Genomic DNA, 144,179 nt, shown 5'->3' on the forward strand with positions numbered 1-144,179 from the left:
CTTATGCTTCATAACACTGCTTCCATGTTTTGGACTTAAAAACTTGTGTTTGGTTGATCATATATTCAAGAACTGTTAAGGTATATTATATGGTATGTTATAGAATGAGAATGAGAGGAGCCCTAGTTTCAGGAAGAACCATCAGAAGAACGTAGAAATGTCTAAATTATTTACTTATTTATTAATTTATTTATTTTGTAATATCACCATGATGTGTCTTTGGTGTCTTCGTCAGAACACATTGCACAATAACGACATCCTGAGGATTTATCATAAACATAAACAAACATTTACAAACACATCGGTAGAATAATAAGGCTCTTGAAATATGTATCGCTTATTCTGGACTATTTACATGGACTGAGTATATGTGATTTTGCCAAGTTCAACATGGTGCTCAGTTAACTTAACTTATTAAAAGTGCAATAAATTGATTAAACCAATGTAGCCGCATTCAACTGAAATGATTCAACTTTGAAACAACTTTACTGTTTTGCATTGTTCAGTAAAAGGTACATGTCTATAACACTAACAGTGCGACGAGCAGTTGGGCCTTTTAATTTGCCATTGCCTTCAACTGTCTTGTGATTCACAGTTTCCACAGTTTCAAATATTGGAAAGGTTAAGTAAATAATAGTCCATATTTCCACTTAAGTACATGAACATGTTATATATGAGAGATTCAAGACAGCATTACTGATTAATCAAATGTTTGCAATTTGGAAACTGGAGCTGAAAGAACAGTTGATTTGTTTTTTTAAATCAGTATGTTGTCCGTCTCTGGCCCTGGTTTCAGCCACTGACAGTATAGACAGAAATTTCATAATGTTGGCTCCTGATATTTCCCCTCAATCAAAACAACTGCTGTAGGTACATGAAATATTTACACGCACATTTCATCATTTTCTTCATATAGGGTCTGTAGTTGGATGATGTCAAGCTTGACATGTTTACACTATTAATATTTAATATATTTGTACTGTCAAACTTGGGTATTAATATATTTATATTTAATTTATTAATCAATATTAAAAACTTTTCAGATGTTCAAAATATATTTGATAAGATAAACAATATACAGTAATCTTTAAAACGAATCACTTTAACTAAAAGACTACTGTGTGTTCATTAAATGCTAAAGCATGTCTACCCTGTCATGGTCAACGTGGTAATCAATCATTTCCTGACAAGGTGGATGTGGAAGATGACCTTCATAGTTGTTGTCACATGCTAATAATTGTACACATAAAGTAACGAGTATTACAAACATATAACAGCAGATTTACTTTACTAGGCATGGGCAATGCTGACTTTTTTGGTGACAAATGTATCAGCAGGACTTTTGATAATGATAAAGATTTGAAAATATTTTACCACCTTTTTTATTATTAAAACAACGTACTGCGATAAATACAAAATGCAGATAATTGATTTCATTACATGTTTTAAATATATGCAGCTGTGCAGATGTAAATAAACACGATTGTTAAGACTAGTTTAGCCAGGCTAAACAATACATTTTAATTCAAATTCAATTAGAAATTATTTCCATTTATGTGTTACTGGTAAGAAATGAACCTATCTGAAGATAGCAATTGTACTTCATACAATTAATTAACTGTACTGTCATAAAATTAATAAATAATAAATGCATCGATTTAAAAAGAGACATCAAATGGAAATCATTTCCTATTGATTAGCATGGCTAAACTAGTCTTAACAATCTTGTTAATTTACATCACCCAAAGACAACACAAATAACATTGTACTCAACGATAAGCAAATGGACCCTCTAAAACAATTTTAGCGCTTTTAATGTTTGATCTTAGATTACATAATTGTCAGCATTTTAAATTGCACTGCCTTGTCATTGACAATTAAGTGTATACTGTAATACAAGCAGGTTTAAGTTAAGGCCGTCTTTCAGTAACCAAATAGGAAGCCCTGATGACTTGACTGCACAATCTTAGCCAATGATCCCCTGGTTTGTGAATATATTGAACATAATATATGGACAATATTTTCTTTTTGACAATAGCATGCAATAAAATGAAGATGAGCCTGCCTCTGTCAATCAACCCCATCTTCCAAAGAAATGTTATTTAGGTGAATGATTAAGTCATTGCTCTGCCACACAAAAGCATGATACACAGAGCACACATACTTATAATGGATGATATGCAGTAATGTGTGAATTTTATTGAGGTGCATGGTGGAACAGGACCAGTTAGGCCATTGTTTAAGGGCATTTCAGAATTGGAAAGAAAAGCCCTGCTGTGGTTTCTGTCAAAAAGAAGACCAGAATTTATTGTTCTATCTCTGCCCTTAAAAGTCAAATAAACTACATGTTAAAAGCTTTTCTGCTGGAAGGCTCTAAAAAGCATTTTACACACATCTAAAGAATGACTCAAAAGTTGTGGTCCCCAGGGGGGATAAGCCAATTCGAAAGCATAAAATGTACTAGTTCACCAGTTTCCTGCTTGTTTTATTCTGGGAATAAATGAAACCAGAAAGCATTCTCAGAGAAAATAGTACATGTTAAAGATGTGACCCTGTGTTCTGTGAAATGACTTGACAATATGACAGAGACAACTCAGCGTGAATGGATATGAATAGGAATACAGTCATATGGTTACCGAGAACTTGCTGGGGACTCTTAAAGTACTCTATTTTTTTTATCAAGATCAGACTTATGACTTTGTTAAAGTTCAAGCTCTGCCATGTGACATTTTGAAGGTAGGGTCTTTCGCAAACATGAAGAAAGTGAAGCAGCAGTTTCACATGCACCAGATGGAAGTACCAGACAGCATACTAGATCACCATGTCTGACAAGAAGTGATGATGCACCAGGAGTGTGTGCACAAACACATTATAAATCAAACGCTCAGAATGTGCTGTCCACTTCTGTTGAAGAGGAGCGCAAACAAAAAGGGTCCACATTAAGACTATTTAAGTAAAAGTAAAAAAATTTAATAGTAACAAAAAAAATACTATCAAATATCAATAATATAAAAAATATTAAACATATTAAATAGCTAATCAGTCAATCACATGGCAGCAACTTAATGCATTTAGGCATGTGGGCATGGTCAAGTCGAGCTGCTGAAGTTCAAACCGAGCATCAGCATGGAAAAGAAAAAGATTTGACTCTCAAGTGACTTTGAACATGACATAGTAATTACAAAAGTACTGATCTGCTGGAATTTTCATACACAACCACCCCTAAGGTTTACTTAGAATGATCTGAAAAAGAGAAGCGGCAGTTCTCTGGACGAAAATGTGGATGCCAGAGGTCAGAGGAAAATGGCTAGTCGTCTTCGAGCTGATAAAAAGGCAACAGTACCTCAAACAACATCTTGTAACAACCGAGGTATGTCAAAGAGCATCTGTGAACACACTACACGCCAAACCTTGAAGCAGATGGGCTATAGCAGGTGCCACTCCTGTCAGCTAAGAACATAAAACTGAGGCTGCAATTAAAAAAATATAGAACAATAGAATTTTTCACAACATTACATTACATTCTATTAAAATGTTTGAGATTTTAATCTGTTGGTTTAAAGCAACAAGAATACAGTTTTTAAAAATCAGTGTAAAATTTAATTACTCAGAGGCATAAAGCATTTAAGTCATTCTTGTTCCAGAAGAATTCATGTAGTGCACAAGGCAATACATTGTACTACCGGGTACATGCTGAGGATGGCACTGAGGAGTCTGAGGACTGCATGTTCCCATACTTTTTTTTGGGCTATATGGAGACACAGGGTGCAGAGGACCCAGCCAGCTTCCTACCAAAATCCCTGACTACATGTTCAGTACAGACTACATTTAGACCTCTCTAATTTCATTCATACTGATCTATCTATCTATCTATCTATCTATCTATCTATCTATCTATCTATCTATCTATCTAATGAATCAGAATAATTTTATGTATTATATTTATTCACATATATTTGTTACTTGTTGTTTAGTTACAAACATAATTTCTGAGGCTGAATATTGGGACTGTATATTAGGTGCATAAATATTGGACCTAATATACAGTTCCAATATTAGACCTTATCAGTTTGATAAAATGTCAGTTGGATGCTATCGTATATAGCGTATATCGTATATATATATTGATGTCAATATTATTAATTAATTAGTTAATCTTTTATGGAATACTGCTTATCATGTACAGGCTTGCAGGAGGGCTGGAGCCTACACCAGGAGACTTAGGGCACTTAATGCCCACATTCAAAACCGAACCACAGTCACCGAAGTACTTTCAACAACAAAACACAGCTGACAATGTTAAACAACACTTTGTCTTCTTAATAACTGCTTCTGAGTCATTTTGAAGTCAGTGATAACTAGCTCCTTACACAAGGCTAAGTCCCAAATCACTCTCTAACCCCAGATCAAGGGCAACAAGTGATTGTACATCATACCACATTAGCTTTCCATTTAACGCTATTTGGCATTTAACCCCCCAAACCTAGAAGCTAACGAAGCTAAAATTCTAAAACATATGGCACTGTTTTTACAGGACTGTTCACCACATCCATGGTTTATTCTCGTCAAATGTTACATAGTACTGTGAAGAATTTAAAAATACTTTTATGACATTCCACCACAGCGTGACACCGGGCAATTTGAGACACTAACTACCTTAATCGGCATGTCTTTGGACTGTGGGAGGAAACCAGAGCACCCAGAGGAAACCCACCAAACACGGTTGGAAAATACACCTAGTTGGGAATCCAACCCCCGACATGCAAGACCACCTATACCACCGCACCACCTTAACAACAAAATTAATATTAGAATATTAATTATTAATAATAATAATAATAATAATAATAATAATAATCATCATCATCATCATCATCATGGTAAATATATAACCTTAATAATAAATCACCTTAATAATAATAAACATAAATAAAGATATTAAACATTAATATACCTGTTCACTTGAACAATAAAGTTTAATAGATATTTTTTTCACCATGTTACATTTTCAAAGTCGTGTCTCTTTAAAGCGCAACGGATGTTCCAGTTCTAACCAAATAGAAATTGAGACCCGCCTTCTCGCATTCTTATTGGATAACGAAAAACACGTTTCTGCCCAATCAGCGCTGGTTTCCGGCTGTAACCAAACCGCTGTCCTGTGAGCGCGCCTTTTTGGCTGCGCATGCTGATTGGACGGCTTCCAAACCAGCGCGCTCCTCCCTGAACAGGACCACTAGATGGCGTGTAGGATGTCACAAAATGTACACCCTCCGTAGTGCACTATGAATCGATTTGGGATTTAGGATCGAGCCTGCTCCTCGCCAGACTGTGGGGAGCCTGGAGGAGTCTGCCTGCTGCCGTGCAGAGTAAGCAGTCTGGCTGAGGCTGCAGTGCAGCCCGATCGGGGCGCCTGGCCCCACGCCATGAATATCACTCCAGATTAGATCGAATCAGCCAGCACTGATCACCTGTTGGTTTAAAAACAAAAACAAACAAACAAAAAAACTCTTTCTTGGAGCAATATTTTAAATATGAATTTGACTACAAGCTGTATTTCCATGTGAAGCAGTTTTCGGTGGAAACTTGGGTTGAACCAGAACAGGAACGAGGTTTTAACTGTAAGTTTAAGTTTGCATCCTGTCTGAAATCCGGAGTTGTAGCTTCAGAGAGATTTCTGTGCAAGGAATGCTGCTTGTCAATGAATTTAGTGACACTGTGTGTGTGTGTGTGTGTGTGTGTGTGTCTGTCTCTCTCTGTGTTAGCGTGTCTTGGGTCAAATAAGGACTTTACAACTCAACTGAGTTCTCCTAAACAAAGCTCGACAACTAATTTCTCACTCACTCACCTTCTATACCACTTTATCCTATATTCAGACTCCAGGTCCCCGCGACCCTGAATACAGGACAGCTAATTTCTGTGCATTTAAAATAATACACACCAAAAATGGCTCGTTTTTTGGTGTTGGATGTGGGTTATAAAAAATAAAAATAAGGGACACTTTGTAAACTTACTCTCTCGAACATTCTCTCTCTCTCTCTATGTGTGTGTGTGTGTTTTTAATGTGTTTGAGTTAGCTGTGCTAGCTGCTTTTATTCCATACAACTAGCCGAGTTTGGGTTAGCGAGCTAGCTAGCAAGCTGCTTCTTTGTTCAAGAAACCTGGCTTTAACACACAGTCGGGTTTTTGTCAGCAGAATGACACCGGCTTGTATAAATTCAGCTCTTTCTAAACTCTTTTTTCGTACTAGTGTCAAAAATTGTACATCTTTTAATGTGAAATTTGTTTATTTTCTTGTTTAGTTTTTTCAGCAGCGCGCTAACGCTAGCAGTTAATAATAGAGCTAGCCTGTGCTTTTTCTGTTTTTAAAAATGTACATCATGTACAGACGAGCCGTCCTGCTGTCTGTTAAACGTGCCAGACAGGAGAGAGAAATTTGCCCAGCACACAAGCTGTTTGCTTCTGAAGGCGGAATTTATATAAGAAAGAAAGAAAGGAAAAAGGTAACAACCAAACGACGTTTTTTTTTTTTTTTTTTTTTTTTTAATGAGGAATTTCCTTTGAAACTTTAAGGGTGGATTTTATAGCTGAGAGATCTCTGATGTCAGGATCTTGACTTGGATATTGATTGATTGATTTTTATTCCTTATTTGCTCCAGCAGCTCTACACAGTCCTACATTTAGCCAGCTGCAGGGGCCGATGAGGTCATGCAGGCGGGCTGCGACATGCCAGTGTGTCTCCCATCTTAAAATGCTCTATGCGTCCACACACACACACACACACACACACACACCAAGGGCAATGCACAGTCTGTTCCACTAAAGCTGCAACCACTTTCACTAGACACCCTTCTCTCTGTGTTATTTTGTCTAGCAGACATCTCCAAGCCTTTCTGCAGTGAAAGAGCTGCTCCTGCACACCGACAATCATGGTGAGCTCATTTATTATTATTATTATTATTATTATTGTTAAATTTAAGTCTGCTTCAGGTGACAACACCTTTTCTTGCTGTCATTGGTTTTATTTCGCATGTGATCATATTTCTGTCCTTTTGCTTTTTTTTGTTCTTTGATCTCTGCATGCTTTTTTTCTTAAACAAAAAATACATTCTATTTTTAAAGCTGGATGCTATATTTGGAATTTCCTCTTCATCTAAGTCTGATTCTGCAACTTGTACCAGGCACCGTTACCGCTGCTCACATTTCTCATTGCTCGACTGGAAGTTTGCATTTTCCTGACGTGTGTGTGTGGTGCTGCAGCAGCACTAAGGGTTCAACGGGTTCGCAGTGGCGGGTTGAGACAGGATGGGAGGGGGGAGAGAGAGAAAGGGAGAGAGAGCTGGGGGGGAAAAAAGTGACCTCTTTTTACTTGGATTGGATTCGCTCCAGAGCTGCAGTCAGTAAAGCGGAATAGAAGGGAATTTGAACAGGTGCCGGGCCATGCTATTGTGACCATGTGTGCTTTCCTTAAGGACGATCGGTTTTCTTTATTTGTCACTCCGTAATGGTGCAGATTTTGCGCTCGTTATATGGGTGTGATGTATTACATGAATGATCAAATTACTGTCAGTCTAATGCTGTGTTTCTTGTCAAGCTTCCTGCTGCAGAATTGAACTGACAGGAGCGATGGAGGATCCCCAGAGGTATGTTCCATTACTTCAAATCCTAAAAACAAATGAGCATAACGTTTAAACTGGATTGTGTGTGATGCAGACACCTTAGCATGTCACATCAGGGTCCCCCCCCCACCCCCTTCCTCCTCAGCATGTCTTCATCTCTGTTTCAGGGATGACATCTGGGCCCCTGCTCAGGACGGGGTGATGGGGAGCCACAGCGAAAATTTGACATTCCTTCCACCTGATGTAGGATAGAAGTGGTTTGTTAACATGGATCCTCCTTTAAAGGAATCCGAAGAGCCTCCCTTGTATAGTTTTGTTTCCTAAATTGTGTATTTTTCTCATTTTTATGGTATGTGGTAAAGATGAAATATGACTCTGGGGCTGTTTCGCTCCCTATCTGTGTGATTTTTTTAATACTATGATAGAAACGCTCGGGACTCTAAGCCTTGATGATAAGTTCACGTTCTTTGGGAGGACACAAAAGTAGCGCCGAACGCCACAAAGCACCTCGCGACAGAGCTGACAGATTGGAGCTGTACAGACCCGCATGTCTGCATCGTTTACAACCTCCACAGGGCCGAGAAAACCTGCAGCAGCATGTCATCCACTTGTCCACTATATACCAAAGCAGGATTTTATTTCCCTATCTTCTTTTTCTTTTTTTTCTTTTCCAGTGTTTGTACCATTATGTTTTTCCACACACTCTCCAGGACTTCCGTAATGAACATGTTCTAATATTATCTTAAACTCACACTGCTAGGGGCAAACATTTCAGAAGGGGAAAAGAAATAAATGATCAATATTACCCATAAGCCAAGTACATAGGTTTTCCAGAAACACACCCTGACACTAAAGTCTGCCGGAACTCATCAGTCAGTTTGTCCCTATGTTCCTTCATTGTCAGATCCACCTTTAACCTACAGCAGCTGATCTTGTCTTCACACACTAAACTGCTGAAACCTACTTTCTCAAACTCGACAGTATTTACTGAGGCTAAGAGTCCCCGATTCCCACGCAGTTACTAGATGCTTTGTAGTACACAGTAATTTAACAATTTTTTAACCTTGCTTTAATAAAAAAAAAATTTGTATTTTTTTTTTTGCTTCTTTTTTTGTTTTCCTTTTGCTTTGCCAGTATATTAAAGTGTAATCATGTGCGTTGTGATATAGAAGTAGCTGTAGAAACCGCATTGTTTCCTTGTGGTAAGTGATTGAGATGCTGCCACGGATTTGAGACACTGATGAATGGTGCTATTTTGGACTTTAATCTGCTCCTTGGTAAGGTAGCCGAGATGGTTTTTATTTCATATCTCTTCACGTCTGGAGAAGGTGTTTGGTTCTTTGTCGTATGGCTGTTGTAACTTGGTCTGGATTGACCCCCCCCTCCCTTTCCTCCTCTCCTCTCCCCTCCTCCCGCCCCTTCCCTTCTCCCACTGTCGTTTCTGTGCGGCTTTCTCTTTGGATTAAAAAAAAAAAAAAGACACTAACAATAACTATGAAAAACATTTTTCTCTAAGGAAATGATCTCTTTTAACACGACGATCACTAAGAACAGCAGGAGCAATCACAAAACTGCAATTATTAATGTTTTTCCCTTTAAGGTCAAGAGCTGATACGACTGCTTAGTCGCTCGTACTGGCACTAGATAATTTGGCAGCAGCGACATAGTATACCATCTATGAGGATTTACTCTTTGGTAGTACTGTCAGGGACCTGTCTCTAGGAATGTACACTTAGATACTAAAAGAATGGGGGGAAAAATAAGATAATGGGATGTTGGCCAGAGTTGTTTTCCTTTGAGGTGTCTTTGGCTTAATATGTTCATATGTTCACCTGGAGAAGGGCACAGAAGGAATTGAAAGCCTTTCTTGTTGGATAACACAGAAATCATACTTTTTTTTTTTTTTTTGGGAAATTGTCCACGTACAGGTTGGTTCAAGGTTACCAATCAGCTGCATAGATTTCACCAGCTGGTATTTAGGAAATGCTTCTAGCAGCCAAGACCGTCACATCTTACAGCACACGATCTGATCATGCGCTTTCCTAAGCTGAAAATGTAGCACAGATGAATTAGTTTTCATCAATTATTTTTTTTTAAGCAAGTGGTTTTGTTAATGACTTGTAGGTCACCTTGAGGATTAAAAAAATAAACAAAAAGCTTTTCATTTACTTTGGGTAATTCCGTAGCAAAGTCTCATCCTTCAGTATTTGCAGTTTTGTCTTTGCTTCCAGTTTCGAACATTATACTTTAAACAATCTCAATTGACCAACTTGAAAGCCCACTTTAGTTTCTTTTGTCTTCCATTTTAATTTTTCGCCACTATAGTGGGAACCTTCCCAGCTTGCTCTAGATCTTCCCTAGTGCATCAGCTGCATGCTTTCCGCTTCGTTTCGTTTTCATCTCCATCTTGACTGTTCGCATTTTCTCTTGTAAGCTAGGTATCCTAGCTCTTGTAAATAGCATAGATTAGGTAGGGTCTGCTGTACTTATGTTGAAATGCTATAACTATTGGTGTAAGACAAAAAAAAGTCAGCTTGTGATCATTAAAGAAGCACTCTGTATTGTATAAGTAATTTTGACGATTTAAGCAGTAGTTCAATAAACTTGCAAGCTCTTAAGGTGTTTTTGTGTAAGTGTTTTTATTCGCCCATTATAGATGTTATGTAGGCAGGATGGACACGCACATTCAGGGTCGGAGTTCGATCTCCGCCTCTGCTCTGTGTGCGTGGAAAATGTGCTTAGTGGGTTTCCTTCTAAAGTCCGAAAATCATGCAGGGTAGGCAAATCGCTTCTGCCATGCGATGGATTGGCACCCCATCCAGGGTGTATCCCGCTTCATGCCCGAGTCCCCAGGAATAGGCTCAAGGCTTTGTATGACTCTGAACAGGATAAGCGGTATAGAGACTGAGTGAGTTTGATGGTAAGTAAGCTCCTACACCCTCACTCGATCACCGATTGTTTATCCCGCTTTATCCTGTATACAGGGTTTTGGGAGAGGGGGGGCTGAAGCCAATTCCAGGAGACTTGGGGCACAAGCTAGAGTACACCCTGGACTGGGCGCCAATCCATTCACATACCATAAGAACATCAATCTTTCAGCTTGTCTTTGTGACTGTAAGGAACCCAAAGTACCCGGAGGAAACCCACCAAGCACAGGGAGAACATGGAAATTCCATGCACCCAGACCCTGCGGCGGGAATCGAACCCAGTGTTAACCACTAAGCCGCCATGCTGCTGGTAAGTAAGCTGTATTAGTTAATTAACTAGGTAATGTGTAATAAAATGATTATTATAACATTAGTAGGTAGTATTTGTGATGCTTCTCCAATCCCCCCATGTGAAGTAAATGATTACTTTGCAAGGCTTAAATTCGACATTTCAAGACTGGCATTTATTAGACTCCCACCATTTATCTTAATATTGCAGGTGGCGAGCCCACATGCTTCCTGCACATGTTCCAGGTTACGCCTGACAGAGTATCACTTAGATACTTGGTAAGGTACCACCTAGTGGTCGGTACCTTAATCTGGCTAGTTTACACTGTCTATTTGTACCTGATGAGGATCAGTATCTGATTCCTTCCTTAAAATCTATTCCAAATGTGTCCCTACTGGAGGGCATCAAGTTGTATAGGGGTGAGGTTCACTCAGAGCCCCTTCTCCACGCTCCACAAAGGCCATCAGATCATTATTTCTTACTCTTGCCATGTCATGCAGCAGACTGGAAAATATCTCTGCTAGAACTAGTTTTAATAGAAAACCCTCATTGTGGTGACCTTCTGGAGGGAAAGAAACATCTTTCAGTTTTAATCACATGGAAACTGCTGCGAGGAAAGAGTTGCACAATGCCTCGCTGACCTCGACCCACTCAGAGTCTTCAGCATAGACACCTTAGTCTTCTGGTTTTTTTCCATGCTAATATTTGCAGTTTGGAAAAATGGTAGTGTGCACAAATGTTCTTTCTTTAATATGCATCACATTAAGAAGGCCTTCTGTCAGGCGGGAGGCGTGGCTTGAGTTTTGGGCTTGAAGTTCTTTATATATTTGATCATAAAAAAATAAAATAAAATGAGATCTCTCCAGTGAAAGAGAGATGTCTTTTCCTACTTGGATTAAATCTGATTTGTATCGATTCCTAGCACAAAAAGGCCTTTCATCGCCAATGTTTTAACCAGTAGTGTGTGTTACATGATCACATAACGTTAATGCTTTTACCCAAGTTGAGGGTGAATTAATAAGGTTTCCATTTCCCAGTTAATGGCTGTGCATGGGCTACTGCCAGGGCGAAGGTTAAATAGCAGTCATGGTTGTACCTTGATTAAAGAACACCAAGAAACTGAAGGTGCCATAGTATTTTTGTTTTTTTGTTTGCTAAAAAGTTTGAGAGAAAGTTCTCCTGAAGCTCCGCCTTCTATCGAAATAACGTCCTCCAAGTTTATATCTTTTTCTCTACAAGGCTACCTGGCTGTGATTTCCTTCCTCAAGGAGTGTTCTCCTCAGATCTCTTTATTTGTATGCCAAGGTCTTCCATATCATACTTCCACATCGCAACTTCGCCAGGTGCTTATCTCCTAGACATACTTCAGGTACTACCAGACAAAGACACAGGACACCAGAAAGAAAGACACCAGAATATTAGTTTAACTCTGAGTTCTTCAAGGCCCAGCTGTTTGGGGAAAAAAGCAATAGCTGCAAAATGTGGTCTGGTTGTTTCAAAAGCTAGTCTAAATATCGTGTTCGTCATGACAGACCTTGATAAATCAGGTTGTAGTACAGGCATGGGTCACTGTCATAACTAACAGAATTCTTGTTTTGACGTACTTTTAGCTGGCATTTCAAATGAGTCATAGCATGAAGACATCGAGAACTTTAGAATGCTGATTGAATAAAAGGGTCTGGTATGTTTGCATGTGTTACATGTTTATGGCAAGAACCAAATTTTGCTGTAGTAAGCTACATCTTAAAGAGAAGTCATTATCTTACGAGAATTGGTCAAACATGTTTCGCACTCTGGCTGAAAAAAAAACTTTTAGAAAAGACAAATACAGGGATAAATAATAAATATAGGGACAGGGGTAGCTCAGTGGTTAAGGCATTGGACTACGGTTCGGAAGATCCCAGGTTCAAACCCCACAAGTTGCCACTGTTGGGCCCTTGAGCAAGGCCCTTAACCCTCAACTGCTCAGATGTGTAATGAGATGTGTATCTGAAATGTAAGTCGCTCTGGATAAGAGCGTCTGCCAAATGCCTAAATGTAAATACATAATTTTTCGACTTACAGGTAGTCCCTGATTTACAAACATTCGAGTTAAGAATTTCTGCAGATATAAACGGGCCACGGTTCTCTGAACACTGACCCTCGCGTCATGAAGGCACCACTTTCTTTACTTCTTCATCACAATTTAATCTTTGCTCTTATATGAGTTCTTTCAGGGAACCAAGCAGGACAAAGTCAGATGGAGCAAGATCCAGACTAAAGTTTTTGGATAGGAGTCCCTCTGTGTTTAATCTGAAGTATAGGCACAAGCTCTTTAATAAGCGTCTCACTGTAACGAGCACTGTTGATTATTGAACCTTTTTCCTGATAATATTCCAATACTGGCTTTTGAGAATCCCAGAAAACTGTAAACATATATTTTTCAGCTGATGGTTGACTTTTGAACTTTTTCTTGGTTGGCGATTGAGGATGTTTCCATTCCATACTCTGCCATTTACTTTCAGACTAGTTGTGATGAATCCAGGTCTCTTCACCAGTAGTGATTCTCTTTAAGAAACTGTCAATCCCTTTAGAGTATCGGTCCAAATTTAGTTTTTTAGCAGATATCCAAACACTTTGTCCATACTGAGCACAAAGTCTTAGATAAATAACGGCATAGAGTATGCTCTCAGACCACAACAAATGACTTACTGCATGCTGCTTTTCTTTTGTGCAAATTACAACTGGGGCATCCTTTTTTGCTCGCATCGCAGTTACAAATAAATTGAAGCAACACGTTCACAGCAGTGACTGAGGAGACAGAAGCCTTAAACAGCAAAATTGTTGTTTTAATATAACCAGTGCGGATAATTTTTAACTAATTCTCATAAAAAAGGAGTCCAGTCCTCAGTGTGCCCAAGAAAAGTTCTCAGCACAAGTGTACCAACTATTAATGTGGAAACTTTGGGTCGCCTTTGTTTGGAATTGTATTTACTTAATCAGCCGATGTCATGATTTATATCATGTTTAGTTTTTTAATTAGTTGTTTAGTTAAATCAGACTAAAGAATCTCCAACAATAATGTATTTCTAAAACCAGGAGCAGGAACACCCCGTTTAAGAACAATGCACAGATCTTAACTCGGCTTCAATGGCTGCGAAATCCATTAAGACAACGTGAACGATGGGTATTCATTCTGTTAATTTGATAATAGGTCTCAACACAGGAAGGGGTGAAATCCTGTTTATGCAAGGCCCTTTGCAGAAAGCAGTTGTCCTCAAAGACCCACAGGATGCTTTTAGGTTGCCAGATGCAGCTTAAATTGTTTCCATTCCAATTCATTGAATGAATTGACAGAAATGCTGCTCTGAAAAACAGGGTTAAATCCTATTGTAATGAGGCCATCTGTAAACCGTTTTTTTGGGGAAAAAAAGAGATCTATGCTTAAGAAAGGCTGGGCAAAATCCAATGCCAACCTTTCAACAACAACGCCTTGAAAAATTCCCAGGTTTAATCATAGAGCCAAAGCTTTTCATCAGTTTTTCAAGATTACAAGCTCCCCATGTGGGGAAAAAGAAAACGTCCGTTCCAAATCACAAAGCAAAGTCAGAATCCCAGCTCTCTCAGAATCTTACCCCTCCCTTCCACTTTTTCTTTTTTACAATCCATTGAGGTGAACGAGTGCATTTGGCATACATTTGTTGGCGTCATGCCACGACGCACAGAACTCCTGCTGTTCCTGCTGTAACTCCGCTACAGACGTTTGAAAATGCCGGACATGGACGTACAAGGAATTACCAAAACAATAAGAGCAATGCTAACTGTGGGTTAAGATAACACCTTTGTCTTCATCTCAAACCGAAATAATATTAAAGTTTTGCTTTTTTTTGCTGCCAGACCAAACATGCTCCTAGTGTAGACTAAACTTAAGCATACTAAGTTTGTGCTAGATCAAGTTGAGATGAGGACACCGCTCAGTAAAAGTAAACATTATACCCAGATGCCTCACAGAAACAAAACTGGACCCTCAGAAAAGTGGAATTAATTCCAATCCCAATATGCTGTGATAAAACTAATATTAATATTAGAATTTAGTTCACAGAAATGAAGTTTGCTAGACCCCAGGCTTACCATCACATGTCTCAGACAATTTTACTGTATGTAACTACAATATTATTTGCTTTCCGGCTTGGCACACCAGCAGTTTAATAAACTAAAGTAAAAATTCCATTGATTATAAATGTTTATGCATTGCACTGAAAGATCTATACAATTGTTTAAATTGCACATCAAGGCTCTGTGAAATCTTTGGTATTTGGCTTTTGTCCAAAACCTCTGAGTTCATTTAGGGTCTTGCAGAGAAGAGCACAGAGTTCAGATTCTTATCATTCCAGACCTACACAACTTCATTGTGTTCATATTTTGCTTATTAAAATGAGTAGCTTTAGGATATGAAAAAAAAATACAAGGAGTCATTTCAGAAAATATAGGCCAGTTGGAACTAACTGTTATATAATATATAAATATATAATTTTTAAAATTTCTTACAAGCATTCAATTCTTTCACAAATCCAGAGAGATCCTTTACACCAGCTGAATAATTATGACTTTTCATTCCTAATGTAATACCCAAGTACAGTTTATATGTAATTGAGTATTACATCATGAATAAAAAAAAAAATACTGTACCAAAACACCAGTGAAGTGGATCTACAGTCTGAAGCGGACATAGGAATAGTTGTTTAATTTGTGCCCGGATAGACTTTGGGGTCAAAGGTAACCTGACATAAAAGCTTTATTAAATATATTCACCTATTCACAGTAGCTAAGTGGTTAGAACTGTCACCTCACGACTAGGGTTGGGAGTTTAAATCTCACCTCAAGTTGTGTGTGCGTGTGCGCGCATGGAGTTTGCATGACTTTGGAGATCTAGATTAGACTAATTATCCTATAGTGTGTAAGTGCATACATGCATGCCTGTGGCCTGTAATAGATTGGTACCTCGTCCAAGGTTTATCCTGTCTTGTGCCCCGAGACCCAGTATAGGATGAGTGGTATAGATAATGAGCGAGTGTATGTACATTACCATGTTTACTCATCAGCACATCCCCCATAATAGCTTTTTTTCCCACGTTATCCCTTCACTACTCTGTCATCAACATGCAAAATTCTTCTTCTTCTTAGTTCAAAACCGTTACTACTGCAATGTTAGTAACATCAGTGCAAACTAACTTTTCAGGAATATAAATTCTTATGAAGCTCATCAGATGAAGAAATAAAGAAAAAAGATTAAAAAAAAAAATCAGAATCTTGTTAGCCACCTGTCTGTCATTCCATAAAGTTATTCTGGCTGGTATCAAGTTCCTAAACATTTCATTCATTTTCATGTTAACAGAACTGCTGTATAAAAGCAATAAAAGCAGGTGGCACTTGCCATCATAAGGTTATACTCAGTATCAGCATTTTTAAATGTGTGATATGAAACAACATTCAGAAGTTTGTTGTGATAGAGTACATTGATTGGACGAGAGGAATAATCACACTAATTACACTTAATTTCACTAACTGTCGGTCGCCAGCATGGGTAAAAGTATGTCAGCCCTGAGGGGAGAACAGTCACAGAAGCACTTTCAACAAGAAAGCACGTCTAATATTGTTAGACATTTTAAACTTATAACACTTTGTCTCCTTAGTAATTGCTTTGACTGCATCTGAACTATCAGCGTTCTTTCATTTTTACGACTACAAAGCTTACTAGCTCCTAACACAAGGCTGAATCCCAAATCGTTTTCCAACCCATGATCAAGGTCACTAGTTGGTGCATGGGTAAGGTGATTGTACAGTATGTACCTCTATTCAGGATTAAACCCTTAAACCCAAAAGATATATATATTTTTTATTATAATTTATTTTTTAAATGAATTTTTCGCCCGATTTTCTCCACTAATTTTGTCGTGGCCAATTCCTCCCAGTCGCTTGGGGCTCCCACATTAAGCTCATAGGGAAGGCCGTAGACCGCCCACGTGTTTCCTCCGACCCACGTGGTGTCACCGACCATTTTTTTCGAACTGCTTGCTCACGCGGCGTAACACACTCGGAGGAACAGCGCTATCTGCTCCTTCCACTTACGTGAGTAAAATGGAATAAATGTAAAGTGAAACCTATGAGATTTACAGGACTGTCCACCACATCCATTGTCTATTCTCCTAATATGTTGGCTACATAGTACTGTGAAAAATTTACGGTAAAAATACTTTTACTTCTGTTAATTACACTGTCAGTCGCCAGCTCCGCCAGTCGTGGTTAGTTAGTTCTGCCAGTCGTGGAATAGATGTGTGGAAGCGGAGCAAAATAACTGTTTAAATAAAGAAACAATTTCAAATTTGTTGATAATAAATAATATCAGCTGCTGTATAATATAATATTGTTGTGCAACATCTCACTGGAAGTTATGCAGTTGTGATGAATATTAGCACGGCTGTGATGCTATCGTTGGCACGAGGGCACAGCACTCCCATTATAGTTAAATTCTACATATCTGTGCCTAGGGCTCTGAATCCAATACTACCTTGAACAGGATTAGGCAATTTCTCTTGATTAAATAAATAAAAAAGAAAAAAAAAACAGAATAAAAGAAACAGAATAAAGTACTGCACATTAATGCAATTTGAACTAGTATTTAACTTTTCATTCACAAAATTCACACACCAAATGTTTTCAATGACTGTGAACCAGGCTGAATTACTAAACGACTAGGACATGTTGAGTGACTCCCCCTAGTGGCAGCGGATTGTAAACAGAAGATTGTATATCTGATCTGAAATGGTTATGTTGTCAATGCAATCCACTGGAAAAAAAATCCACAAAAACTACGGTATTTCATATTTGAATAAAAGCGCAGCGTGACTTATTAAGATTACATGCAACATATCTACTACTGTTTTTTTCTGTCATAATGTGAGTTGCTCAGGAGATGCTTTATTTTTATTTGCATTGAGGAGGATGAGACGTCTTCTGGCATGGCAGGAACACTCAAAAAGTAAAAGAGTATGTGTCCTCTTACCTTTAGTACTTTAATACCCATTTTATAGATTTATTATTCAAAGGAAAATCACTAACATTAATAACCATTGCACTAACTGGTGCTCTATGGCAAAAGAAGGAAAAAGCTTTTAGGCCAAAAAAAAAGAAATTAGGTTACTATCCACAAGTGGCGGCTTGTGAAGGAAGGAATAAAATCAAAGGACATTTACAGAAGACTTCAAGCACAGAACGGTGATGAGACTCTTAGCTGCAGTAAAACTTTTAAACGGGGCAAATGGTTTAAAGTTTTCCCATTTAGCAAGTGGGATATCTAATTAAAAATAAATAAATAAATAAAATTATCGATGGATTACTTGTCACCAATTTGCCACCAAATGCTGAAGAGAGGCTAGAAAATCTACACACAAACATTCACCAACACCACTTGCATACTCCAGGAACTCTATTCAGGGAATTCCTGGAGGCCAGTGTTTCAAAATGTCTCTGACGTACAGTACTGAAACAACTTTCTACCTTGATGTAAATGTGTTCTGTTATTCTGCTTACTCAAAAGTTCCAGTTTGACATGAACACCCCTCATACACATGAATCTGAACGTACATGACATGAAAATAGCGACTGTTGACAAGAATTCAATTTATTGAGTCTCCAGCTCAGCTACAGTTAACCATGTACTGTGTGTTTCCTAACAGCAGATAAAGACAATACAAAGAGTTACAGCAGCAACAATTTTCTATCTATCATAGTCTATCATTGGAAAACACAAATACAATACGTTTTTCTCATGATAAAGTCCACATATACGATTACTGGGTCAAGAATATTTAATACTGTTTTAAATGTTAAAATCAGTGTTCAGTGTAACACCTTAAAACCTGTGCAGTGTTCGCTGTAAAAATGATTCATTATCCTTCACTTGATTGTCAGAATAGATCGAGTGGTTTGTAAAAGACTTATGTGCTTATAATGATCATGTTCATTCAGATAATAAAAGTACAAAATGCTTTTTTTTTTAAATTTTTTTTTAGAATTAACACTAACTTATTTATCAGACAAGCTAATGGCTTGGATGCAGCCAGCTCAACTCCGGGTCTGTCTGAAATTTCCATTTAGTAGTGTTGAATACTTCCAGGTCTCAGTATATATTGTCCTTTACCTCTCCTAACCTTTCATGCTGAAAAATCACAAAAGCGGTCACGTTTCGGTTTTTGTCCGAGAGCCATGCGAGGTTCTTGCCACCTTGATGCTGCTTTTTGTCTCCTGCCCGGAGCTCTCCGACAGATTGTCTTTGGATCCATTCTTCTTCTGCAGAAAGAAAAACACAGACATTTCTGAAACAAAACTATGAAAACATCTCACAGCGACCCGGTGTTTCTGAGCACAGTCATGCACACAAAAACTGTCTGGTCTATATTGAAAAGTAAGAGTAGGTATGTCACTAGGTATGTGAAACACATAATAGATAAAGAAAGCCCATATAATGTTGTATAATATGTTTAATTATACAGAGTGTTTTGCCTATTTTATTTCTAATAAAGCTTTTGTGCTGATTTCCAAGCCCTCGATAAGCCGCATGTTTTGTGTAATATAACAGATGGGTCATTGACTCTTTTACAATTTTGAAAGAATTAATTTATTTTAAAAACAATTTTAAAACTGTATAAAAACATAATTCGTATTAACGTAATTATTATTTTTTTAAACCTTAATTTGTTTAATTAATTATGTTTGTTTAGTCATTCCCAAGTCTTCGTGACCCTATCTAAAGTGCTTCGCCATTTCCTTCTCCAGAGAGAGGATCTAACGGTGTTTTTTAATTTAGAATTTAGAAACACCAATTAGCATGTCTTTAAACTGGGGAAGAAAGCCGGAGAACCCGGAGGAACCCCACCAAGCACGACACTGACCTGACACGGGAATCGAACCCAGGACCTGAAGGTGCAAGGCAACAGTGCTAACCACTAAGCCACCATGTTGCCCCCTCATTCTGTGCAGCAGATTTGCATTCTAACACATACACTACCACTTATTATAATACCAGATCACTTTCTAACTCCATGGTCATTCCTGAGTGATTCATTTTTATTTTTTTCTACACTGTAAAAAAATCCTGAAGGAGTCTAAAATATACAAAAATCTCATTTGAACAGTTATTGAGATGTATCCACTTTCTATTAAGCTCTGTAAAGCTTTCATAACGCCTTTAATCTGACGTGCTGTTTGTTTATTGGTGATTTCTGAGGCTGGTGACTCTAAATGACTTCCCCTCTGCAGCAGAGGTAAGTTTTGGTTTCGCCTTTTTCGGAAGGTCTTCATGAGAGCCAGTTTCATCATGGTGCTTGATGGGTTTTGCAAATGCATTTGACAATAATGTTCTCGCAAGAACTGATCCAGAAAGGCTGACCTTGATGTCTTAAAATAACAACTGTTGTTGCTGTTGCACAATTACATAACTTCATATGTGTTATTTATGAAAAATAAAATCAATATGAGCAATCAGAAAGCGCATTGAGGGGGTTGTTTCATGGGCTTAGAGGCATGGGAAAGGTCATACTGTACATCATCAGAAAACCTTACAATCACATCATGCTTTCTTAGACTCCTCACTCACTGTGGCATTGTCAACATTCAAGTTTAAATAAGAGACAAGGAACAGTAACGCTGGTAAACTTGTCCATAGCAGTGTTTCCATTAGAGAAGAGAAACTGACCTGTGCTGTGGCAGTGCTGGATCCTGTCATGTCTACAGTGCGTGTAACAGGAAGTGGAGGCACCAGATCAGTCCGAGAGCTAAAAGAAAAAAAAATAAAATCAGGGGTCAAAAAACACACATCTGAGCCCAGAGACATTTTTATGCCGATGAGATGAGATGAGACACTCAAGTTGTTTCTTGTTAACCTCTTGAGGGAAATGTGATCTTTGAATTGACCAAAATTATTCCTGGACTCACTTGACCTCTGAGAGGACAGATCTTTCTCCATCAGAGCAGTGTGAGCGCCGGTACTGTCTGTAGCTACGGGGAGAGTGAGAGTGCCGGATACGGATCGGGTCACCTTGAGTTCTGTAAGGAGATAGTTTGTCATACTGACAGTTAGTAGGGAAGGTAGAATTAAAGATTTTTATGATGTAATTGATGTGACTTTGTGATATCGTCCAAAAAGTCACATTTACACTCAAGTGTTGCTAATAATTAAATTTTCATATGAAAAAAATTGAAAGGTAAATCATTGCTGTGTTCCCTGAACTGGACAAAGTTTCTGACTGATTTCTATAACATTGTTGTTGTTTTTTAAATCTTACAGTACCAGCTAAACAGAGTCATGATAGATGTGTAGTGATAAATACAACGAGCTTCCCTGCATTAATGTTATACTAACAGCAGTGTCTGGTTTTATGCAGGTGAATTATTTTCATGTTTTTCAACAAAGTAATTTCTTCTTTTGTTTCTTTAGTACTTGGATTAATCTCTCCCTCCAGAAAAAAAGAAAAATTTATATTTCTTTGAATTTCTGCAGCTTTTATTGATAAAAATCTTCTCTGTACATATACAGTAGGACTGGTATTTTAAAAACATGAGTAACTGGTTACTCAATAATATGATTGCCACATCTTCTACAGTATTTTTTTGGATACAGCTGGCATTAACATTAGAGCTACATTCCAGTCTATTTCTAATTGCAAAATCAGATTCCTCTGTACTCAGACACTGTGGAGTTTGTTTGGAGTTATGTGTAGCATAAAATCAGTAGCACGCTATTTGGGTTAGCAAAGAGAGAGATTCACTCACTCTACTTTCTTATATGGAATCTCCTTCAGCTGTTCCTCAGTCAGACCGGATGGATCCACCAGCTCCTTTCTGTATAGACACACACATACATCATCACAACCACGACAACCAAACCAGGTGACAAAGTTCACAGAATCACTTATCATTACTTACTGTATATGTTTCCACAGCTGCTCTTTAGCATGAACATCTGGACTTCTCCTACAAAACAAAACAAAACAAAAAATCTATATTCTGTAATTGACATCCTTCATTAAAATCAGCAAAAGTACAGTGCAGGAATGAGCCGCTGTGCAGTTTTATTTTGTGCAAATATATTTTTTCATTTATTATTATTATTATTTTTTTTGAAGTAGCGCAGTTTTCCTGTGCTGCTGAATCCTGGTTTTAAGATGTGCCCCCACATCTGTTGTATCTTTTCCTGAAGAGAATAACAGCAGGATATTTAGGGAATTTTTAAAGCTTTTTTTATATTCTTTGGATAGGACTGACCTTTAGTTAATTCAGACCGGAGGTTTCAAAAGTTTTAATCTGTCTCTTTTGTGTGGTTAATCATTTTCCCATGTTTTTTTTTTTTTTTTAAGATTTGAGTTTTGTTTCCCCAATAGTTTGAGTATCAGCAAATATGGTATGATACAGAAATCACAAACCTCCCCAAGTGCCTGTATAAACCCCTGCCTTGTTTGAGAACACTGCGAAACACAAAGGAGAAATACAAATCGTAAATACTGACGATCTAGAGCGGTGGCGTGAGCGGCGATGGTTGGGATCGTTGGGGCTTTTCTCCTTTTGCCTGCGGAGCACAGCTTCCCACTGCGGTGCGGAATCTACCATCTCGTTTTCCTGACGGGACCTACAGCAAGATAAACATTTACAAAACTTGCTTTAATATGCGTTCAATTAGATAAAGGGTCAACAGAAATTACATTTATACTATGACATTTATATGTTTATATGTTAATTTTGGCACAGTCTATTTAACAACTCAAAAGCAGTAATTAAGCCACAATGTGCACTGCTAATGACTGATTTGTTCCTTTGTTGGTTTTAGTGCATGGGGAGAAAAGATTTTGTACCGGTTTCTCTTTTTACGATGCTCCCTGTTGGAATTCTCTGACTCACTGCCGCTACTTGTGTTGCCACGGGAACGTGACCTGAGCGGAGAAACAAAAGGGGGTTAAAAGTTGATGATAGGGCAGGAAAAGATATCTTTAGGAATTTCAGCTGTGGTAAAGGATTATTGCATTTAATGAAATCCTAAATTTCCCAAAACTTTTATTTATGGAAAAGTGATTTCCATAAGTAAGGCAAATTTCTCACCTTCTCCGGTGCTGCTTGCTGGTTGGATCCTCACTGCTCTGGACTTTCCTGTAAGAGCACACAATCAAATTCAGGGAGTGATTTTAGGCTACCTATGTGCTTTGATGCTTTATCGCTACTTATGTATTCAGAGGGTTTCTTTCATCAGCGCCTAGCCTGAGGAAGGATCAAGACGGCTCTCTGTTCCCAGTCTAAAGCTCCAGGATATTCATGATCTGAATCTCTTTACGCCGTAGGATTCAAAGGCAATAATGTGGCAGGAAGTGTGCTGGATATAAATCAAGAATCAGGTTCTGTAAATATTCAGAGCTGAAAAAAATATACTATAAATATTATTATACTATATTTCAGCAACACGTTTTATATATATATATATATATATATATATATATATATATATATATAACTTGTTTGCATTTTTGGCACAATTCTTCGCAAGATTATGAATAGTGGCTTCCTATTGATTAAGTGTCACCTTGTATGAAAGTGAACTGTCTCAGTAATGAAAGCACTATTACACAGATTTCGCACTAGAGGGAGTGCTCGGACTACATTGAATACATTTACACAAACGCAAAGAAGGAAAAGTCTGACTTTATGTATTCTAGCTGGTTAGAATAAAAGTCAGCCCTAATGAGCCAAGAATAGGGTTAAAGCTTTTGCTTAAGCTGTCCGATTCAAACCCGGACTTGGAGAAACTGAGCTGTGGCTGCTGTGAGCATTTCTCAGGAAAGTGTGCAAACATTGTTTCACCTCTTAACAGAAATGCAATAACGTGATTAATATTCAGAATCAACCCTGCACAGAGAAGAAGGAAAGAAGAATTCATTGGTCATAAATGGCGATCAGGGCTTGTATTAACTAAGCATCTCAAGAGTAGGAAATCGCTTCAAAGTGGCCAAAAATTCTCAAAATGACACCATTTTGGTCCTACATTCAGGAGTAGCAGTAAGAGCTGTTTATCAAGTTTCTTAACTACAATAGGAAATTTACTCGTATCTCCACCAATATGTAGAATTTTGCTTTCATTATTCCTTTACATTTTACTCTCTCCTCCGCAAGCTAAACGCTCTCATCCTTTCTCCAGTTTCTTTTTTAATTCATTTTGATTAGATTATGACAGTCCTACGAAGCTCTATTATAGGGGATTTAAACAGTTGTGATTGGAGCAGTCTGATTAAGATAACGTCATGCAGCCGAGTCATGCATCTATAAGTTTTGTGTGTATGTATGACGCTTTTACACAACTGCTGCTTATTTCGCATTTTGTTTAAAACTACAAACACCAGTAAAAACTACAAAACCCACTGTAATGTGCCAGCCGACTTTATGGCTCTTAGTGTCGTTATAAATAAAGTGATGTCACATGCTTTCCTCGGCGCAGTCCTACTCCTAACTAAAATAAAATGTACAGTAGGAAGCTTCATAAACAATTTTTACGTCCTACTCTGAGGTAGGAGGATTTTCAATCCTAAGTGAACTTTGAGCCTACGAGAGATTTTAAGATGTTTAGTAAATACGGGCCCTGAGCTCTTAAAAGACATAGTGAGATGTGTTCATCACCGGGTGATTGTGAACAAAGATAAATTTACAAATAAAAGCCGGTAACAGAAGGATGCCATAGAATGTTGTAAAACATAAACTTTTTAATCTTAGTATATAAGAAGTAAAGAATAACAAAATTTTGATTATATGAAAATAATGCACACTGGGAGGTGTTTTATCATCCCAAAGTCTATTATTTTAATATACTGTAAACGCACAGTCTGGAGTGTGTTATTCCACAATGATCAATTTAATAACAAACATTATGTCACTCATTTCATTGGTTAATAGTTAGATTTGTTGTTGTGAAACATCCTAGAGACGAGTTAGTTCCTGTTATCACTTTTGTTATAGCTACGATAAACAGTCATTCCCTTGCTGCCTGGCCTCTCCTTCTCTCTCTTGCTCTCTTTCTCTCCACAGCTTGTCATTTCACACTGAAAGAGTATACTCCTCTGTGAGGAAAACTTTCCCATGCTGCGAAACTTATGATTGTTGCAAAGCACTGACAACCATGACTCCTTAAGTCCATAAATGTTACGTAACAAATACCGACTCACATCGATGATAGGATGTTTTGCTTTGTTAAATGACACATTTTTAAAAAGAAATCAGTATAATATTAAGCTTAGATTAAGTGGACCATCTGCAGAACAAATTCCTGTTACTGTAGAAACTATAACGTATTAGAACACGCACATAAATGTAAATCGTTCACGGGACACCTGAAATTCCTGTCTAAGTTATTTCATATGGTGTCTTTAATCTTGTTCTGTGTGACTAGTAGTGATCGTACACACCTGCTATAATCACACAACAAGCTTCGTTCGCTGGAACGGTACACTATGCACATTTTACTGCACTTCTTGCTCTGACATGCTTCATAATTATCTGACTCAGTTGAGCCAGAGCAAAAGGAATCATCAAAAAATGTGCATGACGTGAACGGAGTACATCCATGAATAGTGAATTATTTCTCAACACTGTGCTGCTTGAAAAACACCTGCCCCGAGTCATTAGCAAACATCTGGACTAGCGCTTGGAAAATTACCACAGGATTTAACGAAATCGTAGTTATAGTCATGGGATTTTAAAAAGAATCCTACCTTCGCCACACATCAGGCCACTCCTAAAAACTCCTAAAATCTTTTTCTATTAGTCATTAAAAATGACTGAGAAAGTAGTTAATTGCATAATAACATTTGCGCGCAGGAAGTGTTTTTTAAGCAGGTATACACATGCTAATTGGATGCACACACACTTATATATGCTGTACCTGTGCCTTGAGGAGTTCATAACCTCGTTCTCGCTGCCTCCTGAGGGCGAACGTCTGCGTGTGTTCGGGAATTTGGGGGATTTATTTTTCTCACTGGCCGAGTTGTACAGCCCGCTGAGGAAAAAAACAAACAAAACAAAACAAAGAAAGAAACAGTGGCGTTAAATAAAGGGGAAAAATGGTAAATTAAAAGCTGTTGGGATTTTCTTTAGAAAGCTTAGCTGATGTTCTGAAGTAATTGGAGACACAGTTGGCAACTAATTCCTTCTGAGTTATTTGTGATTTGTTCTCAAAGGAGTTGGAGAGAAAGTCGACTTAATCCAGTACTTGATCATTATCTTGCCGTAATATGTGGTTTGTGTGTGTGTATTTATGCAATGTTTGCGTTCTTTCATGTGGGTTCATTCACTCCTTAAGCCATAATTAATCATGACCTTTATCATACCCGTACCTCTGTGGTGCGTTCTCGTCCCAGACAGCCGTGTGCTTGCCGGACTCTTCCTCTGGAATGTTCTCTGTCTTGGACACTTTCGGGCTTGGAGGAAATAAAACAAGTATATAGTAAGTTGACGGTGGGTCTACAATCTGCTTCGCTATACAGGCTTTATCAAAGGAGCGTGCGTGAGGTCAGTACCTCTTGGCCGGTGGGAGTGTGCTGGCTTTAGCCTGGCCTTCACCCAGGGAATTTCCTGCCTTTGTGACTGATCGGCTCCCATTGTTCAAGCCTAGACGATACGATAAAGAGAGAGTCTGTGTGCTGCTTCACTTTTAGATTAATGTTACAGCTCGGCAGCGCGATACATCACTGTCAATTTTAAGCATAAGTTAAAGCATCTGTGGGGATCTTTCACCAAATAGAGTCAAGCGAAAGAAAAGATCTAATTACCTCAACCTGAGACTGCTGACTAACTGTGTAATGTATGCATGATTTGGAAAAAAGGTAGGAGTTGACAGAAAAAAAGTTATCTTAAAGAGTTTAGTCAAAGCAAAAAAAAAAAAAAGCTAAGAAGAAAAACAATGGAACATATTTGTAATCAAGTGTGTGTCAAAATTCACCAAAAAATGATCAGAGCAGGTCAAATAATTAATATTGGATAAATAAATAATGTAATATCATGCTTGAGGGTGTGATGTTCATGGGTGTGTATGATCATAGGCATGATGGCGCAGCCCGAGTACTAAAGATATCACAGCCTTGCTGCACGGCCGTGAGTGTGATGTGTTTTTTTTTTTTTTTTTTTTTACGACACGTTTACAAATGCCATTTATTATCAATAGATTTGTTTCTGTATTTAACCAGTTAGTTTTGTCCACCAACACATATCCTTTCACGACTTCCACTGGTGGGGCTGCCAACCGGCAGTTACATTTACATTTGGGCATTTGGCAGACGCTCTTGTTTAGAGCGACTTACATTTTTATTGCATTATACATCTGAGCAGTTGAGGGTTAGGGTCCTTGCTCAAGGGCCCAACAGTGGTAATTTGGTGGTCGAGGGGTTTGAACCTGGGACCTCCCGAACTGTAATCCAATGCCTTAACCACTGACTCCAGAGTTTGAATGTGTTGAATCCCAAATAACATAAAGTGAAAAGCTAATGCGCTATCTATGTAGGGTGTACAATTCCTTATTTCACACACAAAGTAATGCCCTTGTTCAGGGGTTGGTGGTAATTAAAACACTTGTAAAGTGGCATACACAAAGTTAAATGTCTCAGTGCTGTTATGTTCAATATCAACACTCATGAAATGTCTCTCAACCAATCAAACTGCTTCGTCGGAACTGTTGTACATTGGTTAATAAATAAGTCAGAACCCGAACCAACCTATGGATGATACTGTGCTCGGCTGCTCTACGTCCAATTGTTTTTGTGATCAGTGATCATACCAGTGTGAAAAACTCACTTGGGTTTACGTTTCAGCTCAAAATAGGCAATAGAATTAACCGAATTTTTGTTAATTTTAACAAACTTCCTAAACATGACTGAGCAAAAAATGTAAAACTGGGTGATCATGGTTGTTTTCAGTGGTTTCTATGACAAAAAAAACCTGTAGCTGTAAAATTTACCCTTTATAAAAGTACTATTATTTTTGTTCTACCTGACATATCCGAAAACCCAAATACATCAAAACCCAGCAAGACTTCTATAGAAGCACATATTTATTTTTTTTAACTGTCATTGACCAATGCTGCGTTGCCGAGACGTATCTGTGCCGCTTGGGCTTTAAGGGTTTTAGAAATCTGTTTCAGCGTGACACAAAACCAGCTCCATGAAGACAAGTTTTGCCCAAGTTGGAGTGGAAGAACCCCAGAGCCCTGCACAGAGCGCTGACTTCAGCCCCACTTAACACCTTTGGGATAAACAGGAACACTGACGACACCACATGCCTCATCTCCTAACATCAGTGACCTGACCTCATTAATGCTCTTGTAGCTGAATAAGCACAAATCTCCACAGACTTGCAAACCATAAAAACTTGGAGGAAACCTTCCCAGAATAGTGGAGCAAACAAGGAGTACTAGAATAGGAGTGTGTGAATGTGTGTGTGAATGTCAGATGTTTACAAACTTTTATCCATATATGTTTTTAATCATGTTAACTAGTTATCTTCAGTACTGAAAATAAAACTGAATAATAATCTGGGATTTTAAATGGGGTTTAAGTGTTAGTTGTCAATTTTCATATTTCATATTAACAATAGAGCTGTATTTCCATCTTTTTAAATTCCACCCCAATACATGTAAAAAGTCTGTTTAAAAAAACTACATGAGATTTTCATCTGTTCAAATGCAACCTAAATAGCAAATTTATTTATTTATTCATTTTTTAAAGCATGTAAGGTATTTCCTTTAGACTGGAATTATTTAAAATCCAATCAAAATTCCTTGAAAAGACGTCTTACATGCAAGTGAAGAAAAAGAAAAAGGGAAAAATGCTGTGAAATTGAAGTTGATGATGTTTTGTTGACGGTAATGGTTATACCAGGGTTTTACATTCGCACTGATTTTAACATCTTGTAATCTGACGATCACTATGGTTTACGATGTGCTACGACATGAACCGTCTCCATACAGCCAATATTTGACAGAAGGGTCCTAGAGAATGCATATTTACGTAGGTGATAGGGAAAAGTTGGGGAGTCGGACGGTCTTTGACGGACAATGAAACGAAAGCTGTTATTGATAGAACTTGTTTGCATCGACACACCTGCAATTTGAACCTGATCTCACAATCGCTGGAATCAGTGGAAATGACTCGCGCTTCCAGAATAACAGGATTAGTGCATGTCTGTGCAGAATATTACACTAAAATGTTAATTCTTACGAGCTTAGTGTTAATAATTATATCTACACAACTATGTCCTTATCCCCGGGCTGTAGGTTCACCAAGTACAAGGACATAATGACGGATGGGAATGTTGTTATGTAAGGAATAAAAATGCTTTAGGGTACATCATTGTAGGAAAAAAATAAATGACCGGGCATTGTGTTGCGGCTCGATATAATCCCAGATGTCAGAGATAATTTTCTAGTGGAAGCAAGTGTTTAGTTTCTCTTGCACCACATTTGCCAATGATTTAAATCTTCTGTTAATTACTTATTGATTATAATTTTTAAACCTCTGATGACTCCTTTCGTAACTTATAAATAAATATAAATAATAAATATCTCCTCTTAGACATCTACAACATATTTCTTTGCTAAATAGTAACACATTTTTTTTTTTGGCTCTCAGGTTAGCCCTGTGAATGAGCTGTTACCATAGAAAGCATTTTGAACAAGTGATGTAACAGCATGATGATGATGATGATGATGTCAGATGGATGGACACTCACTTGTAGGCTGACTGCTCCTCTTCGGATAAGTCTTACTGCGTGTGCGCACCACCTCCAAATTTGGCCTGGGCAAACCGACGAGCTGGTCTTTTCCCATCTGCATGGCTGTTTTCCCACTGTGAGAAAGAACATTGAATGCAATTGCTTATGGAAAAGGTGCCATTTGCATTGCAACATTAATTTTTAAGACACCCACAAACCTAATAATGTTATACATTATACATATTAATACCTTTAAGAAAATTAAACTAAAAACTTTATGTACGGATTTAAGATTCGTACTACTTTCAGGGTAACTTGGAGAAATTACATAAAACAAACAGTGATGTAAGAGACAGATGCATGGGAAAGTTCATACAATGTAAGAAAACTCTGTTCCATGCTAGTTCACTTATATCTGTTCACTGTAAAGCTAGTTCAGGTTTTTCTTTTAATCAAATACACATACATACATACACACTATTATTTTTTTTTCTACCCATACCCCTCTTTCCATCCTACACAAAAAAAAACAAAACAACAGCCAATCAGCGGAAAAAACAAGTAAGAGAAATAAATAAATTAATTAATAAGTAACAGATCAAACAAAAAAGGGAAAAAAGGAAGTATTAGAAACAGAAACTAAAAAAAGAAATCTTTTAGGTCCAATTTATCTGCATCTATAATTTCAAAATGGCCCACAAATGGTTGCAAGACATCGTAAAATTTCTGAGTGGATCCCATTATAGAATAGCGAATCTTTTCTAAATTAATAAAATACAAGACTACTTTAATCCAGTGAGCACCCACTGGGGTCGACGACTCTTTCCACTTAAACAGGATCATTCATCTAGCCATAAGGGAGCTAAAGGCGGTCATATTGGCCTTGGCGTTCATTCAGGTGAGCACCACGTGAGTCAACACCAAAAAGTGCAATAAATGGGGATGGTTCTAATGGTATTTGGCATATTTTTGACAATGTATCAAAAATAAAACTCCACGTGCAGTAGCGTAGCTGGTTTTACCTTGGACCAGTGAAGCTAATTTTAAATTAATAACCTGTGTATGAAAATGAAATAAACTGTGTTGACAATAAATTGTAAATTGACAATTCTAAATTGAACTACTGTGTGTTTGAGGCAAACTGATGATGAGTAAATACTATGTATTATCTTTTGCCACAGTTTATTTGAAATTTGTTCTTGTATATAATTTTCCCATTTGCCTTTAAGTACATCTAATGTGGCTGAGTTACTTGTGTTTAATAACTTGTACACAGCACTAATCATCTGTTTAGCATCTGGTTCACAGCTATAAACAGAATCGTATAGGGATGGAGAAGGAGACAAAGGGAAAGAGTCAGAATTACAGGAAATTTAATTCCTTAGGTGTAGATATCTATAAAAATGTGTCCTGAGAATGTTAAACTTTTGTGCAAGTTGTTCAAATGAGCAAAAGATATTGTCAATGTAAAGATCGTATAATGACACACCACCACACTTACAGTAAACCAAACCCTGAAAGCATTATCCGTATAGGACAGAGCAAACATACAGTGCCCATTCAGTGGTGCTAAGAAAGATCAGTAAGCTTAAATTGACTCTGAAACTGATTTAAAATTTTAATGGAGTGTATAACCAGTGGGTTTGAGGTAAAACGAGATGTTAAATACACATACATACATTGTACACTATTTTTTATTATTTTTTATTATTATTATTATTTTTGTTTTTGTGGTAATTTAGCACATAATGATAAGAGAAATAGTAATCCCATTAATGCTTCCTCTATGGTTCCCAGATGGGAAGATTGACATCATACTTCACCCAGAATAACAGTGAACTCACATTAACAGCCCAGTAATAATAAAGAAAATGTGAAAGTGCCATCCCTCTTAATTCACAGAGACTTTGTAGGATCCTTTGTTTAACACGTGGTTGTTTTTATTCCAAATAAAAGAAATCTGACTACTTAAGTTATTTAAAAATGATTTTGTTAAAAAGATTGCAAGACACTGAAATAGGTATACGAATTTTGGAAACCAGTTGAAGCCAGTTCATGTTTTAACCACAGTTCATGCTAGGTCATGTGCTCATCTGTTTAATGTAATGCTATTTCACATGTTAGTCTTTACTATAATTCAAGTATGTGATTCATCCTGTTTAACATAATTGGTTGTCATGTTTTAACTTGTTTGCTGGGGATAGCAGTAAAGGAAAAAAAAGAAGGAAAACAAAGAGGTACAAAGTTGACAGAGATGTGATTCGCTCAATTCGAACAAAGACACACAGATAAGGGGGTACAGTGAAATGATGTGGCAAAATGTAATGTTTTTTTGCCATCGAACATCACAAAGTAAAAAGAAATACACCTTGTATTAATGTATAGTAATTCTTAATAACTGAAAAAAAAACCAATGAAATCTATTATTAATGTAAACTTTAATCAATGTTCTGTAAGTAAAATGCTCATGAATATAACTTATTTGACTTTAGGCAAATAAAATATCATTGTACACATTTAAATAATCACTTTAACATGTGTAAAGTAATACATTTTTGTATTAGAGACTCATTGTGTAGATAAGAACAACAAGTTTCTAACCTGTAACGATGTTTGGAGCCGAGAGAGCTGAATTTGGACAGCTTGCTTGACAGTGTGTTGACTTCATTTTCAGGCATTCTATAAAACAGATCCGATACATTTATCATCTCAGTTAAAAAAGAGCAAAGAGATTCTGTTTTTTTATTTGGATTAAAACATGAACACAAACTTGCACACAATCTTCTTAAATTCTTAACATGAAGCATTAAAGTAATCTTATTATTTTGACTTAGATTGTTTTATAAGTTCATAAGTTACATAAAAGCAATTTCTGTAACTTCCTTCTAATTCCTCATAACGTGATCAGGAATCAATACGCCAGCATGAGGAATAACTTCAAACCGATTCATCAACCTAATTTCCTCCAACAGCAGAATCAATAGTCATTTAACACAAACGCAAACTGTCATCAATCAGAATCAGAATCGGGTTTTATTCGCCAAGTATGTTGACAAACAAGGAATTTGATTCTGGCTGTTTGTGGCTTTTAAAGTACAGACCAAAATAAAACAGTGAACATATGTTACAGACGAAACATCATACATAAAGTGAGTGTGCAAACTAGTGCAGAAGTGTGCATCACATATACTGTAACATGTGGTGCAATTAGCAAGTAGCAGTAATGTGCAGTAAGATGTACAGTAAGGAGTTTGTAAGAAGCATGTTGGTGCTTTTACACAGTATACAGTACCAGATCTTTGATTCGTGCAAATAACAGTAATGTAGAGTAAGGTGTAAGAATTTTGTAAAAAGCAGAGACAAAAGTGAAAATAATCAAGAGAACGGAGCAAGGTATTTAAAAAAAAAAGGCAGACGTTGCTTGTTCTTTTAACACGAATCGTTCAACCATTGGCACAATTCTAAAGAATGCTGTGCCTTAATATACTATGTATAGCCAATTCTGTTAGTATACTAGTACCTAGATAATGTTTGTTGGACTTACGAAGGAACTTGACTTACAGTACAGTACGAACGAGCTCTTGAAACATAACTCATTCATATGAGGACTTACTATAGTTCAACTGTTTATAAGGGTGATTGTAATCATCAGTGACTGAACCTATTATGTTTTGTCCAAATGCATGTCTTGAAAAGGATAGTACACATGTTTTGATACTTTACCGTCTCTCTGGTAAATGTGTTCTAAACAATGTTTTTAATGAGGTGATTTAAAGGTGGAAAAGAGTTCAGAGAGCTTTTAGATTGCATTAATACCAATGGCTTTGAAGTGCACCTTTGAGACGGGGGGAGGGAGGTGAAAAGGTCCACATAATGAGGACAGCTTAAACTCAAATATAAACCTATTGTGTTTTTGCCTAATTTAGCCTAATGTTGTTGTAAGTCTTTTGGCTGCTCCCGTCAAGGGGTTGCCAGAGTGTTGAACATGCACAAATAATATCACAGATAAGAATAATAATCACTAATAATGATAATAATAATAATCACTAATAATAATAATAATAATAATAATAATAATAATGGTGCCCCTTTTTATGACATGTCCAAGTCTTTAATAAAAAATTTAACAATTAGAATAATTAATGAAAACTAATCAAACATGTTCAAATTAGTCCATTTGTTTTTCTTTTGTTATATTAACAAAATTGTGTAATTCTTACCATCATTATTAATGGATATAAAAGAATGATAATTTTTATAATTTGTACACTGATTTTTAGATATGCTGCCACACTGGTGGTATTATTAGGCTTTAATTAACTTATTTAACCTAATCAGCATTATGTTAACAAAAGTAAGATGATTATTCATTGTTCATTAATTCCCATACAACTATTTGTTTGATTAATAATCGAATATAATGACCTTTATGCTAATGGGATTGTCATAATAAGCGGGTAGCGTATTATTCAGTAGTTAAATTAACATATTTGTTAAAACTATTCCATCAGTTATTAATCGTTAGATAAAATTATAATTATGGTAATGAGCCTGCACTAACAAAGAGGTTTTATTTTTCCCTAACTGTTAGCTGTGTTAGCATATTAAGGGTAACTATTCCTTAATTTCCAACATCCTCCATCGTGTTCTAGGGTTTTCCTTTTTCCTATGTTTTTTAAAATCATACATTTTTTAACAGATGACTCTTTCAACACTGGCATGATTAAAATAAAAAATTAGAAATCACTCTCTCTGTTTTTCTGAACCTGCTACGTTTTCACATGCAGATTATCAGCAAAAACAACAACAACAACAACAACAACAACACTGTATTCATATGTTGTATGTCATTTAAAGTAGATTTAAAGAGTAAATTTTGATTGTAGAAACTGCTGCAGCCACTTTGGGGAAACAGCTTTCATGGTCTTAAAAAAAAAAAAAAAAAAAAGGTCTTCTCAAAGACAGGGACTTATTAAAAAAAAAACCTAGGAGCTTGCACACATTTTTCAAAGACAGAGACTTATTAATAAAATAGCAGCCGAGCGACTTCTCTTAGGAATTAGAGTTGACAGAGAAAGCAGACTTATAATATATTTGAAGATTATTGCAGCTCGTGTTAGGCTTTTTATGATCTCTGACTTGACACACGGGTGATAAAAGGCAAATAAAAGAAAAGAGAAACTGTTGGAAGCACTGTGATGGAAAAAAGGACCTCGCTTTGTGCTTTTGAAAGTACAAACTTTCAAAATGCCACTTAATTAGTCCAGTCATGGCTGATAAAATTCTACTTTGAAAATGTATATGGTTTAATTTACTTGCTTGAGCCAATATTGGATAAAAGACTTTTTATTAAAAGCAATTAACGAGTAGGATTAGTCTAGAAACTTTAACAGATGTGACATTTTAAATACAAATGCTGTATTACACAGAGGAATGGCTACAGTACAGAAGGTTGCTTACCAGCTGATTGGTGAAGTAATGGTTAAAGGATGAAATAATAATCCTGTGACCTTACAGAAGGACCTCTAGGTGCATTATGGAAACATGAGCCTTTCAACCAGTATCAGAACCAAACCCAATTCTTAACAGGCCTTGTATTTATCTGCTATGTCAATACAACAACTTTTTTTTACACCTTTAATTTTGTTTACTATGTACAGTATGTAGCTTACTTTGGATAAAAATAAATAAATAATACTAATAAAAAACATTTAATTGACTTTCTTATTCCAGGAAAATTCATAACATGCTCAAGTATGTTAAAAAAGCGGAGGTCAGGGCACATGGTTAGTCATGATATAGTGCTGAAGAAGAGAAAGTTGCTCAAGGTCATTTTTGAGACTTTAACTCATGTTGTTCTGATCAGCAGTACAGAGAATTAATGACTGAACCCTGTACATTCCCACTGTAATCATTAAAGACAAAAACATTTAGTAAAATCTGAGAATAGCAAATTTTGGTTCAATAATGAAAAATTACTCCATATTTAGGATAGACACACACATTCTGCAACTGTAAACCGGGAGTGTTGTTTTCCCCAGAGGTAAATCCCTTCATCTTAGCAATGTAACACCTGGAATCCGAGGTTGCACTATAACTGACCTGGGACTAGAGCATGTTCTCTAAAAGTGTCCTGGTGGAACCCACGCAGAAGGTGAAGTCGTCTTTTATCTGTGTTATTTCAAAGCTTTTGTGATTGAAGGCACTTAAAAAAAGACCTTGTTGTGGCCCCTGATTTGTGTTTAAAGAGGTCAAAGGTGCCAACTGCTTTCGTACCTGAAGAAGGTGTGGTGTTCCACACAACACTTCCAAAGGTTTTTACACGATGGCTTGCTGGGAGCTTCGAAGAAGAATGATGTCTCGTTGCACTGCAAAAAAAAAAAAAAATATATATATATATATATATATGTATATACTGTTTTTGATTAACAAATAATTATTTTATTGAAAATATGAGAAATAATAATAAAAAAAAAAATTGAAAGAAAAAATCTACAAATTTAAATGAACAATATGCAACATACACATGCTCCTGTTTATATATTAGTTTTGAAGTTCACCTGAGCATTTGGGAAGTCTTACGTAGGAGTCAATCATCTGTTTTTTTTTCTAAAATAAGACACCTGGTACAAAAAGCATGCTTAAAATACCCATATCCACTTTTAGGGTCATAATTAAGAAGCTTTAAACAACTGAAGCTAAAAGTTGACACAAGGATATTCCCTGATGATCACAGTTGGGAGTTTTGGGGTTGCCATGTCAACTAATCTATAATTAAAATGCCTACAAACTATTTGGGAAACTATTTGGGAAGTATCTAACCAAGTTCAGTATCTAAACAAGTGCACGTTTGATATTTGCTTCTAGAGCTCAAATTTTGGCCACAGACGATGAGACATTTAAGGTGGGATAAATTTGGCTATTCATAAAAGAACATAAATCTATTGTAGATTATTTGTTATGGCGTTCCTTAAAAAGCTCTGGAAAACTTGTTAAGCTACATGACATTGAAACCTGGTGGCTTCTGCCAAGGTGTTACGACTAAGTTGGAGACTTATTATTCGAAATCCATGTAAAATGGTTCAGGGAAAACAGAATCAAGCTTTGGAAGGGGGAAATGCCAGTTCACTGAACTGTCGGATGAGCTCCCACAAGGGACCTTTATTTTCTTTGGACCTCAGTGCTGTCATGCATCATTGTGACATAATTTTAGTAAAGGTTCCCTCCCTTCAGTAAACTTACACCCCAAGGACCTTTATAATAACCCTTAAAAAAAAAATAAAAAATCATCCTCCATGGGTGCCAATAATTCTAAATTAGATTGAACATGGTTATTTTTTTTCTCAATAAAAGGAAATGAAAAGACCTGGCGACTCCTTATTAGCATATTTTAAGTAGATTGGCTGTTCTCCTTGGGGAAGCACCTCTTTCATCTGACGAGTAAATTGGCCTGTAGGAGAATACGTGTACGGGAATTTGCTAAAATCTCATTTGAGGCCTGAGAGAGGGTAAGTGTAGTCCCAAGTTAATAATCGTTTCCTCAGTCCTGCATTAGACCTCTGCCTAATTGACTATCATGTCCCAGTTTCTTTGTTTTTCTTCCTGAGATCTTTTTCTTCCTGAGATCTTTTTCTCCCTGAGCGCCAGAAAGAAATGTTTATATTTGCACTAGAGAACCAAGTGCAATAAGCAGGACTTTCTTGAATTATAAAAGCAATACAATCCTGGGTTTTATGACATATGATATATAATATGTGAGCATTTAAATATACACATTTGTTACCATGGGAACTAGAGAATTTTTATTACAACGATATTAAGATATTACAGATGAGAAGTGAGTGAAGAAGTACAACTGCAATAAAGGATACTGTACATTTCCAGTCTATTCTAATAAAGTAGAGTGTATATTCTGGGGTTATTCTATCAGGAATCCTCTAGTTTCCATGGTAATATACAAGCTTAGACAGTTTAACACATAAATTTGGCATTAATAGTTGGTTGTTTTTTGGGGGGGAAAAATAATGAGACTTACATCTTTCCCCAGAACGCGCAGCTCAAACTGTGTTTCTTTGAAAAATACTTTGGTAATTCTTGGCCTGCAACATCAAAGAAACGTATAAATGCTTTAATTGAACAATTATCGAGCTTTGACTTCCTCCATAGAGACCTGAAAGTGAGTCTAATTTGTTGCCAGTAAGAAAGTAGGTTTTTATATCTCATAAAATGCTCATAGAACAAAGAGACTTTCTGGATAACTAACCGTATATATCAAGAACAGATTCATTGTCACATTATACTGTCATAGACAGTGCTCACTCACTCATCGTCTATACCGCTTCATCCTGTATTCAGGGTGGCGGGGGGTCTGGAGCCTATTCCCTGGAGACTTAGGGCACAAGATGGGATATACTATGGACAGGATGCCAATTCATCACAGAGCACACACATACACTCACATTTACATACTACGGGCAATTTGGGAATGTCAATTAACTTAGTCTGCATGTCTTTGGACTGTGGGAGGAAACCCACCAAGCACACAGAGGCGGGAATAGGACCCGGACCCTGGAGCTGCAAGGCGACAGTGCTAACCACTATACCACCGTGCATTTATTTATAAATTGAATAAACAAATCTGACATGTTAAAGTTTAACCAAAGGTAGTCTTTACTAGTATATTCACTTACCAGAAATACTTCCCGACTTGGCTTTTATTTTTGTAAACTACAACACCAACAGGTGTCAAGCCCAGGAAATATTCAGACTGCTTCTCCCCCTGAAATGAAATCTGTGAGGTTATTTCAAACATACCAATGAATTTAATAACCATATCAAATGTAGTAAAATTAATATTCCTCCATACAAACACAGGATGAAGGTCCACCCCATACATCTCCAGTGTTTTGGCCATGCTTAAATAATTCATCTCGGCTTCGGAAGGCGTTTGACCCCTGTACAGAGAAATTATTTTGTTACTAAGCAGCTACTAAGTAAATTACTAAGTAGGTACTTACTCTGCTATGAAAATTTAAACATTCATCACAAACAAAAGTACATGTAGGCACTTTACATGGTGTTTAGTTAAATCTTGCCAAGTAGTATAGAGAAATATACTTAGGCTTTTAAATGAAACCAAAAAATAGAGCTTGAAACATCTCATTTGCTTAAAGATTAAAAAAATAGTAAAACAATTATGTTAAACACCAACATAATCCGTAAACCAAGGTGAGTGTGTCATTGTTCAAACTTGTCCCATGCTGTAAATTATTACCACCTTAGTTTCTAGTCTAAATATATCTCATGGAATTTTTAACATTCCTTCGAAAATATTCCTTAACTGCCAGGTTGTGAACATGTGCCTTCTCATTACTGATTAACAGATGAACAAATATTGGCCATTGTTAAAAAAAATATTTTCCCTAAGTAATGCTGGCAGAAACACAAATGCATCCTGGGACTAGGAGTTGCATGGAGTAGTTATCCCCTTTCCGTGGAAAAAGTGCTAAGGCACAGAGATGTGAAGGCTTAATGTACTTTGAAACCAATCCCACTGTACATTTAGCTCCGAAGGGCAACACTGTACTACTAACACGAGTACGTAGAGTACTACTAATACGAGTTTTCAATCCAACTCCATAGGGGCTCAGGGAAGGCATCCAATTATTTTGCTGTACTTTAAAGCAAAAAAAAGTTCAAATAGCTGTTTTTAACCATTCTGACCAGCGCTGTGTGAAAGACTGCTTTCAGAGATGCAGGTTGCACATCACTATCCAATAGCACTCGTTTATCATCAGAATAGAATAGCATGTTAGCTCAAAGAAGTCATCGTACAACATAAACATACTTAAACATACACTAAGTGGCCAAAGGTTTCAGGACATCTGATCATAAGTCATATGCGAGTCTTCTCCAAAATTTTGCCTCAAAGTATAATATCTTTTGACATATTTTGTATTGTGTAGTATTACAGTTCCTCTTCTCTGGAGCACTGTGCTTGAACCCCTTTGTAAAAATCAAGCTCCATGGAATAACTGGAGTAACCTCAATGACCTTGGTGGTTGTGGGGTTTGAACCTGAGATCTTCCGAACCATAGTCCAATGCCTTAACCACTGAGCTATCCCTAACCCCACAATAGTCTTCCAATTATTTATTCCTTTCCTGTTTACAGAGTGATTTTAAATCAATAGGGCCACTCACACAGTAAACAGTACAAAATGCTTAAATTTGGCGTTAACATTATTGGCCTTTAATACAACTATATTGCCAAAAGTGTTCGCTCACCTGCCTTCACATGCATCTAAACTTCAGTAACATCAAATTCTTAATCCAAAGGGTTTAAAATATAGTTAAGGAGGTTGTTTATGAGAAGTCTTGACCATTCTTTCAGAAGCACATTTGTGTGGTTAGTGCTTTGTGCACTAGTGTGCAGTCATACTGGAAATGGTGTGGGGTTGCTTTTTAGGAGTTGTGCTTGGCCCCTTAGTTCCAGTGAAAGGAACTTTTAATACTTAAGTGTACCAACACATTTTGGACAATTTCATGTTCTCAACTCTGTGGAAACAGTTTGTGGACGGCCCCTTTGTGGAAAGCCTTCACAGAGGAGTTGAAGCTGTTATACATCATATTAAACCCTATGGATTAGGAATTGGTTGTTACTTAAGTTCACATGCATGTGAAGGTAGGCAAGCAAATACATTTGGCAATACACTATCGTGTATACAGTCAAGGTACTTCTACAGGGGTTAAATCTGTAACACTGACTGTACTTATCTCTGTTTTGACAAGTAATCATCAATGTTCCAGTCACTAATAATATTAAAGTTAAGTGTAATTAAAAGGGGCCACTACATCTGATCAGAACCTAAGCGCTAAAAACACGTTAAGTTTGATCAGAGTCACTAATGATAAATAATCGCCTTCAGCTTGTTCGCCTCATTCATAACAAATGCAGGGGAAAAAAATCCTTTTCACATCCTTTGCTTTAGCATGGTGGACGGCTGATTGCGGTGTGGATTTCCCCTCCGTGAGCAGGCTGCTGAGGGTTGGTAAGGCTGGGTGGAGCAGCAGATGATTGCAGATACCCTGTTGTAAGTGCCCTGTTATTTATCGCCGCTGCAGGGATTCCGCTTGTGCTTGTCCCTTTCATTAAGCTTTTTTTCTGACTGTGAAAAAAAAGGCTTGGGAGGTATTCGCTGCTCTGCGAGAAACAAAAACAAAATGAAATGCCGTCAAGTATGTCTCAATTACTACAGCTACAGACGCTGTGAATGAAACCGGGGCGGGTCCTTTTACTCCCTCACTCCCTTTATTTTATCACTGTTCTGTTCACCACATCTCCCCCCATTCCTGCTCTGTTCCATTTCACTCCCCTATAACAACGATCGAGGAGTGTCACTTCATCAGTCACTGTGATGCTGAGCGAAGAGAAATCAATCCCTTCTGACCGATTTCCCATTGTTCGCGGCAGATTAACTCCTTGCGGTGTGCCCGAGAAACAGCAGCATGCTGGTAATGATTCAAAACTGAAGCCAATTTGGAGAGCTGAAGAGGAAAACTTAAGTACCAGCAGCGTGACCGATATGACGGACATTATTCACACAAGGAACATGTCTTAGTCTGTGACCAAGTCGATGCGTGTATGCGTTCACATTTTATCATATAGCACGTGATAAAATTTACGACGCAATTTACGAGTTGCAGAAGACATGTTTAATGACATATAATATAAGCAGCCATGAAGAGTCATGAACTTGCTAATGTGAAATTGATACAGTAACTGCTCATCTTTGCCTAGTTGAGGGTACGGTTCTTTACATTCTAAGAATGAAGTGCCGAAGAAATAAATGCGACTATGTGTGTGAGTGATTTTCCTTTAATAGTAACAATATTTAAAAAAAACTTCTCATTTATAGTCCCATATTTACATCATATGTGTGCAGTACGCATTGTGGATGAGATGAAATAGCCCTGCCTTTCTGATAAATATTTAGTCCACTAATATAAAAAATAAAAATTTAGTGACCTATTATGTGCGCAAATGTTCAAACAAACATAATCCTTGAAAAAGAAAAAAAAACTTCGGCCTCTCACTCATCTGCAAATGTTCAAAACCTCATCTGCAAAAAAAAGATAAACAAAAAAATAAAAAATAGTTTCAACCTCGCTTCATAAAAGAAAAAAGGATCAACCTTTCGCACACAAACGTTTCTGCTCTCTTGAACAAAAAGAGTTTCCTCCTCTTTTGCAGAAATAGTCAACGTCTTTCACACAAGAAAGAGGACCGATGTCTCGCACACAAACATTTAATCTCTCGTACAAACAAGAGGTTCAACCTGTTATGCACAAATATTTAAACCCTTTACATAGAAAAAAACCCAACAACTTTCCTCTCGTATACAACAGTCTGATTCTACCATGCAACAAAGAAGTCCCACACCCTCACATAACCTAGACCAACCTCTCTCTCACAAAAAAAGAGAATGAAATTTTTACCCTCTCTTGTACTAGTTTTTTTAATTGGTTTGGCACAGTTCTCACAAGCAATTGTTACATTTTTAAAACTCTTAGTACTTATATCACAACAGATCATCAAAAGTGCACTTTTTTCAAACATTTTAGCATATTTTCAATTGTGTTAGTACAATACATATAATCACAAAATATCCTTTTCACTACACAAAATAAGTGTTTCATCTAAATAAATGTTTCGTTCACAGTAACTGCCTTCATAATGTTATCACTATCAATTTTTTAATTTGCATCTCTTATTATTCAGTTCAATACATTTGCCTGTTGTTTAATTCAACTGATTTTAATGTTTAATCAATGAATCATTCATTATGTCCATGGCTTTTCAACTTGACTTGTTGTCTGGTCATTTGTAAGTTACAAATTGCTGCAAGAGCTTTCAATCAAGACATACTAATTACTTATTGTTTCCCCTGATTATCACAATTAGTTACCATATAAGTAGAACTCTGTTTGAGACTTTGCACTGTTCAAATATGGAGTAGGATAGACTCGTGGAAGAGGAAACCTTCATCGAAGAGGTGGTGGTGCTTCTCAACAGAGAGGTGGGCACAGACAAAGGAAAAGAGGTGATGCTGCTTCTCAGAGAAATGTAGGCAGAAGACAACGCACCATCATCTCTAATGAAGTCCTGGCCATCATTGTAGACCATGTGGATAACAGAGGCTTTACCATGGCTAGTATATAGTTCTAGTCCTCAGAATTAACAGGAGACAACCTGGTGGTGGTCGCGCACGTGTTGTGACTGAACAGCAGGAGTTGGCTGTGGTGGAATCAGACAGGCTATTGAGAACAGCAAATCAGACAGGCTATTGAGAACAGCAATGACACCTTTGCTAATGTGCCATCAATTAGCCTTCCAACGATTGCCTGGCTTTTGAAGAAGCACCAGGTTTCCATGAAACAAATTTACTTAGGTACTTTTGAGAAAAACAATGTCCAGGTGAAACAACTGCGTTCAGAATATATTCAGGTACAACACTAAACTGGCATGCAATTACTGTAAGAGTTTTGACAACTATAAGTTGTAAAAAAAAATAACCAAATTATCATTTTAGAGGGTGATGAAGCTGGACGCTGCTGTGAATTATCACAAGTATATTTTTGTTGATGAGGCTGGTTTCAATCTGGGAAAAACTAGACGCAGAGGACGTAACCATATTGGACAAAGGGCAACCATCCAAGTCCCTGGACAACGTTGGGAAAACACCTCAATGTGTGCAGATATATCGGAAGATGGTGTGGTAGGCTGTAGACCAGTTATAGAGTCATACAACACTGAACACCTGATAGTTTTGTTAAATGAGCTTGAGCAGGCCTGTCAGGGAGAAGACATCATCTATGTTGTTGTGTGGGACAATGTCTATATAAAAATATATTTTGCTTATGTAAATTAATTTTTTTTTGTCTGAACATAAGTGTAATATTTGCTGAATATTTACAAGAAACAGGTATCTGCTAACATTGCTGTGCCTGATCTGGTGATACTGTGCAACTCTCAGTCTCCTTTTCTTTTTTTAACACACTTTCTCACAGTGGCAGTGTCTTTTCTGGGATAAATCAAGCCAATCACCCTAATCCCTATGCTTATCACTTGAGCTGTGTAAAGGAGAGACAAGAATCCCAGACCTGTGTGTGGACTGCCGACTACCTCGTTGTCTAAAGTAAAAGTCAATGTATGACACTCCAGTCCTTCAGCACAATTACGTGCTGTTCTTGGTCCAAATAATCAAATAGCCAGGTTTATTTGTTTTTGAGCTAGGAAATCAATGCGCTGTGCTGGTGGTGGGTACTCGTGCATTAGAAGGATGACAAGATAAGACACTCAGGCACAAGCATGTGACAGCTTGTGCACTTGACCTCCTGAGAAACTTATGCACATCTCTCATGTTCAGGATAGACACCTAATGCTTTATTTTATTTTTTTTCGATCTCTGCCATTTCCCACCCGGCTCTCCTATCAAACTTTTAAAGGTGCTAACATAGTTAGCGAAGTGACATGAGCAAGGCAGCTGCTTAGACGGCTTCACAGGGTATTGATGTAACACAGTTGAAAAAAAAAACTACCCTCTTCTGCATACACAAGCTAATTTTTTCCATGATTCATGATCTAACGCAACTATAATAGACAAAGGAGCATAAGTGAAGTTTCTATTTTCTAAAAAAGTCATTGACTTTTGACTGATTTAAACACAGTACGTCCCTGACTTATGAACATGCAAGTTACGAATTTCAGCAGATACAAAGAGACCGCGGTTCTACAAACATTTGTATATACAAACAAATCACGGAAGTAGCTCACGTGTATGGTACAAAAAATAGACACAGCAATGAAGAAGACATCAATATTTACAACTATATACAATATTTTCAGTGTGTAAGTGAATGTATAAAATGTCTAAAGGCCGGTATATTGTATATGTGTGGGGGTTTCAATGAATCAGTCTGGAAGCTTGATGATAGAAAAGATCTGTCCTATAAAGCTGTTCTGATAATGAATAATCATAATTTCGGAAAATCCTCAACAAAACAGAGTTCACAATCCAGTACAGCGCTAAGACAAAATTACATCCATTGAAGCGCATAGTAAACACCATGTAGCAGTCTCATCTCTAGACGCCTTCCCGGAAGGAGGAATCGCAATTCTGCTTTAAACAACATTCCAGTGGCGATAAGGAAGGACATGCTAACCTGTCAACACTAGACACATGTTCTTTCATAAAAAGTTAGTGTGTAAAATGGAACAGAAGAATAATTTGTATGTGGTAAATGGTGTGAGCTTTAATTACTGCATCCCATGACATGGTAAAGGTTGTAAACATGCTGTAGTTTAGGGCAGAGGTTGGTAGTGTATTCAGAGCACTTTTTTACCTTTGGTATTTTTTTTTATGTTTGGTTTATGAGCATAGTAGTAAAATATTCACTATGACTTTTATTAAGTAACAATGAGACTTTATAGACAGAGAAATAATGTGTAGTCTTGTTTAAAGAGTTAGTAAGTTTGCAAGTTTACCCCAAACACATTGTTATTTAACAAATAGTACAGAGTACCATTTGTACTAAAATTCCAGTAGTTTTCTTCTTTTTTTGCCTGGCGATCAGGAGAGGCTTCCTTCGTGGACAACACCCATGCATGCCGTCCCTCTGCAGTGTACATCGTATTGTGTCACGGGAAGCAATCACCCCAGGTTTGGCTTTCTACTTCTTTAGCCAACCGCAGTGAACTTTCATTATGATTTTCTTTAAACATTCTCATTAGAAGACGCTCCTGTCGTGGTGATAACTTCCATGGACAGTCTGGACGTCTCTGTTTTTGTAACGCTTTTGCTACAGTATTCAGACTGATAAGTAAAACATTGCTGATCTTCTTGTCATGTCCTGATCTTGTGACATCTTTCTTCCATGTTGACAACATAAAATGGGAAGGGGTATTCTTTGTTAAATGACACGCTTTTATAATCAACTGTCTGCTAGACAACTGTTTAATAAATAATTATGCTCACCTGTTGTTAAATTCTTTTTAATTAGGATTTTGTTGACTAAAATGTTTCTGTTCTCTTAAGACTGTTATTGGGATGTATTTATTTTTGCATGATGGTTTTGAATAAATTAGTGGAAAAAAGAATTTTTCGCTGTGTGCAAATGAACAAATCTTGTTTGCAATCAATGGTTTACATTTGTGAGAGTATTTTGAAGTCTTGTAGTATCCCATAAAAAATGCTGATTCGGAGAGCAAAGTAAAGGTTTTCTGACAAATTTGTTGGGGTGTACTAATTTATGCTGAGCACTGTATATGTATCTGATGTGGCAAAATTTAGTGGTTTTTCAAAAATCTTTAAGATGATACGCTTTAAATGGTTCACACAGTGGCAGACAACACAGCATCCAGTGTGGCACGAGCAAATCTTTTGGTAAGTTTGATTATAATTGTAACAAACTCTGAAAAAACTTTTAAATCAAATCGGGATATTTATAAAAAGTATACTAACAGAATCATAATCAGTGAATCATGGTGCTCCCTGCTGAAATCTTTTCCTATTGATTTGTGTAAGTTAGTAACATTTCAAACATGAATAAGTACTATAATTTTGCACAAGAAATAGAAAGTCCTGATTACAGCGAGGTTACTCATATCCCTGTGTCATACCTAAACGAAAAGTCTTTATTTACTTTTCAACCCATAAGAGCTCAGACCTATTTAAGGGACATTATGTGGGATATAACACAAATCAAAAAAATCACATGGAACACATTTCACATTTGCATGTCACGTAGCATTTTCTTGACAAGTTTGCGGTTTAAGGTCCTCACAGTGATATTTAAAAAAAAAAATTCATACCATTTTACTATAAAAATGTAGCCAGAACAGGTTAAATATAACATACAAAATAGCACTAAATCATTAGAATTGTTAAAACTCCGTACAGTAACAAAAAGACAAGCTATTAAAATTAGCTAGTTGTGTCACATGTTGGAAATGATGTCAAGGTACACAAATTGACAGATTGTCACATGATTTCAGAAGAATGCTCATTAAATGCCACTTAGGAATAAAGCTGAATAAAAGACTTTCCAACAATGAAAGGTGTTTGTGACACATCTTTATGTTCTGTAGCATCGCTCTAATGTTGTGCATCTGCTTTTAAATGAAATATAATCCGATTCGGCTCCTCGCCCTTCACTACAAATGTGCCCAAACTCCACACGTCATTTATTGTCAGTTTTAGTGTGTTATCCCAGCCTGAACTCACTACCTGCGCTAAAGCTAGCCAAATGTGGAGCTAAACTATAAAGCAGGTGTGGTGGGTGGTAGACATTTAAAAAAGAATGCAAGTGAGCAAGTTTTTTTTCCTGCTTACATGAGTGTTTTGTGAATCTGCTCGACAGCATCCTCCAAGTCTTCTTTCTGGTCTGGGACAAAGCGGTACTCCGACACGTAACCTGGCATGTGCTTGTACGGGTCATAATCTCCCAGCTCAGCTGGAAAAAGACAAAATTAATCGGGCGATTTAGAGGGTCTGAGTAAACGGTTATTCGGTCACGTGTTACACAAAAGCATATGAAAGTGCAGATGAGTTGGATGATCTGGGTTCCAATATCCAGCCTGTTTTAATAGAAAAGCACAAGGGGTGATAACTTAATATTCATACTCACACTGGATCACTAGAGCTGCCATCTGCGCACTGACATTGAAGGGGCACGGAAGTCTTCCTTGCAGCACATCCTGCTTTATCTGAAGGAAGAACTGGTACCTGACATGAGACAAAAAGCCCATATAAAACAATATAACTGCATTGTACTGTCATGTTTTTTATATTTCTCCTTTTAGTTATTGAGGTAGCAGATGTTAAACAGAAAACACACCTTGTTATTTCCTCCTTCAGTTTACTAGGGTCCTCAGCATAAAATTTAACGCTGAAATACAGTGTGTATGGTGGGCCGGCTGCAAAGAGAAACCAATAGTAGGTAAAAAAAATTTTTTTCAATAATATATATAAATTATTTCCCTCCCTAATTTAGTGTCCAATTCCTCCCCGTCACTAGGGGGCTCCCACATTAAGGCTACTACCACTCAGTCGGTAGAGCCGAAGACTATAAGACTCCAGCCACGTGACGCCAGCCGACCGCATCTTTTCAAACTGCTTACTCATGCACCATTGGGGACGGCGTAACACACTCAGAGGACAGCGCTATCCACTCCTTCCGTTTGCGTGAGTTCACAGATGCCCCTGACTGGCTGTGATTAATGTGGAAGCACTAAGTACCTCTTCCCCCTCCCCTCTGAGAGAGCTCGGCCAATCAGCTCTTTCTAGACCTCTGGTTGCAAGAGGTTACAGGATCACCCGGGAATCGAACTCGCGATCTTCGGATGATAGGGCGAGCACTTTACCACTGTGCCAGTCGGAGGGAAAAATAAATATTTCAAACATCTTGACGTCAATCTTAATATAAGCTAGCTGAAGTACCCATCATTGACGGGAAAAGAGTTTTTAGGACTAGTTAAAAGGTTAAGGCTAAAAATGATCCAATTACAGTAGCTTTAATGTAATCAGTAATATTATTATTATTTTAGGTTGATGTCAATCTGTCTGCCTTCCTGTACAGCAGAACTCTCTGTCTAACTTATTAATGCAAAGAAATAAAATTTTGTAAGGTTAAGTATCTTACACCTTGTTTTTGTTAAGTTGTACTTCTTTCATCGTCAGCCAAATACACTCCCTGTTTGGTAATCAGAGAGTGAATCACAGAGGAGAAATCGGAAAAAGTAGATCGGATAAAGATAACATTTTGTCTTAAAATGACTTTAGCGCATTTAAATAAACTTGTTAACTTTGTTAAATAAACTGTTATTTAAGTAGTGAAAATATCCAGTCCTGAAATTCGCACATCTCGGACATGTATTTGCGTTTGCAGATGGGGCATCCTTACACCACCTGATGGCTACTTGTGGGGAATGTTAAATGAGAGTGTGTTCAACTACAGCGACCTTTGTTCCAGGAATCCGGGTTCAGAATCTGTGTGAACATTACGAATTAACACTGTTGGTGCGCATACACTTCGAACACTTACATTACGCACACCATAGTAAATTAACACGCTAATAGAGTGTTAGTTTCAGGACAAATAAACTCACAGATGACTACCATGGTAATATTGTTCGTCTTTTTTCATTTCAGTACTGTAAATTTTTGGCGCATGCTATATTAGTAAGTACAATAAAAATACTTAGTTTAGCTTTTCTAATTAATATATATTGATGCAGGTGTTTGTGTACATTGAGCAATTAGGTTATTAGTAGCTTGTTTTAAAGTAGATTATTAAATTAGGCACATAACTGTTTATAACATCGCTTTTACTCAACATTTTGATTTCACTTATGGTTCAGGTTGAATTTTAAGCAGATATTTCAGTACTGCAAAAGTTTCATTCAACTCTGTGTCTGGACAGACAGACAGACAGACATAAAAACAGACATAAAGACAGACATACAGACAGACATACAGACAGAAAATTTTCTGGACCAGAGACTGGTTTCTAGTCCTCCAATGTATGAAACGTACATATATCATTAAAAGAGTGAGTTCTGCCCAATGTACAGTCAAAACTTTTCTTTTATTTATATGGATAAAATTTTCTTAACAATAAGGTTATACTTATACTTACTTGCTATGAGATCTTTATGTTCTGCCAGGGTTTTTATCGGATCTAGCCAATACTGCAAAAAAGAGAGAGAGAGAGAGAGAGAGAAAGAGAGAGAGAGATAGATAGAAAGAAAGAGAGATGCTAGAAATTGCATGATGACTGATTACACATTTTCATAATCATTAATATTATTCCTTTAGCACACAAGTTCTCAATGCTGGTCCTTGAGTACAACTTGTTCTGCATATTTAGGACTAAAGCAGTTCATCACTCTCTTCAGGTAAAGATGGCTAAACGGCTGTGGATAATTTAGGAAAATCCATTATTTTTAAACTAAAAACAAAAACATATATGCTAACTATAAAATCTAAAATACAAGTCCTTGAGCTGGATATTTGCTTTAAAAAGTCCATCAAACTATAAATGCTACTGCTAATTACGATAATCAGTTCAGTTGAACAAATACAGTTCGTACATGCCATTGTCCTAATCACATGCTAAACAAGCCTGTCTGCGTTTTTTTCCCTCTTAATGACAAAAGAACAGTTTATTAAACCCTCGAGTGCTAAGCTGAATGTGGGCGCTCAGAATTGTTCAGTCATGCAAGCAGAGGCATAATATGCAGCCTATTAAAACGGGACTGTAAAACTTGTCTTGTTAAAAATTCTGGATAGGAGTCATTACTGCTGGCTTCAATAAAACATGAAGAATCGGCAGGTCGCGGCACGCAGCTTAGAGGTGAAGGAAACACTCTTGATGTGACTTAAATGCATTTTTAAATGCTTTACGGGACACGTTCTGCTGGTTGGTTCTGTTAGTTGTGTCAGAGAGCCGATGTATTACATATTAAACAAATTCTCTCTGTCAGGTTTACAAGCTTTTTAAAATAAATAAATAAACGCACACACACACACACACACACACACACACACACACACACACACACACACACACACACTACATTAAAACAGCAAATCAAATGGTGTTTTTTTTTGAGCAGCTGCCTTCTTAGTGTCTAAGCTTTTTCAGGTATTATGGTTAAAAACTAGTCTTGCTATTTTGAGTTTATTAATAGTAAAATAGAAAAATACTTTTCGTGTTTTTATGCAAATAATCAATTGCGCAAATCGCAAAAATCAATGTCACTGACACAAAGCGTTCAGTATCTGACTTATAGACCTCATACAGGGTCTAAGGACAGAAACAATTATGAGCACATTATTCTACTGACACAGTCTCATAACTGAACAGATGTTTTCTGAATAAACATGAATAAGGAGCATTATTCTTATTTGTGTGTGTATTCTTTTTTCTTTTAAAAAGCATTCCCATCTGGTTTGGTACACAAAGTGTGCCACGATTTACATAAAAAAGGACAATTGAATGAATAAATGAATGAATGAATGAATAAATGAGTAAGTACTTTATTATCATTTAATTTATAACATACGATGATATTGCATACGATAATATTGCACATTCAGAACGAAATTATGTTGCAGTTGCTTTGCTGTTTTGATTGATATTGACAAAAATATATAGTCTATAGCACGACATAAACATACTGTAGTGTTTATTGTTAAGTAACATATTCTTGTATTAGATTAATAAATATATAGCAGAGCTAATAACAACGTATTACACAGTAAGAAAGTTACGGCATGATTAATAATATATTACACAACCGGAAGAAAAAAAATTCATATATTTCAGAGTAAATAAATAAATTACAGGCTGATTAATAAATATATTGTACAGCGTTTGAGAATACATTGCGGAATGATTAGTAGGTAAAACATATTGCACGACTGATGAAAAATATATTGCTCAGTATATATATATATATATATATATATATATATATATATATATGCTGCAATATATAGTAAATGTATTGTACCAATAATGATAATATGTTGCACAAAAGACTAATAATAATATATTTAACAAAAAACAGCAAAACTGCTTTTTTTTAAGTCAGCATCCCCCTATCCTTTACAAGGTCCTACATACACAGAGGGAGGTCACTTACTGCTGCGCATGATTAAATTAGAATAAGTTAATTGAATTGGCTGATGTTATCTAATAATCACGCTGCTACAGCTGGTGTGTCATAGCGCATGCTGATTTATGCAAATAAAGTTAAAAATGGCACCAACACAATTCATGGGAAAAATAAATAAATAAATAAATAAATAAATAAATGTGGTTCAGTATTTGAATGCCTTTTTCTTGTGGGCAGTCAGGGGATAATTAAATAATTATGGTAAAATCATGTCATTTCAGGAGATATACGACTACTAGACAGAGGAGTCACTAGACGCAAACCGCATAAGCTGAGGTAAAAGTAGAACGACTCGCTCCTCTCAATTATCGTTAATTATAATTTTTTTTCTATTTCTGCCTGCATCAGCAATAAATGCAATAAATCCCAGCAGACAGTCAAAATGATAGATAGGAGAACAGATCCGAAAAGTTGTGCGTCTCTGCACTAAGGCTCGAATCACATCTGTGGTTGAAGGAGGTTGTGGAAAAATTACTGTCGTGTGTGTTTTTCTTTTACAGCTCTTTCATCGCCTTGCCTGGCATTTCGACCCCACGGGCAAAAACCATCACTCTTCGCTTCTTAAAACACCGTGTGTGCACACAGGTTTTTTTTTCTTTTGTTAACCTATCCCATCCAATGTGTAGTAAAAAAAAAAAAAAAAAAGATGGAAAGTGGATGAGGTGCTGTGAAACATCAGTACTCACTGTCTGATGGTTGCGGTCGCAGTAGCGCAGGCCGAAGTAGTCGCTTTCTAAAAGGTTGACGTGGCTGAAGACATAATCCTCCACTACAGAGCCCTTGGTAGATTTCTGTGAAGGAAACAAAAAGAAAAAAAGGTAAAAAATCAAAAGTTTGCCTCAGAAGACTTAAAAAAAAAATGGGTTGCAAAGAACCAAAAAAGGTTTGTCTTGACCCTCTCTAAGAGTAGCGTCAAGAACAATAAATGCAGCTGCGATAATGTAAGCGATAACTGATTATTTTCACAACATTAAATAAACAATAAAAAAAAAATTATAATGTGTTTGTCTTTTAATTAATAAAAATAATAAATTGCAAGTGCTCCGATTTTCCAACAGTCTAACTATTGAAGTATTTCTACAATAAACTTACAAACAATATTAATTTGCAGTAAGAATTTACAGGCTGTAAAATCTTCTCATAATTCCGCCTGGAAAAGTGATTTGTCGCTGTGGTTTCACAAGCCGCATCCGTCATCACAAACCATCGTCTTATCTCTGACAGATCTTCTGACACTGGGAGAGGCCCTGTGTTCGGCTTTGACACTGAGCAAGACCACAAACCACACATTTGATAAATGTGCCGCGATTCAGTCTTAAGCTATTGTGTGAACGCACAAAAGAATGTGATCCCTAAAGGAAAGTGAAATGAGGGTTTAGCGGTTGTTACCGAGATAAAGCGGGATTTAACGGTGCCAATGTGTGTGATCTTTAGCTCTGAAACTGGATGTGTTTACTAAACTGCAAGTGGTGTGTAAATGTCAATATTTTACCATGTTCATGGTAACAGTTTTTTCCTATTGGTCTTATGCTATTTCTGCATTTAGGATTCACATCTTTAAGCAGCACAGATTTCGAGTATTCATCAAGCTAGGTAAAATTTAACATTTTAGCAAATAAAATGATCAAATATCTCAATGTGATATCTCACTAAATGATATCTCACTAAATGATATCTCACTAAATTGCAATAACATCATTAATCTTTGAGCCATTATACACTAGGGCTGAAACGATTCCTCGAGTAACTTAAGGAATTTGATTACAAAAAACGATTAAGGCAAAATCTTCTGCCTCGAGGCTCCTTTTAATTTATTATAAAAGCTTGCTGTATGTTTTTGTGCAATTATTTGTTTGGCGTGACACAGAGCGCTTCCGGATGCAAGCTGCCAGTAAACACCGACAAAGAAGAAGCACAAAAAAATGTATTTTAATGTGTGCCTTAGTTTTTTTGATCTTTAAAGTCATTTGAAATATCATTTTTTTAGTTTTTGCATCTGAGAAAAGGCTTTAAGATAAGAATGTACAGTATGGCACTGTAATGCACTTAATTCATCTCAGTCAATTTTAAGCTATTCCTTTTATTGTGAATAATGACAATGTTTATTTTTTTTGTAAAAACGCTGTATGTATTTAAAAAATAAATGTTGATTTTTCAAAAAAAAAAAACAACAACAATTAACCCTTGTTTCCCTTATATATTTTTCCATTGCTATTTAATTAAGCAAAAGTACATTTTATCCAATTACTCGATTAATCAATTAAATCTTTGGTAGAATACTCGATTACTAAAATATTCGATAGCTACAGCCCTATTATACAATACCAGGCAAAAGTTTTTGCACACCTTCTAATTCCATGGTCTGATTTTTATTTCTTTCTACACTGTAAAACAATGCTGAAAGCATCCAAAATGTCCAATTATCTCCATTGAACAGTTGATATTGAGATGTGTCTGCTACTTATGCTGTGTAAAGCCTTTATAACGGCGCTAATCTGAGGCGCTGTTTGTTGATTGGTGATTTCTGATGCAGGTACCTCTAAATGAGGTCTAAGTTTCGGTCTCGCTTTTCTGGCATGGTTTTCATGATGGTGCTTGATACGTTTTTTTTTGTTAGAAACTTAATTACCTAATGCCATATGTGTTATTTTATAGTCATAGTTTTGAAATCTTCAGTATAGTTCTAAAACGTAGAAAATAAATCACTAAGCAAAAAACATTGACTTAAAAGGTCTATCCAAACATTCTGTTAGGTGATCGTGCATTCACTGTTTAATTGGGATGTAAGATGACGATTTTCTGGTCAGCAGTATTTTCATTAATTATTTATTTAAAAACTTATAATTTAGTAATTTTAACCTGTCGTGTTGGGGCGCTCCCAGGCTAAAGTGCTTCCTCCAATGAATGACGCATCTTTTTGAAATGTCGCTCATGTACTGTTAGGGGACAGTGTAACAAACCCAGAGAAATCCTTTCCACTTGCATGAGCTCACACACACCCATGATTGATGTGGGACTGCAATTGTGGGAATCAAACTGGCAATTTCTGGATTGACGGGGGTAAGCGCTTTACCGCTGCGCTACTCAGGAGCCCTTCAGGCTTTTAATTTAAGTATCTGTCTAAGAGAAGAGAGCAATATTTTTTTTTAAACCTCTGGAAGACGTAGAACATCGTAAACATCTGCTGATGTTGATTGATGCTGATGTTGACTCACATCTCAAACAAATAGTCAACTAAAATGTGGTGTAATCATTCAGAGCATATACATTCTAAATAAATTGCAAGCAGAAAATTCTAGCTGATGTACGGTTCCCGTCAGTCCTCGCGAGTCACATGTCAAAAATCAAGTGCGTCTGTTTGGAGTTTGCTTGTTTTTGTTTCATGGTTGGTATCTGTTCATCTGTGCCTGTTTCGGGAAAAACTGGGAAAACCTGTGATTCATTTGCATCTTCCAGCTCTCTGCTGTTTGGAAAAATCAGCCAACACTGATCGTGTTCAATTAGATTTTTTGAAAATATTTTCTATGCTCATACTTATGAAAAGACTGCAAACAAAAACTCACTCATCAATATTATTTGGAAGTTAGAGTTAAGAGTTAAAAAAAAGCAGTGCTAGAACGAGCGTATTAAAATAAATCATCCAAGCTGTGCTTCCCTTATTTTAATAACCACCACCCACATGAATAAAGATGAAGTAAATGTTAAAATAATTAAACTTCAGTCATAAGTTATGCTTGTGTGTCCCATATCATTAGTGTCTAATACTTTTATTTGCTTCTATCATTCTTTCTTTCTTTCTTTCTTATTTTATCATTATGCCGCTGCTTTCAGAGATATTTCGTGTGAACAGGACAAAAAGAGACTTGGTATTTTTTTGCTTGGTAATCCTAACAGAAACACCCATGAGGTGCCTGAAAGTTTCATGGTTTATAAACCACCCAACAAAGCTTAACAACAAACCATGGTTTAAAATGTTTTTTTTTTGGTCAGAAATGAGATCATGATTCTACGTCAATATCATGGTTTACCATTCTGTTGTTATGCCCGTTATTAATGTCTAGGGAAATAGGAAGATAAAGAAGATTAATTAGGAAGATTAATTTAATAACAGCGGTCACTAATTACTAAGGGAGAAGCAAACTCGAGACTTGCAATGAGCAAACTTTAGTGAAAAAGACACAACACCACACTCAATGGCTCCTTAGTTACAGTGGAAACCAAACTAACAAATAATTAAATAAACAATATATATATATAAAAAATAACACTCGGGCATACTTATCTTGTCTCAACACTTTGAATTAGAACTAAGTTCAACAACTTGTTCGTAATGAGAAAGTAAGGTTAGGGTTAGCACACGGCGCAGTCAGACAAAATAACGCATGAAGAAAACAGAGCATGAGAATGAGCTAACGTCTGATAACCACCACAAAATTCAAAAGATGACAAAGCATAACAGCATGACAAATCGTCGTAAACAATGTAAACAAAGAAAGAAGCCACCGCTAGGCTAGGGACGTCCTATTGGTTCCGAAAAAAGAATCGTCCTCACGCTGGCAATGGACAAGGATAATGTCCAATCCGAGAATCTGAAAGACATAGGAACCAAGAACACACACCCCCAAAAAAAGACATCCCAAAACACTATGGGATGTAACAGTTCAGGTTTTGTATAGTAACAATGGTTATCCTTTCTAACTCTAGCTTATACTCATGAGACACTTGTGGGTAAAAAAGTCTTAATAAGCGTCACTGGAGAGTTTTGATGGAGAAGGTTCCTGCAGCTCACTTTCTCCGTTCGTTCATTTCATAAATTTCCTGTGCATAGTAATTGGGATTTTAATATTAGGTTTAAAACAAATATGTCCTTTTGGAAATTTTAAATCATTTAAAAAAACTCCCTAAAAACTTTCGGTCAAAGTGAATATGGGGGAACAGTGGTGTACTATTCCAGGAAATGATTGTCCTAAGGTTGAACTGCACCCAGAAATGAAACCCAAATACAATTTTAATATGATTTACTGCACTTATGCAGTAGCCTAGTGCTTGTTTGACAGCTCAACTGTCAGGCTGAAGAGCAGCTTGTGGCCATAGAATTTAATTGGCAGGACGGCATTAAATAATGATGAGAAGAGGCTTTCACACTTGACGTGTCCTCGAGGCGACTTACTACCGAATTTTTTACAGAGATTATTTCTGTAGGCTCTTAATATCATAATTTCTGTCACAGCGTGTCTGACTGAAGTGATCAACATCAGTGCAATGAGTCACAATAGTATAGAGTCAATAAAGTAATTCAGATTTTTTTCCTGACCAAAATCCTTTCCGCTATACGATATGGCATACGCGTCAATGATGTCATGTGGCAAGAAATCTTTTTTTTTTATGTGATACTGTTGTTATATTGTTATATAGCTGGCACTTATGACACATACTGGCTTCAATAACACCACCTGAAACTTGAACAGTGACTGGAATCTGCCCTTGAGGTCATTCTTATACAACACACGCTCTTGCTCTCTCTGTCTCTGTGCCATACAATGCATCACACACTGAATCTCCAGGCGATTAGGTGATGATTCAAGACCTTGTGAGCATCGGTGTCAATCCGGTCCCACAGGTTCGACTATTGTCGTGTTGGCTGGAGTGCTTGGTGCTTCACTAAACATGGCCACCTACTTTAATGGAAAAAAAGGTTTACCTGGCATTCCTGTTCGCATTTTTTAAGTGACTTTCCCGATTGGAGACTGGAGCATGGATAGTGTTATACACTGTGGAGTGAGAAAAGCCTCTCGGATTGCATGTGTACAAAAGATATCAGGTATGAGACTGTGACTAGTGTCGATTAGATAAAGCGAACACATTCCTTCCATAAAGCAAGAAAATTTTATGAGATCTTTTTTACCTATTTAACAGGCTGATAATGTTTCAAAGTGAAAAAAGGCAAACTAGGCATGTGGTGTATAAATGGCACTGATGCAAAGTGCTGTAATGCTACTTGTTATCTGTGGTGTAACTCAAAGCTCTAAGGCATCCGGGACTCTGAGCTGAACATAAGATGTTTCCAACTTGCTGGCCGGTCACCAGGATCCAGACTGACACTGGCAACCTGCTCCCCACATTCCTGCCATAGCTCTCTCCCTGATAAGACAATGCAGATGGTCGAAATGGGGTGGGGCTGCAAAAACAACACTAAGCAGAGGGAAAAATGTGGAGGAAATGTGTTTCCGAGCATTTAGTTATGCTATTCTCGTTCTTTCCTTTCTTTTGACTCAAGATTCTGTGTATAGGAGATAGCCTTTGAAGGGTGGAACAGTAATAAAAAGTACTTTATTATAACCATACAAATATCTCATAGTTATTTGCATATGGATGAAAAAAATTCTATAAAAGAGTCTAAGAATTGACAACCTGGTCAAGAAGCTGCTTAGAAAAAAACACGTATACTTGTGGGTGAGTAGATGTGTGGGTCAATTTAGCCGACATTGACATTAGCCATTTTAAAGAAAGTAGAGGTTACCCATCACTCAAGAGCTCAGTCTGACAGTTGAGCCAGGCGGGGGCAGGTTAACAAGACAAACAACTTTAAAGCGTTGTTACTTTCCTGTTGTTGTCATTACTTTCATTAGCGTCACATGCGTAGCGTAAAACAGAAAACAATATAAAGTGCCAAATCTGAGACAAGACCCTGCAGCTTGATAAATTATTTAATTCTATCTAAATTTGATGATCTAAGAAACCTGATAGCGGCGACCACACTGCTGTATAGCCTTACTCTAACTCACTCGCATCTGCCTGTTACCTGTGTCACAATGTGTGTGTGTATGTGTGTGTGTGTGTGTCATTGACTAATCGGCAACTCATTGGCCGAATAAATAATAATAAAAAAAAAAACATACTGCCATGTGTACAGTATAAACAAATATAAAAAAAAACAGTAGTGCAAATATAAAATTGTTTAGAATGTTTCATAAAATCTAACTTTACTATTACTAGCTTTTTCTCACTTAACCCATAAGCACTTAGACCCACTTCTCCTTTACATTATAGGGGACGTATCACAACCCAAACAGTTCACATGAAACACATTTTGAAAGATATCACATGCCATTTTCACTGACAACTTCCAGTTAAAATACCTATGCAACATACAGCACATCATAGTAATATTTTCTTAATTTGTTTTATATCAATTTGATTAAGAAATGCAGATAGAGCATGTCAAATATAAAATATATGTTATTAAATCATTAGAATTGTAAAATTACTTTTTAATAAGAAAAAAACAAGCTTTTTAAAACAAGCTAGTTCTGTTACATGTGATACCCAGACATACCACCATTTTGGAAATGATGTCATGGCTGTACAAATTCACAGACTGTCACATGACTGCAGCAGGATGTTCATTAGAAGTCACTAAGGGACCTCATGGGATAAAGCTGAATAAGGAACTTTCGAAAACAGTGTGTGTGTGTGTGTGTGTGTGTGTGTGTGTGCGTGTGTGTGTGTGAGACAGATCAGGGAAAGCACTAAAATGTGAAGGATGAGGGGTCCTTCAGGATCCCCTGCTATAAACTAATCAATTGCTCTGATTTTGATGTTTAGCAAATGCAGGAAAACTATATTATGTACTAATATACTTATTTCAAAGAACCTGCTGCACTATGTGAATAGTTTAACCACTTCAAATCATTGTTGCCACAGACCTAAACTTTATGTAAGTGTTTTATGCTGTAGCCATTACAATTCAAGTAAGGAACACACAGCTGCATATACAGAAGTCCAGCCAGTGTGTGGACGCGGGAGGCTTCAGACATGAATCTGTGCATTTGGCGTTCAGATAACCCAGGTTATCATTACTTTTAAAATGTGTAAATCTTACCGCTATGGGAATTTAGGAATGATGTCACATTAAGAATAATAAAAACAATCTAACTCACCAATAGCTCAAATTATTATTATTGTTTTGGTCATAGAAACAACCCAAAAACAACCACATTATACGTGACATGTGCTATTTCTAGCAAGTAAGTTTTTTTACTCAGTCATGCAACAGTAATACAACAGTAATGCAAAAAAATGGCTGCAATGGACTGGCTTTTTTTATTTGGTCAATACGTAGACAATTTCTACTTAAAAACAGTTTTTAATAATTTCTTTCAGAAAAACAAAAAGCCATTTAAAATCTTAACTGCGTGAACATAATTTAACAAAATGTTCTTAAAAAGAATAATTAGCAAAAGTATCCATCCTTAAAAAAATAAATAAAATTTAAATTAAAATGAACGCTAACCAAACAGAAGCCCTGACTGTGGTACATCCCAGAGGCACAAAGCGGATTAGTTAATTACCACGATCTTCCTTCTGTTAATGCCACGTGTGCTCTCGCTGAACGGGAGCAGATGGCATTATGTGGTCTAGTATTCTCCACAGGGTTACACTACGTTACGATTACTAACTGTGCCGTTAGTCTTTTCAGTTCTCCTCAGCCGAGCTACAAGTGGAGCTGTTTTTAATTTGAGGATGTCTTTTACACAGGCAAGGAAGTGTTGTGTTTGGTCTGCAATAAGCGGTTGTTAAATAAAGTAGTTGGCCTATAAAGGTTAAAAAAAAATTATCAGCGCTTAAAAACTTACCTACTAAACAGACTTACCTACTAACTTTAGTTTAGTTGCTAAAGTAGATAAAGCTTTAGATCTGTCCTAAATTATATACAGCAAGAATAGCCGAAGGGTGACTGTGTTGAATTGTCAACTATAAGACCATTACCACATGTTGTCCCTTTAGTACCTACTAAAACATCCTCCTGTGATAGCCTAACCCCTTTTTCAATCTGATTGCAGGCAATGTGAAAATGTTAACCAGCCTACAATACATGTCTATGGACTGTGAGGGACAGCATGTGGAGAACATGCAAACTGCATGGGCATGTAGTAAGATTCAAATCCATATCCCTAAAGGTGTGAGGCAACAATGCTACCCATTTAGCCGTCACGCCGCTGATATAAAATAACAGATGTCAGATCACACCGTGCATATTTATTACTTTTTTTCTATTAAAGGTAGTGTTTTATTTTGTAGAGGTGTGAGTCTATAATAAAAGTGCATACATTTACATTTGGGCATTTGGCAGACGCACTTATCCAGGGCGACTTACATTTTTATCTCATTACCCATCTGAGCAGTTGAGCGTTAAGGGCCTTGCTCAAGGGCCCAACAGTGGCGACTTGGTGGTTGAACCTGGGATCTTCCGAACCGTAGTCCAATGCCTTAACCACTGAGCTACCCCTGGCCCCAACATACAGAGCAACTTGTTACTTCACAAAAACAGACTTTGGGTCTGTGAACACAACTGAGCGGTTCTTAACCCTTACACAAAATTAGAACCAACAACAGTTTGCGTGTTTTGTCCAGTTCTGCTCATTTAAATGTTTTTAAAATGCCTCTTTTATTGACTGCTGTTGACATTTATCTTTTCTGTTTTTTTGTTTTTGTTCTACCCTTTAAACAAATCTTTTCTTTTTCTTGAAACAATATTTTGAAAAAATATATATTTTTCTCATGTTTGTCTTATGTGTGAAGTCACATGCTTAATTAATATGCTTTATTCACAGTCGTAGCATGCGAGTCAAAATGTGCATCATGGTATTTACACAGTATGTTCAGACTCGAGAGCCCCATAGTGCGCAAATACATCATCGGTATATCCCTAGTAAACCTTGAGCAGGCTCAAAATGTAATACTGGTTGCCTATAAATCCTACAAACATTTAAGTGAAATATTTTGGTAACAGGAGTCTCAGACGGACAGATGGAAGAACGGAAACAAGACAGATGGATGGATGGCTGAAATTATAGACAGGCGAAAAAATAGGCCTTGAATTCCTGAGAATGAGTGTGTACATAAAATCTCTATTTGAAGATATTAAAGGAAAACCGTTTTACCCATTTCAACTTGTTCCTGACTTCCGAATGTTGATGACTCTCACAATTTTGTTCAAACAGCTATTTTTAAAATATTATGCTGAAGAGAATCGTAGATGGTACAATGCAAAAAAAAAAAATGTCTACAAATTAAGTTGAAAATCCAAACGTGGATCAATAGTCCTATACGGGAGATGTGTGATTAGGAAGCTGAAATGAAGCAGGGCATTCTGGAAGACATACAGACAGCACTTTGTCTATAGTTGTCTAACCATGATTGAAGACTGTTAGGAGGCATGTAAATAAGTATAGTTTAGTCTGAATTGTCAGTAAGTGAATTCTAAAGGAAGGTGATAATGAACAGCGGTAGTGCTACTGTGTAGATTAAACGTAAAATGAACAAAGCTGTAGCAGGAGCATGAGTGTCTGTAGAAACATTAATTCACAACCAGAACCGTACAGAGTTCTGCTTAGAGTGACTCTCTACCTACCATCCTACGACCACCCCCATTTGCTTTTTTCTTCGTGTCTGTATCTGCATGCACAACAGCACAAAAACAACCTGTGACACCTCTGTGTGGTCCTGTGATGAGAAAGCATGAGTTTATCCTCTCTGATGTTTACTGTTGTTTTTTTTTTGTTTGTTTTTTTTATTTCATGATAAAATAAGTTATAAATGCACAATGCTTAGATAATTGCATGTTAGGAACATCTACATCAACATCTGTCGGCTGAGCATGAGGTCATCTTTAAGATGGCATACAACTTACTGTATGTACAAAAATCTCTTTAAGCAGTGTGATAAACAAGGAACATGACACACAGCTAAAAAGTCTAGGTGTGATTGTTTATGTGGCTAGTGATAATTACGGAGCTTTTAACAAAGCGTGTGTGGTCAGGAGGGAAAAGAGATTCATTTGCAATGTTCTTGGAAACATTTACCTTCCCCTGACATGCCCCTCTGTCCCCATGGCAACAGGGTCATTACTGGTGGGGACCGGACCATCTGCTGCTGTCGGCTTCAGGGGTGTGGTGATGACCATCATTGTGTGTGTGTGTGTGTGTGTGTGTGTGGGAACCAAGTCAGCAGATGTTCCACACACTCTTGTAGTGAGATATTTGAACTGCAGGAAACAATGACTAAATAATTTTATCCCATAAGTAAGGAATAAAACACTGGCACATGCTGTTAGAGGCAAAGCATCAACAGCGAGGTTATGTAACGCAGTCCGACACAAAGCAGAGCTACTGTTACCACCTGAAGTTGATTAACTTCTAATTACAATCACAGTCACACACAGTATGATATGCAGTGAAATGCTTGTACAACCGCCCATGACCTAAAAATAATAGAGTATTCAATTAAAGAGTACAAAAAAAGAATCTAAAAAAAAGAGAAAGAATGGAGTATAAAAAGAAAACATTTGAATAAAGAAAATAAAATATGAATTGAAAAAGATTTGAAATAGAAAAGCAATGTCTAGTCATGAGCAGAAGAATGTGCAAAGTTCCAGACGTGCAAAATGTACAGCATGTGCAAAAGTGTCCCAAAGTGTTTTTACATCACAGAGATCTGTCAATAAGTACTAGATTTACTTTGTAAAATGGACAAAGATCGTTATCCATTTATAGTTATAATTAACATTGTGGAGAACCGAAGCACCTGCCAGCTCATCTGCTGTTAAAATAACTGAGGTGTTTTTATAACAAATAACTACTTGTTACACAGACGATGATGCTGTTATTTAAAATTAATCAGCACCTACTGACCAACCAGATTCAGGGACTGAACGTCTGTCAAATATTTACAGACTAATTGTCTGTTAATTGATTAACTCGGGATAACAAACAAACAGAATGTGTGATTCAAGATGCCCCACAATCGTCGATCTAAGCTTGGCAGTCGATTTCTTTAAAAGCCAGCAGACACCATGCAAAAATTCTTGAGACTTATTCCTGTGTACAAATCAATGTAATATCAAGTAAATGCATTCCACAAACAGTGTATTCAAGGACAAACACAGAGCGCAGCAGAGCACTGAGTAATAACACCAGCGCAGTAGTGCACATTTAACACAGCCATGGGGAGAGAAGGACTATAACCTGTATATGAAAACGCATGCACTTAATTGCTAAGTGGACCGCTACGTGTTCCAATTAATGGCTGTGAAAGCTGCAGAAACTCCCTGTAGATCAATACACACTTATGCACACACACACAGAGCGATAACATTAACATGCTATCAAGCCGTCGGTAAACACATTAAGCCAAATCAAAAGCCCCCTATCCAACCCTGCCCTCCCCACATACACACAAGCAGCGATAACAGCAACACACTATCAAGCTGTCTGTTAACACATTAAGCCAAATCGAATGACGGCACACACACACACATACAAGACATACACATATAAAAAGAACAGAAGCTGAATTAAGGGTAAAAAGAGCCAAAGGAAATATGAAAATGAAGGACGACTCAAACGCAAACTGCACCTCACACATAAACTTGTTTGCTACAGAAGTAAAATAATGAAATTCGAAGATCTTGTTGAGGACTGCAAGATAGCAGGATGTTGTTCAGGGAGGATGTGGTCCCCTGGGCCGTGCTTTTATTACGGCTTCTTCTGCAATTTGAACTTGAGCCTTAAGCTCGGCAACAAGGACTCCATATTTTAATGTTTCTAGTACAATAATAAAACCTATTGTCTGTTTCGCCAGAGTAGGGTTGTAACCGAATCTTATTGAACGAACAGATAATGTGTTCTAGATGAATACACAAATACATGTACGAATAAGAGCTGTGCTAATTGCCAGAAAGGTTCAGAGGATCTCATGTTCATGTGGGCATAAGTGATGTGTCAGATATACAGACATCATTCATTCATCTTTAGGAACTGTCTGGTCAGGGTCACAGGGATATAATTTAGTTTGTTAACCTGCTAAATGCGGCATGATGGTGTAGCGGTTAGCATTGAGGCCTCGCACCTGTTGAGGTTGCACGTTCTCCCCGAGCTTGGTGGGTTTCCTCCTGGTACTTCGTTTTCCTCCCAAAGCGCAAAAACATGCAAATTAGGTTTATTGCCCATTGTGTGTGAGTATATGTGTTCCCTGTGATGGACTGTCCAGGGTGTCGACGCCCAAATGAATGAATAATTGAACGGTCTACTAAAATTGTTAAAAAATGACTTGGGGAGGTGAAAACGAAAATAATAGTTTCTAAAAAAATTCAGTTCATGTACTTGAACATCAAATAATTTTATCGTCTTTAGTCACACATCAGCCACACACTTCGCTCAGAGGGTGCTTTTAGGCATGTCGGGTTCTCTGGAGACCCAAAATCTTGCCAAGATTTACTGAACTACTCAGCAAAGGCTCACTGTTTAGCTCAGGAACTAAATCAGATGTGTTGACAAAGAAAGTATACTTAAAGGGTTTCTCTAAAGGGATTTGTTTTGTTAACTAGAAAAGCATACGCAATGTCACTCTGTAGGACTAGTTATTACACTGGAGCAGAGTTTTACCTTGGGAATAATTCTGATATAAATGATGCTAAATACTGCACTACAAAAAAAAAAAAAAAAAAATTATAAAAATCTTTACAGTTTATTTATGAAAAGATGTATGTTTTCGTAATATTTAGAGATGTTGCAAATACTTCCAAAGTCATGTATAAATCAAACAATGGACAAAGTTTCAACCTCTAGTGCTATTATGAAGGGAATAATGTGTAGGATTTTTTAAATTTAACTTAGAATACACAAATTTTAAAATGACAAAATAGAAATTTCACAGTAATACTGGTTACAACATGCAGATTAATGAGAAAGACAAAAAAGTGTTTTAGTCCCTCTATAAGTCCCTCGATTTAATTATGTTGTTCAGAAGCCAAACAGTTTGATGCTCGATTTAAAGTGTTTACTGTATGATTTTCTGTAAGGATACATTTCTCTATGGAAGGAGTCTCCAGTGTGAGCACTTTGTAACACTCAGAGGTAAAGTCTTAACTTTATATTTCAGCCATGAAGAAGACTTCATGGGAGTATGCTGTAAAAAATAAATAAACAATGCTGTCTGTGTTAATTCCAGCTTTCAATAAGACTTGGATCGAAGAAGAATCAGCAATGCAGAGATTAAACCCTGAAAGCCTATTCAATACTCACTCTCCTATTCACACTGCGGGCCCGTTTAAATGGCGCCTCGTTCCCGAACGCCTGTTAGTCAGCACAATCTCTGCATTTCTAATAAGTCTGCAGCTTGTGTGATGAGCGCTGTTATTGCATAGATTAGCATGGCATTTAAATATCCTACAGTTCATTAAGTGTTTTTATTGGAGAAAGACAAACAAACTACTTTTTAACCTTAATCTTCTTTATTTCTTATATTTTTTATAAAACTGTTCTTAGGTTTGCTAGTCTGAGCCCTACACCTTGGACGCTGTTGAATTCTCATGCACTAGTCTGTATCGCTTTATTTTCTTCATGCACAACATTTTTAATCTCACAGAAAATTTTAAAGGGTTTTATTTTTACAGAACGGCTTGTTTGAGGAAAAGCATAAATCAGACCTTGGACTGCGTGAATGTTTTATTTAAGGGCAAAGATTCTTTTGGTTTTTTTTTACTCCTCTGCCCAGGGTGCGTATGTCCCGGTTTGACCTTAATCATCTGTAATGACAGCTCTGAGCTGTATGACTGCATGTCAGGGAAAAAAAGAGGATTAAGGAGCAGCATGCTGACTGATGTGACAATCACTTTCATTAGTTTCTCCTTCTTGCATTTAATATGGAGATTGCGGAAAAAACTGAGCAGGTGAGAAATGATGGTGTATGTTTCCTGGCAGTGGAGTCAGATAAGATCTTTTTGTAAGTGCAGGCCTGGAGAATGCCTGTGCCTGTCTCCAGCTGGGCCATAAACCACGGCACTAAATCTCTTTTTCTCAAACACACACATACACATGCACACACCCAATTACTATGAGAAACACATATCACCGCATGTGCTCCATATCTTCTGCAACAACAGTGTTGTTTGATATTAATGTCTTATGAAACCCTGCAAAAGGCAATAGTGACCTGAATATATAAAATCTAGGTGTGACAACAGTCAGTGGCTTACTCTCTCTCTCTCTCTCTCTCTCTCTCTCTCTTACACACACACACACACACACACACACACACACACACACACACAAACTCATGCCTTTTAATAACCACTCAGTACTATAGGAATGGCACAGGATATTCACACATTAGTCAGGTGCATCCCTTCAGTGCAGCAGTGCATCTGTAAATGGATTTATGTCAGCAGGATGATATGGTGAAACCACTATGGTTAAATTAATTGCTGCCAAAATTTATGTCTTTATTTTATTTTTGTAATAGGTCACAACTCCATGGTTCTAATAACTTCAAAACAAACAGTTAATTTTGTTCATTATCCTCATTTACACTGACTGTACTCTGCGTGTAGTGATAGTGAATGGTGGTGGGATAAATTTTTAGGAAATACAGCATTGTACTGTGCTGTTAAACAAACTAATAATTTTTTACTCAAACCCATGAACACATCACTAATAACTGCAGTAACTGGCTGTAGTGTGTTATAATATTATAATATATTATGTACAGTACACTATTATATGTACGGTATGCGTAAAAAAATACAGTATTGAAACCCGCTCCTCTCGAACACGCATGTCCATTTGTCAATGGCTCAAAGCCAGATAACTGGTGTTCCCAGTAGTGAAAGGAAGTTGTGTTGCAGTTGTTCTTGTAAATGGGTCTCTCAACAGAGGAAAAAGTTTTTATAGTTGAGTATTATTTTCGCTCATACGGAAGCGGTTATGAATGGGAAAAGGGTGGCAGAACAATTCCCCTATGTGCCCGTCCCATTCCTACAATCTTACACCACCTGATGCCTACTTGTGGGAAAAGTTAAAAGCGAGTGTGTTCAACTGTGAAGATCCACCAAGAACTGTTCCTGCAATACGCCAGCAAATCGTCTCCTTTTTGCAGGAGTCTCCAGTGACCCTTGTTCCTGGAATCTGAGTTAGGAATCTGCGTGAACAATATGAACAGCGAGGCGGTGCATGCACACTTCCAACACTTACATTACGCATACTGTGCTAAATCAATGCACTAATAGTGTGTATGTTAGTTTCTTTCAGGAGAAATAAAATCACAGATGACAACAAGGGGATATTGTTCATCCTTTCTCTTTAGGACTGTATATTTTGGTGCACACTGTATATGTGGTGTTGCTACAGAAAAATTGGACCTTTGACCTAATTACTCTGAATTTATAGTTAATGCAAAGTTAACTCACTACTTACGTTTTGTACAGCGTTGTTGCCAAAGAAGAACAGCACCATGACATTGTCTGAAGTCCCTATTGTCCTTACAGAGTCCTTACTTCTGCAGTGTGTTTTTCTTACATGGGGTTAAGATGAACGGTCATTTCTGTTTCCACAGTGTTTGTGGTCAGATGATACACAATGAATGAGGAGAAGTGAAATTGATGGCCTTAATAACGCAGCTCAGTAAAAGAAGTGACATGAGACTGTGGGTTGTAGAAAAAGCATTGTGTGTATTTGTTCTATTTTATTGCACACATGGATATACAACTACACAATAATGACATCTTTATAGATTATTATTTTAAATAAAGTGGGATTGTGGGAGTTTATTTGTGGGAATAAGACATGATTAGCCAGATTGTGCAATATAATGATTCAAGATGTAAAGAACAGTGTGATGCACCTCTAATGCAGCGGGTGTGAATTGGAATGTTGTTGAAAACAGATAACTACAGCTGTAAAATTCTGTGCTATAAAAAGACGAGTGGGAAATCCTTGAGTATTTTTTTCCTATGGTTTGGTATGCTTGGTGGTAGATGATTTAGTCACTGGTGCCTGAAATGTATATATTCTTACAGTAGCTGATTATCGTCTATAGTTATATATTCATAACTTTCTATATAACTAGGACATAAAAAGTGTCTAACTGTAATTGATTAGTTCATTGGCACCTGCAGGATGACGGTCCAGATTCGGTCACCATATGGTGTGAGTGTAAAGTGAATTAGAGCTGCTGCAGAAGCAGGGAGACATGAGGCCTATCAGAAATCTCATTAAACATGCCATTCAGGTCCGTGATCCAAACAATTAGATTAGTCCACTTGTGGTCCAGTCAAAGCAAATCTGTTCCGTCTCATCACGCGAGCACAACAGACGGACTTCTCGTCCATTGTGCAAAGGCAGTGTGTCTCGACCACCAGGCACGCTCCCAAATATAACCCTGCGCTCCACCAATCCAAAACCAATGAATCAGTGATGCTTCAGTACTGCTTCACACGAATCATAATCCATATGTCTTGACGCATCAAGAATCCCATCATGCTTTGATCTGAGCTTTAAAAGGTCAATAAACCAGATGGTGTGATTTATTCTGATAGACAAATGGGTTGGTTTCTGTTCTGGACCACAGTACCTTTAATACTGTAGTTGTTGAATGTTGTGTATTTTTCTTCGTTAGGCTACAAATCCCGTTGTGTGGACAAAACAAAGATGACTTAACTTACACTCTGGAGTCACCTTGAGTCCGGGCCATTGAGACAAACAGGTCAAAATGACTTGTTTTTGTTAAAATATTACCAAATGTCAAAAGGCCACAGTGAGCACAGGCCTGAGAAAACAAACCTCGCCTTGCTGGTCTTTCTTTTGTGGCAGCAGAACACGTGAGCTGCTCTGTTTCTCACACACCCTGTGGGCAAACTCAATGGACTCTTTGTGCAGACTGCGCGTGTGTGAGTGTGTGTATGAATGAGCAAGTGTGTACCTCAACAACGAAGAAGAGACACCTTAAAGATGTGAGACGAGCTTTTACAGGTCCAGAGACCACGGTGAGTAACACGGTTCATTCAGCGGTTTCTGATAAGGAGCACGACTTGTGTATGAAACTTGATGCATATCAGTGGGTTTGGTGAAATAAGAACCTTTCTAAAGGAGACACTGTGGCCACTTTAATAGAAACACCGGTACACCTGCTTGTGCATGTAGGTCAGCGGATCATGTGGCAGCAGTGCAAAGGATAACATGATTCAAGTACAGGAGAAGAGTCAATGTTCCAATTTCCCAGTTCCATTTCCTTAATATTCTCACTGGGCCTGTCACCACCAAAGTCTCAGATTTTCATTTTTGTCTGAGAGCAGTAGAACCTGGCAGTACCAGAGACCTGCAGAATCGATGCCAAGGTGTGCTGATGCTCTTCTTAAATATCATTTTGAAACAAAACCTTACCAAGTCACTCTGTAATTATCTTTTGTCTGTGTGTGTGCAAATGTGTATGGTCACATTTTTTTAAAACCACAGCAAAAACTGCACCAGCACCAGAGGAGATGAGGTACTCTTACTCTTAAAATCTTATTAAGACACACATCCACCTTGGTCCATAGGGATGCATCTGGTGATGCTGAACTCAGTGATCTGTAACTTATAACTATAATAATGGATAATTACTTGGATAATTACTTTATCCGCAATGCTCCGGCTCCTTTATAGTGGTTTGAAATTACTGAAATTAATGAAATCCTTTCTGTTCATTTTATTAATATTAATAGGCGATGTTTTACAACAGCCATTAATGGCTGAATTGATCTTACTCACTCATTCTTTATACCATTTTTCCTGTACAGAATTGTTGGAAAGCCTATCCCAGGGGACACGGTAAGGGGAATTTAGTTTACTTTGTATGTCTTTGGACTGTGGGAGGAAATCAAAATACCTGGAGGAAACCCACCAAGCATGAGGAGAACGTACAAACTCCATGCACACTGAAGGCGGAAATAGAACTCTCGACCCTGGAGGTGCGAGGCCACAGTGCTAGCTACTACACTACCGTTCCATCCCTGAATCAAAGAAGAGACTTCCTGTTAGACAGTAATACATGTAAGAGTAAGACTTAATAAATGTATTTCTGTAACTTTTGTAGAATCTCCAGTGTCAGTACTTCAGTCTGATAATCAGTGGTAAATAAGTGACTTGAGTTCAGCTTTGCGTTTTTTTTTGCAAACATCACAAGCAGTGTTTTCTTTTTTAAAGAAATTGAAAAATTAACCAGAGACTGATCAGTAAATGTCTGTGATAACAGAATAAGTTTTGAGTAAATTACTCAAATGTATAATGTTAAAAGTAACTACAAATGGATAAAAGATACGATGAGGTGGCCCTCAAACTGTCTTATTCATTACATGTATTACTGTCTTTCGGTTTCAACTGTCTCTCTTACATGATGGCAAGTCTATAGACTTGGAAAAGGAATCAGTTATAAAACTGGGCTGCAGTGTATAGTAAATAACCTGTTAACCTTTAATATTTCATTTTAGTCAATATATAATATATTGCAGGTTTAATAAATAACTCCTGCATGCGCTGGGAGCAGACAGACAGATGCAGGGATGATCAGGAAGCTAAATGAATCATCGGTGAATTGAATAGATGGACGAATTTATAAATGGACAGCGAGGTAAAAGACAGACAGGCTTTACTAAATTTGTAACTGCATTACTACTGCAAGCAAACACATTAAGAATAAAATGCTAAATAAAATCATGCCGGAAATAGAAAAAAAAGCTCAAAGTATTAAATACAATATGAACAATCAGGGTAATGGAAACAGCGACTGAGATTAAGAGGGAAAGAAGGATAGTGTAAAGGTTTTATAGAATTCCTAAATAAAAAATATGTAGAATCTATAAGAAAAGCAAACAAAACTCCTATAGCACTTCAGTTTCCTAGTTTACCAGAAAACAATACTATAGAAATAAAGTTCTGTAGAAAGGCTTTAGGGTGGAAGTCATGATGCCAGATGCCCTTCTTAACACAACCCACCCTATTTATCCAGGCTTTAGACTCGCACTAAGAGTGCACTGGCTTCTGCAACCCCTTGTGGCTGGTCTCCTGGCTAGGAGTTGAACCCAGGCCACACTGGTGAAAGCGCTGATTGTTAAGCAAAAATCTACAAGGGAACCTAGTAAATCCTGACCCTTTCTGCAGTATTACATAAAAATGGATCTTTGCTGGTTAGGAAGTATTTTGTCTTCACTTTGTTCATTTCAAAATACCTAATCAGAGCAACCATTGTAAAAAATAAAAAAATAAAAAAATAATAATAATAAATCTTGTGACAATGACAAGCAACATGTACACAATGCAGCTTGTAAGGAAAGAAATGGGTGTGAAATAATTCACTTGTACAAAAAAATGGCCTCAGGCCTCCTGCCAATTAATCTAAACATGTCCATAGATAAATCACAAATGGAAGCTTAATCCTACAAAGAATAAGTATCAAAGGTTTTAAACTACAAGTTTGCATGTCGAGTTTTTGCATGGTGCTGTCGGGATCAGTTATTCTTGTTGGCACCCTGAATTCATTTTGTGAGTGAGGCAGGGTACAGCATGGGAAGTTTTCTCACTCTGAAGTACGAAATAGGAAGGGAGGTGGCCATCAGCTAAACTGTCGAAATTGGAAGCCGTACTACGGTGGAGAAGGGAAGAAAATGCACAGCTAACTTTGTACAGCAATGTAATTAATAAAATCAATCACACTATAAAATGATACCAAATAAACCAGAGTTCATCCATAATACTGTGAATATATACTGTTGTGTTTAGATTTGCAGGCATACTTCATTCTTATGTTTTGTGTGAAATAATAATAGAATAATATATAACCAGTCTTCACACCCCCAGGGTAAAATAGCATAGTCTTGACTCCTAATTTGGGGTGGATAATGCCCTGAGTATATATGGATAATGCCCTGAGTATACAGTGGTGTGAAAAACTATTTGCCCCCTTCCTGATTTCTTATTCTTTTGCATGTTTGTCACACATAAATGTTTCTGCTCATCAAAAACCGTTAACTATTAGTCAAAGATAACATAATTGAACACAAAATGTAGTTTTTAAATGAAGGTTTACGTTATTAAGGGAGAAAAAAAAACTCCAAATCTACATGGCCCTGTGTGAAAAAGTGATTGCCCCCCTTGTTAAAAAATAACTTAACTGTGGTTTATCACACCTGAGTTCAATTTCTGTAGCCACCCCCAGGCCTGATTACTCCCACACCTGTTTCAATCAAGAAATCACTTAAATAGGAGCTACCTGACACAGAGAAGTAGACCAAAAGCACCTCAAAAGCTAGACATCATGCCAAGATCCAAAGAAATTCAGGAACAAATGAGAACAAAAGTAATTGAGATCTATCAGTCTGGTAAAGGTTATAAAGCCATTTCTAAAGCTTTGGGACTCCAGCGAACCACAGTGAGAGCCATTATCCACAAATAGCAAAAACATGGAACAGTGGTGAACCTTCCCAGGAGTGGCCGGCCGACGAAAATTACCCCAAGAGCGCAGAGACAACTCATCCGAGAGGCCACAAAAGACCCCAGGACAACATCTAAAAAACTGCAGGCCTCACTTGCCTCAATTAAGGTCAGTGTTCACGACTCCACCATAAGAAAGAGACTGGGCAAAAACGGCCTGCATGGCAGATTTCCAAGGCGCAAACCACTTTTAAGCAAAAAGAACATTAAGGCTCATCTTAATTTTGCTAAAAAACATCCCAATGATTGCCAAGACTTTGGGGAAAATATCTTGTGGACCGACGAGACAAAAGTTGACCTTTTGTAGAAGGTGCGTGTCCCGTTACATCTGGCGTAAAAGTAACACAGCATTTCAGAAAAAGAACATCATACCAACAGTAAAACATGGTGGTGGTAGTGTGATGGTTTGAGGTTGTTTTGCTGCTTCAGGACCTGGAAGGCTTGCTGTGATAGATGGAACCATGAATTCTACTGTCTACCAAAAAATCCTGAAGGAGAATGTCCGGCCATCTGTTCATCAACTCAAGCTGAAGCGATCTTGGGTGCTGCAGCAGGACAATGACCCAAAACACACCAGCAAATCCCCCTTTGAATGGCTGAAGAAAAACAAAATGAAGACTTTGGAGTGGCCTAGCCAAAGTCCTGACTAGGAATATTTTTTTTACAAAAATCTATAAAAAAGAAACATCACAAAGAGTTGAATGGGAATGTCTTGAGTCTATTTAAATGTCTTTATCAGATGCACGCCATGCTGCCTTCTGCAGTCAGATATTCTGGTACGAACTGGTAGAACTGTATTAAGGTATGCTTTACAGTATGTCATCAAGAGCCACAAAGACAGCACAAAACCATTGTAAATTCACTGTGGTATTTTAAAATGTGCAACTGTATGACCTTGTGCAACAACAACAATAATAATAATAATAATAATAATAATAATGCATACAAATTATATCTATTTGCTTGATATGGTCTTATTTAATTCTAGTTTTTTCTAAAATTAAAAACTGTCTGGAAGGAGCTGATCAGTTGTATTTAATCATTTAATTGTTGTGGTACAATTCTCACATATTTCCTTTCACGTGTTCAATGTATAATTTTTAATAGACAAAAAATCTAATCTTTTAAATGTCAAAAAATATATAAAATAAATATAAATTTGGGCTGTTCTCATGAAACACTTCCAAAACATGCAACTGTAAGGTAATGTATTAATATTTTAGTTTTAAAGATAACATCCCTAGTATGAGTAATTCTGAGCTTGACTCACTGCCCGTGCCGAATTTTCTGTCTTCTTCTGGGGGGAAAAACATGCTGGTGTGATGATGGTTTGTCTACATTATATCTCTGTGAGGTGTGAACGAGTGTTTGAATGTGTGTGTGCTTTGTGCCCTGGCATCTCTTTCATTTCAGGGTGTGTTCCCGCCACACACACTGTGACCACCTGCCCAGGATAAAGTGGAAGCACATGAAGATGAACAGACAAATCCCTGAATTTGTTTTTGATAGAAGAAGCTGTTGAAACTTCAACAACACAAACGATGCGTGCCAATATTTCTGCAGCATACCCAAAAATTCTGCCCCCCAAAAAAGCAGACCTAGGAAAACCTGTACTTTTTTTTTTTTTACATGTTTAGTGTTAAATATCGCGGTAAGTGTTAAATACCGCGATATATTAGATAAATAATTATCGATACACACCTACAGCAGGGTGAACAGAGTGACTTGGCTTACCTTAATGCCCTGGTGCTGGGTGGTTAAGATGAGCTTGGTCTCATCCAGGAGCAACACCTCGCAGTAGAATTCCTCTTGGGTGGAACAGAAGCAGCTCATATTTGCAGAGACTCCTTTATTTCCTTTAAACAGAAATGTTTAGTTTGTCTTGTCGCTATTCATCATGTTGTTCAGGAGAATCCCGTATCCAGGGAAATAAAAAATAATAAATGGTATATTTAAAAAAACGACCTGAGTTACTTTGTTCACACGACTCTTTTGTTAGGTAAACCGTAAGAAACTGAATAAATAATCTCTTAAATAGCATATATTGCTTAATTGTCCCTAAATTGTTAGCTTTTGCAGCTATTTTTTTTCCGTTAAATCCGTTTAGCTTAGCATCTCCTCAGCATCTTTCTTTTTGACCGCTCGCGCACACACTTGACGACCCTCTCGCGAGCGCTGTGTCAGTGTGGCGCGCGCTCAGGTGAATTTCTTCTCCTGACTCACGCTATTAATTAATTCATTCCTTTTTAAATATATTCCTCTAAGCGCTCTCTTCATCCAAAGTTGTTAGATATTTGTGTAAATATCTATATATAGATATCTCCCCGCGGTAAAATGTTCCGCACCGACTCTGAAACTGAAGGCGCCGTAAATTCACTCCTCGAGCGCCCCGTTGCCAAGGAGCTCCCCGGCCGCAGCTCAATCTCAATCCGAGCACGGGTCACTATAGACGCGCGCTATATAGGGTATAATTAGACTAGATTTTAAGCCCTACCTAGTGCACTTGTATATCCGATATAGATTTGTTTGGGATGCAGGATTTTCCCTGTATAACAATTGTTCTGGGACTCCGCCCCTCGTCCATTCCAATTTTCTAATCGGACAGAGCTACGACGGAAAAACACAGCTTTACTGCCATCTGTCGGAAATAAGAGATAACTGCACTAAATAGAATGAATTGAAATAGTGTAAAGTACCTGTTTTCAGGGAATTTATTTGTTTTTAACATGGACATTTACGGTTTGCACTAAAAGGTGTATGGTTTTGACACAAAAAGTAGACACAGTTTCTTAAATAGTGGCTTAAAAAATCCTGTAAGATGGAACAAGATGGAATGGGAGCTGAAGAAATTTAAGAAGATGAAACTGAAAAAGGGGATTAAAAATAGAATTGGACTCAAAAAGGTTGGAATAAGGTAGGAATAATATGGAGCGATAATTGGAAAGATTAAAAAAGTAGTCCGTGTTCGATTCCTGCATCTAGTCGGTGTGCATGGAGTTTGCATGTTCTTCCTGTGCTTGGGGGTTTCCTCTGGGTGCTCTGGTTTCCTCCCACAGTCCAATGATTAGACTAGTCGGGGTCTCCAAGTTGCACGTAGTGTGTGTGTGTGTGTGTGTGTGTGTGCCCTTGTGATGGACTGGCACTCCATCCAGGGTGTACCTCACCTCGTCCAGGGATAGGCCCCAAATGATAAGGATATGATGAGTGAGTGAGAATGAACAAGATGGAATTAGGTTCAAAGAAACTATAAATTGGAAAAAGTTGGAAAAACATTTAATGGGTCTTGAAGAGATGGGAATAAGATGGGACGGAATGATGCTAATAATAGTATGTGAATAAGATAGAAAGAGACTTTAAAAGATGGGAATAAGTTGGAACAAAACGGGGTGATGCTGAATTAAGATGTGAATAAAATGGAAAAGCTCGAAATAAAGTGGAATAATATGGAATGAGACTACAAGCCATGGAACTGAAGCACAGTTTTACTGTCATCTGTCGGACATTATAGAGAATTGCACTAATTTAATAAAAATGTTATTTGTCACATACATGACCATCCACAGTATGATATGTAATAAAATGCTTATGCGACTGTTCATGACCTTAAAAAAATAATTAAAAAAATAATAATATTAATAAGGTTAGGGTAGAGTATAAAGAAAAAAATTGCACTAGAAGAAATGTAAATAAAAAAAAATGGGTTAGTGTACACATTTACAATTTATAATCTACAAAGTTGCAGTAGAAATAATAATTAAACAAAAAATGTTAACATACAAGTTAAACAGGATGTGCAGTATGTGAATGCGCAGAATGTGCAATATAGAACGATATGGTCTCTAGTTGGATTATTGGGGTTTCTGGATGGATGTATGGATGGCATGTAGGTATGACAGCAGCAGTTCCATAAAAGGAACATGAGGTGTGGAATGAAGTGGTGTGTGTCAGCATGTTGCATGAACGCCACCTTCTGGTCTTGATCTCCTTTATTTCCCTTTCAGTCTAAACACTTTCTTCCTCTCCATTTTCTAATATCCCTTTCACAGTGTACTCAACCTTTCCAAATGCCTATTGGTCCTCCCCTGAAGGAGAGAGCTCCATTTCATCCCTCTCCCATATGGTAATCACACCCCCGTTTTGTGGCAGTAACAATCCTTCCGTGTTTTCTCTTCTATATCTTCAATGCTGCTTATCCTGTACAGGGTCGAAGGAAGAAGCCTGAAGCCTGCCCCAGGAAACACCATGGATGGGGTGCCAATCCATCACAGGGTACACATGCACACACCACATACTCTTTCACACACTACAGGCAATTTAGGAACACCAATCAGCCTAATCTGCATGTCTTTGGACTGTGGGAGGAAACCAGAGTACCTGGAGGAAACCCATCAAGCACGGGGAAATCATGCACACACATTGAGCTGTGGTGGGAATTGAACCCTTGACTCTGGAGGTGCAAGGCTTAGTACAGTAGTAATGATCTACTGAGTCTTAGATCTATGTCACTATGTCACCGTGACACCTTAGATATAACATTTGCTAAGACACTAAAACAGATCAAAATTGAGAAAAAATGTACTTCAGTAGATCACTCGTCTCAATAAATTCACTTTCTCTTTCCACAGGTAAAGCTGATCTAAACTAGGGGTGTCCAGTCTTATCCAGAAAGTTCCAGTGTGTGTGTGTGTGTGTGTGTGTGCAGGCTTTCATTTCAGCCGAGTAAATGCCACACCTGATAGTCTACCGAAAGCCAAGAATGACTAATTAAACAGGTGGGGATCAGGTGTGGCTTCTGCTTGCTTGGAATGAAAGCATGCACCCACACTGGCCCTTCTTGGATACGATTGGACACCCCTGATCTAAACTCTATTACAGTAACCCGTGTCATCATGTACTGTATCTCGGATTTCACTCTGTACTTATGCAGGAAATAATAACAACCAAAATATTTAACCCAAGTCATGACAACCTGAAGTTTTTCCAGGTACCAACACTAACCACTCAACTATTCACTCAACAATCAAAACTCGAAAATATAAAGGGTTGAAATGTCTATCAGTTTATATTTACTGTATAAATACAGTAAAAATACACATACTGGCCGCTTTATTAGATATACTTTACTAGTACTTGTCTTGGACTCCCTTCTGCATTCAGAACTGCCTTAATTCTTTGTGGCAGAGATTCAACAAGGTGCATTTCTTAAGCCTTTTGGTCCATATAGCATCCAGATAGCATCACGCAGTTGCTGCAGATTTCTCAGCTGCACATCCATGATGCGGTTCTCCTGCTCCACCTCATCCCTGAGGTGCTTTTGTTGTATTGAGATCTACTGACTGTGGAGGCCATTTGAGTACAGTGAACCCATTGTCATGCTCAAGAAACCAGTTTGAGATGATTTCTGCTTTGTAACATGGCGTGTTAATCTGTGGTCATAAAGTGATGGACATGTCCAGCAACAATACTAAGGTAGGTTGGGGCAATTAAACAATGGGGCCCAAAATGTGCCAAGAAAACATTCTCTCACACCATTACACTACGACCACCAGCAGCTTGGAACCATTGAAACAAGGCAGGATGGATCCGTGCCGTCATGTCAGGTATGGTCTCCTGCTGCTTCAAGGTTCGACGTGTTATGTGTTCCGAGATGCTCTTCAGCATAATTTAGTGGTAATAAGGTGTTATTTAAGGTACTGTTGCTTTTTCTCTGGCCATTCTCCTCTGCCCTCTGGCATCAACAAGGCAGTTTTGCCCAGAGAACTGCTGCTTACAGGTAATGATCTCTTTTTCACACCTTTTCAGTGTGTGAAAATCCCAGTATATCAGCAGTTTTGAAAACAATCACACCAGTCCATTGGACACCAACCACACACACACACACACACACACACAAAAAAAAAACCCCACACCATGTTCAACGTCACTAAAAACACCTTTCTTCCCCATTTGGATTTTCGGTTTGAACCTCAGGAGATCTCCTTGACCTTGTCTACATGAAACAATATATTAAGTTGCCGCAATGTGCTTGGCTAATTCAACATTTGCATTAAATAGCAGTTAAACCAAATGAAGTGGTTGGTCAGGAGTCTGAATAGGCTGAAAATAGACTGTGAAGATAAAGAGGGCTAGGCTCTTGCATACCGTAGAGAGTTCTTTGCAGTTTTGTGTGATTTTTATTGGTTTCCTTTTTATAAACACTGAAACACTCTGTCTGGTGTTTTTTTGCATTTGGTTTTTGCAATAAGGATTGGAATTCTGTAATACACACATGTTTTTTTCCTTAGTAGATGTTATTTTTAGCAGTAATTCTTTTTTTTTCTTTTTATTTATAGTGCCAAAAAAATTCCTCAGAAGATGATTTGCATTTTTTTTTACTACTATATGCCAGTTTTGCCACTATATGCCAGTTACAAATTAGGTTACAGTACAGTACTGTGTGCAAGCATTTAATAGTAATATAGAAATGTTTCCAGGGGGTTTATTTGTTGTTGACATGGACCTTTAGAGTTTGCACAAATTAGTGTATGCTTTTAAAAATGTATTAAGGTTTTTTTGGGCTATAAATAGGCACTGTTTTATGAATAGTGCCTTAGCTGTTTAGAAAAAGAAGAAAAACCTTGTAAGATGGCACAAGATATTTAAAGATGGGAATAAGTTAAAATGATATGAATATATATGAATATAAATATGCTGGAATTATATGGAATGATACTTGATGTGATTAAACAAGATGGAGATGGCAATAAGATGGAAAGAGATATTTAAAAATGGAAATAAGATGGACTAAGATGAAATTGGACTCAATTATTTGAATTAAAATGGGAATAATATGAATATATATGAAAATGAATATATTGAAAAATATATTGAGACGGTATAAGGTGGACTAAGATGTAGTTGGACTCTAAGTGTATTAGAATGGGAATAATATGGATGGTTGTATTAGGATGGGAATAATATGGATCATACTTGACAATATGATATGGGAATATGATGGAATAAGAAGGAGTGATGCTGAAATAAGATGGGAAAGCTGAGAATAAAGTGGAATAAGATGGAACGAGACTACAAGAGAAGAGAAAATGAAAAACGCTGTAATGCAGGGGTGTCCAACTGGAACCAGATACTGTAGGGTTCACCAGCGTGGGTGAGCGCTTTCATTCCAATCGAGCAGAAGCCACACCTGATATCACCTGTTTAATTAGTCATTCTTGGCTTTCAACAGTCTCAGGTGTACCTTCTGCTTGTTTGGAATAAACCCCACACACACAAACACTGGATCTCTTTCTGGATGCAGTTTTAATAACACCCCTGCTTGTAATGGAACCAGAGTGAGATGAGAATTCTGTCAGTTCCGCCTGCTCGCCGCAAGATGGCAGACTTGAGCTCAGCTCCGCAGTGCAGAGCGCATGCGCACGAGTAGCCCCCTGCTTCACAATATGGCGTAACCCTCGGAGTAAACGCTGTTAAAGGAGGGGAAATTCAGACACAAAAGAAAAAGAAGAAGAAAAAGTTGTATCCAGAAGCGAAGAAGTGAGTCCGGTGGCTGTGATTCAGCGCTGTTTGTGAGCGGTGACCGTGTGTGTGTGTGATGGATTGTTTCCGGACGGTGCGGTAGAGATTCGCGCAACTTGGCGAACTGGACGAATGTTTGTGCAGGTGAGAAGATTTAACGCTACCTTTCATAATAGCGCGGAGGCTAAAGCTAACGCTAACAAACAATAAAGTGATGGGTGGTGCGTTTTGGTGTTTTTGTTAAAAAAAATAATAATTCGGGAAATGTCGCGAGATAAAATTCGCGGTTTATTGTGAGTTCAGTTCAGTTCATCCGCTCTTCCCGAAAGTTATTTGTGCTCAGGAGGGATTAATGCCAAATCGATCCTGCCTTCCTGTCTACGTGCACTTAATCGGATCAGGGCTAATGGCTCGCTTAGTGCACTTTAGCTGGATCTCGGGTGTGTTTGGGACACGGCTCACGGCTGGACAAGCCAAAGCATCCAAACTCCATCAACTCCCAGAAAAATCTGAGTGTCCCAAGTGTCCAGGGGAATTTATCTCCAGAAAGGGCTTCAAAATAAAATTTTTTAGCCTTTATAGCATTATGAACACCTGCCTAATAGTGAGTAATTCCCTCCTTTTGTGCCCCTGACACCTTTCTATCACAACCAGCATTAACATTTTCCTTAATAATCTCTTCTATTGCTTTGGGTTACGCGGCCCAGCCTTGTGGTCGCCCTTGACCCTGTCACAAGTTCACCGGTTCTCCTTCCTTGGATCACTTTTGGTTACGTCCTGACCACTGCAGACAAGGAACTTCCCACAAGACCTGCAGTTTTGGGATCGCTCTCATCCAGTCCTCTATTGGACGTCACAATTTGGTCCTTGTCAAAGTCTTGCCCATTTTTTTCCGCGTCCAACACATCAACTTTAGGTTTATTTATTGCACACTCGCATCTAGACGCTATTGTAACGATATATATTAAAACTACAGTGAGAGAGAAGAGGCAAACGGTAATAGCTGGACAACTAGGTCACTTTTGAGTAGATCCCCCTTTCGCAGCAATAAGGTGCATGTTCCTACGCCTTTCTATTGGAACCAGCATTAACCTTTTCATCAATGAGCGCTTCTATTGCATCCGACTACACGGTCCAGCCTTTGCCCCCACCATGTGCATCAGTGAGCCTTGGCCACCCATGACCCTGTCGCCAGTTCACCGGTTCTCCTTCCTTAGATCAATTCCTGATCACTGTACACCAGGAACGTCCCACATGAGCTGCAGTGTTGGAGTTGCTTTGACCCAGTCCTTTCGCCACCACAATCTGGATTTCACATAAATCCTTACACTTGCCCAGTTTTCCTGCTTCCAAAACATCAACTTCTAAATAAAAAAAAAAAAAGGGTTTACTTGCTTGCCCTACTTCCAGACACTGTTGTAATAAGATATTGAAAATGTAGCTACTGTAAAAAAGGATCAAACTGTAACCAGGACAGGGCAACTCCAAAACTGCAGCTCTTGTAGGATGTTCCTGGTCTACAGTGGTCAGGACATACCGAAAGTGACCAAGGGAGCAAAAGCCGTCCCGCCTAGTCCGATCTATTGGAAGGGCTAGTGAAGATCATATTGATGAAAAGGTTAAGGCTGGTTGTGATCAAAAGATGTTAGAACACACAGTGCATCACTGTTATGGTGTCAAAAGGTGGGACCTACTGAATATTAGGCAAGCGGTCATAATGCTCATCGGTGTAGTTAATAATACATGCTACGTAAAAAAAAAATACTTTATCATGGAACTTTCCCAGTTTATTAAATAAAGTAGTACTTCACAGTCTGTGCTAACCCACAACACCACACTTCAAGCTGACACTGGAGACTCCTTCCAAACAATAATAAAAAAAATCCCTCTCCTGTTCGTCACACTCCTTCTGTTTTATGTATTTATAATTTAGTGTATCCGACACGTGAGTGGACCTGAGAAAGCATCGGCTTTCTGCCTCCACCAGGCAAGTTTCTGATGCTCTTAATGGATTCTCGGAGGAGGAAATTACAGATCATCTTTCATAGCCTATTCTAAGCCGCAAAACTTTTAACTCCATGCATGCCGTGCGTTTTATGTTCTACAGGTTCTGGTTTAGGATTATTAAAGCACGCCGCGCATCAGTCGAATCCTCGGTTAATGATAATTCACTAGTTTGTTCTTGTATGCAGAGGCAGGTAGATGTTTATCGTCCTGTTCATATACAGCACTGTGTTCATATTTTGCCTTTAAAGAGCCAGATTTTCTTGTGGGTTTTATTATAATAATTGTTTATTATTATTATTATTATTATATTTTTTAGTTAGTTTTGATGAATAGTTCTCCAGGCGCCCTATAGGCCACTCATTTTTTTAGTCCCTGTTCCTGAATCTGACTCGTTCAAACAAAAAACCATCTCACTTAAGGCATGAACCAGGGAGATAATCAGGCTGGTGATTAGTATACTGGTGATGCTGAGTGGTTGAAACAGACAAGGGGGAAATGAGGTCGCTGCTGAGGTTGTTGTGTAAAACAACCCATTTTTAAACTGTAACTTTAGGCACTTTGCATCGCTGTAAAATATTTGTTCTCATTTCTTTTGTTAAAACTACATCATTTAATTTAATATAATTTGAAGAAATGAACTTGCCCCAAGCTGTGATGTACAGCAGTCGTCTCCAAACCTTTCTTTAGTTTTCTACGGACCGGCCAACACGTGCTCATAACAAAGCATAAGAATACAACACGTTACAGTCCCCGACTTGCGAACGAGTTCCGTTCCGGAAGCTCGTTTGTAAGTCCGACTAAAAGAGTCTTGTAAGCCTTTGACACAAATAAATGATGTAAAGCATAAAAAACACACACAGGTTTGGTGTTTTGATTTCGCATTAAACTCTCGCAAGACGAGACGAGGGGGGGACAACGCTACATGTTGTTTAATGCGCTCTTGAACGGAGGCTATTTTGTCTCACAGCTGTATTGGATTATTTACCGTTGGGACAGCTTTACAGGATTATTTGGCGATCTTTGGATATGCCGCTTTAATTTTAATTCCTTGACGTTGCCTCATACACACCAACTGTGTGTAGCTGTGAGGCTGTATCTATTATACAGAGCAGGTTCGAGCATTTGACTTACCTGCTGCGAGAAACCCGTAATTGAGGGAGGATTCTCAATCTTTCTTTTTGTTTTGGCAGACTCTGAGTCTCATCCGCTGTCTCGTCATTATTTTTCAAAGAAGCTAATCTGATCATTCTCCAAAGTAAAACAATTAAGTAAACATGTGTATATTAAATTCTTTCTACGAGACCTGGTGGTTGGGGACCACTGATGTACACGACTTGCCCAGGTGTCGCACTTTTCAGACGGTCCCTAAGAGTCTTTAGACTTGGTGGGCTTTAACAAGGGGAAAATGTAAAATGTTTTGAAGTTGTACTTGTTTCCATTCCAGAGTAGGACTGCACACATTTTGTCCTTTTTTCTGTCTTTTTTCTATTCCATTACCAATAACCTCGGATTTGCAGCGACTGTGCCAGTATAAATCCGACTTTACATTCATTTATAACCGGAGTATCTCCAAATATTTCCACTTTGCTCCTGCCACCTTTTTAAGTCTAGTCTCTGCTCACGATTCATTTAACGCTTCCTGCAGCTCGGGTTACAAACTCTGTCTGGGTTTTTCCAAGCTACGTCTCGCTCACGTCACTGCTGTCAGTGCTGTGCTTATAAAGACAGATTTCTATTAGTCAGATCAAATCAATATTGACATAGTAAAAGTATTGATTGTTTTATATAAAATGCTGGAACTCTCGTACTGTGGGATGTTTTAGTATCAGTACACTGTTGTAAAACGGATGCACGTCAGGGGCCGAACCTCACAGCCGGACGTGTTTTCACGATGAGGAATGTCTAACGTGTTCATGCCAGTTATTTCTAAGTATTTTGAATCCTAAACACAATGATATTCAGGCACAAGAAACACCATGGACCTCCCGATACGTTATCACAATATCTAGGCATCAGGTTGTTTTGTATTGCGATGCTGTAAAAGCACAATTTTATAAATATCTTACTTTCCCTCTTCTAAATGTTGCAATTATTCAATCAGCTTCAGTTAATGTTCAGAAGTTAAGAAGTGAACTTATTGACTTCTGTTTTCTTTGTACACAGAATGAGCAAAAGTTTTGCTTGCTGAGATGCTTTTCAGCTCATCATGGGTGTAAAGAGTGACTATTTGAGTTTCTGTAGACTTCCTGTATGCTTGGATATTTTCAGGTATCTGAAAATGTATTTTACTTCAGACATCTCACAGACCTGTGGTGGAAAAGAGCACAGGTACTCATCAAGGTCTGGATAGTTTTGGATTCAGATTGTTAATGAATCATGGCTCTCAGGTGTCGAGTGGTTTTCAACTACAGTGGTTTCCAATTTGGTTTACGACTGTTTTGAAATACGAGCTCGCTTCCGGAACAAATCATGCTTGTAATCCAAGGTTCCACTGTAATTAAGGCATGAAGCTGTGCAAAGATTCACGAACCGCACGATTTTACCGCCTCAAATGCAATCAAAAATTAAAAAAAAAAAAAAATAATAAGAAGAAGAAATAACAAAAGGAGTCAATGTTGCGCTACATGAATTTCCACACAGTAGAATCAAGATGGATAACTGAATCAATATTATAATTTTTTTTCTCCCACCTTTATTAAACACAGTACAAATCGTATTACAGATGATACCTTTCTTATTCATGCAGCTTTTCTTTTTACTTACTTTGTGCTTACAGTGCGCAAAACACACTTTTCTGCACTGTTACTTTCACAATAGCCAGTTTCACCATTTTTTTTTTTTTTTTTAAACCATTCAGTTTTTCACCGTACCGCATAAACTCGCTAATACTTTGCAAATCGCTCATTTTCCCACACTTCAGCTCTTTTAGGAAGCATCTTCAAGAGGGAAGAGTGCTGAACAAGAGTCCCTGCCAGTGTTCATTTTAAGCTTTTCAGAGATTTGGACCTCATTTACATGGAAAGAAGGGATGGGAAGGAGAAGGGGGGGAAAAAAACCCCATCAGAGTACGTCCTCCTCCTTCCAGGCTTTCCATTCATTCGCTCAGTTTAAGAGAAAGCGAAGGCCGCTGAATGCGATTTAGCTTAATGTTGACAAGGGCTTATTCAGAGGACGGCATTCTTAAAGCTCTAGTTCTGCTACAGTAACAGTAATAGCGCAGAGATTCTGTCACCTTAATGCCTGTGTAGGTAAACAAAGCACACTTGGGTCCTGGGTGTCCGACATGGGAGAGACTGAACATGGTAGAGTGATTTTTGTTACGTAATAAGCAGATGAATCAGGCTGGAGCGTCATCCTGGTATTCCTGATATGAGAGCTCACTTGTTTGACATCCTACTTTTATTGTCTTTCTACTTTGTCACTCAGGCAGAGTCGGGACGGTTTGTACTCATTTTGAGAACCTATTAGTTAGTTTGCTAGTTTTATTGATAGAAATTTGAGGCGACACGTTCACGTCTGTCACCTCAGCTAGGCACTATTTCAGGGTTTATACTCGCAGAGATACGATATGGAAAGTAAACAAAGCTGTACATCAGAAATTTCAAGTGTGAGGAGCGTTCAAATCAATTTTGGATTTTTTATTGCGCTAAATAACACAAAAACACAACGATGAGTTGATATTGTTACTATTTCTTTCTATATAATCCTCTGCCACACTAATGCACTTGTTTCACTAGTGCTTGGATATCATCAAGGTAGAAAGTTTTGGCAGTTTGCCGAAGCCACGATTGGACTGCCTGATTCATGTGTGAAACACTGGCCTCCCAGGAACTCCTTTAATTATGAGTTCCTGTAACGTGCAAGTGATGTTGGTGAAAGATTGTGTGTACAGTTCCACCACACTGTTGCTTATAAGTCAGTTTTTACGAGTCCCGGTTTGACTTGAATACCACTGTTACATTAAATCGACAAACCGGAGAAGCTGATTTGAACTGAATGAGAGGATGGACAAACTCGAACGAGGAGACCAGGGACTGATATTTGGATAAATTGTCCTCTATTAACAAAATTCATCTACACAAGGTAACAGCAAAAAAAAGCAGTGCAGCATTCAACCTTGAACTTGGATTTAATGAGCTACCTCGTTAACAGTCGTACACATTTATACAGTAAACAATACAGAAAAATATAAATAGCCCACATACATTTCACAGGGGACACGAGGTCGCTGCTGAGGCTGTTTCATAACCAACCAGTTTTTAAATAGTGTTTGTAGGCATTTTGCAGCCTGTCACGATGAAACATTTCTTTAATTGTATCTACATAATTTAGGTTAATTTAATATGAGAAGAAAGAAATGATAAGAAATGGGGGGGTAAATTTTTTTGCGAGAGTATTACTGCTGCTTCTTTTACAGAATTTATGAGCGCTTGGTGCTATACCGCCACCTACTGGACTGGAGTGTAGAGCAGAGGAATGGCAGACAACAGTGATCATCACTTTGTACAAGTCATTTTAAAATAAAAATCAACAACACAGGATTTTATTGGTTGAAATACTAGTTAGTAGTTTTAATACTTTTTCGAAGCCTTTATGACAATAAACTTTAGTGCTGTTGAATTAAATCAACAGTTTACCCATGATTCACTGCTTTATGGAATTTACCTTGGTGACTATCAACATAGGGATTAATAAATGGAATATTAAAAAAAAAAAAAAATTTTTTTTTTTTTAAGATTAAACACCTTATTTTTGGTCCTTGTGATTTCCAAGAGCCGACCACCGTCTTCTGAAAACTGATTCCAATGCGGACGGGCCTAAACTTGCAGGCATGTTCACGTTCCGCTTGATGCTAGATAAGGAATGAAATGTTTTTGCTCTTTAGTCGAGCATTAGCTGCTCTATTGGTTTCAGTTTTTTTTATAATCTACATGAAATAATCAGAGCATGGAATGTGTTGTTCATGTTGCCTTACAATAAATAAAAGTTGTACATTTATGGAACTTTTTTTTAGATTATAATTATATTTATACACTGCTGTTTAGAATATTTTTTTTTATTCTAAATTCCTCATAACTGGCTGTAGAATTTGAGTTATCTTTAAAATAAGACATACATAATTTATTTGACATAATCTCCTTGCTTTTCAATACACTTTGCCCATCTGTCAACAAGCTTTCATATTCCCTCTTTAAATAAAAAAAAAACAAAAAACAACTAAATAGTACTTTAAAAAATGCACCGTTATTTTCACTTTTTCATCAGAATTGAATCTTCGTCCTCGACGCTTTCAGGGGACCAAACGGGTGAAAGTTTAATTTGGCGAGGTCAGGACTGTAGGAAAGATGCTTCAACACCTCAAAACCAAGTTTTTTCAAAAGTGTCGATAGTGTGGGCGGAAGTGTGCAGATGTGCATCATTATGCAAGATCAAGATTGGATAGCAGTCCTCTGTGTTTAATCCGAAGTTTAGGCTTCAGCTCTTAAGTCCTATAAGCGTCTTGCTGTAATGAGCATTTGTTGATTGTTGTAGCTTTTTCCTGAATGTTCCAATACTTCTGGCCCTTGAGGTGAGAATCGCAGAAAACTGTAAGCGTTGATGAATTGTCCATCTGATGGTTGATTTTTTTTACTTTTTCTCAGTCGGTAAATGAGGATGTTTCCGTTCCATACTCTCAGGCTCAGAGTGATGAATCCGTGTCTCGTCACCAGTCATGATTCTCTTAAAAAAAACAAAAACTTTAACCTTTCTTAGAGTATCGGCTTGAATCTTGTACACAGATATCTAAACACTACTGTTTGTAGTTTTCGGTGAGGTGTTTCGGCACCAGGTACACCCTCAGACCACAAAAAAAACCCGCAAATCACTGCAGCAACCATTTATTGCTTGCACCGCAGTTACAAATGAACACCTTTTTTAAGCAAAAAACACTGATAAGACAGGAGCTCTAATATAAGTGGGGTGCAGATAATTTTCGACTCGCCGTTTATGTATTATGTATTAGGAGGAGTCGGCTCCTGCCAAGATGGTGATGACCACAAAGCACTCACAGTTGAGCTTATAAACGGCTCTTCAGAGATCCTGAGTAATGTATTGAAGTATAAAGGCAATTTCCAAACGTGCACCCAATTGTTAATCATATTTTCCGTATCACAACATTTTAAAATCTTGTCTGAAATGATTTAGGCAGGATTTCTGAAATGATGAGGCTGGAAGTGACCTCCATTAAGTTGCGTTAATGCTTTTAACAGATTTTTGTTTATATAGATACAGTACCATATACAGCATTCGGAGCACGCCAGTGATTTCTTATGGCAGCCATGTTTGCCTTGGCATATTACATAAGTAATTAGACTGTATTTGCTTCCTGTGTTCGTATCAATCAATGACCTCTTGGCACTATGACCTCCCGCCCCACCCTAATTACAACCCTCTCCCTTCTTCGGTCCACCCGCCCCCCTCTCACTGTCAGCGCTTTAATTGAGCCCAGAGTCTCAGCTGCAATCGGGAAGCGAGCCAGACACCGACCGGCCGCTGCAGCGCCGGCTCCGAGCACGTGAGCCTTCCGATTGGCTCCTTCACCGCCCATGTGACCGTGCTGTGCTGGCTGGATGCTGTCGTGCAAAAAAAAAAAAAAAAAAGAGCCAGCTCAAAGGGGAGATGGGATGGAGGCTGTCACCGGTATCGCAATGGGGTAGGTTTGTGCTTTTCTATCTTTACAGAATGCGCAGCTGCATTTTACTGCCATCTTTTCATAAGGATTTGGAAACAGTGGTGAATGAGCAGCGTTTGGGCGTGTATGTCTGAGTGTGTGTGTGTGTGTGTGTATGTGTGGGGTTGAATAGTGAGGCAGTTCCTCTAAGCCTATTGTTTTGATGCTTGTTGAGAGGCAGAATGGGTGGGTGATGGGGGATGTGCACAGATTGCTTTATCGAGGCAGAAAAACAGTGTAGAGAAAGAAAAAAAAAAAAGAATGTGCTTTAAGAGACTGGAAAGGGTTTTATTTATTTTTTTTAGCGGTGATGCTGAAACAAAGCAGGCGTGTCATGATGCTGGCGTTTTTTCAGGATTCCTCCAAGAAGCAGGTTTCAGTGATTTTTTTTTTTTTAATAATTCTTTTTATTATATTTAATTGATTAATATTTTTTTTCTTTTTGAGCAGATAAGCGCTCAAGGTGTGTGCTAATGGACCTACGCAGCTGCCCCGCTGTGTCTTTGTAGAATGAAGGGAAGGGCATTCATGCTCGTGCAGCTTGACTGCAGGGTTTTTTAGAAACCTGCAAGGCGTGATTTTTTTTTTCTCCCCCTAATCTTTATGGGCGGTGAAGTACTGTAGTATGCTTCATCCACAAGATTGCACCTCAAAATTAGATAGGTGTAAAAAAAAATTAAAAAATTAAAAATCCGTTCGATTAAAACCTGTGACAGAATGTGCGCAAGTAATCCAAGTCTTATTGTTTTAATGCATATTTTAAATTCTATCCATATACGCTGTAGATCTTCTACACCATCTTCGATCTCCACTTATTAAAGATGTCCGATAATGCCCCTAAACCCCCCCTAAACAGGATTTTCATCTCACTGACCGCGTTCAACTGTATCAATTAATTTAGCATCAATTGAATTTGTCTAATACAAAAGGTTTTAAGCTCGAACGTCAAATGTTTGTTCCTCATGATGATTTCTTCACCTAGTGTGTGTCAGCAAATGTGTGTCAGCAGAATATCTGTGGCAGTCGGCCGCCCCTCTCTCTCAGCTCACAGCTCGTTTGCGCCATTCGTTAGACGTACAGTACGCAAAGAGCGAAATTGCTGATCAGGTCGTCCTTATGGATTGTAACCCGCATGCTCATTGTTAACGATGTACGATGTTGGACGTGATTATGTCTTTGCAACATAATTCTATCAAGTTATGGTTGGAGAAGCCATTTTAGTCCAGCAGCCATCAGAACGAAAGTCTAGCGCCTGCGTCTTGTCTTTTAAAAGGATGAGCAACATGGACGCCAAACTGGATGTTAAAGCAGAGACTGAAATTCTACCATCTTTCGTTTTGGAAGTATTTACTAATTGGTTTAAAAGGGTGGTGGTTTATTCTCGACAACAGCACATTGACTGCAGTTCAGACCAGAGAGTCTGAAATCTCCTGAAGCGTTTCTATAGTAACCAGTAATTCCCATGATGTGTGTGGTGGATTCTCTACATAATTATGAGTATGGCTACAAATCAATTCCTGCTATCCGATATCACCTGTTGAGTCTGGTTCCCCTCAAGGTTTCTCCTTCCTCTTGCCATCTCGGGGAGTTTTTTCTCGCCACGTCGCCCTCGGCTTCAGAGACGATCTGATGGTTGACATTTATAACACATTTCATACTCATTTCTTTTGCGACATTGACCATTGTTAAAAATGCTATATAAGTAGTATTGGATTGAAGAAAATAATTTTTCATATTGTATCGAATTAAGAAAAGAAGAAAAAAAAAAGCTAGAAGTGAAGGTATGCTAAAACATGCTAAAGCAGTCGATTAAGGCTGTGGGTTACTGAGGTTCTGATCGGGAAGTTGGTGGTTCAAGCCCCAGCACCGCTCCAACCCTATCTGACCCTGCGCTCTGACCCCCAGCCTCCCACTAGCGAAATATGAAAAATTGTATTTAAGATTAAAAATGTTTTAATCTCAAAGCTGCTGTGAGGTGAGTGAGGACTTGGAGTAAGTAATGGGCTTGTAGATGTTCCACAACCATAAATGTAACTATAAACAGATTAAAAAGTGATAATTTAGACAGAATATCAAATCTGTATTGTATCATTTATATTCCGCTAATATTGTAAACATTAACCCAGAATGAATCCGAATGGAAAGGCATCACCTCAGTCGGGACAGTCTGGGCCGATCAGACCGAGAGAGTGTGTGTGTGTGTGTGAACCTTTGACCTGTTTGTTAGGTAAATACTTACAGTAGCCTTGTAAACCTTTGATCTGACTTTTTCTCTTGTTAGAAAAGGTGAGATTTTTTTGAAAATATGGGAAGTCTAAAAAAAATACTACTACTTCTGTTAAATATTTCTGCCAGATTAAAATCTTCACAGTGAGCGGAACGGCTTTGCACATGTCAAAAATGTTCTATCCTGGTTAAAAGCTTTCGCCATGTAAACACATCTTATCGCATCAGCGTCCGTGTAAACAAGTCATGTTGGAATTAGATTTTAAATACGTATCCACTGAATGTTTAGTGATTCAATATGATTCAGATTGAAACAAGTAATTTAACTCTAACCGATGCAGTGAGTAACTTCCCATTTCTTTAACAACCATGTCCGATGACGCATCCTGTGATTGTGTTCCTCTCTTTCAGAAGATTAAATCATTGGATTGAATCAAGCAAAGAAAACAACTAAGGTGATTAGAACTGAACAGCTGTGTAGCCTTTAGAAAAACACCTCTCTGAGCATGATCAGTAAAATGCTTCAGTTTGCTAGGGAGCATTAAGTTTGGAAAAAGTTCATGTGGTCTGATGATACCAGATTTACCCTTCTCCAAGTAATGGGCGCATTAGAGAAGAGCAAGGTGAAGTGATGCACCCATCACGCCTACTGCTCACCGTACAAGCCTCTGGAGGCAACGTTATGATCTCAAGGTTTTGCCTCAAAAGAATCACCAAATGTTATGACGTTGCAAAAGCTTACCGCAATGATGTCACGGTAAACATGTGCCTTAATCTAACGGCGGCCCAACCAGATATTGGAGACCTTTTTTGGCCGGGCAGTTTGTTTGTATATCGTAAATGTAGCTAACGTGTCAGGCTGCGTAACAGCTGGCTGTTATTGACTATTTTCCAATATCTGCACAGCCGTAGTGATTTATTCCGTACTTGTATATGAGGTTCTCCAAAATGTAGCACTAAATCCTCTTAAATGATATTAACCTAAAGACTAAACCACAATAAAACACTTTAAATTGGGACCTGTTTCTTCTCAGCCTTCCTCTCAGTTTGGTTTTGTAGTCTTTAACCACTTTTAGATCAAAGGTATTTCTGAAAAGGGATTTATATTTGAGGGATATGAACATAAAGACATTGGTTACTATAGTAACCCTGCTGTAAATAAAGTTAGAAGGATTTAAAGAAAAAAAAAGCTAAGTATACAAAATTAGGATAAGTCCCAATTTGGGTTTAAAGGATTATCCTCCTACTTGATCCATGTGTTGTTGATGGTAACATATAGATGGAAAAACCTCTCAAACTTTTTGATTTACACCTGGTTAGCGTTGCAAGATTAATATCACATGAATTAAAATCACAATATTGATATAATATTATGCAGTTTATTATTGGTAATATACTGATATTACCCCCACTACGATATTACAATGTCAACGTTTTTATTTTTTTGTTGTTGTGATTCTTTAAGTATGATAATTTTATAATTATCACAATTAATTTTTATCCCCGGATTTCTTTATTTTTTTTACAATACTAAACAAAATAATAAATCGCTTCTCTTATACAGAATTCTGTGCCGCCCACCAATGGGTGAATAGTTTAGAGTGAGCCATCTGCAGGATTATAGAGAAACTACAAGATTTTACCACCTCAAATGCACTATATAATTACATTTTGAAGTCAGAATGGTGATGTATAACTTTCCACACAAAGAAATCATTATATATAACGGCATCTTTTCCCTCCCATCTGTACAACTTCCAACACTCGCTTATTATCCATGTTACAGTAATGTCACATCTCTGTGCATGTAATCAGTTTTTATTAATGCGTTTAACCAGCTAACAAACTTTCTCTTATTATGTTAGCCACCTCATTTATTCTCGATAAATAAGTTTATAGAAAACCAGAACACTGAAATAGATAGCAGGAGAGAGAGCACAGGACTGATCCTGGTTCAGTCCTTTTTTTTTTTTTTCTCTCTCTATGTGCAGGATTAGAGTTTATTTTTGCTGCATATGTCTGGACGAAAGGCTCCCGTTTCTAGCAGGAATCATCGCCCGTGTGATGAGCTGCCCCTTTGCCACAGCATTGATTTATTGGGATTATCCGCTCATTTTTATACTTTATTACGATCATTGTAACCTCATTGATTTTCAGATCGTGTTCATGCACGTTAGATGTGGGGGGAGGGGATTGATTGTTACACAAAGTAATTCTATGTGAATTGATTTTTTTTTTTAAACTAAGTTTTAATTTATATATGCTTGCATTTGAGGCGATAAAATGTTCCTTCATAGTCCTACAATAAAAAAAAAAGAAAAATTATATACATCTCAAAAATCAAGATACTAACCGAATACACTACACGTTGAATCAGTGTCTAGGTATTGTGTAATCGTATCGGTTGGTCTCTGGTGATTCCCATCCCAAATACACTTCTGTTCACACTGGTGACTAGAGCAGCGCAGTTTAATTAGTTGCATCAACGGTCAGTTCAGAATTAATTTACGATTTTTGAAACAAACTTTTAAATGTCTGGTTCTCTTACTAACTCCGGAAATTTTCAAAATAGAGAAAAAAGTCACACCAAGACGAGATGGATCGGTTTATTCTTAATTGCATTAGGATTTCAATATCTCTAGATGTTGCGCTTTGTTTTCAGAATTAATTTTTTTAAAAAATTTGTTTTATTTTTATTTTTTTCATAAAAATGGCTTTCTTGATTGATGTTTAGGACTTTTTAGAAGATCTTTTGTAGATGATGAGTGGATTAGGAGCGCAGGTAGTCACAATACACATGATTCGGATAGTTTTTTTGGTCAAGAATCGGATCACATTCCGAATCACCAAAGAGACGAAGGGAGCAAGAAAAATACTGTATAATGTTAAACGCAAAAAAAAAAAAAAAAAGGAGAAGCAAGGAACGTCTGCTCATTGTCTTGCGTGAAAAAATAACTCAAGAAGTCTATTTAAATAAAATATTAAAATGATTCATTAAAGTTCATTAAAGAATTGTTTAATTAAAGTGCAACATGAGCCAGGGGGATATGATACATGATTCTTTTACCTTTTATATGTGGATACAAGAACAATAATAGTGAATGAAGATGATGATAATTGGGATGCTTATGTCTTCTTATAAGATGAGTCTAATGTGAAACCTACCCCCACTCAGGAACGGGCCTAACTATAACGCCATACAATATCAGTTAACCAAGATATCGCTTTAAACCTCTGATCAGCCTGTTCTGCTTTGTAGGTCAAAAGGTAATCCAAGATGGCTGCAGCATCATATGACCAGCTGCTGAAGCAAGTGGAGGCCCTGAAAATGGAGAACTCCAACCTGAGACAAGAGCTCGAGGACAACTCGAACCACCTCACCAAGCTGGAGACCGAGGCATCTAATATGAAGGTACGTGCGAAGCGCGAGCTGTCGGCTCGATTCATTCACGTGCCGCTAAACCTTGAAAGCGCTGATTGCAGCAATTACCACTGTAATCGAAACGCCATCCAGCGAGCTTTATTTAAATCTTCGGTCAAGGACGTTGCTCTCATATTCATGGTTATTGTAATCTAAAGCCTTTGAACTGGATTATGATGCGCTCGAGTGAACTGTCCACCTGTCCTCAGTGAACGCTGAATTTGCACATAAGAAAACATGAATGGAAACGGCGAGGAAAAGCTTATGGATATTTAAATTTTAATGGATAATTTCATCTTTAGAATCACTAAAATAACGTCAGTACAATACAGTCACTAATGTCAGGTTACTCGGAATAAGCCATAAATGTTGATCTACTAATGTTGAATCACTAACGTTATTTCAGTTGTAGAATATACCTTCAGTAGGTACATGTACAATTACTGTGTATAAAGTCATAATAAGACAAACTAAGATAGACTAAGACAGACTAAGATAAACTAGGATTCCTAATCTTCTGTGATATAAATCGCTCATCTTAATTTATTAATGTTAGGTAAGAAATGTAATCCTTCTAATGTTGATTCATTAATATAAAACTACTGATTGAAGAGGCTTTGTCACAAGTACAGCAAAATTCCTTTCTTGATATCGAGTCGCTCATGTCAAGTCATTTGTGTTAAGCCACTGACATACAGCCACTAAAATAAGCTTTAGCGTCACCTATGCAGTAAAATTTCTCTCCTAGTATAAAGTTTCTAATATTAATCCACCGATGCTATGCCTCAAGTATAAAGCCACTAAGGCAAAGCCACTGATGTCAGGCCACAAATTGTAGCTGGTTTATAAGCCACCAAAGTTAAATCACAAGTGCCTAACTTCAGATATAAAGCTCCTAAGGCAAAGCCACTAAGGTTAGGCCACTAATTCTAAGCTATGAAAATTAAGTCACTTATAAACGGCTAAAACACCATATTGGTGCTGATTTATTTATTAGTGGTGCTTGCGAAGCATAGACTTAACATGGAGACCAATATCAGCTGTAACAGCTATATCTATGACATGGCAAGCACCACTCACATTTTCTTCAGGAAATGTATCTCTTTAGTTTATTTTTATGTTATCCATATAGTACAGAAAATGTGTGTGCCAAAGAAGGCTGAACACATTCTGAACTTTCTGCAACATGGAGGTGACCAATCTTACCTTCCCTCAATTCAAAAAATAATTCTGGCATGTTTTGTGCCCCCAAAATGGCATTTTTTTTTGTATCATTTTAAACAATAATGATTTGTTATAATAATAATAATGAAAGTAAGCTTCTAAAAACATATTGTATGACCTGTAAAAATTGTTTGAATAGTTTTTTGGTAAAAGCTTAAAAAGCACAAAATTCTGTAGTGTCCGTAACCATGTCAAATTAATATTACAATATCTTAACAATTTTACATATATAAAATAATACACTTTTTCAGGTTTGTCTTTTCACGTGAAATCTAACTTGACTAAGTTTCATCTGAATGACCATTAAGATCATTGAAAGTTTTGAATCAAAATAAGTTATGGACACTACATAAAAGGGCATGAAATTGTATTTAGTGAATGAGTTTTTTATTTTTTTATTTATTTTTATCTGATTAAAAATATAAATGTTCATATTTACCAAAAAAAAAAAAAAAAAAAAAAAAAAAACCGAAGCATGGCACTTAACCCTGTCTGCTCCAGAGGCGCAGTAAAATGGCCGACCCAACGCTCTAAACCCTGACTAATAATAAAAGCTGAGATATGCGAAGAATAAAGAATTTCACTTTGCAGTAATTTATATTTAACAAATATAGGTTGAACTCAACTTATCCCCCTGTACAGTGATAAGAAAAAAAAAACTAAAATAAATTAATCCAATAATTAAAGTTGCACTGATTGATCATCCAGTGACTGTAATCAGCTGGTCTTTAGCTTTTATGGTCCACAAATGGTGTTCAGGCGATGACTGACAGATATATAACCCATTCTGTGCCAATCATGCACAAGCTTCCATTTTGTTCAGTAAGAAAACAGTCTGGGAATAATCACATACTGGCTCACTTGTCTTAAAGATGCCCGTGATGAACTTCATTAAAACAAAACAAACTATATATATAACACAAAATTGGGTTCTTTCAATTAAAGAAAAGTTACAACAATGTTTGTCTGTGGTGTCTTATAGTCCTTAAAAAATCATTATGGACAGGTCAGGTTTCAATGGAAAAAAAATTGGAAATCAGTACAAGTAATATAGCGTTTACTAAAAATATAAATATTCTTTTGTAGTGTAGATGCAGGACATTTTCCACGAGATTCGTAACTACAAATAATCTCAAGTCTTTAATATAAAGCCACTAGTTAATGTATTACTATATTAAGTAAGTCATGAAATCCTGCTTAGGTTAGCCACAATTGTTGATTTATTGATATAAAACGACTAATTAAAGAGGCTTTTTGTCACAAATGCAAGTACCACAAAATTCCATTCTTAAAATAAAGCCACACCATACCCATAATGTGTAATGTTGTAAATGTAAAACTATGATGAGTATAGACGCAGGACATTTCCACTAGGGTTGTAGACTTTTCCAGTCCACTTAAATAATTAATTCGTGATTCGTGATCGTTATGATCGGATTGCGAGAAATTGGAGAAAAGGAATTGTGAGAAAATAGACGAGAACATATGGCCTTTTTTTTTTTTGGTTAAATTAAGAAATTGAAATAACTGCAGTAGCAAGGTTTAGTTTTGAGCCACACGCTGCTGTACTAAAGAAGTATACCACATAGTATTGGTTGGGGTGTAATGCAGTTCCACTTGCTGTACTGGTTTGTGCAATTTCCATCGTGCGTTTCACATTACTGACCTTGTTCCGATGTTCTAAAGGAAAATCTGACACTGGTTTCTGTAAACACTTTGTCTCTCCCTCTTGCCTTCCTCGCCATGAAATTTTCTATCGTACTGCGTTATTTCCTCACTCATCCCCCTGCATCATGGCTAAAACGTCACATTAGATTCATCGATCCCACCCGGATGCCTTCATTTCTTTTTTTTTTTTTACCCTTTAAGACCATGGGCAGGCTTGGGTTCCTTGCTGGCTTTTTTCTCTCCATCAGCCACTTGCCTGCTCCTAATTATTGGGATGCGACCTGGCAGCTTTCCGCCGAGGGCAGACGACGGTGTGAGAGCTGCTTTATGAACACACATCAGGTTTATTTTTCATCTAAGTGCAGGATCTTTGAATATAATAACCTTATATCTTTTACAATGGATTGCTATACGGTACGTTATCTGAACGTCTCACTTGAATAACGATGTCGGTGCCATTTTCTGGAACACGTTTGGTGTTGCCGGGGGAAACGGAAGCAGATTTTGCTGCACTCTGCCATTCATTCGTCGTTGGATGCTTAAAGGGAAATGAAGCTATTTTGGTTGGTTGGATGAGAACCATGGGAATGTCTAGATATAATATGAGTTCAGATCAAAATGGGAGAAATGTTTTTTCCTAAGGAATCGGCTTGTGTCCTGACAAGACTGATGTTTGTGCAGCCTCTTTTTAATACACCTGAACATTTTGTAAAATATAAACCAAATTATTTATTTTCTTTCTCTTTTATCCCTCGTCTCTGATGATTCATTTCATGCCAGAGAAAAAAAGCTTTCATTAGACGGCAGAGATAGCCAGCCAGTCATTCTGTAGTTGCCAGGAGCCGTTTCTGTCCCTTTGTCCATGCTCCCATCATCCTTTGCTTGCTAATGGACATGGACACAGGAGAAGAATTTGCTCTTTACAGTGCGACCTCTTAAGATGTTAAATTCACCATGTTCAAGTTTAAATTGTGTACAGTAGATCTAAGAGTCTGACACATTTGGCGGAAGCCTATATTTAGAAAAAAAAAGAAAGCCCAATATGGGAACATTGGGCTGTCTTACATGCCAGTAGGTATGCCAGCTCTAGAAGTAATCACAGCCTTTGGGACACTAATGAGACACTGCTTTGGCCCCTTGCAGCTTGGGCTGACATGATGAACGTGGGCATTGCATATCTATTTTTTTTAAACCTACTACCGGTTCAGATTTTGACTTGGATTAATATAAGTTTCGTATTTTCCCTACTGAGTCATGCACATAGATTCCCATGGTGCAATGTAATGTGTCAAAACTTCCATTTAAAAGAAAGTTATAACTGTTTTATTTTTTAATTCAATGTTATTTATATAGCACTTTTAACAATGGTCATTGTCTCAAAGCAGCTTCACAAAAATGAAAAGAATGGAAGTGTGTATGTGTGAAAAAAATGTGTCTAGATAATACAGAGATTGTCTCTGATGAGCAAGCCATGGGTGAAGGCGACAGTGGCAAGGAAAAACTCCCCGAGATTGCAATAGGAAGAAACCTTAAGAGGAACCAGACTCAACAGGGAACCCATCCTCATCTGGGTGATAACAGATAGAGATGATATAACATCGTGTGTTATGCAGCTGAAAGTTCAATATAACAAAAGTTATATAACATGAAGTCCAGTTCAGCACAGGGACGAGTCAGCAGGTGCAAAGGGCAGAAGGGGTCTGGATCACTGGGAGCAGTATGTGTAGCTCCAAACCAGAATCCAGCTGGAGCTGGTCTTTCTCTGGATGCCTTGGGATGTTCGCAGGGTTGGCCTTTGTCTACTGAACCTGGCACAATCTCCAGATGTCATGGGATGGGTAGAAAAATAAAGAGCAATTGAATTGAATTGCAAAATCGAATTGGCTTTTTGCTTGAAGATGGTCTTTTTTTTTTTTTGTATCGCCACATTGACAGGCATGGGTGAAGCAAATTATTTACTAAGAGCGTTTTCACCTTGGCACCTCGGGATCGTTGGCGAAAACACTTGACCACAAAGTCTTGAGAACTATACAGTGTATTTGCGCATGAATCGACTCCTATATGGAAGCCAGTTGTACTTGAGCACGGAATTAAATTGCTGTTTAGACGTTGGAAAGTATAAAGTAGGAAGGCACGCGAGGGTTACTTTTAACATATTTTTTCAGAAATATTAATATTAGGCATAAAGTGAAAGTTAACTTCCTTGTTTTTTGTCTTTATCTTGTGTTTAATGGTGGCTCAAAAACTAGTAGACGCATGCTGCCTTCTGGTGTATCAGAGAATGTAAATATGCGTGTGTACCCGAGTACGGAGAGCAAAAACAATGTGAGTGTCTCCCAGCGGGAGGGCTGGTATGGAGGAGCGATCGTTCCTGGGCACATAACATCATGTTTAATGTGAAAACGCCCTAGAATTGTAGAAAATTTTATTGTGATACTTCGAGGCTCAAATCAAATCGTGACTCTGTAACTTCTCTACTTCTTTTGGCGACGCTCCCTTCCTGGCTTTGTCTCACTCATGAATGTGGCCCGTTTCTATTCCACAGCCATTTCCTCTTTTCCCAGGCTTCCGGAGACAAACATCTGCAGGCAGAGAGTAAACACCTCACATTCATTAGTATCTGGACTTCCTCCCTCAGCCCTGGTAGAATTTATATTCAGAGCACAGTCTATTGTTCCAAAATGGAGATATGTCCATCTGGAAGACAAGGGTTATGCTTGGCGCTACTATAATAACTTGTTTACGAGATAATATGCTTAGCGCGTGATCACAGATCATGCAATGGTGTATTATTGTAGCAAATGTCTTTCACATTGTCCAGATGTATATAAGCTACACAGGCAAGTGTGAACAATGCTGCTTGCCTGGCCAATGCTTTCCTACACATGTCCATTTACCATATGCACGTTGAACCCAAACCTACGGTACGTTTAGGGTGCTTTTCACCATACTAGGGACCCGGGATCATTTCCGAGCCCCCTGGTGACTGGGAGGAATTGGACATGACTAAAAATTCGGGAGAAAATCGGGGAAAAATCCCCCCCAAATAAAGTATACTCTGTGTGAAAAACACTGCAATGTGGCTGTTAAATCAATGTATCATGTGGCTTTGTCCCTGACATTTATTTCCAAAATATCAAAAATCTCATGCATACCACAGAGTGACTTCCTCGTTCTCTTCTTCCCTTTAATATTTAATGGCAGCTTGCAAACCATCTGATTGCATACTGTCACCTGCAGTATCGGAGAGAGAAAGTGTACCCGAGTACAGAGTAGAAAAATAATGCGGTTTATAAAATTATTTGGCGTTAATCTAATGTTCTAAATGCTTGTCAGTCTCAAAAGGTGGGTTATTCAAAAATGTACAGAGTCAACCTTTGGACTAGGCTTGGAGGAAACCTGTTAAGTCCACTACTTGGCAGTAAATTTATTCTTTCTGCCTGTTTTGGTGACTCAAAATGTTATCATCTGAGCTCAGTGCCTGAAACAATAGCTGCAGTGTAGAGTTTCATTTAGAGAGTCATGAATGTGAAGCCCATTTACTCATCGAATGAGACTAGACGAAAGGGCCGCACTATAGACATCCATACAAAGTCATGACGCATTGGATTTTTAAGTGGGAATTTATTGATCTTTTGTAATGCCGGCTAATGCAGGCTTTGCATAATTGCGGTAATGACAAAGAAACTAGTGTAGTTTATCCTGACCATCCCTGACTGGAAAGCACTTGCTAATAGAGTCTCATAGTTCATACAGTAGGGAGAGGTCGCCAACAGCGCAGACCTATCACGAGTACCGCTGTAAACCTCATCTGGTTAAGAATGTTGAAATCTGAATCGTCGCACCAGCTAGACCAGACAAGTGTGCAAACAGGATCAGGTGCGCCGTAAGCATTGGATCAAGCATCAGGATTTGATTGGTGTCTGGCATTACACATTTGCTTTTATAAATGTCACAAGTTAAAAACTTAACAGGAGCAGGTCTTAATCTTTTTGCCTTTACTCTGTCGCCATTTTTATGCCTTTTATTTCACAGATTATGTTGCATGGTGAAAATGTAGTTTATCCTGCACTTCTGCAGTTGTTCAGAATTGTTTCTTAATCTTTTCCCTCCAAAAAACTTACAACTTGAAGAGTCCTTTAAACTGCTTGCGACCAAGGTTGGGTATGTTGGTGTTTTTTTCTTTTTTTTTTTTTTTTACGATACTGGAGCCTAAAAAAAAAAAAAAAAAGAACCACAAAGATAATTAAAGATAATTTAAGCAATTCCTTTGCAGAAAGACCATTTTTACCTTATTTGGCAAAAAACGACACACTAAGTCTCCTGACTTTGCTAGGGCTGCGCTGATTTTACGCAGATGGTCTTCTTTCCCATCCCGAGTTATGCTTTTAAGTCGGAATGTGAAAAGAACATGGGCACTCTCGTTACTACAAAGATCAGTTGGATTTGTATTGTTAGAGTCTGCCAATTCGCGTTCATGTGCATTTTCTTAGTTAGGAAAGTATTTTTCACGTATGCTGAGGCTGCTTATGTCCGTTTCAGAGAGCCAGAGGACAAATATTTCAATCGACCCGGCATTTAAGTGGCACCGGACTCTGTCGGTCTTGGTACATATTGGTTATATACAGTATACAATAAATAAATATACAATTTATTTGTAAATATACAATTACAAAAAATATATAACATTTACATTTAGGCATTTTGCAGACGCCCTTATCCAGAGCGACTAACATTTTTATCTCATTATATATCTGAGCAGGTGAGTGTTAAGGGGCCTTGCTCGAGGGCCCAACAGTGACAACTTGGTGGTCGTGGAGTTTGAACCTGGGACCTTCCGAACCTAGCCCAGTGCCTTAACCACTGTGCTACCCCTTACAGTAGGTACCGATGCCATATTGGCAGCGGGTTTCGGCACCCAACCGTACTTTCGACGTGCCTGTATGGCACTAGATGCTTGGACAGCAAAGTTTTACCTCAAGCCTTGTACTTTTACCCCCTTGTTTCCTCGATGATCCTTTACTTGTTTTGTCCCAGTGGCATCCTATCTGTTCAGTTTCCTTTCTATTTTCAAGGATGTTTATAACGAGGAAAGAGAACAGAAGGTGGGGTTTCCCTCAGCCTCCTCAACCGACCGGTTTACTCCTGTAGACTCCTCAAGTGTCCGTTGTATTCTCGGCTCCATCCCTATACACCAGTTTCCACATCGATTTCCATTAGCAGGAGGATAGAATGACGGTTTTAAAAGTGTGCACGTGTGTGATTGGGGTGTACGCATCGATGCTTCCGTGTGACAGAATTTCAAGGGCATCTGCCGTCCCTTCTGGATCCGTGCAAGCTGACACCGTGCCCGACTTTGAGCGGTGCAGGCAAGAGCACATTACACTCATGAGCCATGACTTGTCAGGCTGAATGTTGCTTATTGTGGATTTGGCTGCTTAAACACTGTAATTAAGTGTTCTCTGAGTTACTGCGTGGTTTCGAGATGTGACACGGAGCCGAGACGAAATGAAACCAAGACAAGTGTTATTGCTGTCATCTGTTCTATACATCACTCTGACTAAGAGCATAGTGAGTGGTCTTCGATCGCATGACTCTTGAATAATGAAGCCGTTGTTCCCCCAAGTCTACTCAGAGATGTCTCATTTTGTTTGTGTGGGGGAAACCTCGGTGTCTCAGACTAGCAGCCGGTTTTGTTTGTGTCCCTTTTGGCTGTCTGTGAAAAGGTCCGGTGGTGTGTGTGTGTGTGTGTGTGTGTGAGCCAGAGGTCAGAGGCCTAAAGCCATCATTCTGAATGGGAAGTGGCTGTTTTCCACAAGGCTGGATGGGAAGGGAGGAAAGAACTGCTTCCTGAGAGGCAGGCACACTGCGGAGGGAATTTATTACTTTTATTTTTCGGATGTCTGCTCAATGGATTAGCTGAAACTGGATGTAGGAATGGGTATCGTTAAAGTCCTGAAGGTGTCTATTGGAATATAATTATCGTAAAGATGGATTAACAGTAATTGTGCAAAGTTTTTGTGCCTTGTGGTAAGTCGGCAGCTGGTGTTAAAACTGGTGTTTAAGAGCAGGATGTTATTTTGTGACTGTGTAATGTATGCTTGTTGAGTTATCGTTGATGGTGGTTTGACAGTTGATGTGAAAAGTATGAGCTCAACACTGGGCATAGTATTTGGTTTTCCTTTATAGTAAATATCTCAAATACCTCTGTACCTCTCTAATAGCAGTGTTTGTTACATGAACTCTACAAGTGTATATGTCTGCATTGTAACAGAGGGATTACAGACATAAATAAACTTGCATCGACATCAGTTTTGGGTTATTGCCTCAAAACGATCTTCAAAGTGCAGCATTTTAAAATAAGTTTGTATCATGTACTGTCAGAACATCATGTTGTAAGTCTGATCTGATTTTATAGATATATATATACATATGATATGTTAACTAGAGATGCATCTATTAGTGATGGGAATCTCCTGATATAATATTATCTTGTTGCCTAGGTGCCAAGACTCACGATTTTATAAATATCCAGATTTTATATATTCAATTCTAAACAAACTTGGCAAGTAATGTGCTCCTACTGTACAGGATGCTGTATAACCTGCCAGTTTGTGAATAGTTTGGAGTGGAGCCACCTATAGGATAATAGAGGAACTGCACCATATTACTGCCCCATCTCTAGTATCAATTCTGGTACTGGTCTCTGAGAAAATTCTAAGAAGCTTTGTGAATCTGGGCTCAGATCTCTGAGAGCTCCTATCTTTGCCTATTAAGGCCTAGCTGGGAGTCTTAGACTAAAAGTGAGTAAAGAAAGTACAAAAACCTTCATCTTAGTGAGGAGGTGTGGTTGACCCCATTGCTAGAGTTGATGCAGCAGTTCAAGGACTGTGATTGGTTGTTAAAAAACCTGTAAATGTCTTAAAATGCGCTCTTTATGAAAATAGAATATATCATAACAGAATTAATAGAAGAAACTGTATAATCATGAGTACAGGTTACTTTATTCAAAGTTTCTGTTATAGGCTAAGTATTTTAAATTTAATTAAAACAGGCAAATATTGAAAAACGTCTACTTTTGAAGCAACCGATTTTCACACAGTAGTTGCTATATTTAAGTTCTTATATTTATTTACCAAACTGATTTTATTTCTTGTAATCCATTTTAGATTGATGGGAGGAAAATGGCTCAGCTTTTACCAATTTACATGATTGCAGGACAGTCTATTAAAGTTCCACTAGCCAACCATCCAAGAGAGATAGAAGGGAGTAAAAGAACAAGAAAACCAAATTGGACAGAAGAGCAGTGTTTACTTTTATCTAATTCCGCCTTAGAAACTCTTAAGCCTCTTAAAAGTCCTCCTCCTTACTCGTGACAATTTTTAGGGCTGAGATGTTTTGTGAATCATTTTTATCCTAAGATTTATTCCTAAATTTAAGAGGAAATTCTAAGAAAATTTTGTAAATCTAATCTATTTATTCTAGTGATTTTATGACTAGAAGCAACTTTTAGGCTTAAGAAGCTTTGTGCATACGGACCCTGATTTTATTTTCTCATTGTCATGCCATGTGATGCAGTGTAACGTAAGCTTGGTAGTGTTCGCTGTCACACTAATAAACAAAAACACAAAATGGAATTGAAAGTATCAGATATAGGATCTAGGGGATCATCATACAGTACATGTAATCTGAACTAACATTAAACTCAAAGAATAGAAGTGTAAAGCCTGCAGCATGTGACGGCAACGCTGACGAGTGCTGTTGTGATGAATATTAGCATGGCTGTGATACGATTGCTTGCAGTCAGAGTGTTAAAGGCATCGCAGCCATTCTGATATCCAGCACAACCTGAGAGTGATATTGCTTTTATAAAAGATTTCCACAAACATTTATTATTAACAGATTATAATTTTTATTTTTTTTATTTTTTATTTTTTGCAGAACTAACTAATCATGAGTTGCAGAGCTGATGACCGACAGTTGGTGTAATTAACAAGAATGAGAAGTGGTTTTAAATTCTTACTGGTGCTATATAACTGGTACCAAAAGATAAGAAGAATAAATAATGGAGGTGGTGGACAGTCCTATAAGTTTCTCTTTGTATTCCACTAATTCCATGTAGTGCTCTTAATTAGGGTTTAGAGAGCGATTTGAGATTCAGCCTTGTTTTAGGAGCTAGTTAGCTTTATAGCAATAAATAAAAGAACATGGATGGTTCAGAGTCGATTTGGAACAACTTCAAAGCAATTATTACTTGCTAAAAGTGCTTCCATGACTGGTTTTGAAATTGGGTTTTGTCAGGCAACTGCTGTAGTTAAATTAATAGTAGTCTAGTTAACTAGACTTGCAAACTAAATTCCTGAGCCGTGGATGCAAGAGGTCGTTTTTAAAGGCATGCTGAAGGAAACTGCTTTTAACAGAGCAACAGGTTCCTCTCCGTTCACATCTCAGAGCCTCATCTACCGCAGTATCACAAAGAAATAGCAAGATCACATCTGCGAGACTTCAAAGCTGTCCTGAGCTTCTGACAAGAGAAACTGTTTGATGAGACTTCAAAGCGCTTTGATGTTCACCGTTCCTTTCTCTTTATCATAACCACTTTAACCTACAGGCAAAAAAAAAAGCTGAAAACATCTTCCCTCCTTTTAGTCAGTACTTTTTCTTGATCTCCAGGATCTGAAGATCATAACGTGGTGCGTGCATGCGGGTGGTTTCGTGTTTGTCAGAAAAAGGTGGTGAAAACCTTCTCTGTTTGTCTGATGCAGGAGGTGCTGAAGCAGCTCCAAGGAAGTATCGAAGACGACTCTACAGATTCCCAAGGCCAGATTGACTTTTTGGAAAGGCTTAAAGGTATGAGCGGTTTATAAATCTGATCGCCGGTACAGTCAAAAGTTTGTGGACACCTGCCCATCACACCCATATGCATAAGTTGGAGACATGTTAAATGTCTGTGTATGTTCTCACATTATCATTTTTTTTAATTCTCACTCATTAAGACATTAGTGATTTGCACAGGGCTTTGATCGCAGCCTCACTGTGAGCACTTTTTGGATGAATTGGAACAATTAAAGTCCCCTTAAATAAGTTCGTGACCTCACTTGTGGCCCGCAACCACACTTTAAAATCTAGTACAAAGCCTTCTCGGAAGCATGGAGGTTATTAGAAGAGCAAATGTATAGAATATTCTGGAGGCACTTGTCATTAAGATGGCCCGGTGTCCACATACTTTTGGTCATGTACTTTGAAAATTCTTATTCCAGTTGCCTTATAAATATTGAAATAATAGTTTATTGAAAGATTTTCTTTAATCTCAGTTGTAAAAATCACTCAGCAGGAACTTCCATCATTTTTTTTCTTTTCCTTTTTTTATTCCTCTGCATCTTCAGAGATAAATCTGGAGCCTAGCAGTTTCTCAGGGGTTAAGCTGAGACTGAAGACACCTGTGCCGGGCTCAAGTTCGGACCGGTCTGCTGACAGCAGTCCCATGGGCTCCTTTCCCAGAAGAGGAGTAACCAACGGGGGCAGAGACAGCGCCGGATACCTGGAGGAGCTGGAAAAGGAGAGGTGAGCCCCATCCTTCTAAAATTGTCTTTTTGTTTATTATATAGATTTTTAGTTAGTTATGTCCTTGATCCGATTTCAATTTTGATCTGTTTTTGTGTTAATTATATAGTGCTGTGTTGCTCTGTTGTGCTTTATATTTACCAGTGTTTGTTGAATTGTTCTGTTTAGGTCCTTGTTAATGGCCGAGCTTCAGAAAGAGGAGAAAGAGAAGGATTGGTATTATGCCCAGTTGGAAAACCTGACCAAAAGGATCGACAGTCTGCCACTGACTGGAAATGTACATTCATAAATATAAATCGCATTCATGAATTTGATGGTTTTATTATTTCACCATTAATTGTGTGTTTAATGAGAAAATACCCTGTTTATTAATTGTCTTTCATTTTTTTTTCTCGTGTAGTTTTCGTTACAGACAGATATGACTCGCAGACAGCTGGACTACGAGGCTCGGCAGATTCGGGCCGCGATGGAGGAGCAGTTGGGCACCTGCCAGGACATGGAGCAAAGGGCACAGGTGAGGTTTCATTTAACAGAACATTCAGAATTGATATACTGTGTGTTCTGAGGGGGCAGTATTCATAGATTATGATACAATTTTTAGACATGGTAGACTTTTTTATTAAATAAAGTAAATGGCAAACTGAAAGCAGATAAAATTCATCTTGGGGGAAAAACAGTTTAGTGAAAGGTATGTAAAAGACATTTTGATCGTGAATTCTTTCAAAAGTGCTGGTCTTGTAATGCAATCGCACAGCTGGAGGAGGAAAAAAAGGTTGCTGTAAGAATTTTGAGATTGATAATATTTTTTCTGGGGTTTTGGTCTTGGGACAATCTGTGGCAGTGATGAGATTCTCACCAAGTTAACTAAAGCAGAATTTTAACACGCGATCTGCTGCTGTCTCTAAATTCTATAAAATCTCTAACATGATTATGTTTTCAGGTGCGGGTGGCACGTATACAACAGATCGAGAAGGACATGCTGAGACTGCGCCAGCACTTACAATCCCAGTCTTCAGAAACTGAGGTTGGTCTAGGAATCCTATTATGTGTTCGATTCCCATATCGGGTTTTCGTGCATGGAGTTTGCATGTTCTCCCTGTGCCTGGTGGGTTTTGTATGTGCCCTGTGATGGATTGGCACCTCGTTTAGGGTATGCCCAGCCTGGTGCCTTAAGTATGTTGGGAATGGGCTCCAGGTCCCCTGCGACCCTGTATACAGGATAAAGCGTTATAGACGATAAGTGTCTGAGTGATTTACAGTACCGGTGGAATTATGAAGTAATACACATGGCATTAGATAATTGAGCAGTCAGTTATCAGCGGCTGTCATGAAATAGTTCTTGCAAGAACAGTATTGTGTCAAGTGTGTTTGCAAAACCCATCAAGCACCATGATGGAGCTGGCTCTCATGAAGACCTTCCCAGGAAAGTGAGACTAAAACCTACCTCTGCAGCAGAGAAGAAGTTAATTTAGAGTTACCAGACTTAGAAATCGCCAATTAACAACCAGCACCTCAGATTAGAGCCGTTATGAGGGATTTACAGAGCAGAAGTATCAGAAAAATCTCTTATCAACTGGTCAAAGGAGATTATTGCATATTTTGGACGCCTTCAGTATTGATTAACACTGTAAAAGAAATTAAAATCAGAAAAGAGCCTGGAATTAAAAGGGGTGTCCAGAACTTTTGACTGGTAGTGCATTTTTGAAGTCAAGGGACTAAAAAGCAACACTGAGGTGTTTAAATGTGGTATAGACATGCGTAGGCTGATCAAAGTTTGCAATTCATAATCATCATCATACCATCTTATCGCCTGTTTCAAAGTTTCAGTTTTTTTCCCTTTGTTTTGATCTAGGTCAGAGATCTTAATCAGAGTTGATAAAATCTCAATTTCCGTCTGTTTTTTCTCTTTCTGGGTGGGTTGCTTGCTTGCTTGCTTTTTTTAAATTTATGTCTTTATTTTAATTTATTAATTTAGCATTCTGTTGTAGTGTAGGTTTAAATCTCAGCATATAGAAATAGGCAGTGTGTCTAACATTTCTTTCATTGTTTCATGAGATTATTAGAAAACAAATAAAAGTTTATATTTATTTAAGGTTTGGTAACTTAGCATCTTTTTAACCCAAATTCAACCCACTCACCTGCCAAAAGACAAGTTTAAGCTTCAAATTTGTGAAAATGTCTAGAAATTGATTTGATTCTATATTTATATTATATCGATTTTGCAAAATATCAATCTTGGAAAAAATATTTGATTTCTAATGAAAATCTGCCAGTGTGAAAGACATATAAGGTTTCTATAATTAGTTTGCAGCGTTGCACTCATTTGTTGCAAGTGCAACAGCTTCTGTGCCTGTGATTATACACATTCTACATGTGTGAACCTTTCTGCTACCACACGCTAATGGAACAATCTTGTGTCCCAAATATAGACTCTTTGTGTGGACAGGGCATGAACAGATGTGAGTGCGATCTGGCTCGTACAGATCAGGGGCTATAAGGCTTGCTGTCCAAGCAGAAGGTTCATTACCAGATTATTTGTGAGGATTTAAGATGATTTGGAATTTTTTTTTAAAGATGATGTTTGATAAGTATGGTTGTATGTGAGTGTGCGTTTCTGTGTGCCATATCTGCATTATGTAGGTCAGGGAGAGAAGGACTTGGTGATAGAAATTGGCTGTGTGTGACGGGGGTGGGGGGTGTCTGTTGGTTTTTGTCTGCCAGACTGAGGTTCACACAGAGAGACCAATCCAAAAGACAGATAGACAGAGAGAAAGAGGGAGGGGGTGAGGGACAAAGATGGAGAGAGGAAAAGACAGACAGACAATGGGAGGTAGATAAAAAGGTGGAGGGAAGAAGAGAGAGACGAAGACGGGAGGGACAGATGGAGAGAGGCAGAGCCAGACAGCAAAATGGAGGGAGGAAGACAGACCGACAGATGGATGGAGGGACAGAACGACAGCGAGAGGGAGAAGACAGACAGAGAGACAGACAGAAAGAGGGATGGAGAGAGAGAAATGGATGGAGGGAGGGACAGACAGACGGACTGAGGGAAAGAGACAGACGGATGGAGGGAGAGAGAGAGAGACACACATGCACACTTGGTTTATAATTTACTCGGGCACACGTGTAAATTAAAATAAACATTGCATGTAAAAATAGAGACAGGGTCGGGTTGTGGTGACAGTCCAGGTTTCATTTTCCACTTAAACCATTTCAGGCAAAACGACCATTTCATTTACAAAAACACTTAATGATGCTTATATTCCTGCTACTCAGGATATTATTATTTCAAAATGTATAACTAGATTATAAAAGGATATTTCTTACTTACTTACACTTCATTAGCTTCTTTGTAACATTCTCATTTCACGTCCTCAGGCCAAGCATGAGCTCCTGGCCCAGGCTGAGGGGGCACAGGCGTCCGGAGACTCAGTCATCGGGAACGGAGCTTGCTCTCAGGTACAGAAAAGAAAAAATCTGCATGTTTCTCCACTTCTCACTAAGAAGTGTGATTTTGTTACAAACTTTTAAGCAGTGTTTGTTATAAACAGTAATTTAATAAACGTTTTTAGAGGTCTATTGTGGGCTTGCTGGGGAGTCACGTGCCATATGCCTGGCTTATGAAACAAGAGTGTTTTGCAGACAGATGGCGCCACAGATGTGTGACTGGATTAGCCACAGGGATCAAGTGTGATTTACTGACCTTCGTTAACTTAAAACAGTTAATAGTAAATGTTCTGCAGTATACTGTTGAAATATATCTCTTAAGTAAATAGTTAAGCTTTTTGCAGTGAGGAATAAAATGGCATGATTTTTATTTTTTTTAAAAAAGGATAACTCTGGTTTTTTGGCCAGGCCTCAAGCTCTCGTGTGGACCATGACACAGCTAGTGACATGAGTAGTGGAGGAAGCTACTCAGTACCACGCAGACTTACCAGTCATTTGGGTACCAAGGTGAGCTAATAAATATTTCTTCATATTAATATCAATTAATACTTTTTTTTTTTAAATTACTATGTAACGGTCAGTTTTCATTGGGAAATTTTAACCAAAAGAATTTAACCTAATCAGTTTAGAACGTACTGACATGCCAGTAAGGCAAACAAATAATGTTAAACTTATTGATACTCAATTTTATTTTCACTTTAACTTTTTTTTTTGCACCTACAATGTTCAGTTAGCGTAAAGACTTTTTTTCCCTTTCTTTCTTCTCTCTCTACTCCCTAGGTGGAAATGGTGTACTCTCTGCTGTCCATGCTGGGTACTCATGATAAGGATGACATGTCTCGTACTCTTCTGGCCATGTCCAGTTCTCAGGACAGTTGTATAGCCATGCGTCAGTCTGGCTGCTTGCCGCTGCTTATCCAGCTCCTGCATGGCAACGACAAGGACTCTGTTCTGCTTGGCAACTCTCGAGGAAGCAAAGAGGCCCGGGCTAGGGCCAGTGCTGCTCTGCATAACATTATACACTCACAGCCGGACGACAAGCGCGGCCGGAGAGAGATCCGAGTTCTCCACTTGCTGGAACAGATCAGGGCGTACTGCGAGACCTGCTGGGAATGGCAGGAGAGCCATGAGCGTGGAGTAGACCAAGACAAAAACCCAAGTAGGCCTGCCTTACACTTTTTTTTCCCCTGTATCATCCGAGTTTTACCAGAGAGTTTAAGAGCCAGTTTTATTTTGCTAATCTATTTCTTTTTGATTTTTAGTGCCTTCCCCTATGGAGCACCAGATCTGCCCTGCTGTTTGTGTTCTCATGAAGCTGTCCTTTGATGAGGAGCATCGACATGCAATGAACGAACTTGGTACGTTTGCTAAACCGAAGACTGACGTTTAATAGAGTTCTCAGAGACCTGTTTCTTTAGAATCCTGTGTATTTTAAAAGGCGTACTTAGTGGCTACTGTTTTGTAGGTGGACTACAGGCTATAGGTGAACTGTTGCAGGTGGACTGTGAAATTTATGGCCTTACGAGTGACCACTACAGTGTTACACTTAGAAGATATGCTGGCATGGCTTTAACAAACTTAACTTTTGGAGATGTAGCCAACAAGGTAAGAGGTTTTATTTGATTTAGTTTGACAAGTTGTTTCTTTTTGTCGTCTTCTTATTAATAATAATGTTTTGTTTTCCCAAGGCCACACTTTGTTCCATGAAGGGCTGTATGAGGGCCATGGTGGCTCAGCTGAAATCTGAAAGTGAGGATTTGCAACAGGTAAATTTTTAGATTTTTATCATATATCAGTTATGTAGGTATACCTATCTTACGGTTATCCTATTATTATTTATTTGATTATCATTATTCCTTCAGGTTATCGCCAGCGTATTAAGAAACCTCTCTTGGCGTGCTGATGTCAATAGTAAAAAGACACTGCGTGAGGTTGGCAGTGTCAGGGCTCTTATGGAGTGTGCACTTGAGGTTCAGAAGGTAAGGACTGTTTAAAGTGGAATATACCTAAATTAAATAAACATTACTGTTTTTTTTTTTTGTCATGATATCTAAATCCTTTTGCTTTCATAGGAATCAACACTAAAAAGTGTGCTCAGTGCCCTTTGGAACTTATCTGCTCATTGCACAGAAAACAAGGCTGATATCTGTTCTGTGGCTGGTGCGTTGGCCTTTTTAGTAAGCACTCTAACCTACAGAAGCCAAACCAACACCCTTGCCATTATTGAAAGTGGTGGAGGCATCTTGAGGAACGTTTCAAGTCTTATAGCCACAAATGAGGAGCACAGGTGAAAGATTATATTCCTTCTTCTGTCATAAGCAATTGTTGCTATTTTTCCAGGTCTGCAAATGCTAATAATGGTCTCACTTATGATTTTTTTTATTTTTTTTATTTTTTTTTTTTTACTATTGTAGGCAAATCCTGCGGGAGAGCAGCTGTCTGCAGACCCTTCTTCAGCATCTCAAATCTCACAGCTTAACAATAGTGAGCAACGCCTGTGGAACTCTGTGGAACCTTTCTGCTCGAAATGCGAAAGACCAGGAGGCTTTGTGGGACATGGGTGCAGTTAGTATGCTAAAAAATCTGATTCACTCCAAGCACAAAATGATTGCTATGGGTAGTGCTGCAGCTCTGAGAAACCTCATGGCTAATCGGCCTGCCAAATACAAGGATGCAAACATAATGTCTCCTGGATCTAGCCTGCCTTCACTACATGTAAGAAAACAGAAAGCACTAATTGAAGAACTGGATGCGCAGCATCTTTCTGAGACTTTTGACAATATAGATAATTTGAGTCCTAAGGCATCTCACAGAAACAAGCCTCGGCACAAGCACAATGTTTACGGCGATTACGATGCGGTTTGCAGGTCAGATGGTTTTAACACTAGTGGTGTTGGTGTTCGCTCCCCTTACATGAACACGCCGGTGCTTTCCAGTCCATCTTCTCGGGAGAACAGGGGAAATGCGGACAGTGTTAGGTCTGAGAGAGATATGAGTCTGGATCGCGAGAGAAGAGGTGTCCACCCAGATCCTGACTCGGCTAAAAGAATGGGAATGCAAATGCCTACCACTGCCACACAGATAGCAATGGTAATGGAAGAAGTACAAAGTATGCACTTGGGCTTAGATGAACGAAATGCTGGATCCACTCCTGACCCTCACATAGTTCAGGATGATCTCATCAGACGTCAGACTGGGGTTCATAGTCACCAAAATTTGTTCAACTATAGTAAACCAGATACATCAGGCAGACCTTGTCCTATGCCTAAACTGGAGTATAGAGCATCTAATGACAGCCTTAATAGTGTCAGCAGCACTGATGGCTATGGAAAAAGGGGTCAGATGAAACCATCTGTGGATTCATACTCGGAAGATGATGAAGGAAAATGGTGTGTCTATAGAAAATACCCAGCGGATCTTGCCCATAAGATACACAATGCAAATCATATGGAGGATGATGATGGGGATCTCGACACCCCGATTAATTATAGTTTAAAGTACTCAGATGAGCAGCTCAACTCCGGTCGACAAAGCCCAAGCCAGACTGAGAGGTGGGCGAGGCCCAAGATTTTAGAGGATGAACTGAAACGCTCTGAGCACAATCCACCCAGGTCTCAGAGCCCAGGGTACCCATTGTACACGGAAGGAACCAGTGAAAGTGAAGATAAGCTTAAAAAATACCAGCCCCTGTTTGTTCAACAGGACATGACTGGAGGATTCCGTTCCAGGGGACCTAATGAACAAAGTAGCAGTGCGTCTGCTCATGGAATGAACAAAAAAATCAACCAAACAATTTGTACAGTGGATGATTTTGGCGATGACAAACCAACTAACTACAGTGAGCGCTATTCAGAAGAGGAACAACTTGATGAACAGCCTACCAACTACAGCATAAAATACAATGAAGATCACCATGTAGAACAACCTATTGATTATAGTTTAAAATATTCTGATGCATCTTCCAAAAAGCCAGTGTTTAGTCATTCAAAGGCAGCATCTTCACAGAGCTCTGTCAAGGACCAGCTAAGCCAGGACAGTTCATCGTCTGTTTCGTCAATAAAAACTCAGAATAGGCAAAAACAGCTCCCGCAGCCCTCTTCTCAAAATCGACCAGGCCCTGGCAGTTCGATTCAGAAAACCACTTGCAAGCCTTCTACAATCAATCAAGAAACATTGCAGACATATTGTGTAGAGGATACACCTATATGTTTCTCAAGAGGGAGCTCCTTGTCATCTTTATCTTCTGAAGATGAAATGGAGAGCTGTAAACAGAATGTCAATGCATCTAGCAACTACACAAATTTGCCAGTTGCTGAGAAATCATCCAGTAATGTTCCTGATCAGCGTACAACAGATGGTTCTTCATCCGGCCATTATGTCAGAATGAAGCCGCCACGACACCAAGGAGCTCATGTTGGGCATGGTGAGGGTCCCAGGCATAAAGTAGTAGAATTTTCATCCGGTGCAAAATCACCATCGAAAAGTGGTGCTCAGACCCCCAAAAGTCCCCCTGAACATTACGTTCAAGAAACCCCTCTTGTGTTTAGCAGATGCACTTCTGTTAGCTCTCTTGACAGCTTTGAAAGCCACTCCATTGCAAGCTCAGTACAGAGTGAGCCATACAGTGGAATGGTCAGTGGCATTATCAGCCCTAGTGACCTGCCTGATAGCCCCGGACAAACAATGCCACCCAGTCGTAGCAAGACACCTCCACCGCCACCCCCACGTACAACCTCCATAAAGCAGAAAGTTAGCGTGCCGCCACATGCTGAAAAACGAGACATGGCGCCAAGGCATGCAGTTGTTAGTGCTGCCGTACAAAAAGTGCAAGTGCTTCCAGATAATGACACACTTTTACACTTTGCTACAGAAAGTACTCCAGAGGGATTTTCATGTGCCTCTAGTCTCAGCGCATTAAGCCTGGATGAGCCCTTTATTCAAAAGGATGTTGAGCTAAAGATAATGCCACCACTTCATGAGGATGACCACGGAAACAAGCCCGAGCCAGAGAAAGAAGACACTAATGAATGTAAAAGGCAAGACAAGCCTTCAGCAACTGCTGAAACTGAGAAAGACATATTGGATGACTCTGACGATGACGATGATGATAGAGAGATCCTAGAAGCATGTATAAATTCAGCCATGCCTACAAAGTCCTCCAGAAAACCCAAGAAGCAAACACCACCAAACACTTCTTCAAGAATACCACCACCAGTGGTCCGTAAACCGAGCCAGCTCCCTGTTTACAAACTACTCCCTTCACAAAACAGAGGACCGCTGCAAAAACATATGGCGTTAAGCCATGGAGAGGACATGCCTCGGGTATATTGTGTAGAAGGAACACCTACTAACTTCTCCACAGCAACATCTCTTAGTGACCTTACAATTGATTCACCTCCAAATGAATTGGCTACCATTGAAATTCCAGCTTCCCAAACTGAGGCATCAAATCAAAGACGAGACACCGTCCCAGAGGGTAAAAGTGCAGAAACGACGGACATTGCTGCAGCTTTTGACACGCAGTGTTCTCCTGGTGAGAATGAAGGGGATGACATTCTTGCTGAATGCATAAACTCAGCAATGCCAAAAGGGAAAATGCACAAGCCATTTCGAGTGCAAAAAATGTCTGATCAACCTCAGCATCCACCTAGTGCTACTGGCAGTCTAGTTCAGCAAGAGTTTGAAAAGAAAAAGCCAACTTCTCCTGTAAAACCGATGCCACAAAGCAATGAATATAGAGCAAGAATGCTAAAGCGACCAGATGCTTCTAGCAACTTACCAGAAGCAACATATCCTGATAAAAACACAGAATCAAAAAAACTAGAGTCTAAACAGGGCCCCAGAGCATTGGCAGATAAACCTCTGAATACTGAAGAACGTGCCCGTCCAGGTTTTGCCTTTGATTCTCCGCACCATTACACACCAATTGAGGGTACTCCTTATTGCTTTTCTCGCAACGACTCACTAAGCTCACTGGATTTCGAGGACGACGATCTTGACCTTTCCAAGGAGAAAGCTGAGCTTAGGAAAGATAAGGAACAAAGAAAGCTTCCACTTTCAAAAAATAATAGCGAGCATTCTGGAAACACCAGCAGAGTGACCACATTTCAGAGCGCCCCAACAAAATCCCTTCAAAAACCAGGTTTTTCGCTTGCATCCAAAGAAAGTACTGGAACAGTGCCTGATGAAAAGCAGAACTTTTCAATAGAGGACACCCCAGTGTGTTTCTCAAGAAATTCCTCTCTCAGTTCTCTTAGTGACATTGACCAAGAAAACAACAACAAAGATTGCTCACACAAAGAGGATGCGTCACAAGTAGAAATGCCTAGGCCTCAAGCCTCTGGCTATGCACCAAAAGCCTTTCATGTAGAGGATACTCCTGTATGTTTCTCTCGGAATAGCTCTCTTAGCTCACTCAGTATTGATTCTGAGGATGACCTCTTACAAGAGTGCATCAGTTCTGCAATGCCAAAGAAAAAGAAGCAACCACCTAGAAGTAAGAGTGATGATCAAGGTGTTAAGGAGGAGAAAGGCATGTTAGGTGATGGCATTTTAGCAGAGGAACCAGACCTCATACTGGATCTTACAGATACTCATAGTCCTATTTCAGAGCAAGCCTTGTCTCCAGACTCTGAATCGTTTGACTGGAAAGCCATCCAAGAAGGTGCTAATTCAATTGTTAGCAGTCTGCACCAGGCTGCAGCCAGTCTATCCAGGCAAGGATCATCTGATTCCGATTCCATCCTTTCTCTCAAATCTGGAATTTCCATCGGATCTCCTTTCCACCTGCCTTCAAATCAAGATGAGAATAAGCCACCTGCCAATAAAGGACCACGAATATTAAAACCTGGTGAGAAAAGCACTTTAGAGACAAAAAAGAAAGAGGAAGAAGCTGCAAAAAGCTTAAAAGGTGGTAAGAAAGTTTATAAAAGTCTCATAACTGGAAAACCACGACCTAGTCTTGAGACCATGACATCTCAACAGAGACAAGCCCAAGTTCCTGTAGTGTCAAGAGGAAGGACAATGGTTCATGTGCCTGGTGTGAGAAGCAGTTCTCCCAGTACCAGTCCTGTTCCGAAAAAGCCTCCTACTCGTGCACAAACCACAAAACCCCCAGCTCCTCAGGCGTCAAATTCTGGAAACTCTCCTAGGACTATAAAGACACCATCTAAATCAGACCCTAGTCCTGCCAGAGAACCAGCTGTCTCCCAAGGAGGATCAAGTAAAACCTCTTCTCGATCGGGATCAAGGGATTCAACACCATCTAGACCACCCCAGCAATCTCTAGCTAGACCTATGCAGTCTCCTGGTCGTACCTCTGCCTCACCAGGTAGGAATGGTCTAACTCCACCCAACAAATTCTCCCAGATACCTCGTACTGTTTCTCCAAGTGCAGCTTCCAAACCTGGGTCTGGTCGAATGTCTTACCCTTCTCCTGGGAGGCAGCTGGGTCAGCAAACACCCCCGAAACATAGTGGCTTGCCAAGAAGCACCAGTGGTATACCCAGAAGTGAATCTGCTTCAAAAATTCCAAATCAGTGTGGAGCCACAAGCTCTTCCAAAAAATCAGAGCTGTCTCGAATGTCTTCCACAAAGTCAAGTGGGAGCGAGTCCGACAGATCAGAGAAACCTGGACTTGTTCGCCAATCAACATTCATTAAAGAAGCCCCAAGTCCTACCCTGAAACGGAAATTAGAGGAGTCTGCTTCTTTTGAGTCTTTGTCTCCTTCCTCTCCTAGTCAGTCTCAAACACCTATTTCAAGTCCGTCCTTACCAGACATGTCTCTCACTTTGCCATACCAAGGAAGTGGCTGGAAAAAATCCCCTCAAAGCCAGAACTCTTCAGAAAATGGTGATGGGAAGTCACTTCGGCGTCATGACATCTCCCGCTCCCATTCAGAGAGCCCGTCAAGACTCCCAGTTAACAGAGGAGGGACATGGAAAAGGGAGCACAGCAAACATTCGTCTTCTCTCCCAAGAGTAGGCACTTGGAAAAGAACAGGCAGCAGTTCCTCAATACTGTCCGCATCATCTGAATCTAGCGAAAAGGGCAAAAGTGAAGATGAACGTCAGACCCCCAATCCACCTCAGCGATCTGGACAAAACAAGGATGGGGGACTAGAAAGGAAAGGAACGTGGAGGAAAATAAAAGATAATGAAACGACTCCCTCAATGACCCTAGATTTACCCGATCCAACAGATGTACGCACGGCACATCCGCCGGGTACCACAGAGTCTAAAAATGAGGATGTCTGGGTGAGGATTGAAGATTGTCCCATCAACAGCCCTAGGTCCAGTAAATCACCGACAGCAAACACACCTCCAGTGATTGATAGCTTGCCTGGAAGACTACATCCTAGTAATTGGGATGTGAGTGAAATGCATCATAAGCAGCCAACAGCCAATGAGCATGCAGCCACTCGACGTCTCGGTTCAGAAACTAATTTGAACTTAATTCGAAGTAGTGAGAGTCTTGACAAAAAAGTGACTGACATCAAACCTGTATTAAGCACTCCAAATATTGCTACAGAAGTTCATGAAATTGCGATTGCAGAGCGTACGCCTTTCAGCTCAACCAATTCCAGCAAACACAGCTCCCCTAGTGGTGCTGTTGCAGCAAGGGTTAGTCCATTTAACTATACCCCAAGCCCTAGAAAAAGCAGTGCTGACAGCACAACACCAAGGCCGTCTCAGATCCCAACTCCAGTAAACAGCGGTGTCAAAAAGAGAGACTCTAAAGGAGACACAACAGAAAGTGGGTCCTATATTGTCACCTCGGTGTAAAAGTTGTCTTAATGGACTGGACAATACTTGGAACGTGTTTTGTTCATCATTGTGGGAGAAAAACTGTATAAACATATTGTAGTCTAAGCAAATATCTGGTTGTGTACTTTTTGCTGATAGAATTGTGACAGGCACACGTGATTATCTGATGAGGAGGGCCAGGATATTGTATGTCAATTTGTACAGATTTAATTATGTATATATTTAATTTAAACTGGTGACAAGATCATATCTTGCCTGACTTGAGGTAGATAATTACAGTGGAATATTTGAGATTTTTTTTTGTTTCACCCTCCGTACTAATGCGTTTGATTTTTAAGAAACTGTACACCTGTATTAATTCAAATGTCAAACTCATTTTTACCGCCACATATTGTATGTTATGACTCCTGCTCCCTGCATGACCTCATTCAATGTTCTGCTATTTCCTGAAGTAAAGTTGAACATTGGTATGGACACACAATGTGCTGATAGCTGTAGTGTAACATTTTACACTTTTGTCTGTACTTTTTGAAAGTAAGGAATAAACTACAATAAACAAATACTTTGGAGGATATCTACAATGGACATAGAATACAAAAATAAATAGAATCATTGCTCTGTTGTTTGTCTACAACATTTTTAGTTAAGGTGTTTTAAGGTGACACTTCGGCCTCAGAAGGACTGAAGTTGATAGATTTAATTTATTGTAGGTTTTGGTGTTTTATAAAACCTCATTTACTTTAAATATTATTCAAGAGACTTTAAAGAGACATGTTAAAGCACATGAATGGATATACTCTTTTACCAACATGCCACATTTTTTTTTCATTTTTCTTCATACAGTTAAGTAAGCTAATTGATGTTTGACATACTTTTAAAATTACAAATGGCAAATCGATGTAATAAACACCATTTTGGTGAGAGTTGCTTTCTGTGCATTTTATCATTGAATCTGTCCTTATATATGCACCTTATACATACCTTTTCTTAATCTTTTTTTATGATGTCTTTACAAAATTTTATTTCATGGTACAGTGGAACCTACAAGCATAATTTGTTCTGGAAGCGGGCTCGTATTCCAAAACACCCATAAACCAAATTTTATTTTCCCATAAGAAATCATGGAAATTTAAATTATTCGTTCCACAGCCCAAAACATAAATACATTAAAATAATTAACACAAAATATAAGTAAAAATAAAACAAATTAACCTGCACTTTTACTTAAAAAAAAAAGTCCAAATAAATCCCGACATAATTGTTTTCGTTGCACTCAGGCGGTGTTTTTTTTTTTTTTTTCTCTCTCTCTCTCTCTCTCTCTTACGCTGCGGAGTGTGTGCGCGCGCGTAATTTGACACCGTGCCAGTTTATACACACTCTCTGTGAGAGTGAACACTTGCGGAACACTCACAAACCGTGTTACCGCAATCTAAGAATTTACTGTATTTCATAAATTTATTCATTTTTCCAGCGAGTTTTTTTTTTTCTTTTTAATGTTTGCTTGAATATGTAAATAATTGTGACCTATGGTATGCAACCTAGTAGCTTGTGTATTTCTAGATGTTTAATTCCCAGTCCATATACACTACCTGGCCAAAAAAATTGCACACCAAGATTTCATTTAGTGACATTTAGCTTTGCAGAGAATGGGGTGACCAGTTCATGTGTGAAAATGATTCGTCATGCTCCCAGAACCACACTCTCAATTTGTGTCCTGGAATATGCTTGTGCCATCAGGGAAGGAAAACTACATTGATGTGAAACTCTGGTCATTTAGGTCCTCAGCTGACTTCATTTTTTGCCACATAATGTTGCTGAGCCTGGACCTGAGCAACTGAACAACCCGAACATACCACTGCCTCCAGAGGCTTGTACAGTGACTACTATGCATGATGGATGCATCGCTTCATGCGTTTCCGTTCTCACCCTGACACAACCATCACTCATTAGACCAAATAAAATGTTTCTTTGCTAATCTTTATGATCTCTACCAAGTTAAAGCCTCTTCTTTTGATGAGTCACACTGACATGATTTTCTTATTGCACACAGCTGTTCAGTCCCAGTTTTCATCACATTGTATGTAAGGAAATGCTCTTACTTTCGCAAGTAAATGTTGCTGTGCTTTTTACTGTTGATTTCTTTTACAATTTAACTTCAGTTGTTAATCTGCATTCTATTGACAGTTCACTATTCTTCCAGGTTTTGTTAATGTGTTGAAGGGTTCTTAACCTTGTTCCGGTCATTTAAAATGTCCGTAGGTGTTTCCTTTTAAAATTGTAACTTTTTTCTTATTTCTTTTTTCCCCCTCCATTTTAGTGGTCAAACAATTATTGATAGTATTTTTTGCCAGTCAACACAACCCCCGCCACCATAAAAAATAAATAAATAAATTTGGTATATTTAAAAAAAAATTAAATGAAGTTTAAATAAACAGAAAGTATCTTAAAATGTTTGTATCAGTAGTAATTGATCAAGATGATGCATTTTATTAATTAATTAAAAGTATTGTATTTATCTGCACTAAAGGAAGCTTTAACACCCAACAGCTATGGCCTACCAGTTGGTGGTTTTGCAAATTGTTTATTTGTCTTGCAAAATTATAACAGGATGAAATGGAATGGAAATGGAACACACCAGCAAAAAAAAAAAAAATGGTTACAATGACTGAACTGTTGAAATCATGATGCTTTGTGTTATGAATTTACAGCTGGTTTGAAACAATACACCATAAATTGTAGGTACAGTATGCCGACTTCCACACTTTTTACCATATTAGGAGCCCTTTTTGCAGCAGCATATTCCTGTAATTTCAAATTAGCTATTTGTGTGGCAGAAGTGCAATGAATACAATCATTTATGGAGCCCATCTGCCTTGAGCTTCAGCAAGCTGTCCATTCTGTCTTGTTTTCTGGTCGCCATGGTTATAGAGAGTGATTATTTGGAGAACAGTGGTGTTCTTGTCCTTGCAAACCATTCTGGCCAGGGTTCAGTGGTAGCTCAGTGGCCTTTAACCCCTTAAATGCTTCGATGTATAATGAGATAAAGTGTAAGTCGCTCTGGATAGGGGTGCCAAATTATGTAAATGGCCATTATTCAGCAAGGGCATGCCATGACCACTGCTTGTTGTGGTGGTAATGCAACATAGTAAATGCCAACCCCCGGTAAATACCAAACACCAAAAGAAGGCTGCAGGTTAAGTATTATTATTATTCTTTTATCATTTTATGTAAACCTGTAAGACTGCATGTAGTTTGTATAAAATACTTAAACCAGTCCATCTAGAACCAATAACCATGCCACCAAATCACTAGGACAGAAGACGTTTTTTCTCTCATTCTGCTCTTTTGTTGTATGTTGTGAATAATACCTGATGCTTGACCTACAGTACTGTGCAAAAGTCTTGCACACCCTTTTTTTTTATTTTAATAAACATTGTCATACTATGTTTTATGAATTGTTAAGTCAGTAAAACAAACAAACAAAAAAAAGCTCTGTGTGCTTGTTGGATTTCCTTTCACAGTTCAAAGACATGTAGATTAGGCCAACTGGCAATCCCAAATCGCCTGTGTGTGAATGAGTGTGTATGCGTATATATGCGTGTGTGTGCACGCAGTGGCGGATTTAGCAATTTGGGGGCTCAAGGCAAACAAGGATATGGGGCCCTCTGCATTTAGTGCTTTTTTAAAAGTCTTACCTTAAACTTTCATTCACTCATCATCCCACAGCAAATCTTATCCAGCTGTCTAGAACAACCCTGTAGAAAAACAAGTTAACTAATGCACACTCATTGTCAGTTGACATATCTGATACAGATACCTTTGTATTTTAACATGATCAGCAGATTAATAGTTGACGATTGTCCTCTGTCTTCTTCTATGCTGTTTCACTAAAGTAAGAAAACCTTTACAGGTCAATGGAGTGACACAATTAATACCAAAGAATACTTATTAAAATGATTACCTCTTATCTTTATCCTTGCCTTCCCGTCTTTGTCTTACTCTTCTTCACTCTGTTTGTCTGTCCGTCTTCTTCTTTTGTCCCTTTGATGCTTTTAATTGTATGTATTTCTCCTACTTGACTGCTTTTTTCCTACTTGACTGTTTTGGATTACGAGCATAATTTGTTCCGGAAGCAGGCTCGTATTCCAAAACACTCGTAAACCAAATTAAATTTTCCCATAAGAAATAATGGAAACTCAAATATTTCTTCCACAGCCCAAAAAAATAACAAACAGCCCAAACAAATTAACCTGCATTTTATCTTTTAAAAAAAGTAAAAAGAAATCCTGACAGATAAGTGTTTCCGTTTAAGTATTTCACGCTGTGTGTGTGTGTCTGTCTGTGTGTTTGTAAAGCCCCTCCCATCCCGAGAGAGAGTGTATGAACTGGCTCGATGTCAACTTGCGCACGCACACACATAAGAGAGGCTGAGAGAGAAAATGGATTTTTAACCTTCTAAGTAGTCTTTATTACACAGTAAATCTTTCTTATTAGAATTTTGATCATAAATACACCATTGATCATAGTATTCTTCTTCACAGATTAGAAAATGTAGTAGGAATTAAGGGTACAGCTCCTGGCTCAGATCCTATTTGACCGATCAGTATCAGTATGTAGACCTAATTGGTGATTATTCTGCATGTTCTCTAGTGGAGTTTGGTGTTCCACAGGGTTCAGTTTTAGGTCCACTGCTTTTTTTCCCTTTACATGCTTCCTCTGGGCAACATAATTTGTAAGCATGGTATTAGTTTTCACTGTTATGCTGATGACACACGTTATATGTCTCAGCAAAACCTGATGAGATAAACCAGCTTACTAAGTTGAGCAATTTGTGCAGGACATAAGAAATTGAATGCTAATTAACTTCCTTCTGCTTAATCCAGATAAGACAGAAGTTCTAGTCATAGGATCGCATACAGCTAAAAGTAAGATTCTAGATCACTCTGTAACTTTAGATGGCCTTTCTGTTCCATTAAGTGCAACAGTAAAAGATCTTGGTGTGATTATAGATTCCAGCCTTTCATTTGAAGCTCATGTAGATAATATTACCAGGATAGCATTCTTTCACCTCAGAAATATTGCCAAGATAAGAAATATATTGTCGCTAAACGATGCAGAAAAACTACTTCATGCTTTTATCACCTCTAGGTTGGACTATTGTAATGCCCTACTGTCTGGTTGTTCAACTAGGTGCATAAACAAGGCTCAGCTAGTCCAGAATGCAGCAGTGAGAGTCCTCACTAGAACCAGAAGACACAAAAACATTACACCTATCTTAACTTCACTTGATTGGCTCCCTGTGACATTTCGCATTGATTTTAAAATACTACTTTTGACATCTAAAGCATTAAATGGTCTCGCACCGCAGTATCTGAGTAAACTGCTAGTGTCTTACGATCCGCCACGCCTACTTCGAGCAAAGGATGCAGGCTGCTTGTCAGTACCGTGTATTATGAAAACTACAGCTGGGGGCAGCGCTATTTCTTACAAAGCCCCAAAATTATGGAATAGTCTTCCAAATAGTGTTCGGGACTCAGACATAGTCTTAGTGTTTAAGTCCAGGCTAAAAACCTATTTATTTAATCAAGCATTTTTCTAAATAGATTTGCCTTAGGTAAAGAAGCAGATCTAGGGGGACTCATGGTCGTAGAGTATTATGGTGAACTGGTATGTTTGAATGCTGTCTTCCCCACTCTCATTGATCACTCAGGTTTGCTGACGGTGAGGTGATTGGTTGCTTTACATCTCAGGGAGCCCTCATGTCTGTGTTTCCTTCTGGCTCTCCCTTTTAGTTATGCTGTCATAGTTAGTCCTGCCGGAGTCTCTGCTTGCACTACACAGTAAATATACATTTACATTATACATTATATGACTTTGACCAGACCTAACTGTTATCTCTCCTCTTCTGCTCTCTCTCCTGCTCTTTCTGTTCCCTCTCTCCCCCTCTCTCTTTTCCCTCTCTCTGTCGAGCTACACATGACGTTCCTGAGCTGCCAGTGATCCAGACTCCCTCTGCCCTCCCCACCTGTCTGACCCATCCTGGTGCCCCGCTTCTGGTTGGAGATCCCGTCACATGGATGCCCCGTGTGTCTCTTTGGGATGCGTTTCGTGTCTGGGGATGATTCTCTCTACCTAGAAGACGGTTCTGGCCTTGACTGGTGTTGGCAGCTGTTTCTCTGAGGACTTGACAGTTCGATAGTTCAGGACTGGAACTTCATACAAGTCTACCTGGGTATTCAATAACTACCTGGACTCCATATTAACATCAATTAACATCAACTGTTATGCTGAACTGCCTGCCAACTAACACACAGTATAAATGCAGATCAATTTATGCTTTCTGTTTCACCCAAATGAGGATGGGTTCCCTGTTAAGTCTGGTTCCTCTCAAGGTTTCTTCCTGTTACCATCTCAGGGAGTTTTTTCCTTGGCACTGTCGCCCTCGGCTTGCTCACCAGGGACTATCTGATCATTTTGATTTATACACATTCAATTCCATACAAACTTAAATAATTCTTTTGTTTGTGTAAAGTTGCTTTGGGACAATGCCAATTGTTAAAAGCGCTATACAAATAAAATTGAATTGAAAATTGAATTAAATTTCACATAAACACACATTAACGGAAAGACTGTTTTGTCTGAAAAATTAGCAAGGAACATCACTAATGACACCCGTGTGAGCGCATAATAACAGAATCACTGCGGTAAAGTAAAACAAACAAACAAATTAACCTGCACTTTATCTCTAAAAAGAATCGCGACAGAGCAGATTTTCTGCAAAGAATAGAGACACACACACCAAAAAACAAACAAACAAACAAACAAACAAAAAAAAAACGCGCGTGAGATGATTTTATTTGATTTGGTTCCCACTCTCTATCTTTCTCTTTCTTCTTTTTGCTTTTTCCTTTTTTAAATGTTATTTTCAGGTCTTTCCTTCTCTTCTCCACTTTTGGCGCTGTATTTCTCTAGCTTTTATTTTTTCTCCCTGTTTTTTTTGTGTTTTATAATTTACTTTTTTTTAAATAGCTTAGTCTTCCTTTATCAAATGAGATTTAGTGGGTGGGAAAAACATATAAATATTGAGGTGTTGGATTAGGAATAATATGAAAATAATGTTAATTTAAAAATATTTAAAATAATTAGTCTTTTTGTGTGCATGGCTGGGGTAAAAAGTGTAGACCGAGACACTGAAATCCGGTCTTGCAAGCTTTGGCTTCAACAAACTTTGTAATTCCTGACTCCAAATCCAATGATTTTTTGACTTTGCGCTCAATGGAGAGAATAGCAAGTGCAGACAGCCTTTTTTGTGACATTGTTGACATTTGTGACTATGCACAGGCATGAAAAATTGTGTTACCTTTGCCAAAGATCCTATTAATTGTCTGTTCGCTTCAACGCAACTCACAATGGCATTCTAATTTTAACGCTATTTCAGCGAGTGGATTTAAATTATTTTTAAATGTTAGATAAAAGTGCTGGCTAAAAAACTACTTGGTTAAGCTTAAGTCATGGGGCCCAGGCAGTTCGCCTACTTTTGCCTAATGGTAACGCCGCCTGTGTGCACGTGCCTTGGGATGAATCGCCACCATACCCACCGGTTCGGAACACTTTTGGTTATCTTAGTTATGTGGGTGCCTTATTGACAACAGGCTGTACTGTTTTTTTATATACTGCCATACTCTCAGTTGGAGGACTTCCGGGTCACCAGGTTTGTGTCTGAGATTACTCCGGACGTTAGCCAATCCGGGGCCCAGACACAGGCCCACCCTTCAGCGGTTAGTTATAGAGTCAAGTTGGCCCCTTGGTGCGCCTCATCCTGTAGTAACCTCACCAGTGGTGACAGATTCACCACCTGTAGTCCCGGTGGTTTCTGTTTTGGATGACCGAGATGGTGGTACGGTCATGGTGCGTAGGACAGCACGAACCACAGCCGGGCAGCACATCAATCTCCATCATTTACCAAAATCTGTGGGCTTAGTTGCCCAGGTAGGGCTTTGGTTTTGTGTGCAGTGCAGCTTCTGCTGTATTCAGGCCCCGGGACTAGTGGGAATAAGCATTGTTGGGTCGATGATTCAAAGGTGGGGGATGGATTCTAGTAGGATGAGCTGTAGTCTCATCATGTTTGGTTATCTTTGTTATGTGGGTGCCTTATTTACAACAGGCTTTACTGTTTTTTTTTATATATATATATATATATATACTGCCATACTCTCAGTTGGAGGACCTCCTGGTTTGTGTCTGAGATTAATCCGGACGCTAGCCAATCCCCCGTGTCATCAGGTATGAATGTTTTTTGCAATCTCTGTTCTATGCTCATGGGCAGAGGCAAATCAGCTTGTAGACTCATTTTGGATTCTTCTATAGTGATGTCTTTTCTCCTTTGCGTAGAGTGCATGTTGTTTCGTTGCGCATCTGACTTCCGCTTCCATCTCGGGTATGAGTACTCTTTGCCTTTCATTAGTTATGTTTGCGGAAAATGGTTCTCATTTAAATTGGATTATAGTTTTTTTCTGGGTTCCTCAGTGGTGAAATCTCTACCTATCGACTCTCCGTTGTGTAGAGCGCATGCCTTTTGCTGCACGTCCAACTTTCCGGTTTTGTTTCAGGTATGAACGCTTTATGCAATTTCTTCTGTGGCTATGGCTTGCGGTACTTATTGTTATTTGTTATAGTTTTCATCTAGACGGTTGGATTCCCTTTTTGACAACATTGCCTTACTGGTGTTGGTAAGTAGTTGGTAGTTGTTTCCTGTACTTTCTGGTTGTACAGGGATTGCTAGTGGTCATTCATTCAGCATCTGGGAACAGGTATGTACGGTCTATTAGTACATTTAATTGCATTTGAGCATTTGGCAGATGCACTTATCCAGAGCGACTTTTTTATTTTTGAGATTTTTTATCTCATTACACATCTGAGCAGTTGAGGGTTAAGGGCCTTGCTCAAGGGCTCAACAGTGGCAACTTGGTGGTTGTGGGTTGTGTGCTTCGCATGATCACTGTTTCATTTTTGCTTTTGCTTTATTTTTGTTTTTGCTTTATTGTTATTGGATAAATGCTGCTTTGTTGACGGGGTGCTTTGCCATTTTGCTGCTGCGCATGCATTCTATCTGTCTGAGAATTTATTTTTAAATTGAAAGTTGTTTGTTCCTTCCTCTCTCTCTCTCTCTCTCTCTCTCTCTCTCTCTCTTCATTCTATTTTGTCGGTTGGTGTTTTATTTTTAATGATTATATGTCCCAATCTTGTAGAGCTGTGAGCTAAAGGTTGTGGCAGTGCAACGTGTTGGGGTTGGTTTCCCTTTTCCATGTGCGTGTTGGTCACCCCTTTGTGTCGATTTTTACAGTGAATTGTGTGTGGGTTTGATTTACGTGTGTTTGGGGTGACTCTGGTTTGGATATTCATCCCCCCTCCCTTTCTTTCATAGTCTCCACTGGTAAGCTCCAGTTTTAATTTGATTGTGTATTGATATTGTTGTGTATGATTCTTGTAGCAGAATCACACTTACATAGTGTGCATACACTTGATAGTGTAGTTGCAACTACTTTTTATTATTATATAACTTTGAATTGATAAGTTGTGTATGACTGTTTGTGAAAAATTAAAAATGTTTATGTACGAACTCCACACCTCTTGCATGTTCAATGAGCGTACCTGGGTGCCTTTGTTAAATTAATAATTAGGGTCGTAGATTACCTTGGGCGCAATTCCCAAGGTGGTGTAATTGGCTACAATTGGCCCCTACCACTTGGCACAGTGGTGTAAAAAACTATTTGCTTAATCTTCCCCTTCCTGATTTCTTAATCTTTTGCATGTTTGTCACACAAAATGTTTCTGATCATCAAACACATTTAACTATTAGTCAAAGATAACACAAGTAAACACAAAATGCAGTTTTTAAATGATGATTTTTATTATTTAGGGAGAAAAAAAATCCGAACCTACATGGCCCTGTGTGAAAAAGTAAGTGCCCCCTGGAACCTAATAACTGGATAACTGGTTGGGCCACCCTTAGCAGCAATAACTGCAATCAAGCGTTTGCGAGTCTTTTACAGCGCTCTGGAGGAATTTTGGCCCACTCATCTTTGCAGAATTGTTGTAATTCAGCTTTATTTGAGGGTTTTCTAGCATGAACTGCCTTTTTAAGGTCATGCCACAACATCTCAATTGGATTCAGGTCAGGACTTTGACTAGGCCACTCCAAAGTCTTCATTTTGTTTTTCTTCAGCCATTCAGAGGTGGATTTGCTGGTGTGTTTTTGGTCATTGTCCTGCTGCAGCACCCAAGATCGCTTCAGCTTGAGTTGACGAACAGATGGCCGGATATTCTCCTTCAGGATTTTTTGGTAGACAGTAGAATTCATGGTTCCATCTATCACAGCAAGCCTTCCAGGTCCTGAAGCAGCAAAACAACCCCAGACCATCACACTACCACCACCATATTTTACTGTTGGTATGATGTTCTTTTCCTGAAATGCTGTGTTACTTTTACGCCAGATGTAACGGGACACGCACCTTCTAAAAAGTTAAACTTTTGTCTCGTCGGTCCACAAGGTATTTTCCCAAAAGTCTTGGCAATCATTGAGATGTTTTTTAGCAAAATTGAGACAAGCCTTAATGTTTTTTTTGCTTAAAAGTGGTTTGCGCCTTGAAAATCTGCCATGCAGGCCATTTTTGCCCAGTCTCTTTCTTATTGTGGAGTCATGAACACTGACCTTAATTAAGGCAAGTGAGGCCTGCAGTTCTTTTTATATGTTGTCCTGGGGTCTTTTGTGGCCTCTCGGATGAGTTGTCTCTGCGCTCTTGGGGTAATTTTGGTCGGCCGGCCACTCCTGGGAAGGTTCACCACTGTTCCATGTTTTTGCCATTTGTGGATAATGGCTCTCACTGTGGTTCGCTGGAGTCCCAAAGCTTTAGAAATGGCTTTATAACCTTTACCAGACTGATAGATCTCAATTACTTTTGTTCTCATTTGTTCCTGAATTTCTTTGGATCTTGGCATGATGTCTAGCTTTTGAGGTGCTTTTGGTCTACTTCTCTGTGTCAGGTAGCTCCTATTTAAGTGATTTCTTGGTGTGGCAGTAATCAGGCCTGGGGGTGGCTACAGAAATTGAACTCAGGTGTGATAAACCACAGTTAAGTTATTTTTTTAACAAGGGGGGCAATCACTTTTTTACACAGGGCCATGTAGATTTGGAGTTTTTTTTTTCTCCCTTAATAACGTAAACCTTCATTTAAAAACTGCATTTTGTGTTCAATTATGTTATCTTTGACTAATAGTTAACGGTTTTTGATGAGCAGAAAGCAGGGTTTTGGATGAGAAGGAAGGGGGCAAATAGTTTTTCACACCACTGTATGTAAAGGATCATTTTTCAAACCAAAAGGAAAAAAAAACCTTCTGTTTTTTTCATGCATGAAAAAAAGAAGCAGGTGTGACAAAGTGCTCGGAAGGACTGTGGCTGGTTCTGCAGGATGTTAAGTAAAACTAACTGCACTTCACAAATTGTGGCTGAGAATATATTTTAAGCGAAGTGTTGTCACACCAATCATTGACTTTGTTTCTTTACCCCTTAGGAGTCTAAAGTTGTCTTGTGGCCCTGAAGAAGTTCTGACATTTTGTGTATTTTTATAAATTTTAAATGTTGTTTATAAACATAAATGTCTAAAGTCTGATTACACTGTCTTTAGCACAAACTGGGCTACAGTAATATGCGAGTAGCATGTATGTACATGTATTATGCTTGCTTATTGGAAACAGCAAAAAAAGTCACTGAAATAGGACCACAAAACACATTCATGACATTTGTGTACAAGACTTTTGTGACCTGGATTTTGTAGTGTAGAAGTTTTACTTCTACACTATAGATAGATAGATAGATAGATGGATGGATGGATGGATGGAGCGAACAGTACAAGGTGTTGTCTTATGATGTGTGGATACTGTATACTGATGTCACAGTGGACACTGATGTTGTAGTTGCTATAAATATTAACTTCTCATCCATAAATACTTCTGTTTTTGTACCTTGTTGGAGTAGAGTGCAGTGAGCCGCATGTGTCAATATTAGGGTTTTCAATTTCACAATAAGAAAATAAGGAAGGATGTTTTTTTTTGTGTGAAATTCTATATATATATAGAATTATTTATATATATATATATATATATATATATATATATATATATATATATGATTTATATATATATATATATATATATATATATATAGATAGGGTTAGGGTTTTATATATATATATTTATACAGTACACACACATTATACATAGTACTTATGACTTACTGTTTATACTGACAAAAATCGTCTTTTAATAAACCAATGGTTCATCCGCATCGATATTTTGCCACCGTGGTTTCTGAACTTCCTCTAGTAAAGACCTCACCCCGATAAGCTGATGTGGCCAGTTTTTGTTAACATATTTTGAAAGCATTTCCTGTTTTTTCCCCCCATCTCATTTTTCTTTCCTTTTCAACTCGTAGCCAGATTTTGGGTTTTAACTCGCACTGTATCAGCAGGGTAAGTCAGCTCTTGTACTATCTGAAGCATAAAAATCTAACTGAATTCAGTGTAAAGAAGTTAAATTGGACATTTGTATGGTTTTATTATTGTTTCTGGAATAATTAAATCATTAATATTGTTAAATTTTTTATTAAATACATCTATTAAAAACATCTAATCTGTAATAAGAGACTGTACCAGGGATATCATAGTGTTCTTATAAGACTTTACAAACGGACATAAATAAAGGGAAGACTAAAGAGTCTCCGACATGGATGGAGCTGTTGTATTGAATAGTATTTTCCTTTCTATAGATGATTTAAATTCAGTGTTAAATCCTTCTTAACACTGACATTTAACATTAACATCTATGAATTGAAATCATAACACTGGCAAAAATGGCAAAAAATCTGTATATTGATGAGAAACCTGGGATTTTGATAATTTAATCAATGATCTTGAATTTCTAAATCCTGGTAAAAAAAACCTTCCTGAATAGTTTGAAAACATTAATTTTAAAATATGAATATGAGAAATCCCTTTAATATCCAAGCATCATCATTTTAAAAAAAAAAATGTAAAATATGTTAATAGTTTGAATTCAACAGTGTTTAAACTTTATTGACATAAATCTTTGTCTTTTTTGCTTCCACACTTTTCTAACAAACCAACAGTAAAGCTAGAGATTCCATCTGGAAATCTCAGAAGCAACAACATGAGCAACAACCTCTACGAAAATGTTTCCTATGAAAATTACTCTGAACAGGTCTATGACAATGACAGCGATACTGGTTTCTCTGAGGAATTAAGGAAAGCCATTCATGGAACGGTGGTCGTGCTCTATTGCCTGACCTGCATCCTTGGAGTTCCTGGAAATGCCCTCGTATTGTGGATTGCTGGTGTGAAAATGAAAAAGACCGTCAACACCATCTGGTTCCTGAACCTGGCCATCGCTGACCTCCTGTGCTGCCTGTCCATACCGTTTACTGTGGCTGAAATCTTTTTAGAAACTCACTGGCCATATGGAGGGACTATGTGCAAAGTCCTACCTGCTATCATCGTAGTCAACATGTTCGCCAGCATCTTCACCCTAAACTTCATCAGCTTGGATCGGTTCATTCAGGTTGTTAAACCTGTTTGGTCTCAAAATAATCGTACGCTTGGGTTGGCATGGGGATGCTGTGCCATGGCATGGACATTGGCCATACTCCTCAGCCTGCCGTCTATGATCCTACGAAAAATGGTAACCATTGAGGAATTTAACATGACCCTCTGCACGTTCAGTAACATAAATACCACCGAAGTTTTTTTCAACATTGACGAAGGTGCCTCTTACGAGGCACTAACCATGACCCGGTTTGTCTTCGGTTTTCTCATACCCCTTGTGTGCATCGTGTTTTGCTACACCTGTATCGCCCGGAAGGTTATGAGCAGCCATTTTCATGCAGGTAGAGCATTCCGTATCATGCTTGCTGTTGTGTTGGCATTTTTTCTCTCCTGGTTTCCCTACCATGTGGTGGCACTGGTAGAAATTTATGGTGGAAAACAGGATGCCATGCTGGCTAAAGGAATTGATCCTTTGGTTATCTCTTTGGCATATGTAAACAGCTGCATGAACCCGATACTGTACGTGTTTATGGGACAGGACTTTAAAGAGAAAATTAAACTCTCTTTGAGACGAATCTTCGAGAAGGCTTTTAGTGAAGATACACAATTGTCCATGAGCTCCAAAGGACAGCAGTCACGCTGCACCAACTCCTCAGTTGCCCAGCTGTGATATTGACATTGAGCTGGAGCGTGTTTAGGGCCAAAATATACTTGCTGTTGTTAAACCATGCATTCGTGTAGACAGGTGGTAACATTGTACGCATACTGTACCTTCCTTATATACTATGCATGTCGCAGGAGGGTTCAATTAGACAGTTTTGCATGTAAACAAACATGAAGACGCGCACAAGAGATGTAGGAAACACGAGGCTGCCATCATGCATGCACATTCATTTAGTTAACAGCAAGTATATTTCAACATTGAAGTTGAGTAAATTATGAATGTATTGAATCACTTTTAACCATGGCACTTTGTTAACTTGTGTAGTGCGTCACCTTTGTAATAATAATAGACCTTAAGGGAAAAAAAAAATCTTTTCTGTACTATTTGCACGTTAATTCATATGATTAACATTATCATAATTAACATAATCATCAATGACCTGATGATCTCAGTATGTACAGTTCTAACAGAAAACATCTGACGGTGAATCCTTATCGCTTGCGTTTGTTAAATTGTATACTCATAAAAAACAATATTGTGACATTAGAGCAGCAAAAAACTTACAGTAATAAACTGTCCACTTTAATAGGAACTCCTGCACACCTGCTTCTTTGTGCAGTTATTCTGTGTAAACCCTGAAATAAAAATCCCATGAGATCAGCAGTTTCTGTAAGACTTAACCCAGATCATCTGGCACCAACAACTGGTTTGTGCTGTGAACATATTTAAGCTTAAACTCTTCATTATTTTCTGCATTGTGGTGAGTACAGGTGTTCCTATTAAAGTGGAAGTAAGTGTAAATGTAGTTATTGTCTGAGGATGTAGTTTTTCTTTAAACGTGATTTCTTTGGACATTTTTCTGTCCTTTATCATTTCTTTAGGATTTACAATTAACATTATTGTTAGATTACAGTAAGTATAGTTACAGTAAGTATACTTTCTTTCGGCTGCTCACATCACACGGACTCCATAGCAGACAATCTAGCCATTCTTGACACAGGGCTCCCATTTTTCTAACTGGGCCTGGGATCGGCACTGCGTGTAGTCGTGATTTGAGCTCTTATATATATATGCATTCAAGTCAAACTGGGACAAAGTGTCCCACCTTTTTTTTTTTTTTTTTAAATGTGTATATGGGTTTTGCAAATGCACTTGATAATACTGTTCTTTGTATCCTAAAATAACAACTGACTGTTGTTGTTACGTAATTACCTAATTCTATATGTATTACTTTGTAGTTTTGAAATATATAGTATTGTTCTAGAATGTGGAAAAATAAATTCAAACTGAAACTGAAAAGTCTAAACTTTTGACTGAAACTGTATATACCATAATCAAAGTCTGTTATTGATTTAAAATCATAATGCTTTTTATTATTCTATTAATCAGTTAGACATTAGATTTAATTTAACATGATACTATGAATAACAGATACTGTACCATGTCGACAAGACAGATTCCTAAAATAAATAAACAATTTCTAAATTAAGGGCACTTTTTTAGATGTTTAATTCCCTACAAAGTAAGTAATTGCAGTAATTACATTTTCATGTTTCAAGAAACTTAACCTCATCAGTCTGAGTCATGATTTAATCGAAACAGATTCCAGGAAGGGTGATTAAGTTCATGACATAATAAATGCGTTAAACATTCTTGAACAGTTGGTCAGACTCGGCCATTTTTTGACCTTAAATAGGGTTTATTATATTTTTGTAAGGCTCTGTTTGGTCTGGAGTCTGGTTCTGCATGGGCTAAAAGTTTAATTATAGATGACGAAGAGAGGAGAATGTTTGCTTACTCAGTGCATGGTTGTTTTGTTTTGTTTTTTATCTTAATTGCAGTGTCTTTGCACTTTTTTTAAAACATCCTCTTAGATCATGCTAGTGGGAAATGTGCATTGGCCTATTTTCTGTCGTTAGTAATAGCACATAAACTCAGGCAGCGTGAACTAAAAAGACTGCAGAGTAATCTCAACGATTTATTGTAAATTATTATAATATCGATTATACTAACATATTATAGTATTGTACTACAACTACTACTGTATATAGTTGCTGTATATATATATATATGTTTATTTTTAAAGGGAAAGAAAAAAGGTGATGGTGCAGAATCGTGAAATCTTAAATGTTTGGGAAAATCCTTTACATGGTAGAAATTTTGTACTATAAAGTAGCAAGAACTCCTTAATTATGATTCTGTTTGGTTATTTTTTATAGCATGACCTCAAATAGAGGAAATAACATTTAAAGATTCATTCTGACTGTGGCACAGCAACATCATAAAGAAATTGCAACAGAGTTTCACTCTGACTTGTCGCTCTCTAATAACTCGATCGAACATGAGGAACTCACACTGAGCGATAATCAGACATCAGATTAACTAACCATCAACCATCTTTGCAGATGTTCTGTAACACCATCTTTACAAAAGTATAACAAAGATCAAAGTTTATGCTAAGCAACGCTTCTGTTTATTTTCTTGCAAACAAGATCTCATCAGCCCTAAATTAGTATTAAAAATTAGATATGTTCTTTCATAATAGGTCAATTGGATGTAAAAAAAGAAAAGAAAAAAAAAACACAAAAAAATACATAGAAAGAAATTGCCCTTTTGACTCACAAACCACAGAGACTCAAACTTCCACTAAAAAAACAGTTTAAAGTCCAACCCTTATGTACTAGCATTGGCTTGCCTTTCATGCACAGAGTTAAAAACCTGGTCATTCAGTACACATAAATGTGAAAACCTGGTCATTCAGTACATTCAGGTCATCAGCTGACTTTATTACTTTGTTTTATTGCCACATAACGTTGCTGAGTCTAAACCCGACCAACTGAAGCAACCCCAGATCATACCACCGCCTCCAGAAGCTTGTACAGTGGCCATTATGTATGTATACTGCTGACTCATTAGACCATACAACCTTTGTCCATCGTTATGAAATTCAATCTAACCAGCTAACTGGAATTGCTGTAGTTTAACTTTCCATAAAAAAAAAGTATGAGTTGACTCTGGACGACATGTAGGGTATGAATGATAGCGTTCAATCAAATGCAAAAGTAATATTGTCTTAAAAATAAACATTAGCCAATTTAGCATTTTAGGTAGCTAAAGCTAAGCTATCTGGTGATAACTAAGATAAGTAGGTGCATTCCAACCGACAGCCAGGTGCTGTTTGCTCCGCCCATACACCCATTTATGGTATAACTAGGATTTAGGGTTTTAGGAGTCAGCTTCTGATAAGTTCATAAACTTTTACAGGTGCACCATGCGCCTTCGATTCCCACCTTGGGTCTGTGTGCATGAAGTTTTCATGTTCTCCACGTGCTTGGTGGGTTTTCTCCGGGTGATCATCACGTCATAGTTTAAGTAAACTTTTCAATAAATAAGTTCTGCAAAAGCAGCTTTTTTTATTTCTGTGAATTCCTGATTTGTGAAAGTGTGTTGTAGCTGAATGGGCTGTTTGCCAGAGGTTATATGGAAAGTTCCCCATTGCATGTTTCACGCATTTCTTCTTCTTCTTCTTTTTCTTTTAAAAAGAGCCTGAATGACAGAGACCTAATCTATTTTTTCTTCTTTTATTCATCTTCAGTTGTAACTTTTTAAATGACATTTTATATTAATCGAATTATAAAGATATTTATTTTTCGGTGAATTAAGCAGATAAATGATCAAAGCTAAGAAAAGTAAAATATATTACATAAAGGAAGGAATTATCTATATGTACATTAACATATGACCAACTTGTGTAAATTGAGATGCTTTTCTTCTTACCACGGTTATAAAGAGTGGTTATTTGAGTTAGCGTAGTCTTCCTGTCCGCTCAATTCAGTCCGTTCTCTTTCGATCCCACTCATCAATTAGTCGTTAAACAAACTTAACTGTCCAACATTAAATGTTGTAGGGATTGCATTTTGGGACATTCTTTGTAAACTCTAGAGCATAATAATTCCAGGGATTACCAGTTTATGAAATAGTCAAACCAGCTACTCGGCGATGCAGCTGGTGAATATGTATAAGGTTCCATTCAGACTTTCTTAAGATCCGAATCAAGTTTACTGGGCAAGTACACAGAATTTAATTCCGGCTGATGGTGACTCTCAAAGAACAGACCTACATAACAACATTGTGCATTTGTGCACAACATTCAAGAGCTATAGAGATTAAATAAAGACCACAAATAATATACACAGCAATGTACATAAAGTGAGTGTTCATGGTAGTGCAAGTATCCGTAGTGTGCATGACATATAATAAGGATTTTGTTGTTGTTGTTGTTGTTGTTGAAAGACTGGTTGTAAAATACACAATACACAGTACAAGATGTGTGAGTAATGCAAACAGCAGTAATGTCCAGCAGGGTGTAAGAGGTTTGTAAAACACATGTTGGTGCTTTTATACAGCAGATTACATGCAATCTATGTCAACTGTTTGTGAAGGTGATTACCTGAGTGTTCCTGTGCATGGCAGTTTTGGTGTACTGTAGGTTCTGTATTGCCTGCCAGAATTAAGGAGATGTTGTAAGGCGTCTATAGTGATTTTTTCTGGGGCTGCTAAAATGAGCAGGGCTGGCGAAAGATAATCATTAATGGATCTTGGGATTGCTCCACTCTATAAAAGCGAGGTGTGGAGTTTTGCTCAGGGTCCAGAGTCCGGAGCGAGAAGGATGCTTCTGTGGCACTTTCGCTTTTGCCAAGAGCCGTGATCCAGCCGCCGAAGAGGAAAAGGCCGCTAAATTCACTGTTAAAGTCTCCTTTTCAGGCCTGAAGGTGCGTCAGCCGACATTGACTTCCATCTGCAGCCACATCTGAGAAGACCTGGACAAGACCGGTTGGCTGCGACTGCGAGAGCCACGTTGAGGAGCCTGCAGGAGCCAATGCCCCCGTGGGTCCATTTCACCATCATTCGACAGCCGAGTGCCCTCATGCCAGCTGGGCTCTGCCACTGGACGAGCACTGCACAACCTTACTTCTTTGCTCTCCTTTTTTCTTTCCTCTCTCCTTAAAAATCCCTTCCATTTGTCTTTCCAATAAAACTACCCTTTTCCCATAAGATCTCGCCTCACATCTGTGTGTCTCTGGTGTGCCCTGAGTCAAAGATCTTAGATCCATTAAAGGAGTTCCTGGCTAAAGTTTATACCTTGAGGATATCCAAAGAGCATATCCAATTCTGGCAGTGCATTAATGTAGCAGAGGATTATATAGAGAAATAACAGTGGTTTTTACTCTTGTATTTTAATGTTATTTTGCACAATCAAAAGTCTTGTTTTTTAACACGCTTTGTACATGTATATGTAAAATAAAATAAAAAGAGTTATCAAAATGTGCTTTTTTTTTGGTCAGAACCATGTCATTTTTGGCTGTTTGCCCAAATTTCATGACATATAACATCAAGGGGGCGGCACAGTAGCTTAGTGGTTAGCACTGTCGTCTTGCACGTCCAGGGTCAAGGGTCATCCCAAATTGGTACCCTGTTCAGGGTGTACCCCATCTTGTGCCCTAAGTTTCCTGGCAATAGGCTCCAACTTCTGCAACTACAGGATAAGATGATGAAGATGAATCAATAATGATCAAGGTTTGACTCCCATTCCTATTCTGTATTATCCACTGGGTGGCACCAAAAGACAAATATATAAAACCCTGAATTATTATTTTTATTAGTAGTAATTAATTGCTTAATATATATTTTTTCTCTTGCTGATAAAATGTTTCTATGTTTTATTTGTTTAGCAGGCAACTGCTCATATGCTTAATAAGAACACAAATCCACAGCTGTTTCTTCCCTGTGAAAGTGAAGACAGTTTCTTTTCTGCACTCCTTCCTCTATTGATTAAGTTCCTGTTTCTGGTGCATTTTGTCACTTTCTGAACTAGCAAAAAGAAAGTTTTCTGTCAGCTTTTTAGTAATGTGTTTTTGCTCACCTTTCTCTCATTTAAAAAAAAAATGTCTTTAAAAAAAGCACAAATTCAAATTTTGCAGCCCCTAATTTTATTATAATTTTTTAAAAATCCGTTCATTGCATTGTGTCTTCAAACCTAAAATATAAGCACATGCATCTTGTTCTGATCCAGTATGCATTCAAGTGCATTAATCCTACACGAAGAGTGTTCACGTGAATAAGCGCACCTTGTATAGGGGTCTTGTTCAAGTTTTTCCTCCTTTAAACTTTTAACGCAATAATACTGAAATGGAAAATCATTATCATCAGCAAAGAAAACAGAACTAAATAAAGCGATGGAAATGTTCTGATTGCATAAGATCAGGCATTTGTGGTCAAACCCATTATTTAGTTCCTCTGCCATCATGGGTCATACAGTAAAGTTTTAAATAGACTTATACTTAGGAAAATCACAACTATTTAAAAGGTTATTCGTAAAGATATTCAGTAAAAACATGACTTAAATTGTAAATTACATATTCTATAGCACTTCAATACTACAGCTATAATAGTAATTAGGGATTTTTTTATTTCCAGCTGTAACACTACAAAATGAGAAAAATGTAAGGGGGTGAATACTTATGCAAGTTTGTTTATGCATATAAATATGCCTTGTACTTTTAGTTTAATATGTAAATGAACTGAACATGGTAGCAGAAATCATTTTTTTTCGAGCCAAGCTGTAAACAGACACCTAGTGGTGCTTGTACTGAAGGTTTTAATGAGGAACTCATTGATGTTTTCAAGATGGTGTTGTTCGGCTGCTCCTGTTGAGGGGTCGCCACAGCGGACAAATTGATCTGCACAACAACTTGGCGCAGGTTTTACACCGGATGCTCTTCCCGACACAACCCTCCTATTTTATCTGGGCTTAGGAGCGGCACTGCATCCAGTGGCTGGGGTTTTGGGCATTGGTTGGGTATCGAACCCGAGCCTTTGTTGTCAAGGCGGTGGTAGATTCAATTATATATATTTATATATAGACACACAGATTTAAAAATGGCATCCGAATCAAGACAGAACAAACCTTTACCCATATGTATGACAGTGTACCCATTATGCAAAAAATGTAAACACACATTTGTTTGGCACTGTGTGACTGTATACATTGTAAAAGATAACAACTAAATCAGTAGTAGTAGTAGCCACGTCTAAGTACTGGTCTATGCGTATGTCTTTACAATAAGGATGAGGCGAGAGGGCACGCCAATGTGCGTGCATGGGCATGATCAGCCACAGTCAAAAGGTCGATTGCTATAAATTAATAAAGTCTCTGACCAGGAGACAAATCATGGCACAAATCATGACAATTCTGAGCTAAAAGGATATCCGTCACATCATGTCACTTTACAGAAGGAAAGTTCCTTTCTCCATTTTGGTAACGGTGTACTGTAGGTGCTCCATCAAAGAACATAGCTACACTGAATATTTTAACTTACATTTTACGTTTTACCGGAATATTTATCACTGTGTAACACTGATGCAAATCTAAATTCACATATCACATAGCTACAACCTGACTGCAAATTTATGCATAGGCTATATTTTATTAATATGCAACATGAAGTGAAACTGAACACATCTATAAAGGGAGATGAACTTTTATCTAAACGTTCTATTTCAATACTCAATCCTAAAAACAAGTTTATATTTCAATCCATTTTCATTTCCTCTGTGTTCAGATATCCATTAACATCTGGGCTCCGAACCAGCAGCCGTTGAATCCACTCCTTTCGAAGTCTGTTAGGAGACACAATTTTAGCATTCAGCGATTTGAGCAAAATAAGAAAATTAATTTGCAACAAAGTTATTTATAAGATGTTCGATTCCTTCATTAATATAAGTAACATAATAATAATTGGTCAAATGATACATATTATAATTTGAACAGTGGAAAGTCAAAAGAAGAAAGCACCATGCTGTCAAAAGTTTGCACCCCTTTCAACCAATGCCTTCTTCAAATTTAGTCTGTAAGCAGAAGGAAGAAACTATAATACAGTTCTCTTAATTTTCTTAACTTTTAAATTATTGCCTTTCAGTGTGATATAGCCACAATTAGTTTTTAACTTTCCTTTTTTTTCTAAGTAGATTGTGGATAAACATTCAGCCACGGGAAGTGGTAACTGTTTTTCCTTTAAACAGTGATTAAGCATGTTTCAGGATATTGCACTCTGACCTCAAGTGAAAAGTGTAACTTTAAAGGATTTACACTTTCTGTAGCTCCTCTTCTTAATTAACCCAAGGACTTGGTTGTTTTGAATCAGCATAAACAATCTATACATTTATTACAGGCTTCCGAGGGCAGCTGTAGTATTTTATATATAGCGTAAAAAACAGAGGACCGAAAGCAAGGGAATTAGTGGCGTGTTTTTAAATTGCATGTTGTGATGCATATCAGGCTTATGCAAGAGAGAAAGGATGAAAAAGAGAAACAGGAAAGTGTATCTACACACACCCACGTCAAGGATTTGCTAGGCTTTGGAGTAACCTTAATTAGAGATAAATCAATCTTCTGGCTTTAAAGAGTACAGGTCCTGCCACATATTTCTCACATCCATCAACTAAACCAGCTGATTGTAATTAGCACAACTCTTTCGCCAGATAGCCGAAAACTAATTACTGATATCACATATTTTGTGCGCAGGGAGAACTATAAAACCTGGGATATGTTATCTTAATAAAATGAGGGGCATTCAAGTCAAAATGGGGCTTGTAGTGAAATTTCTCATGGCGGTTTAGTGGTTAGCACCGTCGCCTTTTGCCACCAGGGTTCGGGTTCGATTCCCACCTCTACGTGCATGGCGTTTGCATGTTCTCCCCATGCTTGGAGGGTTTCCCCCGGGTACTCCAGTTTCCTCCCACAGTCCAAGGACATTAGCAGATTCGGCTAATTAGGGTTCCCAAATTGCCTGTTGTGTGTAAATGAGTGTGTGAATGTGTGTGTGTGGGTGTATGTGTGTGCCCTGCGATGGATTGGCACCCTGTCCAGGGTGTACCCCACCTCGTGCCCTAAGTCTCCTGTATACAAGAGCAAGCAATATAGATGATGAGTGGGTGAATTTCGCTCATGCGAAATTTGACTTGAATGCCCCTTGTATATAATCTTAACATGCATGATATTCTGAAACATGGAATTCCGCTTACATTCATTTATAAAAACATTATCCTAATGGTTAATAGAGGCAGCTCAATATGATGTTACTGTTGACCCACAAAGATTTAGAAACAGACATGGTTGTGCTCGTAGAAACTACGGAAATTATCATTTTGAAACAAGTCAACTGTTGCTGGCTTTAGGTGCATATTAAACCTGAATGAAGAAGAAGAAAAAAAAAGGCTACATCAAATCTAATCTTTTATTCTTCCCTTGCGATCGTAACCATGTATTCCTTCACTGCACATATGGCTCTCAGACCCTGAGTCATTTTTCACGATAATCTCCAATTTTGATTTAATAGACAGCGGTTTCCTTGGTAATCACCCCTGCCAGACAGTAATAAGCCCTGAAAAAAGTTCCTGTGACAGAAACAAAGAATCCATTTTGATAAAGAACGGTTTCTCCCTACGGAAAGTCATTTAGGCTGAGCCCGTGCACGATGTGGCAGGCGTGCGTACTTTGATAAAGCGCTCCTCTTCATCCTGGCTTCTTCGTTCCCAGTCATCTGATGGTGTCTCTCTATCTTCTGCTCCCAAAATGTCTTTAGCTTTTGTTTGTCATGAATCCTTGCCAAATTCATCGCCTGCGTGGATGGGAGCAAAATAGTTTAAGGTGATTGATAGACACAGGAAGACCCTTTAAAACCTGCTTTAATGCTATGGCCTAAGGCATTGTGGCTTGTATTGACCGGAAATAATGCCTCAGGAGCTTCTTTGTCCCTTATATTGGCAAACTCTTTTCACAAGGACTGGTTTTTACTAGCGGGGAATAAAATCGGTAATAAAATAAAGATCAGTAAGATAACAGCTTTGCATGTTTTAAAGCTATAAATAAGTGCCTTACTGCATACTGTACTTCATTAATGGAAGGAAGATTGATTCTGTAACACTTTACAGTAAAGCCCACGAGTATGCATGGATTGAGGGTAAGGAGGAATTAATAAATATAATAATTCATAAGTATATACGCCAATAAAGAGGAATACTGTATATTAGCTGATGAAGTATAAAGCATATACTTTTATATTAACTGATAATGGTTTTGATTAATGGATACAATGACTTTCAGGATTATTTTAATTATTAAGGGTCAATGGTAACGTCAAATGAAATATATAATAAATAAATAAATAAATAAATAAATAGCCTCAATTTCAAAATAACTACTACATGGTGAGCTGAAAAGAAATGCAGAACACATCACAACATTAGGCAGCTGGACTTCAACTGCAGAAGACCACATCTGGTCACATTCTCTGACATTCTCCTGTCAGCCAACAACAGGAATCTGAGACTTCACTAGGGACATGACCAAGAATAGAGACTAAAAAAAAAAGGGTTAAAGCACAGCTATAAAATCCTCAACTGTTCAGTTTTATTAAACCTGTGTCCAGTTTAGACTCTTTTTTTCCCCAAAAGTTAAAACTTGATGACCAGATATCTTTGTTTCTAATAAAGTGGTCAGTGTTTGCGTTATCGTAAAAACGCTACCATTAAGTCTTGTAACAGCTGCTTTTATCAATCCAATCCAGCATTTCTTTAAAATTGGATTCGAACAGACAAGCTTCCAGCCACTAATAAACACTATTCCTACTGGCCTACAACTGCCAC

The 144,179-nt window shown here is 38.1% G+C and overlaps 4 protein-coding genes and 1 long non-coding RNA gene across 9 annotated transcripts in view; 4 read left to right on the forward strand and 1 right to left on the reverse strand.

Annotated features, from left to right (window-relative positions):
* Nucleotides 1–419, forward strand: part of gal3st1b (galactose-3-O-sulfotransferase 1b) — a 9,384-nt gene extending 8,965 nt beyond the window's left edge. Inside the window, exon 3 of the mRNA XM_053475882.1 lies at nucleotides 1–419. This exon is cut by the window's left edge and continues 2,899 nt beyond it. The gene's annotated coding sequence lies outside the window, so the exon portion shown is untranslated.
* A 4,905-nt stretch (nucleotides 420–5,324) lies between these two features.
* On the forward strand, nucleotides 5,325–10,234 carry LOC128505734 (uncharacterized). 2 transcript variants are annotated; one of them, XR_008355609.1, is made up of 4 exons: nucleotides 5,325–5,618; nucleotides 6,872–6,929; nucleotides 7,592–7,640; nucleotides 7,784–10,234. It is a non-coding gene; the product is annotated as an uncharacterized LOC128505734 (long non-coding RNA). The 2 variants fall into 2 exon arrangements; XR_008355610.1 differs by having other exon boundaries at nucleotides 6,875–6,929.
* An 8,252-nt stretch (nucleotides 10,235–18,486) lies between these two features.
* On the reverse strand, nucleotides 18,487–75,009 carry epb41l4a (erythrocyte membrane protein band 4.1 like 4A). Its single transcript, XM_053476384.1, has 23 exons — nucleotides 74,377–75,009; nucleotides 52,027–52,131; nucleotides 49,297–49,348; nucleotides 47,497–47,575; nucleotides 47,287–47,384; nucleotides 46,992–47,112; nucleotides 38,467–38,554; nucleotides 38,291–38,379; nucleotides 37,636–37,699; nucleotides 35,877–35,968; nucleotides 32,202–32,279; nucleotides 29,619–29,734; nucleotides 26,417–26,507; nucleotides 26,234–26,317; nucleotides 25,783–25,896; nucleotides 22,962–23,009; nucleotides 22,718–22,795; nucleotides 22,375–22,494; nucleotides 21,795–21,842; nucleotides 21,642–21,710; nucleotides 20,805–20,915; nucleotides 20,566–20,644; nucleotides 18,487–19,160 (listed from the first exon to the last, which is right to left on the reverse strand). Exons 1-23 carry the CDS (start codon nucleotides 74,473–74,475, stop codon nucleotides 19,050–19,052), a joined length of 2,034 nt encoding a protein of 677 aa, XP_053332359.1. The 5' UTR covers nucleotides 74,476–75,009; the 3' UTR covers nucleotides 18,487–19,049.
* A 5,083-nt stretch (nucleotides 75,010–80,092) lies between these two features.
* Nucleotides 80,093–120,115, forward strand: apc (APC regulator of WNT signaling pathway). Of its 4 annotated transcripts, XM_053515830.1 has the most exons (17): nucleotides 80,093–80,301; nucleotides 88,637–88,858; nucleotides 94,362–94,514; nucleotides 106,181–106,265; nucleotides 106,802–106,979; nucleotides 107,148–107,256; nucleotides 107,380–107,493; nucleotides 107,920–108,003; nucleotides 110,358–110,438; nucleotides 110,835–110,933; nucleotides 111,207–111,585; nucleotides 111,689–111,784; nucleotides 111,892–112,031; nucleotides 112,115–112,192; nucleotides 112,289–112,405; nucleotides 112,499–112,713; nucleotides 112,841–120,115. In XM_053515830.1, exons 3-17 carry the CDS (start codon nucleotides 94,380–94,382, stop codon nucleotides 119,208–119,210), a joined length of 8,280 nt encoding a protein of 2,759 aa, XP_053371805.1. In that variant the 5' UTR covers nucleotides 80,093–80,301; nucleotides 88,637–88,858; nucleotides 94,362–94,379; the 3' UTR covers nucleotides 119,211–120,115. The 4 variants fall into 4 exon arrangements, with proteins under 4 accessions (XP_053371805.1, XP_053371803.1, XP_053371806.1 ...); XM_053515828.1 differs by lacking the exon at nucleotides 88,637–88,858; XM_053515831.1 differs by lacking the exons at nucleotides 80,093–80,301; nucleotides 88,637–88,858 and adding an exon at nucleotides 89,226–89,249.
* An 11,494-nt stretch (nucleotides 120,116–131,609) lies between these two features.
* On the forward strand, nucleotides 131,610–134,756 carry LOC128545430 (C3a anaphylatoxin chemotactic receptor). Its single transcript, XM_053515690.1, has 2 exons — nucleotides 131,610–131,719; nucleotides 132,376–134,756. Exon 2 carries the CDS (start codon nucleotides 132,417–132,419, stop codon nucleotides 133,476–133,478), a length of 1,062 nt encoding a protein of 353 aa, XP_053371665.1. The 5' UTR covers nucleotides 131,610–131,719; nucleotides 132,376–132,416; the 3' UTR covers nucleotides 133,479–134,756.
* The last annotated feature ends 9,423 nt before the right edge of the window (nucleotides 134,757–144,179 follow it).

The sequence above is a fragment of the Clarias gariepinus genome, chromosome 17 (genome assembly GCF_024256425.1).
Source record: "Clarias gariepinus isolate MV-2021 ecotype Netherlands chromosome 17, CGAR_prim_01v2, whole genome shotgun sequence".
Taxonomy (NCBI): domain Eukaryota; kingdom Metazoa; phylum Chordata; class Actinopteri; order Siluriformes; family Clariidae; genus Clarias; species Clarias gariepinus.

Bases quoted from the DNA above. Each gene is read 5' to 3' on its own strand.
- epb41l4a (XM_053476384.1), bottom strand. From the start codon at position 74,475: ATGAGCTGCTTCTGTTCCACCCAAGAGGAATTCTACTGCGAGGTGTTG. The intron at 47,576-49,296 runs GTAAGTATAAGT...TTCTCTTTGCAG, and splicing joins ACATAAAGATCTCATAGCAA to CCGGCCCACCATACACACTG. The intron at 47,113-47,286 runs GTGAGTATGAAT...GTCTTTTTCCAG, and splicing joins GGCAGCTCTAGTGATCCAGT to CTGAGCTGGGAGATTATGAC.
- apc (XM_053515830.1), top strand. From the start codon at position 94,380: ATGGCTGCAGCATCATATGACCAGCTGCTGAAGCAAGTGGAGGCCCTG. The intron at 94,515-106,180 runs GTACGTGCGAAG...TGTCTGATGCAG, and splicing joins CCGAGGCATCTAATATGAAG to GAGGTGCTGAAGCAGCTCCA. The intron at 107,494-107,919 runs GTGAGGTTTCAT...TTATGTTTTCAG, and splicing joins ACATGGAGCAAAGGGCACAG to GTGCGGGTGGCACGTATACA.
- LOC128545430 (XM_053515690.1), top strand. From the start codon at position 132,417: ATGAGCAACAACCTCTACGAAAATGTTTCCTATGAAAATTACTCTGAA.